A 144,179-nucleotide genomic window follows, 5' to 3' on the forward strand; every position below is an offset into this window, starting at 1 on the left:
AAACATTTTTGTACGTCGTATATTATTTTGGTAAGTCTTATAATTAAAGGAATTAACGTTTTAAAATTATGCGGCATGCATTAGTAATCGTGCCTAAAAAAATATGTTAACTAATAAAATGGAGAAAGTATTTCAAATAATAATGCATGGAATTCAGGTTATATATCTAATTTCTGTCTGTATATGAAGTTGGTATAAATGTGGTGTTACATTACATAGTATAAAATGTTTCACTGATTTTTGACATTAATTTTTATGGAATGATATAATGAGAATATTTGGACGTCAAGATCTTACCATGAGACAAAAGAAGTAACACCTGGATTTCTGCAATTTTAATGGTTGAAAACCCTTCATTTAAAATTAAAAAATTAAATTCACAAAAAAAAAAAAAAAAAAAAGAAGGAAACAAAAAATGTATATATATATAATGATTCATTCATAAGTGGGCACACCCAAGTTATCATGTTTGGGTAGATATGAATATAAATTTGGAGAAGTAAAATGTTAAAGAATAAAACAAGATTGAAAGACATACACATACATTTTCTATCTTGCTCCTTAGTGAGTGGGTTGTGAGGATATGGTTGCCTTTACAGAGAACAATTGTCTCTGATGAACATTTTGCCTGGCAATTCTGAAATTATTAGAGATTTTACAAAGTTTTACAAAGTTTGCCTGGCCCTCAAGATTCCACCAATCGCGCTCAATTAATTGATATTATAGTGACGAGTCATTCGATGTGGTTAGGGTCGATTTGAAATGGATAATATATATACTGGTTTTACAGAGGTTAATTGACTATGCAATCAATTTTGTTATAATCGAATAACAGAGTGAAAGCCACAAACTTGCATCATATTATGGCCTGGGAATATTAAAGATGTTTAATGATAGACTAAGTATTAAAAAAAGCTCTCAAGATCTCTTAGGCTTTTCCTCTTATAATTCGATAGTTATTCACCTAGGCCATTTGGGCTTAATAATGACATAGATTAGGGTACATCTATCTATACTATTGTTAATTTTTTTTTGAGGAACTATAAAATTGTTAATTAAAACTCAATTGTAATGCTTGTTATCCCACTACGTGTCTTTAACTCATTGACAAATGATGTCACACTTTAATTGGTGTAATAGTCAATTGATATTATTTTCTCATAAATAATGAATATTGCATGCTAACACTAATACTTAATTGGTTTCATGTATGACATCGTGTTCATTATAGTAGAATTTGCATAAGTAGACCATAGACAAACAATTTTCTCTATTTTGAGAGAAGAAAATGATTTTGTTAACCAAATCACCACATATGTTATTCCACATGTTAGTAACTTTTAATCACTTTATTTTCATATACAAGTATAATTTACATTAGGAAAGCAATTAACAAGTAGATCCCACAATGAAAATCAAAGACTTGTCATAACAGGAGAGGAAAAGCAAAGAAAAACGTGTAGAAAATAGCTTAGGGACCTACTTTTATTAATTTGTAATTGTAACTCATGTGAATGTCAATATGAATTACAGTAAATTCCAAGCATATTACGATGCAAGTTACTATGAGTATCTAGTAAGCATGACTCGAGTATATACCTATACTAAACCAGAATTTTTTTCAGAGAGTTTTCCCTTCTAAACTCTACATTTTCTTTTAGATTTTTACGGCATTATTATTTTGTTTAGGAACTTAATTATTTAATTAATTATTGATATGGTTGACTTTTGAGTTATATTATTTTTCTAGAAACTTCTATATTTGAATTTCAATTACCATTAATTTAATTTTAAAATAGAGCATTATCTAGTGAGGTATAATCATCAATCAATCAATCAATACTAAAAGACACACCAGTAATGACACATGTCAATTTCTGGTGTGTCCTTAGTATATTATTTTTAATAATTAATTACTTAATTTTATTTAAGGAAGTTATTTAAAAAATAAAAAGGTTTGTTTTTTTCAACTATATAATTGAGCAATAATATTTACCATTCTTGTGTTGATAAAAAATTAATTACGGAATAATAAAAAATATATATAATATTTTTCAGGAAGATGTAATTTTAGTGAAATATTTTGTAAGAATATGATCTTGATAAAATATTCCATGTTACTTTGGTTTTGTTCAAGATAATTTAAACAATTTTATATTTTATGCAATAAATAAATTAATTAGTCAGAAGAAATTGTGGGGTAATTAAAATAATCGTGCATGGCACAGGATCTGACCTAGTTTTGAACCTAAACCTCACACACACTTTTGTTTGGCAAAATTAAAAGTTGTGTAATGTCAATAAATGTTAACCAAGGGCCTGTTCACATTTACGTACTGAACTGAACTGATTGAAATTGGCTGAACTGAACTGATTGGAGCTGAAATGAATAGTTTATGAGAGAGAGAAATTAAGAGCTGAACTGAACTAAACTGATCATTGGAGTTGAACTAAACTGAATTGAACTGATTGGAGTTGAACTAAAGTGAACGGAATTGAACTGAACTGACTGAACTGAACTAAAACTAAGTAAATGTGAACAGACCCTAACTTAATTAACTAAGTCTTGAATGTTTTCCTTTTCAATATTCGCCACTCCTAGACTAAATAATACAGTACTTCGTAATAAAACAGAAGGGGCCTGAATGCCTGACTGGTTTGTACAAATAAAATTACGTGTAATGTGTAATAATAGATAATATGTATATCATTTTAGTACATGCAACTGTATTAAAAAGATGTCAAGTGAAAATAAAATTTACTAATTTTAGACTTTTAGTACATACATCGATCAGTATATAGTACCAAAATTTCACCAAAAAATAAAAATAAAAATAATAATAATAAAAAAAAATCAGTATAGTACCAGTTGTCTACTTGCCAAGAGAATTATACGGAGTAGTACATTGTACATAACTTTAATTTCTGCTCGTACTAATAATCTTCGTTCCAAACTAATTTAAGACTTTCTTCAAGTCTATAAATGAATAAACAACAACCAAGTCACCATTGGAATCTAACATTGGTTTGTACGTGCACAAATTAGTTATCGAATCTCAAATAAATGTTGATCAGATTCTTGATATACAAACTCAAAAATTATTAGCATCAAGGTCACATAAAGTCTTTTGTAACGATTGAATTTTATGTAAGTAATCTTCTATAAAGATCTGTTGAGCTTGACACTTTTTTTTAAAATCCTTTTATATCGAATACTTCATCTATCTTACAATATAATATTCATTTTTAGACGGTCAATTTTTAAGTTCGTTGTCTACTTTCAAAACCCTTGACCCTAAATTGTCATTAATAGTCTTGACACAAAATCCTTGACCCTAAATTGTCATTAATAGTCAACTTTGAAAACCTTGGACACAAAATTATAGCTTTGTGAAACTTTTATTCACATCGGTAAAGGCTACACATACAATTGTTATATGTGGTCCCTACATACAATTTTAATTTGTCATGTTTTTTATTGGCTGGGATAATTGGCCCAAGTTCCATTAAATTCAATTTATATTTGACTCCTAATTTTCTCTCCTTTCTTAATGTTGTGTCAAATTTCTAATGGTGTTGTATGTTGGGACTACATACAATGGTTACACCAGCTGAAATATGTATGATACAAATGTGAGTTATTGTTATCTTAGTTTTAATGTGTAGTTTTATCATCAACTTTTTTTTATAAATATTTAATTAAAGATATTAATGATTACATGTATTTCTTAAACATTGTACAATATGAAACGCACTATATCAAATGTACCTCTTTTAATGTTTTAAATATTTCTCATGTATGTAGAGCCGGAAATATAGTACTCCTGCAGTCCACCTTGTAGCAAGATGGGATACTCGTAATTGCTTAGAGCTTATTTGTATTGACTCTATTCCACAAGGTGCTTTAGCTTAGGCGGAGTTTGATTTGGAATAAAATTCCTGCTAAAGTTTTCCGAAAAAAAAAACACTAAGGGCCTGTTCTCTTCAGATTATTTTCAGTTCATTCTAGTTCAGTTTTTAATTTCCTTCTCTCATAAAATATTCAGTTTAGTTCAGTTCAGTTCAGCTCCAATAAGTTCAGTTCAGTTTAATTCAGTCAATCAAAACAAGCCTTAAATGACTATAATAGTAAGTTATAGAGAGAGATCGAGTTAAAAAGAATTATTTTTTCTAATATAGGTTAATCAATCATACAAAATCAGCTCCATAATCGAGATATAACTGTGGATCAAAATCGGCTGAATCGGCTCCACTTTCAACATCCGAACTAAAAGATTCTCATCTGAACGGCGAAGCTTCTAAACCATGTGCAATTTAAAATTTTCAGTTAATGCATTTCCTAATTTAATTAATTAATCAATGTGCTAATGTTGCTAAAATAGTCAACAAGTTGAGTTAGGCTACATATAATCCTCTAATATAATTTGTGTACATGTTCTTATTTTCATCTGTCTGTATCTAACTATCTTTATTAAAATGTTTAATCATTAGCAATTAAACATTATATTAAGATACATATGGGTATGAATTAGTAATGTGATAGATATTATTTTCTAGATAATATTTGTCGGATATATTTGTATATATTTTGTATAATATCTATCATAATGTAATTAGTGTATTGCTTTAGTTGCGCAAATTACTAAGTTGGTGTCAATATAATTGACCACTACACATGGTGCCATCAATAATTTCATGTGATTTGAACCTTTTAAATAAAGTTTATATTGGTATATATGTGGTTCTGAAATTTAATTATGTGTTATGTGAGTTAGGAACTTAGGATTAAATCATCACATACACAAGGTAATTACTATGCATTAGACAGAGGGAAATAAATGTAGTCCCCAAAAAACCTAAGCTATATAATTACTCCGTACTATTGTTTAGCGTTCCTACAAACATTACTCTGTATTAATCATATTGCGATATTATATGAATTTAACAAATATAACGTATAACAATGCATGCATAATTGCATATACATCTTTTAAGGTTAGGAAAAAAGACCTTGCTACATCAACACATGCATCTATATCTGTCTCTCATAGGATAATTTACAATTTTTTTAAAAAAAAGAAAACCGAAAAAGTAAAAGTGAGTTTTTCTACACGAATCAACCATAACAGGCTGAGTAAAATCTTCATTCCCTTCATTAGCTATGACTGTATGTACTCCTTTGAGTGAATTTTGGCTAAAGGAAGGATTAACCGTTTTGAATTCACCCAATATAATGTTGATCAATGACCACACTAAGGATTAGCCGTTTTGATTTCACCCAATATACAATATACGGAGTACTTATTACTTACTCCGGTAATTGATGTATATATATTAAGTCAATTTGATGTAATTAGTTTTACTCATATTTACATCAATTATTCACTAGAACTCTATACAAGCCTCGCTCGCATATTACACATGAAAGTTATTGCAACATTATTTTTTTTCTCTCTAGCTAGTAGCTAGGTATGGGAAAAGGTGTTTTTCAACCAGAAAAACTAAATGCAGATTAATTAAAACGGCCCAAATTTCTTGTCATATTAATTTGTTCTAGCTGTTTCATTTAAATGCATGTGTACATTAAAGTGTGAATATTATTCAAACTCTCATTTAATAAAACTCAGAAATATTGTAACATCACAAGGACTCACCAAAAGATTTGTTAACTTTTAAAGGAAATTAAAAGAAAGAAATATATAGACCACTTCCAATGCAGGCTAATACTGTAGTAATTACTTATTTTCCAAAATTAAATAATTTACTCACATTTATGATCTCTCTACCATGCTTACTTCAATTTCCTCCTTCATGTGATAATTGAAGGTGACAACACTGCTACATACATTTTATGAGTGTGCAATAATCTATACATGCGTGCTAGCTAAATTATTTCATTAATTTTAGTGTGCACGTACCCTTTCATTGATTTTATATATGAAGTGTCGAAGTAATATTTTAATTACGAGTAGCTTAGTTAAGGACTTTAAGAGTTGAAATCGAGTCCTTTTTATAATCTTAGCCTCTTAGGTAGTGATGGAACATTAAGGTGCATGGGATGTTGGCTGATACCCAAATATGAATAATATATACTATGTATATTATGTACGCCGTATTCTTTCTCAATACTAGTTAACTAAACAATTTCATCAATTTTCTATAAGTAGTAAGTTCTCGAGAAAGTTCAACTTCCAAAGATGCCCATAAACATAGAATTTCAAGAAGAAATGTTGTATCAATATTATAGTGTGATAAGTGATGTTGTATTGTGCAAAAGGCCAAAAGCTCATACATTATGTTAAAATTAAAATTTTAGAAGAATCATGGCTTAGGGTCTATTCACTTCAGCTTAATTTCAGTTCAGCTCAGCTCCAATCAGTTCAATCCAGTTCAGCTCCAATCAGTTCATCAGCTCCTTATTTCCTTCTCTCATAAAATATTCATTTCAGCTCTATTCAGTTCAGTTTAATTCAGTTCCAATCAGTTCTGTTCAGTTCAATTTAGCTCCAATCAGTTCAATTCAGTAAATATGAACAGACCCTTAGTTATTCCATGAATGTATGATTATGGAAATGATTTTTGATCATCCCTGATCCCTTCTAGTTAGAGAAGCTAGGTAATGGAAACATCCATTGTGATGCAAATTAATCAGTACAATATGTAGTATTAATATAATATTATTTAATTAATACTCGTATTTGTATTTATGCTTACTTAAACGATACGTACTCATATCACTATTACTAATTAAAAAGAAAATTTTAGACATTATTTACGCTTCTTATACATACATACATAGCCCGTATATAGCATTTTCCTTATTATTATTGTGATTATTAAACAAACTTGTATTGCAACGGTGACAATTATACACTATTAGTACAACGACTGATATGTGATTTTATTTGTGTTATGTATACGTAATTTATTAGAGTACCATTAAACTGTACAGAAGAATAATAACATATCAAAATTTGAAATTGTAGATGATTCATCAAATTCTAAAAAAAACCCGAAAAATATTGAATAGGGATTGTACTCGTAGTCTCGTACTATATTCAGACAAACAAACTGCAGGTTTATATATGTCAAAATGCCTCTGGAAAACAAATCATGTTTTGTGTTTGGCTGGGCAAATTGCGTCCAATAGCTTGGTAATTAGAGATATATTAGAAAAGCTCATAAATCAAAGTATTTACAAAATATTAATTAATAATCTCATTTACCCAATAGTTTAACACTTCAAATTACGGAAATTATATTGAAAGAGAACTTCTTTTCCAAGAAAAAATAGAAGTAATCACAGCATTAATTACTCTCCGTGAAGCAAGGTCCAAGAAGTGCCCTCGTCATCTATTTCAAGGCCATGTTTTTGTCACTTCAAGCATGGGGCATGCCTTTGTTTTCAAAATTCTGATCGCGCTATTTCTTTGGGGTAAAGAGTGACGGAGTGTAATTAAATGAAGTAGACGGGATTGAATGATCTCAAATCTTAGATACCACAGTAAAACTTTATCCAAATAAATTAGTTGGCATCTACAAATCACACATTTTCATATTAGTGTCATTGCACTAGAACAATGGAGGTTAAAAGATACGAAAATTTTCTTAAGTACTCCGAATTTGTTCAAATAAAACAAAAAAATCCCTAAAAATGAAGGTGATTTTAGTTGAAAATATATTTTATTCCCTTTGTGAATCACTTTTATTATTTATGCTTTGAATTTCATGGTTTCCAATGCTCATATTTTACCATGTATATTCTACATGATATGAGTAAAAATTATGAAATATTTTGTATGATATTTTGAAAATACATTTCATTTCGTATTTAACAAAATCACACGTGATATGTTTTTAATATTTAGAATACAAAGGAGTAGTAAATTTTGACAGTTAAGTTTCAAAAAAATTGACAATAAAAGTTAAATGGAAAAAATTTGAAGTGACCAAGGGAATATCATTTTTGAGTTTTTTGACAGAGAAAATACCATGACTCTCAATGAATTCATGATACTACGTATGGTTTTTAAGCGAGCATTGGATCACGTAAGTTGGGCCAGCCTGTCAACAAAGCTTAAAGACCCATTCTGAAATCAGGAACTAAGGCCCACTGCATTGTTCCCAGTAAATTACTAAATTTTCTTCACTTGGTTTTTTTGAAGTGAAATATTTCTTTTTTTGACAAGAAAATTAACTATTTATGCAATCAGTGAGTTTTGTGTGCGGTTGACCATATTATGTGAGTGTTTTTTTGGTGTTTAGAGAGCCACAAGGGCGGTGGTGAGAATCGATCCCAATATCTCCTGGAACTGGAAGGGAAGCTCTAACCACTTGAGCTATCCCTCACTCTCATACCATGTGAGTATGTGATCGCTTGTGATTGTTGTAAATGAACAAAGTAACCCCTATAACACTAGCGAGGTAACCGAGTAACCACTACTAGGGGTGAACATGGGTCGAGTACCCGTACCATTAACACTATAGGTTCAGGTACCCGATAACCAATAACACTAAATATAATATCCATTTACTGAACTGATAAGTTCGGGTACCCGAATTTTCGGATCGGTTATCGGTACCCAATATGTTATCCAATAATGAAAATTTAGACTTTATAATCTAGTTCTTATGATATCATTCAACACTAATTAACAATAATACTACATGATCAACCAATTTACTGTTAATATTACTAATTATTTAAATTATGAAGTGATTATGAAGTAGAGTAAGAGTTTAGTTTTGGATAAATTGATTTAAGTACGGAAAAAATGAAAAAATTGCTTATTGAATCAGATCGGGTGACCGTTAATTTTAAAATGATACCCAATAACCATACCCGATAACAAATTATCGGATCCGGTACCGAAGTTGTTATGGTTATCGAAACGGGTACCCTAATTTTTGGTTTGGTTACGGTTCGAGTTTTCGAATAATTTTGCTCAGCAATGTCCCCTACAACATTAATGAAATAATAATCGTTATAATGGCTGACCTCACACATGGTATGCCGAGCCACTTATATATAAGAATTTATGTTCTACTACCTTGTCTTGTTTTAATTAATTTTCTTAAAAAAACAATATAACTTTAAGGGATAAAAATCAAGCTTTAATCTTTTCCCTTCAAAAATTCTTAGATACAATTTTCACTTATTTTAGATATATAAGAAGTTCAAATAACTTACATAAGGGCTACTATGTATTAAATTCAGAGATTTTTTTTTTCTTTTTTAATATTTTGAGGGGAATGTTGAGAGGGAGTATTATTGTCGTCGATGGTAGAGAAACTACGTGTATATTGTATGTATGAATCAATGAATCATGTACGTCGTATACTCGTATGTGTATAAGCGAATTCAACTCTATTTGACAACAATCAATGCAAACTCTATTTGAGAACAATCAATGCAAACAAGTATCCCGATTATTATGGGTTTCGGGTTTACCATTAATGTTGATGAATTGAAATTGAATTGTATTTTTTTTTTACACCAAAATTGAATTGAATTATTGTTCTAACGTACAAGCAAATATTATACACGACCTTTCTTGTCAAATTTTATGGCTTGTAGCCGAAAGCACTGCCACTTCTTCAATGCAAGCTAAGTGTAACTAAATTGAAGCAACTTATATTATTGAGCATTTACTGCTAAACCCATAATAGCCTAACCCCTTACATTATATTGAAGCATTTAACATGATTATCTTTACATGCATATATGATATCAGAATTTTTGAGCCTCAAGTATTCCCGAGTCTAATAAACTTAAACTGTATATGTAGTTGGTTCCAAGTAAAATTGAGATCTATTAGTACGAGTACTAAATAAGGCCTAATTTTAATTGTACTAAAACAATTAAAGTTTACCGTATATCTAAACACAATTTAGTACAAGCAAAGGTCTTATTCTGTATAATAAGACGCGTTACTTGAGATTGACTAATTTAAGAACTTCGCACAATGTTCATGCAAAAAATTCAAAGAAATTTGTCAACATTTCTATGAACAAGACAAAGTTAACATGAATGTGAAACAAAATCTTGAGCATAATTTACTGTATATATATCTGTATTTCTATCATATCTCATCTTCATTAAATTGATTTACATGATTGATAGACGTACCAATGTACCATATATATGTTATGTTTGACATAGCAATTTAAGTACGAACAATGGCAATGCATTTTGGCAGCGAATAATTACTATAATATAGTGCCTACAATTGAATGTTGTTGCAGCAAGTTCAGGATTCTGAGTGTATGAATTTTAGCCTATTTGACGGGGTAGCTTCAATGTCTGCAAATTGATTATTATTATTCATTACTAATTTACTGGCTACCTCAACTATAATTTTCATATATTTTTTTAAATTTTTTTTTTTTTTTTTTTTGATTGAAAAATATGAAGCATGTATCCCTTCAAAACTCCAAAAGCCTCAAAATATTTTAGGTTGGGTCAAGTCGGGTCATTGGATCATGGATTGCGCCTAATCGGGTCATTGGATCATGGGTTGCGTCAAGCCCGGTCATTTGGTCAAACCTGATTAAGGCTGGTAAAACCGTAAAATCGGATGTAGTTCGAGTTTGTGTTGGTTCAATGTTGTCAAGTTTTGTACACATAAGACTTTGTTGTACATCTAAACTAGATTTCAATGCAAATACTTCAACTCTTATGTGGCACAACTAATTACCTTTCAACAACTTTTTTTTTTTTTAAACATACGATCATGCTAGTCACAAAACATCTTCTATTTGATCTTTGCAAGATAAAGGATGATAAAATTCCCGGTATTTTGAATTTATAGCGAGTTTAATTGATACCATAAACACTGAAACACTAATGTAATTCCGCCCTAGCTTCCACAAGAGAGTATCCTACTCCGTATTGGATTTTCACAGATGACAAACTAACCAAAGTGACAAACTAAAATGGTTTCAATGTTTAGTCTGAAACGAACCGTATCATTTATTTACTTGCTAAAACTTAAGATCAGAAATTGAATTGGTTCATTAATGTTTCTCAGATATATATGGCTCTATATATGATAACCTACTCCAAAAAAACCCCAATCCTTTCATATTAATGAATGAAGTGTATATGTGAACTCAATTAATATGAGGTAAGCTACCAGTACTTAGGTTCCCCTCGACCTCTATAGATAGACTGCATGCAATGATGTATATACAAAGTACATGTTTTTATTATTATGATTTGAGTAAATGTATGTATTAAACTCTACTGTAGATCAAATTAATGAAGGTTTATTTATTAAGTTGTGCTGAATTAAATTAAAATTGTTTCTCAATTACTAATGAGATACATGCAATGCAAAGTCACAACAAATTTCTTTTAACACTTTAAATCTTTTGAAAAGATAACTAAATATTGGCGCAACTAATATTTTGTACTAGTATATGGTTGTAACTTGTAAGTGATACTCTAGATACTTGTCGTGTATGTTGAAATGTTTGAAAGCACTAACAAACACGATCAAAGGCCAAGCAAATATTACTTTGCATAAGTCAAATACAGAATGCAACTTATTTTATTCTGCTTTGTCATGTCAGGCCGTGTCATGTTGTGGTTTTTCATGTTGGGCCATGCGGCCATACCGTTTCATGGCTGATCTGATCCAATGCCATTTTTTTGCACAATCCTTAGCTTCCCAAACCCCAAAGTAGACTCAAATTGCTTGTACACTTTTAGAGTCTCCACAACTTTATCTACATTCACATATTTTCCCCAGCCAAATGCTCTACCTTTGTCTCACAAAAATGGTTACAATACATTTGTTTTTTCAAGGTTTTAAATTTTTAATGCATTAATTTGAATGCTATTAATTAATACCTTTACTTAAGCATTAGTATTATAGTATATATTACTCGTATAAATAATCATTGATGTTATCAATATAGTCTTCAGTTTTTTAAAAATCATACATTGTCACTGAGTTTAATTTTTTGAGAGATCAATTATTTAGTAAGATTAGGATTCTTAGGATTAACAAGTTTGCAATCAATAAAGATATACATCATGATATAATTAACAAGTTTCCACTATTCGACTCGAACAATCCAGCTGGCCTGGCTAGCTCCTATCTAATCCACCATGATAGTGGAATTCATCAGGCAACAAAACATTATTATTCCACAACTTAAAAACAGTCCTGCCTTCAAATAACACTTTTATGCAATATCTTTTATGGGCCAAATTGTCAGATTGGTTTATAAAAAGGGTGTATGCTGAAATGTGTAAAAATTTGTCTCTATTGACATTTTGTTATCGAGTATGTACTACGTATTTCCCGTTTCAATATAAGTGCATCATTTTAACTTTCACAATACTTATTTGCTCTATATGACCATGATGACCATCTTTTTCTACCTACATATGTAAACAAATACTCTGTGTCATCTTATAAATGGCCTAAAAGTTATTGGTTTCTCAATAATATATAACTTCAAAGCACCAAATTTTTATAACTTTTATTAATGTGATTTTTTACAAGAGATTAATTATAGACATTCATAGTCAAAGTTATGTATTGACAAACATAAAAGTCAAAATGGTGCAATTATTTTGAAATGGAGGAAGTACAAAACATTCACGCTATCACAATGAACATTATCGAAACTAACTAAGCTCAACAATAACAATGTTTTAGACTAGGTCACTAGGAATCTCACATTAAGGGCAAGGCTCAACAACTCCTTAAAAAAAAAAAAAAAAAAAAAAAAAAAAAAAAAAAAAAAAAAAAAAAAATACTCATAAAAACAGAGGGAGTTGTGACAATATCTTAAGCAATCTATAAAATTGATATATGGTTATATGATGAGCTATGAAGTGTGTATTTTTTTACAAACAAGGTCTTGCAGTTACTGCAATAAACTTCAATATTGTACTTCACTGGCAAAACAATGCACAAATTTTTTTTCCTGAAAAACATGCATGACCTCAACCAATGTAAAATTGCTTTGCCAACTTTTTTGCAGTAAAAGAGCCATGAATTGTACAAAAGATGTAACGTTGACGATCTGTACTACTTGAGTCACAAATGAACAAAAGATGTAACGTTGAGTCGTTGATGATCTCTAATCTCTACAAATTACCTTTGGTTTCGGTTTTTCCGACTTGATATGTCCTTATTCAAGCTAATTGAATTTTACTTATTTGAATGAAGAAATCAACCCTTAGATTATCTAAGCTTTCAATTACGGAGTAATAATTATTACTTTCAAAAATTTGTAAACAAATCATGGTTTTTTTTAAAAAAAAAAAATTAAAGAAATATTTATGAATTGGAAAAAAAAAAAATCATGTTTATTTATGTTTAAACAAGAGTAACATGGAGAAGTCAAGAAAACATACATTGAGATGGGTAACAAAAACCCATTTTTAATTAAATGTTGAGTTATTGTTGCAAATTATTACTTCTATATGTCATTGAAAAAGTTGTCTAGTAAATATACTTGTTAGTTGCACATAATTAGAAATGACATCTTATTCAGTATGATCGATAGCCATTAGCCAAATGTCATGTTAAGCCTGTCTAGCCGCGAGGCAGCACTTTGACAGGCAACATATACTAGTATATCACATTATCAATGGTACGTAGTTATTGAACTAAATTAAACTATCTAATAATTTTTTCTAATTTTTAAGACATTGTTAAAATTTAGTGTTATTATTATTACTACTAATTTTTCTTTAATTCAACGGTAAAAACGTGAAAACAAGGCTAATTACACTAATATCTTTATTTGCACAAAGAATCATTTAGCTAGGAGATGATCGATAATAACTTCCACCTAACGATCAAAGGTTTGAGGTTTGATTCTCATCGCCTTACTTCAATCCCCGATAATACCTCGAGATTAAATGTTATTATAAGATAACTGGCATTATTGTTCGATATGTTTTTCTTTACTTTGGATTCAGATTGGGATAATCTCCTTCAACTTCAATTCATATACGTAGTTATACATACTCTATTGTACCTTCCAGAGCAGTTGCTCTGTTCTTCTTTGATATGTTTTTCTTTTGAGCTGATCTGCTTTGTTTTGCTGAAATATGCTCTATTGAGCCTTACTCTGCTCTGCTTACTCAGTCTCCTCTACTCTGCTAAGTGCTGAAATATGCTTTGTTGTGCTTTTTCAGAAGCTCAGAAGAACAGGGTCTACCAAATTATAACTAAATAAAGAAGAGATTTTTACATACACCTAAATATACTTAGAAAAAAGTGCACCTGGGTGTCTTGTGTCTATAAGACTTGCAAGTATCAATATCTATAAGATCTTGTTCTCCTGATAAAGGGAAAAAAAACACAGCATCAACTTGGGGTTGATAGACTACACACTTTACTTATGAAAAAGAAGCTTTTTAAAACTATTGATAGAAAATGACCAATTGGGTTAGAGCGTGCATTACCACAAGACTTAAGCAATGATAGTTTTTAACTTTTCTTATACAAGTATTCAACTCTTTGATTATCTGACATATTTTACTGGCATCTTAATATCATTGCACACAGCAATCTAATGGCAAGCACTGGAGCTCGATCGATATAACAGCTTAGGGCATGTTTCTTTCAATAAGTGGTAATCACAAACTATATTAACTTTTCAGCTACTTTTTGTATAATTTTTCTCTTAACAGTATAAAGTGTAAATACAAATGGGCATATTGTGTCTATCGAACTTGTTAGTTATCCTAATTGACATAATCTGAATAAATAAATATTGTTTTGTAAAGTTGTCATTTACATAATTTGAGACATTGAGTAGAATTAACTCTATCCCATTCAATAATAACATACGTATGTTGCTTACAATACCTACAATCGTTTTTTTTAGTAAGATTTGTTGTCTTTATATTATACCATAGGGATAGAGTTACACAGACGCTATTCCCGTACAATTGTGATAGAGATTGAGTTACGTAGACGCTATTCAATTCCCATACAATTATGAATCATCTACTTCGTAATCCATACTATTTTTAAGAATATAAACGCTGATTAAATTCAAACTATTCCAAACATTAATTTAAATATGAAATACCACCTACCCAAATAAATCCATGCACAAAAATACTCTTCTCAACTTTAACAAAACATGGATGATTCTTATGATTTATATTAATTGTCATTTAAAATATCAATTCCCTATTACTCTAGCTTGATGTTGGTGTATATATGTGCAAGTATTGTCGTTTGTCGTTTTCGATCAATTAACAAAAATTACTTATACTTTCAAATAAATCACGGTATATATAGCTAATATGAAATGGAGGGATTGAGTTTTTAATTAAATGACGGTACATATAGTTAATAGCTAATATGAAATGGAGGGATTGAGTTTTTAATTAAATGACGGTACATATAGTTAATATGAAATGGAGAGATCGAGTTCAATCACTATATATTTCAAATTTCAATAGAGACAAGCAAAATATAAAAATTGTGGTGCACTTGTACTTGTGTCCTTAAAGACCCTACAACATTGACTATAGATTGAAACCTCATTAACTGACTTATCACCAAGTTATCTCCATCCAAATGCAACATGCATACATGACATCCTCATTAATTGGAATTTATGGTTTCTACTTCTAATGCAAGTTATGCAACATTTGGTGAACGAAATCCCAGATATCTGTAACTTTTTATTTAAGAATTTATTACTTCTGAGCCTTAATTTACTCTTTTCTAGCTTATTAAACGAGTAATTTACAACAATTTACAATTAAATTACTGTATATCCAATGTTTGTATTTACATACCCTTTTGTTTTCAAGGGGAGAAAGTAAACAATTACCGTTTTCAGTTCTTTAGCAATGAGCTACTGAAATTTAGACTATAAACTAAGGGCTTCTTTGATTCTTATGGTTTTTAGTCTAATTTATTTATTGATTTTTAACTTATTATCACCTAGTCAAATATAAATGGTAAAGCATTCATATTATTAAGTCATCTTTACATTTTAAAGTATTGTATGGGTAAGCCATTAGGCACATTATCTATTAATACTCTATATGATTTTGATCTCACAAAGTACAACCAATTAAAAAAACGCCATTTTTTTCATATCTCATCTATCATGACGTACAATATAGTCATTTTTTAAGGAACAATACGGAGTAGTCATATTTGACACATGCATGAATGATGCATCACACGAGCTGAGATTAAGAACAACTCCGTAGTCTCTTTTTTTTTTTTTTTTTTGGAGGGAACAACAAACGGAGTGGCCATATTTGACACACACATGAATGATGCATCACACGAGATTAAGAACAACTCCATAGTCCATAGTTTATAGTAATACTAAAGAAAGTACCATTGTATTAAGTTCTTCATTCATCACAACTGACAAAGAAATAAAAACATTAAGCCAACCTAGGGTTTTAAATTTTAATCCAATTGTTTCACAAAATTAAGACACTAGGAGCTGAAAATAATCATAACATTAGACAACTAGTAAGAAATTCTAGGGAGAAGAGCAAAGTTTGAAATAAGCAAAAATAAAATTAAATGAGCATTAAAACGAGCTCAATTGAAGCAGACCATTATCATAGCACTTCTTTCAATTGAATATTGATACTTCTCCTATGTAAACTCCACAAAACTACAATAATTATTCTGTTCCAATTTCCAAATCCCTATGTCTTTATTTCATCAAATTTATGTTATAAGTCTTCTTATAACTATACTTTAACCTTCTGCTTTTTTTTGGCTTTATTATTACTCAAGGCTCCAACTTATTTTTTTATTTAATGATTAAATAAAGATAAAATCTCAAGGCTCTTTGGGGACCCATAGCCTATCTTTTGGAAAAGTATTTTTATTTTATTTTTTGTATTTAGAAAAGGTTATGTAAAAGAGAATGTAATACCACTTTTGACCAAAAATCAGTGAACCATTTTATAAAGATTTTATCAAGGACCTACAAATATTGAAATACTACAAAGAAGATACACTTGTCTCTTCCAAGGATTGCACTTACACATACAATGGAAATTAAAATGTGATAATGTAAAAAATAAATAGCAACATAAAAAATTAATACAATTAAAATAAAATAAAAATGGTGAAAAAAAGACAAATTATGGATTTGAGTATAGTACGTTTAAATGATACACCTGAAAATGGGAGATTACAAATCCCAAGTCCTAGAATAGAGTTTTAAAACTTCCCTTCAAGAATTGGCAAAAGAGCATTATATAGTATATAAATAAATAAATAAATAAATAGATAAATAAATTATATACTTGTATACAAATAAATAATAAAAAACACTAAAAATAGTAAAATCCGTTTGATTTCATACCAAATGATATAACATCTTTACAATTACTAGTCACATCAAAATATGACATGATCATGACTTATACAAACCAACCAAGTTAGAGATCTTATATATGTTGCCTCAAAAAAGGAGGAATATTTAAGATCATACCTAATACCTAATAATGCACTACAACTATTAATTCATCCTACTCATACTAAATTACTAATTAATAATAACACCAAAAGATGATTACAAATGCTAACCCAATCAACTAAAAATCAAAGTAGAATTCTAGTAACCCCCGCAGATGAGACAGAGTTTCAGATGTACGCAATCTTATCCCTGCTAGCGTCGGCTACTTAAATCTCATAGGATTTAGGCCGAGCGAAGAACCTTGGGGAAGAATGATCAGGCCTCCCATTAAAGAAGAAACTATTCCAAATCTCGGTAAAAACCCGGATTATAGTCCCATGAAGAGAAGGAGAATTCAACTGCAAGAAACAGTTTAAAAGCTCCTTAAGATCATTCTTAGTATAAATCTGATTCTCCATTATCATTTGTAACATAGATTGCCTGAAATCCAAATACGGGTCACTCGAATCCTTCTCAACAGCCACTGATTTAGTCCCAACACGGCCGTACCCATCGACAGATGAGGACGGCTGTGAGGAGGAAGAGGAGGAGGTTGTGGTGTCGACGTAAGGAGAAAAGGTAGTGGAGTTAATAGTTGGATAATAACACTCATAAGGGGAGGAAGAAGAGAAGTTTCTAGTAGTTTTATCCCAAGTAGTGTTGGTGCTAGAAGTTGAGGAAGAGTAGGAATAATTTTGGTATTTTTGGTATTTGGGTGTTTTTGATGATTTTGGTTTAGGGCTAAAAATGGAAGAAAGTTTTAGCCTTCTACAATTACAGCCTAGGTTTACTGGGACTGTGTTTAGGAGAACTTTTCTTTTGTTTGAGGACATTTTTTTAGAGAGAGAAAGAGGAGTGAGTGAATTTTTTGTTAATTTGGTGGGAGAGATTTATAATTTGTGTGCATGTATGTGTGTGTGAATGAAGATGTTATGTATGTGTGTTTGGAAATCTAGGATGACATGTGGGTGTTTGAAGTGAAGGTGACAGCCAAGCCTTACTATAGTTATAGTATGGGGACCCAATGAGTAATTAAGGATCCGTGTGGTGCATTTATCTTATTAATTATTTGTCATTGGGTTGAATGACATCATATGAAATCTAGGCATCATTTGATATATATGAAACTTTTGAATTGTTAGCTAATGGATACGGATTTTGGTTCAATTGGATCATTTATCTTACTTTGACAAATAGAATACGAGACGGAAATGTTGAATTGTAGAGTTAAATGTGTTTGATGCATTATGTATTTAAGATAAATAGAATACGAGACGGAAATGTTGAATTGCAGAGTTAAATGTATTTGATGCATTATGTATTTAGATAAATAGAATACGAGACGGAAATGTTGAATTGCAGAGTTAAATGTGTTTGATGCATTATGTATTCTTCGTTTTGTTTATGGCTAGTCAGTTATATAATATTTTTTTTTTTTGAGAAAAGTCAGTTATATAATATTGTGTACTATTACATCATTACATAAATTATGGATGTCAATTAGTTTAGTTGGTTAAAAGTTTTAGGATAATAATACTCAATATATAGTTGACATCAAATCACGTCTAAATCATTGTCCATATATATGGAGTATCGACATACATTATCACATAAACTATCCATATGGAGTAAATAAGTTTTAGCTATGAAGTATACTAAATTATGAAAAGGACTTGTGTGAATTTTATTAAAGTATAATAGAAACCCGTGAAATTTCCATGCAAAAACAAAGCCTTTAGAAAAAGTTTTGGTAGAAAGTATAATGGATTAAAGATAAAGTCATGACAAACTTTCATATTCATATACATCTTTATTTAATTAATCGTCTCTATCAAATTAAAAATTTATAGATATAAAATTGTGAAGAAGCAACTGGGGTAAGACAAATGATGCATCTTTAATTCAGTGTCCAACAAATAAAGCACGTATAAAAGAACTTCATGTGCTTTAATTAATGCCTTAATTAAATTTACTTGCTTTAATTACATATACTTTTTAATCTCATCTCTAAATTATACAGCTATTAAGCTTTTGAGTTTTAGATCTTATTATATAATGTAGTTGCAGTAATATATTCTCCTACTTGATTATTTAAACATTATATTTATTAAACAATATAATTAGCATAAAATCTTCCCTGACAAAATTTCAGATTTAGAAGAATTAAACCAAGGAATTAAATTATATTATAAAGAAGGTACTAATTAGGTGAACTACAGGTTAATAAAATAATTCTTGTCTGCAAACAGAGTTTGTACTCTACTACAGGAATCATTCAGATTTTTAATAATGCATGAAAAAGAATATTATTATGATTTATGTTTCTTGAAAGTTGAAACTACTAAGTAACTTCATTAATAACAAGACATGCTTGTATTATCTTAAATATATGTAGAAAAAAGACAAAGTAATTAAAAGTTAAGAGTGGTTTATGAATGATTTAAGAAGGTGCTAATGCTTGTCCCCAGTATACTTGAGAATAAAGTACTGTAATAGGTAGCTAGACATAAATTGCATATACATTAATGTCCACATCACTAAAAATTAAATAAGAGTTTGGATTTGAAGTTATCTATGTCCCACAATGTTTACTCAATTTGTAACATGTGATTGTTTTACCTCAAAGACTTAAAATGCTAAGGAGGTAATGTAAAGAGTTATTGGAGGTAGAATTTCAGTCGTAAAGATTGGATTCAGTTCGAGTCATAGTCATGTAAATCGATTTTTGGGTTAATTATGATAGACGTGCAAATCAATCTAGTTTTGTGTACGGCGTTTGGGTCTATCAGGGCATGATTTAGTTAAGGGTAAATAGCTACTCCAATCATGTTTGTTATCTAGCACTTAGTAGATTAATCGAACATCCGAGCTTTGGTGTAGGTTTGAATGGAAGGGGGTGCATATAGTATTTCGATACATTGATCCACACATAGTATGACTCTAGACTATGGTCCATCATAAACAATAAGAAGGCTATAGACGTTGGTAGTTATATGAGAGGCGCAATTGCGCAAACTACCAACCTAGGATCCTCTTTGTATGGCTAGACAAAACTGCAAGTAGACTTCAACGTTGCTGGGCCTCAGTTGAGGAAAAATGCTCCAACAGGCAAGACAAATATATAGACTGATAGATATGCTATGTATTAGTGACAAAATACAGCCTTTAACTACTGAACTACCAAACAATTCATGTTGTCTTCTTATGAATTATGATATGATTAGCAGATTTTACTAAAATAAATAAATAAATAAATCAGCTGATATCCTAATATTTTGAAGTAGTTTACAAGACATCTCCGGCGATTTAAGTAGTTAAAAGGTTCCTCTAATCAAAAGTTTAATTGCTAATATACTTGGATGCTCTAGTAAAGCATAAAACAGGTGGCCATAATGTCTAATTGCCGATCAGATTAAGACTTAAGAGTTGGACAAGCAATATGTTCAAGAAAATAATTCGCAAACCTGCATATAGTGCTCTGTAGCAGCAGCGCGCAAACATGTTAGCATTTCATTTACACGTATGATGATTGATGAGAACTCACCATAGTCCGTAGACATGGCTGCCTGCTGAAATCCTTCAGAAAGATGAAACAGACGATTGTAATAAAACTGCTGAAAAAAGGCAAATTCTGTTACTTCCAAACTGAGTTTTTTTTTATTTGCATTGACTATTCAAAAAGAATTAATTTATTATCACAATCTCAGAAATACAAGGACCTAGGGATAGAGCAATTCATTATTTCATTATGTACACAGGTGTAGCAGCAAACGAAACGTACATATGACAAACTTGTATCACTTAAGCCATTACAGAATCATAACCAGTTAACTTCCAAAAGAAGTGAGGTGAATAGAGTAAAAGAGATAAGAACCAGGAAGATAACATTCTCTTCATCGTTTACTCATCAAATGGAGAGCCAGACGACGGTATAGTGTTTACAAATGTTTCTTGATCAAGCCAGCTACATGCTGGGCAACCCAAGTGGAGCCAGCCTCGGTGCAACTAAAAGCATGGTCATGACCCTCTTTTTCGATTGACAAAGAAACATCAGGAACTTGTTTGGAAATCTGTAATAAGTGCATAAAAAAACAGAGTTAGAAAAAATTTGCCCAACAGACAAACAAACATCAGAAATTTGTTTGGAATATTCACATCATTGTCTGTTTAATTTATAATCTGTCATCACATAAAACAGTATTTGTCCCTTATATCTAACAGAATATTGGACCTTCTAAGCAAATACTAAGTATGAAACGCGCATTCCGCCATGAGACAACACTTGCAAACTTTCAGTTTTGACTAGAATTTAAAACTGTGAGTCTGTGATAGTTTAACTTTGCAGAGAGAGAGGGACCAAAGTCTTTCTTGCTCCACCTTACAGAGCATTTTCTAGCAAACAATAATCTCAATTCTCAGATATTAGACTTCTTCATTTTGTCTCAAGTACCAGCATTAGATACCTGACATCCTATGTAGGCACAGTCACTTAGGCACTTCAACTTCGGTCAGAGAAGGGAAATCTGAAACTTTCTCCGTGCCATTACATTGTGCATGCTTGTCTTTAGTATGGATTTTAAGAAAGAGGATAGAAAGAGAAAATAAGAGAAACTTCACCTTAAAAAGCAAGTGTGCAAAAAATCTGGGACACCCAATACAGGCAAATGTGCAAGAAAATATGGGATAGAGCGAGTAATTCTCTACCTACAAAGATACACTATATGCAAATAGTAAAGGATATTTGTCCTTATACTTGGGCTACATTATAAATCGAATAATTTTAATTCTTTAGTAACCCCTTTTCTCAGGTTAAGGTTATATTAATGGATGAACTCTGGATCTATAACAAAAGTTGACATTTGTATAGAAGAACATTGAGCATCACAACATACATAAAGAAGCAACTACTATCTTAAACTGAAATCGGCATTTTGATTAGGTTTAGGTGTTAACCAGCTTTAAGAAGAGACTTATTAACAAATAGAGACTAAAAGATATGACACAACAGTAAGAGAAATAGGAGAGAGGATTCTATACATCAAATTTCCGTTTCAGACAATAGTTCAGCCTAGTACTAAATTCCAACCAAAGCAACATGGATCTAAATCATACTGTACAATATCAAAATGGCTCAATCAACTATACAATACACACTTCGTCGTCAAGGTTAAGCAGCAGACAGTAAGTTCTACATCAGCAGTTAATCATAAACAGGTCCTGTTATCGCATGGATAAGGCTGCGTATTTCTGAACCCCACCTTATCCTAAAATGAGCAAAAGAAGACCCCTTCAGAGGATTAGGGGTGATGCCTATCTTGGATGTATTGTGTCTTAAGCTCCCAACTGCCCAACTACATAACTTTGATAACATTCCTAAAGAAGTGAGAATAAGAATCCTATGGTCTCAGCTCAGCAGAAAAGATGTGCTCAACAACATTTGCATTCTGACATATACATATACCCTACAGAATGCAATTATTGTCACAAACTGATTAAGTGTATGGTCGAAAACAACAATTTTTTTCAAAGTATACGCGGAGGCAGAAGCAACATTTTGGACGTGAATAAGGATCCAAACCATTTATGCATCTGCTGATGAAATTTTACATAGACGTTAACTACATATTATGCAATTGCAATCAACAGGTACACAGTTAAGTGCTGAGGTGTAGCAGTATGGTTGAACAATTGAATATCTTAGAATGACCAGACTTGAATCACATACCTCTTCAAACAATGACAACGGACCCCAATGATCATCAATGCCAAATAAAAATGCTATTTGATTTGGCTTAGCTTTCAGGAAGTCCCAGTCTGGTGCTTCTGAAAACTGTTATAAAAGCAATCAGAACCAGCACTAATTATTCTTCTTCGATCCAATTTATCCAATCATTACAAACAGTACGACACTTCATTCATTGTTTCACATATCAGAAACTTTATTAGATTTAGTTAAAGTTGCAAGGGTAATGCAAATATTGGCATATAATATTGCATTGATTATGTAAAATAGCATATATTCTTATTTTGATTTGACAAAGTAGAGCATATAATGTTATGTTGTTAATGCAGAATTACTGATATTTTCAAACAAAAAATTATATTAATATGGCTTAATGTAAATTAAGAGAGACATTTTTCTATGTACAACAAAGCTTTACATTTATTTACTAGTCTTCCAATAGTATTCTAACCCATAATTGGCTACAAATATACATTCTTGTTTAGATGGCAGCAAACTCTCAAATAGAGAAAGAAGATCTTCCTCAGAAATTGCAAACTATAAAAGACACAATTTATCAAATTCAATTCTAGGAAGTTGTATTTCTCTTCCTACCAGCCAAGTACTGCAAGGACATTTATAGCATCATATAAAACAAGGGAAATCATATTTTTAAAAAAAAACAAAAATAATACATATCAGAAGTATACCTACAGACAAATAATTAGACAAATTTACCTTCTCAAACTCTGTCTTTGCCATAAACAGCATATTTCGCATTGTATGGTACTGCGTTGTTTAATATGAACAAACAATAAATAAGAATTCTTTCATTTCAAAATGTAGATAACTTGGCCAAAAAAAGGAGGAAGATCCCTCAAAAATGGCATAATACAAAACAATAGAGTTCTCTTGTCTTAGCAAAAAGCATTCATCAAGGGATGTGTTGAGTTCCAATTGTGAATATGATCAGAAAGCATATAAGCTGTACAGAAGAACATGAGTTTCTTGGTACAGTCTGATTATGAGCAAAGCCTTCATAAAACTGCCTCCAGCCCTCAGGGTACTGTCCATGGGAACGGAAGGAGCAATTTATGACCATTAAATGTAAATATTGATTGATTGCTTATAGGACCAAATATTCCTTCAAAAAAAAAAAAAAAACTATAGAACCAAATAAATTCTAGGTTGTAGTGTAAATGAAAAGTAAGAGAAACAAAATTCCACATATAATAGATCTGAAGAAAGACTAGTCGACCAGACCACCCTATGCTGTTCAAAATCACATTTTATGACCCGAAAAGTTACAATTTTCTTTTGTCTTACTTTGGCTAATTTTTTCTCTCAAAATTTAAGGGAGGATGGTGGATATGTTTTAACCAAAGTTAACAGGTTTTAGCTATGAGATGCAAATAAAAAAATTGGATTACAAAATTTTTAGAAGAGTAAATAAAAAACAGATAAAACTAGTCAAGAAGTGAGTTCATTTGTGTCTCATTTAACATATTTAAAATCCAAGTCCGACTCAATATTGCAGACCTTGGTTTAATAACATCTTGATGGAAACTTCTAGATAGACATCTATTCCTAACTTATTTATTAAATAGCACAACCTTCTTATCCAGATTTTGGAAGCCTTACCTTCAACAAGTGGGAGCAAGCAGCATCTATAGCAGTAGCAGACCATGAATTGCCTAAAGTCGTCTTCACAATAGACCTTGATAAACTGGGGACAACGCCCAGCAGAGCTACTATAGAGCTAACCAATGAACATAGTATTGAAGACCTGGAAATTTGACCAAGAAAATGGACCGTTCAGCTACGGTATGTAGGGTAAGGTGGGTGGGTGGGGGGGGGGGTGGTGGTGCAGCAGGATGCAGTCAGGAGCAATAAGTCTCATGAAATCTCAATCTAGAAAAGAAGTTATAGACTGCCTCAGTTGTGCAAGCCTCACATAGTACAAAGATAATGCAATTAATGCCCACCACAACAGGCGGCAGCAGGACGATAGCTCTTGCAGGTCTTAAAGAGGAATTTTTTTTATCAATTCAGTTAGTGAAGCAACTCAATAGCCTACAAGTTGGCGACTTATTATCTAAGTTTGACAAAGCATGATTTTCTAGAGATGGCGCTCTTCACATTCAGCTAGCTAAGTGAATAAAGACCTGAAGTGCCAAGGAACATAAGAGTAAAACTTATGTGCTATACAGAAAGCAAAGTACAGATCAACACTCATTCCTCATCTTTGTACTGACTAAACACAAATATTGCATCTGAGAAGTTGATCTAGGATGTGAAAATGTAAGAATAAGCAGTTACGCCATTAACAACTTAAACATCAAGAAGTAAAAGCAAATATACAATACCACACCATGCCATTGCCCAACACCTAGCATATGGCTCCCACCTAAAGAGGGATTAAGGGTGTGTAATGTATGCAGAAAGAAGCTATTCCTGATGGACTTACAATGGAAAAGCCTACTACTTAATGTTTATAAATACTCCAAAAGTAATAATAGAAAGTCAGAGATACATTCAAAATTGTTAACACAAAGACAAAATATTTGCACAATAGCTAACAATCATATGTGTACATATGTTAGACAACTTGTAGACAATAATCAGAAGAAAGTGAACAAAAAAACATTATAGTTGTTTTTTTTTTGTTTTTTTTTTTTTGAGTCGACATCAGTAAAAGAACAACCTAGTATAAATACCATAAACATAGAGAAATTCAGTAACTGTGTTTAAGCACCATTTTGAGTTGTGCAAAGTTGCTAAAATTAAAATGCAACTCTTATCTTGGAGTGGAGTGTAAAGATAAAAGTTTACTCTGCTAGCTTCCTGATTACAGTTTGCTTTGATGATTTGGAATTTAAAGCCAAGAAAGGGTATAGCCCAATGAAGTATATAACCTGGAAAGATAAATAGTATCCAGATTAATCAATTGAGAATTAGAAAGAAAAGGTACGAAAGTAGTAGTATATGATAATTTCTCCAATATAGTTAACTGAACACCTTCTGTGAAGCTCTCTTAAACATTTCAGATGCTATATGAGATCCAATAGAGTGCCCAACCTTCAAAAGAATATACATGTCAGATAGGATACTTCTGAAAGGACAGCTGATACAGGCCAATTAGAGAACCATCCTCAAAAGCTAACTCAAAGGGTAGAGAGCCCATAGACCTATATAACCCCACGTCAACTTCCCATATGACTGATATGGGACAGAGTCCCATACCTTGCATTGGAACCATATCACCAAAACAACAAGTATTGCTCAAAACCTTTGTAAGGCAAACTCCATAGAGCCACGCAAAAGTATTAAATGTATTAAAATATGCATTCGTAACATTTGTATTTCTACTACACTATTGACCAGTGGTTGCTAGAATATTTCACCAAGATTACAGGGTAATCAGAACAATGATAAGCTAATCGCGAAAAGAACACTCTATATCTAATATGTCAGAAAACTATAATATTCTGCTATTTTATTTACAAGTGCTCAAAATGTCAAAGCTATAACAAAAACTTTTTCAAAAACAATATTATTAATCAAATAACAGTCCTAAAAGCTAAGATAAGCATTCAAATATCATTTGACAACCAATAATGTTCAATTATCGCCAGGACTAACTAGTAACTACGTAGGCTAAAAGGATTTTCACTGCCTTTGCATGTGATGAGAACTGCTAAAAACCTAACATGAAGCCCTCCAATGGGTGCTTGTGATATTGTTCTTTCAAGTCACAGGGATTTAAATTCTTAACTGAAGCTTATTAATAAAAATGCTTATTAATAGAAATCCACAAAAATAAGATCTAAATGGAAGTTCACCCACCAGTATGATTGGAGCACTATTATTTTGGAGTTCATGGGCAATATAATCAATCTGCAGCAACAAAAACATAACACATCAATGATTCATCTTGCACCACAAAACAGCTTTGCCAAGTAAATTAATTCTTTGACTCGACACAGAAAATTACTGTCTGTAACCACAAAACACGTACAGGGCTTAACCAAGAACAATTACACATTTACATGACAGGGGAAAGTTCCCCCTGCAGTCAGTAATGCTCAATTACACTACTTTAGAGTTATGACGTATGCAAATAAGAATAAAAAGAATGAAACTTTCAATGTGTCAGAGCTTTATAATTTTTATTTATTTATTTATTTTTTTTTTTTTTTGAAGGGATTCAAAGTGTCAGAGCTTGACCATAAGAGAACTGGAAAAAATAGTTGTGGTTCTTTCCACTCGCCTAATTGGTGCTCATGACTTGATTATTTATGAAGCAAAAATTAACTTTTAGAAAATGATGGATTTTAGGCCACAAACCCATTTCCAAGTAAAATAATATAATAATTACCAACATAATCACAAATAAATTGCAGTGCAAAGCAAAGCCAAAGCTAACCACAAAAAATTTCTCTAGTTCTTTATTTAATTTAGTGGAAATAATGAAGCCAAAGCAAAGCCCACCACAGAGAAAAATCTCTAGTTCTTAAGTAATGTGCGGACTCTCATGTCCCAACCCTTTGTCATAGTACCAACAACACCTCACTCCAGGAATAGGGGAAAACGGTATTCAGGATAGAACAGAAGTTTAAACTCAATATGCAAAGCATGTACAATGTTCTTTTACCATATAAAACCAAATTAAACTTCACCTTGCGGTTTAAACACAATGTACTCAGCTTGACAAGTCAAAATCCAATATGAGATGTGTTAAATGGCCCCATCTCAGTAAACTGCAACCTTACTAATAATAAAAGAATAGTAATGGAGCAAAAAAAGCTAACCTTGTGGTTAATTTGGTCTTCCAATGAGAATAAGCGTCCATGCTCCCAATCCTAGCACATAATCAAATGCAATAAAAACGGCAGTCTGAAGCATTAAGTTATCCAAAAGAGAGGTGCCACGCCATATTTTCATTCATCAATTTTACACGTATGCAAAATATTATTATAGCAAGGCAAGGAACATCCACACACCACTCCACAACTTTCTTTCTTCAAACAAGAAAAAATTGACCAAAAAGGTATTTCCATCCATTAAAGAAAAAATACAACGATGTAGCCTAATATTGAGGTAATTACAATGAGATAAACCCATGTATTAATAAGTACGAGATACACCTTTACAGTAAAGTAGCCTATATGAAATACAGCTATTGCCTAAAAATAAATTGTTAATGTCCTCAATAAACTACCAACCAGATATAGGGGAGGGGGGTATTTTTTATTTTCTTCACCGATCCAATACCACCACTTTCCCCAATTTATGGACCTGCTTCTCCTCCCTACTCAAGCTCACAACATGGAACAATCATGGAGCTCTTTTTGCATTCCTTCACTAAATATCTCTCCACCATAGTCACCGTCATTTTCCCTTTCCATCTACTAAGTAAATCAACACGGTTACATAGAACATTGGAGTTGAATGAACTGACCAAAAAATGGAGGCATGGCAGCTCTTTACCCCAGATAAAGACAGATAAATCGAGTATTGATTAAAGTTTCAAAATAGGAACCCTTAAAAATACTAACCCAAATGTTTATATGTCAAGCCACTCACACAAAATCATAGAAAGAAATCCCATCATCAAACCTACACGCCGTGTTTTAGCAGAGTATGCTGCTAATCATAGCCATCATAGGCATATCATCATGCAATAAGTATCATAACATCATAACATGAAAGTAATCTTCATTTACTTAGAGCAAATAGTAATACATTTTCTCCTACAAGGATCAATTACATATTAATAAGTAGATCACTACTCAAACATAAGGTCTCAACAGTCAGCAAGTACCTTGCTTGTGTGGGATATGTGCCCAATAGCTGTGGATCAATACAACAGAAACAACTCCATTGATTCATTTCGAGTCGAATATAAATGGTTTAAAAAGAGAAGAGAAGCCAAATCATGCCTGTAATTGATGCTTTTCCACCAAGCTCCTCATACAATGACTCCACAAAATCGTTGTAAAATGTAACAATACCTGAAATACAACCACCTAATTCATTGTTTACCCACTCAAGTTGAACAATGAATCACATAAAGAGAGAGAAAAGGCAACAAAACCTGGATTTCCTGGGATAAACAAAACATGCATTGTGGGATTTGGAGCCTGAATTTCCAGCAACTCTGTCATATAACTGAATCCAACATACATAACTATATAAAAACCAATTTACACAAACTCATATTCAAAAAAGAATTCAGTCTTTTACAGACAGCACACAAAAATCAATTGCAATTAGAGTAAGGCATTAACTAGTACACAATAAGTACGGGTGTATTGTATACAACACGATTAGTTGCCTAAACACGAGAGTACAGTAACACTTATATGTGATCTAAAGTGACTAAAAAACAGTTGTATAAAATACACTCGTTGTGTACAAGACCTGTCTTCGGATTAGTATCACAGTATAGATAGCAAGAAATTGACAATATTTACCCAGATACATTGCACAAACGAAACTTTGCAATTTCAGAATACTCAGGATTAACACTGCCAGCACCCATCTGTACCCACTTGCAATGTATGTTGTTCTTCAAGCTGAAATAATCACAACAACTTGTGCAAATTAAATTAAGTAACTAATCAGTGAGAATCAAAGATTTGGGTTTTTTTTCAATTATTCACTTCAATTCAACTAATTATTGATTACAAAATTTAAACACAAAGATAAGCAGAGAAAAATACAATGGAGAATTACCTGGAGAAGAAGAGTGGGTGTTGAATATTAAAGAATGATCGAGCAATTGGAGAGCATAATAATAGCCTGAACATGATCTAAGATGTTGTCATTTAAACTACATTTGTTTTCTCAACGAACTACTACAAGATTATAGTTGGGTCGTTCCAAAAACTCCCAAAAAATGATGGGCTTTTAGTCAATTGTTTGTTGAGAATCTTGACACAATATTCTTCTTTGTGAATGGAGGAGTTATTGACCTTGTAGCCCAGAAGCGTTTTTGTTGTTTAGAGGGCCACAAGAGCGGTGAGAATCAATCCTATTCTCAAAAACTTCTAGAATCGGATGGAAACTCTAACCACTTAAGCTATCCATCACTATTCATTAGGGAAACTTTGGTTTGACGAATGGGTTTGTTCTAGTTCTAATAATGTTGGATTGATCTCGGGTTTGGGATTTAACCTTAACTCCTCAAATTTTCATATTCACGTACGAATTGCCCCATTTGTACTTAATAATTTATTGCTACGTATATTTTTTGAATTTTTGTGAAACATGACGTTGGTAGAGATGTTAAATAGGATGTGTGAAATACTATAATCAACAGGATTGGGTTATATACTTATACTAGGTTTGGCACATGTTAGGCCAATGTGACCACACCAATCAAATTTTGATTGGGGTAGCTTCTAGCCACTTGGGGTTGAGCTTGAGTTGGGTCAAGTTAGATAATTTTAACAATGGGGTAATTCATGGAATTCTGTCTCATAATAAAATAAATAAATAAATAATAAATAAAATTTAAAAAAAAAAAAAAAACAAAAAAAAATTTATTGATCGAATAACGTGGATGTCTAATTGTGTCTCCTCACTTAACACCCAACAATTGGGCTATATTGTTTGCTACTCCGTATTAAGTTCGTTCTTGAAAAATTGGCCAAAAAATACTTGTGTTAATAACATCGTAGTAGTGGGTGGGCCTGGAATCGAAGATTAAATTTATTTTAAGAGCCCTGTTGGACCTTTTAGGTACATAGGATTTTCAAGACCCACTTTCGCATTCCTCTTTATAGCTCTCTTCCACCAATTTGAAACATGAACTAGATATGTTATTCTCTTCATTTCAAATTAATTGCAACAGGCATACATGTATATACACAACTAAGTTGAACTATTATTATACTATACACAACAACAATAGTTTTATTTTGAGAGTGAGGGATAGCTTAAGTGATTAGAGCTTTCCTTCCAATTCAGGATTTTCAAAAAAAAAAAAAAAAAACAAAACAAAACAAAACATTAACTTTAGGGCTCGTTTGGCATTGCTGTGGTTTTCTGTTTTTTGGTTTTTTGTTTATTATAAGTACATGATATATGTCACATAACGAATAAAAAATTATTTAAACTTATTAGAATCATCATAATTTTGAAAACTGACAACAAAAAAGTGGAAACACCTTTTCCTTGTTTCCAGTTTTTGGTTTTTAGTTTTCAAAAGAACAGGAAACTGAAAACCAAAAATGGTGCCAAACAAGCCCTTAGTTTTATACTTTTCTCTACTTTCTTTTACATGTAACACTTCTTATTTCACTTAAAAAAAACAGAGGAAGTATATTGGTAAAAGTTATAGTCAAAGCAAATACGTAGTATATAAATAATGCAAAAGTGAAACCATTACAATTAATCTGAAATATAGGCAAGTCCAAAAGACTAAAATGAATTCCAAAGCAATTAAGTAATTCTTTTTAACTAAAAACTAGAGTACACTCGTGCTAAAGCACGAAATATATTAATCATATGCGTCAATGTTATTAGGGGAGTTATTGAATTTGTCTAGAGGAAGTTATAAAATAGGAAGTTATAAGGAAAACTGATAGGGTAAAAATAAAAAATTAAAAGAGAGAGAGAGAGAGAGAGAGAGAGAGAGAAGCTGGAAAAGTGTCTCTTAAATTATATAATAGATATGTACGGAGTACAAATTAAAATACTTCGTATACATTAGATAGCCTCTCTACAAGTATATCCACGGGTCTCTTCTTCATAAAGACATTCTTTCTTTAGCTCTTGAGCATGAGATAAAAGTATTCTCTCAAGATGATGATCTCTTAGTAATTTAACGGTTTGTTATATTTTTTGGGAGTCAAATTAAATAGCGAACTGAATTATAAATGTTGGTCATTTAATCTATTAACAATTACTAAAACAAAACATGCTGACATCATTAGAGGACACATGTCAATTTCTTATTAAAAATTTTCCCGCCTTAACTATTTTTGAGAATATTTTTTGGGGGGTGTTAAATACCGCCATCCATAATGATCAAAACCGCCCTCATTTCAAGTTAAAGGACTTTCTTGCCCTTTTTCTTAATATTTCAAACTTTAATTAATCCACTACAATCACCGCGTCAACCACCTAGATTGGACCACCACCACGAATAGATTGGACCACCACCACGAACGGAAAAGACATCGGAAATGGATGATAATAACGGTAGTTCGTCGGAAAACCAACCGCAATCTCAACCGTCAGTTTTTGAACAAGTACGATTTCGCAATTTGGACTTTGACTCGATAATTAATGTTTGACGAAGGTCAATCGATGGCCGAAACCGGTCATCCTTTCCGGTAACCGATTTTGGGCGCCGGTGTACCGGAATGGTTGACCGGATTTGGACACCGGTTGGCCTTGATGGTGACCGTTTTTCGGCGCCGGTTACCGTGGTCAACCGGAGCTGAAAATTGGTTGTCCGTCACGGTCAACCGGTGGTCAAATCCGGTTAACCTTGACGGTCAACCGGTTTCCAGCTCCGGTTGACTGCTCCGGTCAGCCATCTTTTTTTTTTTAAATTAATATTATTATATTAACTTTTAATATTATTATGAATAATAATAAATATTATTCTATTTACGATTATTATTATAATTATATTGATAATGTTATATTGTTCGTTATTATTAATATAAAGAATTGTTTATGTGTATCAGGCGTCATTATCAGATTACGGCGGTGATGGTGTTGATTATAGCCTGCATTTTCAGACTAGAGAAGTATTCCCGACCTATGAAGCAGCTGTTAATTGGGCTAGAGAGATTGCCACTCCATTAGGGTTCTTTTTAACAAATTCATCGTACAAGAAACAGAGAAACGGGCTTCCAATTAATTATATGAAATGTGATCGGGGGGAGAGAAACAGAGGGGAAAATCGGGACCGTGAGAATGTCATACGCAAGAACACGAAGAGCAAGGGTTGTAAATGTACGTTTCAAATCTCAGCTCGATGCTTGCGGGACATGGAAGAACGGAAAATTATATCTAAAAAGGGTTTGAAAGGCATGCATAACCATCCGCTCATGGTATATCGAGAGGGTCACCGACAGGTTAGTGGTCTTAGTCCAGCTGCAAAGGCACTTGTTATTGACATGACTTCTGCTGCAGCCAAGCCGCGCCACATTATGGAAGCTGTGAAAGAGAAGTTTCCGAATGAGAACCCTAATAAGAGACATATCTACAATGTGAGAAGTCGTGCTCGGCTAGATGCTTGTGAAGGTCGAGATGTTGCGCACCAGTTTGTTCACTTGGAAAATGAGTACAAGTATGTCACTTGGATAAATGTTGATCCAGATACTCGTTCCATCACCCATGCTTTTTTGGCCCACCCAGAGATGGCTAATATGTTACGTACGTATCCACATGTCATTGGGATGGATTCTACGTACAAGACCAACAGATATAAATTGCCATTCTTCGAGCTCGTTGGTGTCACGCCTACAAAACAAAACTTTTTGATTGGATATGCTATATTGAAGAGCAAAACTTATGAAAGCTACAAGTGGGTTTTGGAGAAATTGCAGTTGTACATTGGATTTGAGGTGGCTCCGAATGTTTTTGTTACTGATCGTGAGTTGGGGTTGATGAAGGCTTTGAAAGAGGTCTTTCCAAATTGTGCGCATTTATTATGCGGGTGGCACATTAACAAGGATGTGTTGGCAAGGGCGTACTATTTGTGTGGGAAGGATATGTTGATGGCCGAGAGATTTCGAAATGGTAGATGGAGAAGATTAATGTGTTTGACCACTGTTGCCGAGTATGAGTTAGAGTTGCAAACTATGAGAGCGACATGGGGAGCATCGAACCCCCCACTGGTGAAGTACGTCGAGGAGCAATGGTTGGTCCACAAGGAGAAATTTGTACGAGTTTGGACGAATTTGGTGATGCACTTCGGCAATGTCAACACATGTAGAGTAGAGAGCGAACATTCCGTACTTAAACAATGGTTCGATAGTTCTACAGGAGCATTAGACACTATCTTCCGTCGTGTGCACAACAACATTGAGGGTATGCTAATTGAGATTCGTCACCATTTAGAGGACTCGAGACGGCGTATGGGGTCGCAGCACAACATCATGCCTTTGCTTCATCTTAACGGCTTTATGCCATTTCGAGGTCTTGATATTTTACAGGAGGAGTTAAAGAGGATGAGAGAGTTATCTGATGATGTGTTGGATAAGTGTGGGTGTGCATTGCTGGCGACGCACGGTCTCCCATGTGCATGCACCATGTGGACAGCGATTCTTGCAGAGACAGGGTTGTATTTGGATCAGGTCCATCCATTTTGGAAGACATTAGTGATCGGTGACGGCGTTGACATTCCCGTTTTTGCTGAGGAGTCAGAGCAGGATGCAGCCTTGTTTAGGTCTTTAGTTGATGAGGTCTTGGATCGTGATCCAAGCTTTGTGCGTGGTATCAACCGGGTCCTATTTGAGGAGCTACACCGAGATCAGACTGATTTTACTAATCCAGAGGTCAACGAGACAACAAGGGGTCGACCACCGACAGGTCAATGGTCTGCGTCTACTAAGCGTAATCGTAGCAGATTTGAGCATATTTTGGGTTCTCGTGGCCGTCGAGGTGGTCGTAGGGGTGGTCGTCGTGGTGGTCGTACGACACCGACTTATACAGCTTCAGGTTCTTAATTATTATTTTTTTATTTTAAACAAATTATTATTATTATTATTATTATTATTATTATTATTATTATTATTATTATTATTATTATTATTTATGGTTAATTTGTGCACACTTGTAGGGAATGATTTGAACTTGGAGGAATTTGCATATTTGGATAAAGTTCCAGCCTTCATGCTTCCATTTTTACGAGGGTGGAGTGATCCGCTAGGTGATGGTAACTGTGGATTTCGATGTGTTGCAGATTTCTTCATAGGCGACCAGCATGAATGGATATTAGCTCGACAATCGATTGCAAATGAGGTTGGTGCTCATCGAGACATTTATTCTCGAGTGTACAGAGTTGAACAGTTAGATGTTGCAATCAACCGTATCACATGGACCGGAGGGAGATGTGGCACAGATCATTGGATGGTTGCTTGGGATGACTTGTTTCCGATAGCTAACTTTTATAATGTCGTTGTTATGTGTTTTGGTGTTGGTATAGATGGTCGTGGCGTGTTCCCATGCATCACCGTGCTACCGTGGACTGCTCCGTCAACAGCAACTGGTCCGTATAGGGAGTTTTGCATATTGTCTTTAGGGTGGCATTTTGTGCGATTGGAGTTTGAAGATAATTTCCCAGTTCCTCCTATTGCTACTGCTTGGTTCGATATACGTGACGATACCGTTACAGGTTGGGAGGATCGATATCAACATAGGCGCGCTACGTGGAACACTCTAGCTAACAGTCAATGATGTTGATAGGAGATTTAATTGCATTGTTACTACTTAACTCTAAATTTAATAATTTTAAAGACACTATCTAATTATTTTTTCATTTATCAACTAAGTCTAATAATTTTTTTTTGTTATGAAAAAAAGCCAAATCAAATGATGTCCCAATAATTATTAACTCCAAATCTAATAATTAAAAAAAAGCCAAATCAAATGATATCCCAATAATGATTAACTCCAAATCTAATAATTAAAAAAAAGCCAAATCAAATGATATCCCAATAATTATTAACTCCAAATCTAATAATTAAAAAAAATACCAAATCAAATGATATCCCAATAATTATTAACTCCAAATCTTATAATAATAAAAAAAAAACCCCAAGTCAACCAAATCTAATAATTAAAAAAAAAATGTCAATCTTGTAACATGTCATTCCACAACTTGATTGCTTCCTGCGCCTCAATCATTGTGGGGTGATGTTGCCTCCTTGCTCAGCTATGAACTTGCGTAACGGAGACATGAATAATTGCACCCACTGCACAAATTAAATAACATTATTAAATGACTAAAGGTAATGAAATTAAATATGAAAAAATTATTTAAATCAAATTAAATAAATGAAATTAAATATGAAAAAATTATTTAAATCAAATTAAATAAATGAAATTAAATACTGAAATAAACTTACAAAATCTACGTTCGTCCTATCGGGTCGAGGTGGTGGGCCAAGCACTGCATCAGGACTCATAAGAAGTGGATGTGAGTACGTGTAGAACCAGTCCTCGTAATCATCAGAACAAGTAGGCTCCTCGTCCAACAATGGCAAATAGTCTGAGAGGGGTATACATTAAGTACCGACATTAAATCTGTCCCAGAACTGTGGTGCACTGGCGGAACTAACCGCGTAACTCCGCGTCTCATATGCTGGTCGGCTCGCATAATCGGGTGTAAAACAGGGAGGAGGAATCCCCTGAATGAACCCAAGCTGTCGTATAACTCGGTCAGGGTGGTATGGCTCAACAATATCTCGATACTGTATCCAACCAAGATAAGTAGTTCTCGGGACCGAATGAGCTGGACTTAAAGTATAGGGCCTCCAATAACCTACAAGCAATTAAAACAAAAATTTTAAAATATTATTAGTAACTAGTAAGTCTAAAAATTAAAAAATAAATATGTAGCAAAAAAATATACCTCACGATCTGTCATCTGGTCAAGGCGTCTACGAAAAGAAACTACACGATGGTAGTCCCTTTCCTGAATCTGTGTGTCCCACCTGGCGGCTCGAGCATCAGTCGATGTTATGGCTAAACAACCCTGAACAGGTCGAAATGCAGGAAAATACTCATAAATCCAAGACTGTAACAACGTCAAACACCCAGTAATCTGTCTGCAACCTATCTGTGAGGCAACTCCTAACTGCCGATACAAATAAGCAAGGGTAGCTGAACCCCATGAATAATGAGAAAGCTGAACATCCTTCTTCTTCACCTCTAAGGTGCAAGAAGGAGGAATACGACTACCACTCTTATCGACAAAAATAGTGCTGCCTAGAACTAACAACAAGAACCCCTGCACCTGGATATCAACGTCTCCTCTCTCTGCCAGGCATCTCTCATATATGGCCTGACTTGACACCCCCCCCCATTATCCCAAATGGGTGCCGGCTTGGCAACAAGTTATCTGCTCCTATCCCTAAAAACTTTTGAAAGTCAACCTTCAAAGACGCAACATCACTTTGCTCTACAACAGCATCACCCTCCACAGGTAACCCAAGTATGTACTGGACATCATGGAGCATAATAGTCATCTCGCCGAACGGGAAGTGAAAAGTGTTTGTGTCTGGCTGCCAGCACTCTACAAACGCCGAAATCAGGGCCCAGTCAATGTGATGATGCATAATGTTAACTAGCCCACTCAAACTAGTACTATCAACTCGTCTACGCACACATTGGCCATATTACTGTGCATCTCATGTAAATTTAGGCACCATTGCGTCCTAGATTGACACTTCAACACGTCACGATCTTTTGTCGGCCCCATCCAAATTTGCGTGGCGATGTGACCTACGTAACTGGGAATGACACTTCCATCCTTGGGACCACCCAGCATTTCAGCTTGAACAAGCCATGTAGTATCATTTGACGCTCGAACAACATGAATTTTACGAGTTCGAGAAGTACCAGCTCCAGTACTCTGAAATCTACCATCAGCACCTCTCCTCAAAGTGGCTCCAAACGACGCCTGGCCTTGCTCTCCCCTGCCTCCCCGACGTCGAACAGATCTCAAACTCCCATCATCATCCACCAAATTGTTAATTTGATCCTCATCACACTCTTCCTCCTCCTCCTCCTCCTTGTCCTCCCCCTCACGTCCCTGAACCTCATTATCAACACATGCTCCATCGGATATAGGAAATGATGTCCTTAGTCTCCTAGTCGAAGCAGTCACTGCACGAGTCCGAGTATGTCTCTCACCCGAGCCATCAATACGATCAAACGTCATTTTGAGCCTACCCAACTGTTGTCATAACCATATTAACAAAATATTTACAATCAATAATAATAATAATAATAATAATAATAATAGTAATAATTTGTTTAAAAAAACAATACCAATAACAATCATAATATTAATAATAATTAACAATATAAATTTAAATAATTATAATATTAAAATTAAAAACATAATAGTAATTTTTACAAAAAAAAAATAAATAAATAAATTAAAACTAACGGTGGCCGCAGCCAATTACCGGCGTACACAACCGAGTGACTGCCGCCGCTGACTGGTTTTGGTCGCCGGTTACCGGTGACGGTCAACCGGTATTCCACTCCGGTAAGCGACTACGGCAACTCGGTTTTCCACGCCGGTAAAGATAAATCGAGTTTTAAAAAAAAACAAAAAAAAAAGAAAAAAACCGACTAACTCGGTGGCTGGTACATACCGGCGTGGTAAACCGGTTGGCCGCCACCGATAACCAACTTCGATCGCGCGGTTACCGGTGCTGGCGAACCGGATTCCCACGCCGGTAACCACAAACAATTTAAAAAAAAAAAAGAAAAAAAAGAGACATCAAAAAGGGGGCAAACCAACCTCTTTTGTCGATTTCCCGGCCGCCGACATCAACGCCTGTGAAAACCGCCGCCGCAAGCTGTCTCCTGCCGCCACCTGCCGTCGACTTCCGCGGACTGCCGCCCCTTGCTGCGTGATTGTGGTGGTTGTGGGGAAAGAAAGTGGTGGTTGTGGTGTTTGTTGGGAGAGGACAAAATAAAAAGAATAAAAAATTAATTAGGGTTTAGTAAGGGTAATATCGACTTTTTGCTTGAAATGAAGGCGGTGGTGATCATTTTGGACGGCGGTGTTTAGCAATTCACTATTTTTTTTCCTCTCATCTATTCCAAAACTTAATAAATACAATACTATACTTCTTTCAAAATTAATTACTGACATTATAATTACACTGTTTTCGAATATAAAATTAAACTATTAAAACAAATAATAGCTACTTAATCCGGGCAGCACGGCCGTGGGGACTAAACTAGTTAATAATAATACATTAATACCTAATTATTCTTTATCCTCGTCCTTACTTTGACATATTAGAAATTCCCTTTTGAGGTTTTTTTTTTTCTTACCATTACTTGAAAAACAAAAAAGCAAAAAAAAAGTATATGCAGCATTTTAGAATGGGACATGCAAACGTGGGTATGACTTCTAATATTGACTACTTGGTCAACATAAATTTAATACTCATTTATTGAAGAATAATCTCTCAAAAAATAAATAAAAAATAAAAAAAATTATAAAGTACAGTAATATATTTTTATCAAGGGTGCATGCCACATAATCAATTTTAACAAATTTCATTATTCAAATGATTTCATTACCGTGTTGATGTAAAGTTTAAAGCACGAAAAAATTAAATATTTAAAATAAAGAAAGTATTTGGAAGCCAAAATAAAGAAAGTATTAAGGAAATTTTGTTAAAAAAAACCCTTTTAAATGCCTCATTTTGTAAGAAAAAACCTTTTAAACGGATCTTTGTTAAAAAAATCCACCACAATGACAATTTTTGTTTAATGAAACCTCCACGTACTTTTCCGGTATTGAGGACCTGTTCTCATACGTTGAAATTCAGTTCAATTCAGCTCTTAATTTCCTTCTCTTATAAAATATTCATTTCAGTTCAGTTTAGTTCAGTTCAGCTCAGTTCAGTTCAGCTCAGTTCAGTCAATGAGAACAAGCCCTAATTGCTCAATTCAGGCGGTGTTGACTCCTTATTTTCCCTACTTACACCCAATTGTTTTTATATTTGCACCCCCCCTTTATTTTTCCCCTCTTATTTCCCCCCAAAGTCTTTCCCTTGTATACTCCCTCTCCTTCTTCCATGAATCCTCTACAGTTCTTTCAAATCAATTTGGGTTTCTCTCTCTCTCTCCTTTGGTGCTCGCCATTAATACATCAACAATAACATAAGGTAAGTCTATATTCATTAACTTATAACTATAAATTTGGAATTAGTAAAAAAAAATTGGGGTTTTTTTAAGACAAGTGAGAAACTCACGTATTTACAATTATCAATGGCTAAACTAGCTAGGAAGAAAGGGGTCGTTAGGACGCAAACTTTGATGGATTGTTGAATTTGTTGAGTAGAAATGTTCAAATTGTTGCCCTGATTTGTTGAATTTCTTCGATTTTGTGTTGTTTGGTAAGCCAAAGTGGAAGCTTGGAAGACCTAAAAAATGCAGTACAAGCAGTAGCAGCCTAGAAGGGTTAAGCAGCAGCAGGGGAAGAAATAAATTAAGAAGCCTAAATTACCTTTCAATTATTTTGATTTTAGGAAGTTTGCCCTAATTTTTTTTTTCAGTTGAATTGGGAAGGCTTGCCCTAGAATAGTTATAAAGGAAAAATTAGGGAGCAAAAAAAAAAAAAAAGAGAGAGAGAAGTACCCGACAGTAGGCTGCAAGCCTGCAAGTAGGAAAATAAAGAGTCAATGCCGGAAAAGTGCGTGGAGGTTTCATTAATCAAAAAAAGTCATCGTGGTGATGGGTTTTTTTTAACAAAGATCCGTTTAAAAGGTTTTTTCTTGCAAAATGAGACATTTAAAAGGTTTTTATACAGTATTAATAATCACATAATAATAAATCCAAGTTGTTGAATACTTCAGTTCAAACACTCAAAGTAGATATAGAGACGATAATCGGTGAGTCATACATGAGTACATGGCCAACACTTTTAATACTACCTCCGGTTCTTATTACTCGCAACAAAGGAATATTATATGTCTCACAAATAATACCCCTTTGTTGCGAGTAATAAGAACCGGAGGTAGTATCTTTTTAAACTCAATCATATCTTACATCAATTAAATTAGTATTGCACTTTTGTTTAACAATGCTCATACATTAGCTTTGAAGGAACGTTTAGTTATGCAACTGTTATCCGATCCTCTTTTCCTCTTAAGGTATACAACCGTACTTAGGCCCTGTTCTCTTCACCTTAAAAAAATAATATTAAGTAAAAATAATTTCAGTTCAGTTAAAATAAGTTCAGTTCAGTAAAAATAAGTTCAGTTCAGTAAAATTCAGTTTTCTTAAAGAAGAATTATAATAGAAAATCAGTAAAAATAATTTCAGTTCAGTAAAATTAAGTTCAGTTCAGGAAAAATAATTTCAGTTCAGCAAAATTAAGGTGAATCAAACAGGGCCTTAATCTAAGTTTAATTAGTTTATTAATGATTAGATGGACCATTTGTCTATTGAAATTATAATCATTATCATTTATCAATTTATGCATCTTTGATTTTGTAATAACCAATACTCTACAATGAAAAATTAATATTTAAAAAATTCACATATGGAGTATTAATCAAGAGACAAATTAATATATTTCTTATTCTTAAAGATAATGTACGCATAGTATAAAGTCTTAAGTTTATTTGGATCATAAAATCAGATCATATCAAATTAGAACATAGCTTACCTAGCTATATACTTCGTATTAAACTCTGATAAACAAGTTGGTGAATTAATCAAACAATTTGCCAAAAATATTTATATCTAGTTTTTGGAAACACAATCCGTATGATAATTCTCCTTTAATTATTCCTTATTCGATCTCTTTGGATTATAAAATAATTTCATTCCTCATTTAGATTTTATTTTTCTCGCTGTATTTTCACTTATTTCAAGGCTTATAAATTTAAATGAAATAAATTTAGAAAAAAAATAAGTTTTAAGAAAGTTTGCTAAGAGTAATCCAAATCAAAATTACAACTAAGGGTCTGTTCACATTTACTGAACTAAGCTGAACTGAACTACTGAACTGACTAGAACTAAACTGAACTAAACTGATTGGAGCTGAACTAACTAAACTGAACTGAACTGGATATTTTATGAGAGAAGGAACTTAAGAGGTGAACTGAATTGAGCTAAACTGAACTAATTGGAGTTGAACTGAACTGAACTGATTGGAGCTGAACTGAACTGAACAGAAATTAAGCTGAAGTGAACAAGCCCTAAATTGAGTTTTATAAATTCATATAAGTTTAAGTAACTTCAAATTAGTTCAATGCAAGTTAAGATAAAAATAAGGTTGATAAGTGAATATATGGTGAATTGAACATACCCTTATTTTTTTTTTTTTTTTTTGTTGTTGTCATATTTCAAAATGTTTTATCTTGTCTTCTTTTCCTCGATCTTAAAATCATCATTTTTCTCATAACAAAAACAAAAACATATGGTAATTTTTTTTTTTACAATCGTACTATTATACACTTTTATTTTTTTAACCATTCATGCAACATATATATGGTTAATTTTTTCTAAAAATTATACATACACTTTTATTCTTATAAAAAATTAAAATACACGTCATTATCTTCAACTTTTTATGGTGGATCATCTTTACACAACAGTAGCATGTAATTGCGAATGAGTCCGCCTATCAGAAGTTAGTAAAGTGGATTTCTAACATCATTAATATTAACCTCACTTAGATTTGTGTCAATTAGTTTAGACAAAGTTAGATAAACTTTAGACAGTATTAGCCTATTAGGTATCAAAAAAGCAACTAAAATTAACTAATAACTACGTTGTACGGCGTAGTAATTATTAGTATAAAATAGTACTCGCTCCGTAGTAAGAGATTAAATCAAAGCTTGTTGACTAAATTTTCAATATATTAGTCATTATCAACCATATTAATATAATACTAGTATTACTATTAATCTATTATACGATTAAGATAATGAGGTATCAAACATAAAGTTTTCTACTATTTCTTCAAGGTATCGCTATACTCGTATTAGTCGTGTATTATAAGATTAAGATTTTATGAAATTAATCAAAGCTGACCAAAAGTAAACTTCATTTTATTTAATACGGAGTAGATAGAATTGCATTGAGATCAAAGGTTCAACTACCGTCATAGTAGTTCAAGAACTTACCAAACACGTAACTAACGTTTTAATGTTCTATTTTATCCACCATTTGCAACTTAATTAGAAGTCTAATACCAAAAAAAAGAAGTCTAATACCAAGTATTTGTTTATATATATATATGCATGGGTTAACCGATGAGTAAATATATCTAGGTTAGTATTACGAAAAAAAGTTTAGTGTAAGTGCATTTGAAAGTTAATGTTCTATTTTATCAATTCTATTTTTTTTTTCTTTTCATTTTTTTCATTTATTAATTTTTATGCAATGTTGAGGCTGGATTATATATATATATATATATATATATATATATATATATATATATATATATATATATATATATATATATATATATATATATATAAAATCCAGCCTCAACATATGTGTGTGTGTGTGTTGAGTCAATTGACCTTGTAACGGGTTGCAAACTTGATGGACACTCAAAATCCCTAAGACAAGACACAATCTTTTATTGAACCAATTTGAATTTAACATTTTTATCAAACCATGACGTGCGATTAAACACATTCAAGAGCTCTAAATTAATGTACGGACGATTGTTCTTTTTGTTTTTGTTTTTAAAATTATCCCTATTTGCAGGATGACATGTATTATGTTTTTTCAATTGAAGTTGATATGGAGTAAATTACCAAGTACTTTCTAAGTTTCTATATGTTCCTAAGTTCCTTAAATTAATGTTTATCCTATTTGACTTATGTCATAATCATTAATATACTAGTATAGATCTATCTTTGAACAATAATAATAAGATCTAATATAGATAATATTGTTTCAAAAATGTACTCATACTAATGAATACAAGGTCAAAAATAATGATACGACGTTAAAACAACCAATAATAAAGAACTTGTAAAAGTCAATTATAATAAATCAATTTTAAGCCGGGTGTAATTTATTTACATAACTTTCACGGATTGATGACACAAAATTGAATAAACTTATTTTAGGTGTAAATTGAACTTAATTTGTAGTTTGATCCTTATCATAACTATATTTGATGATGGACCAACCTACAAAAACAAGTAATAATGATCTCATGCAAATGAAAAAAAAGAAAAAAGACTTAGTGTACATGCTGATGTGTTCATTTTATATAGAGATTTACCCCCGACCCTTGGTCGTAATTAGTAGTGTTTTTGGCTCCTTCGAGCCACTTTTATTACTAATTTGTGTTTTCCAGTGTTTTGTAGTTTTGCTTGAGTTTTGTAGGAATTTGCGTACTTGGAGCATTTTCCCGGGTTTTCGAGGAACATCTACAAGCGTTGGAAGACCGCGACCACTTTCGATAGCCCAAGACCGATTGGAGGTAGCAAATCGGTGACCAAGGGCTCAGTTTTGGAGATACGAGGCATTTGGGCCAAGTTAGGAGGCCCAAGGGAGAGGCCACGAGGCCCAAGAGCTCGTCCGGACCACCATTGGCTCGCCCGAAGGCGCGCCCGGCCGGGCGGGGTGAGGCACCACTCAAGAAGAGCCGCACCCGGAGCACGCGCCCGACCGGGCGCGAGAAGGCTTTAGGAGACGAAAAGGTGGGCCCGGTCGGGCGGCCCCTTGCCCGACCGGGCGCGTGTGGCTTTTAGGAGTTTTAGTTCCGATTAGTTTGTTTTAGCGTATAATTCTTGCTTAGTATTAATGTAATTTTATTAGGCAAGATTTAAGACTTCTTTTCACTTCTCTACACTCTAGTTTTATTTTCTTCTCTCTCTACTTAGACTTTCTCTCTCTAGACTTTAATTTCTCTTGTTCCTAAACTCCATTGTAATTCCGCCGTCTTGGTACGATTTCTCTCTTATTAATCTCAGTATTTTTATTCATTCAATTTCTTATGTCTTGTTTAATTACTATGTTTTGTTTAGCTTTAATCATGTCTGAGTAGTTCTCTTTCTAGGGTTTATGGGGATCTAATAAATAATATGAAGGGGTAATTTTATGATTATTGATTGTTAATGCATAATTGATTTCCTATTGATTGTTTAAATGCTATGCAATTAGATTTGGCCAGGTTTAATTGTATGAGTTTAGCAATATTAATTCGAGATTCGAGAGATGAGAATTGATGTTTAGGCTTAGTTTCAATAGGTAGATTAATTTATAAATGGTTAGGTCGAGATTCGAGAGATGAGATTTAATACCGGTAAATTAACTATGTGATTGTAATACGTAGCGAAAACCCTTTATGATCTGATTAATTAATGCATTGATGATTGATTATTATGTTTTACCCTGGAATATTGTTTATTAGTGAACCTATGCCCTAGGCTTTATTATTATTGATTTCTTCCCTATTACTCTCCTTACTCATAATCTTCGTAGCATAGATTTTATTCACAATAATATTGGTTACTTTAATAATTTAGATTATAATAATTAATTAGGAGTAGAAAGACTTGTTTCCCTGTGGATTCGACCCTACTTCCCTATCTGCATAAGCTAGTCGACTTAGGTAATTACTTTTGATTAGGTGATACGACTTTAGCCTGTCACATGCCTTACCAAATTAAATAAAGTAATTAATAATTTTTAAAATACCGCAAACATGACTTGTATATATAACTTATTAGAACTTATTAACCCTATCTTATCCAAACGTGTCATCTCGATCTTAATTTGATTTTTCGTCAACTTATTAACTCTTATCAAGGGTCAAATAAACATATGTTTTACTTACAAGTGCATAGAAGAGGTAAATTTTTAATGTAAAATATTTTACTTATGCATAATGTTAAAACACTAAATTGCTTGAGTGTCAAAGTAATACTCAAAATAGGTTGTAAAATAGTCTTATGCAGGTATTGATAGGGAGTCACTACAGCACCTACAATGTCATACATAAGACAATCAACCAACAATTCAATTCAACCAACCCAAATTGTCACACAACCAAATCACAGATATAACAGCATCAGTGTAGTACCAAAACCAACAATAATAATAAATTAAAGGAAAAAGAACCTAAGATTACCACCATTTGATTTTAAGGATGACTACCATAGAATTTTTCAGTCTACAAAGGATTCATACACCCACCAATAACAACAACAATAAGAGATAAAAATTAGATAACAAAAGGTGTAGAATTCACCCAAAAATAGCAGGTCTGTCAAGCAGCATTTCTGACCAAACTAGAGCTCAATAAGACGATTTGACTGTCCAAAATGAAGTTTTATGTCTAGAACAAGCTGGTGTTATTTCATCATGATCCAATAGTGAAAGTTGCTATGAAAAATTCGAGAATGGATACTTTTAAAACCCTCACTTTGCTCTCTCTTTTTGTGTTGTGTTAGGGCCTGAACTAAACTTAACTGAACTGAGCTGAACTAAACTGAACTGAACTGATTGGAGCTGAACTGAACAGAACTGAACTTAACTAAGTTGAAATTAATATTTTATGAGAGAAGGAAATTAGGAGCTGTACTGAGCTGAACTAACTTGAACTGAACTGAACTGAACTGAAATTAAGTAAATGTGAACAGGCCTTTAGGCTGTTAGCTGCTGATTTCCACACACTCATTACCCTTATATTTCATCTAAGGGTTATTCCATCAAGGCTTACAAAATAAGCCATCAAATTAGGTCATAAATTGGACTTACCCAACCAAGTAAAAAATGTCATAAAATTGGGCCAATGAATGGACCAAAAAAGAAGCACATTTTACCAACACTTAGGTTGAAACTTGAAAGTAACCATAATATAACATACAAGTATACAACAAAGTATACAACATAGTGTTTTCAATTCTCATAAGATATGTTCAATTTTGAAAGTATGTTTCTAGATAATTCAAAGTACAATTAAAAAGTTTTAAAATTCAAATACTTCAGGTAATTTCAAATATAAAAGCTATATACGTCAACACGTAGTGTATTTTCTCCGACTAAATTAAATGAGAAGTAATATCTATCCTAACATAAATGCAAGTCACAACCATAACTCTCGTGTACTTCATATCTTATTAGCTTCATAGTTCATACCTCATAGTATATGGACATTACTCACATTAGCATGTTATTTTTCGCACTCGAATTCGATTTTATTCCCAAATCAAGGAATTCTTCAAAAGTAGAAAAAAGAAAAATAAAGCAAGCAAGAACAACATGGAGGGAAATGAGTGAAGCAATAGTAAGACTAACTAAAAGCGAAAGAATAACTGCCCAAACGGTGGACTGAATCTTCGCCCTATTTCATTACCATCATCATCTCTTCTATTTTTATACTTTCGCAGGCGTCCCCGGCAAGTAATATTCCTCTTAATTTTCTCTCTCCTCTTTTTTTTTTTTTTTTTTTTTTTTTTTTTTTTTTAATTTTCTTCTCGAATTCAAATACTTTTATCCAATCATCATTCTCCATTTTCTTTAACCACTTTTTTTTTATTAATCTTTTCCTTTTTATTTTCTCTCTTTTTTTTGTACACAATATATATAATACTCCTTCGCTTGTAAACTTCAGTTTCCTCCTTTTTCAAGTTTTCTTAATTTTCTTTTAATAAACCCCCCAAAAAAATTAATTTCATAAAATTCAAAGATACATTCTACACTATACCTGTAATTTCCATTGAATTTTCTGTTCAATGTGATTGACCTCTGTTTTTACATTTGTTAATATATATTTCTAGATTCTGACTTCTTCAATTACTCGTTTTTTGTTACAACCTTTGATCATTTCCAGTCATATAAATCAATTTCTTATTCATATTAGTATATGATTTTTCGTAACGCAATCTGAAATTGATCGTCAAAAATGTTAGGAGATTTCATCGGCAGAGGACTTTTGTAAGTAATTTGTTTCTGTTGTTACTTGAATTTTCGATTACATTCGTTTGATTAATTGTTTGATTTTGTAAGTAATTTCATTTTCTGTTGTAATTGTTTGATTTTGCGATAGTAGTAGTAGTATTAGTTGATTCGTCTTATAGAATTTTTGTGATTCAAATTAAACTACAAAAATTGATTCAAATTCTAATACAAGAAGTTGCGATTGTAGTATGGTATTGGGGTTTGCATACCCAGCATTTGAGTGTTTCAAAACGGTGGAAAGGAACAAAGTTAACATCGAAGAACTCCGGTTTTGGTGTCAATACTGGTACGTTTTTTTTGTACTACTATATTTTTTTTGATGATGATGAATAAATTTATGGAGTTTGATAATAATTATTTTTTTTTTTTTTTTTTGGTGTGTTGATAATAATTGGATATATATTGTTAATTGATTGATAATTATTGATGAGAAATTGGTGTATAATTCTATCTTGTAATTTATTATCATTTACTCAATTGAATATTGATTATTTTATTCTCTGTTACATTTTTCCGTTACTTGCATCAAGTTTTCATTAATTGTATACAATCTCTATGAAATTCTGGTTCAAAATTTCATACAGGAGTAGTTTTGCTATTAAAATTCCTTTGTTCAATTGCACCATATTTTGTATACAACGGGAGTATTATACACATTATACAACATAATCTCTAGCCGTTCCAATAATTTAGCATTGTTGTTCATCTAAATATGTATTTCTAAAGTACAATTTTAAATAAAATAAAATTTTATGTAAAATATAATATCCTTTGTGCATTCATTAAATTTAAGTTTATAAAGTATTATTAATATAAATAAATAAATAAAAAGTGGGGTAACGTGGGAAAGTAATTTGGGGATCATGTGATGAATGAGAGAGTTATGGGTGTTTTAGTTGGCTGGCCTAAACTTTGTAGGTAGTTGACTAGTTGAGGTGGTCAACTGCTCTATTTCACAACTCACACTAACTTCCCTCACATTTATACCAACCAAGGTGATAAAAGATCAATTTCTGGGCATTATATGTCAAGTTTACAACTTATTTGAGTAAAATATCAACATCCAGTTATACTTAGGCCAAACTTTAGGTAGTAGAGTACCAAAACCACATAATATCTACTACGGAGTAATCTATTTTGGTCGTTAGTTTATGTAAGTTTAGATAAGTGCTACGTAGCATTAAGCTCATTTTTGAACTAATAATAAGTATAGAAAAATATGAGTTTATGACAACGAAGCCTTGATCATAGTGAGAATTGACAAGCTAGAACTCGGCCCCTAAACAATAACTGCCTGAGTCACTATTTTGGTAAGGATACTGTAGTTGAGTTGGTGACAGAGATTGGTTTGATATGGATATGTTAGGGAAGATTACAGAATTTGCATTTTTCTTGCTTGGCTTAAAAAGGTAGTATTAAGAACCTTAGGTAGTTGTGGTCCTTGTGGACTCCATGGATAAGAATTACGCTAATTGAGTAGCAAACAACACATAATACTTGTCGTGATACAATTGTATTACTTGCATATTTTATAATTTACAATCAATCAAGACTTGCTGATCACTCTTAAGTAGTTAAGTAAGATCAGAACTTGAAATACTAGTAGGTACTGCATAGTTTACGACTTTAGTAACAGCTTTATAATGCTAACAAGTAACAATAGCGTACATAAGGTTATCAGTAAATTCGTTAAGTGATTTGGTTTAAATTTAAATAGCTTTATTCATGCTATTGTTCGTCTTTCTGTAGGATCATTATTGCTGTACTTTCCGTTTGTGAGAGATTTGGTGATATATTCATATCATGGTAAGCAGAGGATTCTCCTTTACAGAGGAATTATCTCAAAATTATCATCTAATTTACATGTTTTTTCTTTCAATTGCTACTAACATGATTTCATTTTCGCCTAAAGGGTTCCGTTATATGGAGAGTTGAAGTTGGCTTTCATTATCTACCTTTGGTATCCACAAACAAAGGTAATTAACTAACTAATGCTTACCCCTGATGTGCAACTCTAATGTTAGAGTGTAACTGACAGAAATGTGGTATGATGCAGGGAACTTCTTATGTGTATGAGAGCTTATTAAGGCCATTTGTGTCGAAACATGAGACGGACATTGACAAGAACCTGCAAGAGCTGAGATATAGAGCTTGGGATGTAGCCATTTACTACTGGCAAAACTGTACTGAGTTGGGATCATCAGCAATTTTTAATGTGTTTGACTACATAGCCAACCAGTCTTCCAGGCTTAGAGGCGGCAGCACTCAGGTACATCTTTCTCAATTTTTTTCGCCGTCTAAAACAGGCCCACTAAAATTGTTCCTGAATCATACATGCCTCAGCTAAGGTAGAACGCCTAGTGAAAAGAGTCATAATTCACTATAATGTCTATGATTAACTGTTGTATGATGGATGCTAATTTACTTCTTGTAAAGTTAGTATTTGGACCCAGTAATGATTAATTATAGAGCACACTGAATCCTTTAAATCATTCAGTTGTCTATGTGTCTCTCGCTCTCTCATTGTCATAGCGTTGTCTTTCATTTTTAGGCAAGTGAAGCAATGTTTTGTGATCATGCGAATTTAGAAACGTGCATCTCACAAACATATAAAAAAGCAAAGAAAGAAAAATATTACTTTGTTTTTTAGATGAAACATATAGGATTGGTACTGGATTATGCAAAGTAGTGTATATGTTCTTTTTACCTTTGTATATACTCTAGCATTATTATTAAGTCAATGCACTATTGGATCCCACACTAAAGAAGAAGTTTAAAAGGGAGACAAATTTTTCATGTATTCAAATAATTAATCATGAGTAAACCTATAACACTAACAACTTACAAAAACACACACACACACACACACTCTTTATTTTTGCTGAGCATTGATTTGTTTTTTGGCACATTGCAGAAAGATGATCGGAAGCGACGAGATGGAAGGGGCAGCCCACCACCACCTTCAAAAGGGTCCAGCCTATGGCCTCTTCGACAACGAAAATCAAAGCCTGAATCACCACCACCCACCTCGCCGCTACACCCGAACCACCGAGAGGAACAGCCAGCTCCATCAGCACCTCCACTTCCAGCTGCATTTCCCAGTTTGTTCAAATATGAAGCCCAACTTTCCAAGTCCAAACTGGTCCAAATGAAACTTGAAGAGGCCCAAACTGGATACATCCACATTGAAGAGGTCCCAGAAGAAGTCTATTCCAAAAGCCCAGTAAAAGAAAAGTTTTGGCGATCAAAACCCATTCAATGATCACCAAATTAAACACCATTTTGGCATTTTTAACCCCAAAAATTCATACTGTACAAAATCCCATTGTTTGATAATTCACCCAAAAAAAAAAAAACACATTTTTTTTTTAGCTTTTATTACTTCATTTTCCTCACGTTTGTAATTACACATTTGCCACCACACAAATTTGCAAATTTTTCTTTTTTTTTTTTAGGAAAAAAATAAAGGAAGAGAAAAGAAAAGAAAAGAATACAATCTGTCGTTATCTGCACAGGATGAGCCAGAGAGCGTCTACCAACCAATCATAGACACGTGTTACAGTCTCCGACACCGTTCGCCGGAAACTGAAAAACATCGGTCGGAAAAACTCACCGGAAAAACACAGCCGGCGAGAAGAAGAAGAAGGAGAAGTCGAAACAGTAGGCTGAAGGTACGCCCAAGCAGCCTGTTTAACCAAACGGTTTTTAATCGAAATCTCATACCCCGAACCACACGAAGAAGACGAAATTCCGGCGAGTGCGACGGCCGGAGTAGGAGAGAGAATGGATGAAGGACTACTACACGGTAGAATATCTCTTAGAGAAGTGTAGTTATCTGATGATGATGGTAACGGCGGTGACTTCAACGGAAAAAGCTCAAAATCCGCGGCGGAGAACGACGGCGGCAACGGCGGCGATCTGTTGTTGTGGTGATTGCCGTTTAATGGTTTGTGTTTGCGAGGCGGAACGATGACAGCGGAAGGGAGGCTGTTTCGACGTTTGAGAGTAGTAATAGCATTATGAGGATCATCATGTTGTTGGTCTACCATTGTTGGAAAGAGCGTGTTAGTGAAAATGAAAATGGAGGTTTTAGTTTTAGTTTTAGTTTTAGTTTTAGGAAAGGGGGAGGAGAGAGAAAGTGGAATGATGAATAGTTGTTATTATTAATGAGAAAATTGTAAGGAAGGATTAATTAGGAGGAGAGAAATGTGAATCATTGACGTAAATTGTCACCATCCATTTAAATTTGGTAATTGTGATGGTTGTTTTGATGCAATATTTGGGTATTGGATAGTTGTTCCAGATGGTGTTTCCGTGTTAAGTGTTTTACTACTGATTGTGTTTGTGAGTGGGATGTATGTAAATTTATTTGACTCACTCTTTCTAATTGAGGTTGTTAATATGTGCCCAAAAGTCGTACTTTCGTCTTTAACTTTTGTTTAAGGTGGAATTAAACAAAGTAATCATTTTTTTAATTTTTTTTTTTTTTTTTTTTTTGAATATTTCTACTTTTTCAACACCTGATCTATGATATGATGTTGTATCACTTGTATGAGCATCATCTTTTTTTTCTTTTTTTTTTTGACAAGTATGAGAATCATCTTACATTACTTCAATAACATAAAATAAGTAATTTCAATACATACTTATTCTTAAGCAATTACTATTAAATATTGGGCTGCCCAAAAAATTAAATGATCAAATAGACATGTATGGATAAACATTACAATTTCAATTTGGGATATGAGTTAAAAGAGGAGATGGAAAAAGAAATTTGTAAACTTGTATATATATCACTGATCTTATCTGGTTCATTTTAATGTATAATTTATACGTATAAGCATATTTTTATAATAATATGTAAAGACGTTTATGCTTAACTATGTGCATTAGTGATCACGAAAAAACTAAGCATACGAAATACATATTAAAATTTCATACTCAGTATATAGTAAGCATACATATATTGAAAATTTGAAAGCATAAAATAATACTACCTCCGGTCCAATTTACTCGCAACAAACAAAGGAATATTATTTGTAAGACATAAAATATTCCTTTGTTGCGAGTAATTGAATCGGAGGTAGTACTTGTATAGGAGTGTTAAGCATACAACATTTGTTTTTTCCGCATTAGTTAAAAAAATCTAGTCAAAGTATTAGTATGAATATATTTTTAAAAAATGTATTAAATATTATATTTTTATCTTAATAATAGTTGATTATAGACATATAATATACAGAGTACGAGTACTGGTATACTACAATCATGCACTTAAAATATTGGGTATTCAACCACCAAGTTGAACGTAGGTCCACATACAACTTCTACCATTGATTATGAATAATTTAACAACTAATCTTAAAATTGAACGCTCCTAGTTTTCTCAAAAAGGAATTAAGGATCCTCCAATCTTAACATTGAAGCTCTTGATAGATAAGCCTTTTTTCTTCCCTATTAGATAAAATAAAATACTCAACTTATGATATTAATTAAATTAATATTCGTATATTGAATTAAGTACAAAGTATATTGTATTATGAGATAATTTCAGCACAACTTATGTAATAGACTTGTCAAAATTCAAAGGGTTTTGTCCTTTTGTTTCAAAATCAGTTATATGTATAATTCAAGACCCAAACATCACTACTCTTGATGAAAATTATTTTTGTATCACTCAGTATATTTTGATGTTCTTAAAAAAGAATCTGAAAATATAACGAAATTTAATGGTAAGACATTGTTTTTAATACATGAGGTTTGCGAAAATGCTAATTTGTTGACTTGAACGAAATTAAAATACCAGCAGAGAAGTGTGATAAAAAATTAAGGAATGCAATTAATGGAAAAACAAAGCCAAAGATTGCATGGCATGCGAACACATGGCCTAAGATTTGCACAAATAAAGGAATTTTTCTAAAAACTTTTTTAGGTAACGCTTTACCATTAATTATTATGGAGTATGATTGGTAGAGTGCCATGAGTAGCCAACTGGATATTCTATGGGATTCTAAACAATCCTAATTAAAGAGAAAATATGTACGTACTGTTTATTGCAACAACTTTGAGTAAAAATGATCCAACTCTCTTCTCCGCCACCTCCTTCACATATGACTGCATCAAGGTGCACAGAGTTGCATACACCAGCGCGTGCACAGTGCACTATATAAGTTGGCATATGAGATTGTGTCTTGTGAGGTGCATGACTAAGATGCGTACTTACGTCACAGGCTCACAGCCACAAATATTGGTGCGTTTCCTGTGCACACCAAGTATCAAACTACCTCACTTGATCACACACTGAACACACACACACACACCCATTTACTCAGAGAAAGTAGACTGAGAACAAGGGCATTAAACCACAGCGACATGGTAGGCAAGTAGGAAGTTGACAAGGGCAAAGATTACATCATTGATGATGGTGTAGTCCAAAACGAGCATAGAATGGTAATGGTGAAGGTATTAGCAGAAAGTCTTAAGTTGCACCATCAATGAGGTTTTTTGACATCATAGCTGAGAGACCAGTATCACTCTTATATCTATAATAACAGATCAACACCAGAATCTAAAAACGAAACACCCACACATGATTCAACTAACCTTGGTATTGAGCTCTACGCCCCACCCTTGTATAGTTGTATAACAAAGATAAGAATGCATCATGAGTCATGAGACTCATGACATTAGTTGTACAGATGTAAATATGTAATCACGCAAACAAATGTCAAATATGTCACTGGATTAACCTTGTGGATAAACCAGGGACTATCTGAAAAGAACAGTCCTAAAAACCTACAAAAGCAGGACGCTACAGCGAGTGATGCGCAACAGCAGGTTTCCTATATTTTCCATACAAAATGGTTTCCTATATTTTCCATACAAAATATGAAAGATTGACTACTGCTCTGACACTGAGCAACAAAATTTTTAAGAGTTACCAACAGAAGTTACTAAACAGCATAACGAACACCACTAGCAGCTAACCAAAAAGAAATTCAAAAACTAACAAAAAAACAAAACCACCCATGCTTTGCTTATTCTGTCATATAACAAACCCAAAACAGCAAGATAATATTCTCTCCTTTCCCAGCTCATATTCCTTTTCTCTCTTATCTCAAGTTCTCAACCGATATCGATTCCATGATTGATTCTAATAGCATCAATTTCCTTTCTGTACACTAGCAGGATTTACCAAAGAGAAAAAACTCTATAAGATGATCAACTTCCACAAATTTAAATTTCATAGAGTTTAATAGGAATAAAGCATCACATTCCGAGAGCCACATGATTGATATGGAACCACTACACCTCGCCCTGCAAATTAATTGTCCTCTCATTCTTTGCAGCTTGAGAAAACTATGATATTTGTCAGTTAGCTTCCCCTCAAAACACCTGGCAGCTCTTCTGTATAGATTGAACCTAAGAAACTATAGACTAATAATATACTCTGTATGATGCCTCAAATATATATATATATATATATATATATATATATATATATATATATATATATATATATATATATATATATATATATATATATATATATATATATATATACTCTGTATGAATAAATCTTCTACAACCCATTTTCACAGCATCGATTTCCTCTCCACATTAACATTTGTAAGAAAATTCTACGAGACAGTAAAACTCGACATTTCAACCCAGTACAGTGCTTAGCTTCAACATGATCTGTATGAAGCATCATAACCTCAGACCAAAATATCCATATTGAGCCAATCTTCCTCACTTCAAACAATTTTTTGATATCTTATTCTTCTAGCATCTATAACGTATAGATAGCTAGACTTAATCAGGATTATCAACACACTTACATTAGTCAGAGAAATTAGTAACAATTCCTTTGTCAATTTCTTAGAGATACATGCTAGCGCTACCTGAGATATTGCACCTAAGTACCTAATTATGGACTCACTGAATACAATTAAAGTATTGCCAAATGGGAAAAGGAAAGCATTAGAATCCATCTCCATGTCAAATTTCATGAAAGATAAAAGTTTCTAACAGCCTGATCTTGCAAGTTGCAATACAAAAGAAAGGAAATTGGGATAAAGGGAAGGCGTAGAAGGATTGAGCAAGTATTGAACAGGAAATATAAACCCAACAAGCCACACACAATGTTGAGTACCGAACAATAGTAATTACTCTGTGGGATATCGTTATATCATCCATCAACTTCCACACGTTAAAAATGTTAGTATTAACATAATTCAAAAATGATAACACATTAAGACTTGGCGAATTGCAGCAGTAAGCTTGCCATTTGAGATCAACAACAACACAGAACGAACAACATAGAGCTGGAAAGAACATCATGTATTCATCTATAAACCTTGATATATTCACTTACAGTGTGTTTGGATAACATTAGAGGAAGGAAAAGAAGGGGAGGGAGGAGAAGAGGAGGGGAGGGAAAGGGAGGGGAGAGAAGAATGGTGAGTTTTCCTTCCAAATCTCTCCATTGTTGGAGGGATCATTTTCCTACAATTTAATCCCTCCATTTCTCTCCCCTCCAATTCCCTTCCTTCCTCATTTGTTATCCAAATGAAAGATATCACATCTCTCCATTCCCCTCCCCTTCTTTCCCTTTCATTTCTTTCTATCCAAACACACCGTTAATCTTTATGTTACAGTAGTTAAAACAATGAGCAATCTACATTGTATTAACAACAATAAATTCACAAGTCATTTGCAATTTTGCAAACCCCACAAAGGGGAATTGCTCTTAGGCATAGAAGAATTACAACAAACATCCAATCGCTTTCGAAAATCCTCATCCTTCATCTTCAACATCAAAGGAAGAGGAAAACAAACACCCCTTTCTACACAACACTGATGCCTAGGCTTAATCCTCTTCTCTAAACTAAACGAAAAGTATTGAGGAAACTCCTTCAATTCCTTCAAATCCCTCCCCATTTCAACCACAAAGTAATTATACTTGGGCTCGAAATTATCCTTAACACTGTAACAAAACAACGCAGGAAACCTCCTAAACAAGGACAGAGAATCATGATATGAAAAACCCACTTTCTCAAAATACTCAATTTTAGGCAAATATTTATCCTCAACAGAAGCTGAAAGAAGATCAGTATGCTTATATACCTCATGAATCCCAATGCTCTGAAGAAAATACAAGGTGGGTCGAAGCCGGGTTTCGACATCGGACACTAGAAGGCGAGGACGACGGCAGATTACACGGGGGAGATTATGAGCTAGCACCTTGACTTCTCGAAGGAGGAAGGCGAAAACGGGGGCCGTGTTGTGGAGGCGAAGCGAGAGGATTTCCGGGCACATGGTGGTGATACGGCGGAGATGCGGCGGGGTGAAGCCGAGGGAGGTGAGGTAATCGAAGAGGGTTTTGAGGTCGGAGAGAGAGGAAGCTGCTGCAATGGCGGAAGGAGGGAAGAGGGTGAGTGAGTCTAGTCCAATGGAGTCGAGGAAGAGGGTTTTCTGTTCGAATTCAGGGTCAGAGGAAGTGGTTTTGGGGTGGGAGTTTGGGGTTGAGGGTTGGATTTTGGGTGGTTTAAGAGGGTGGATTGTGGTGGTTTTGGAGGATAAAGTGGGGAAAAAGGTAGTTTTCCGGCGGAGGAATGAAGGGGTTTTGGGGAGGAAGTTGGGTTTGAGGAGTTTTCCGGTGGTGGAGGTGGTGGCGGTGGTGGTGGGGAAATTGAGGGTGTCTTGCATTGTTGAAGTGGGGTGGAATTACATGGTTGGGAAAGGGAGAGAGAGTGTGAAGAAGAGGGTGGTGTTTGTCTTTTAGGTAGGATGAAAGAAAGAGAGGTGGATAAGGTGTTAGGGGAGATTACAGGTTATCTACAATCTAGACCTATGGAGTTTCCTCCAACTAAAGTGAAAGTTCAATTTCCACTTTACCTCCAAAATGTACTTGTATGAATTTTCACTACTTCAATTTCCTTCTGGTTACTCGGTAGTAGACTCGTAGACACACAATAGTACTCAAAGTCACGAGTCTCTCGACTAAAGATGGCACTGGATCGGATCGGATCGGACCGGTCCAAAGCCCGGCATGGCCCAATACGTAAAAAAAAGCACGGTCCAACGTGGCATGTTATCGTGCGTGTCGGGCCGTGGCCGAGCTTAAGCCGTCTTTATTTGGAAGAAGCATAATAAGACACGGCACAACAATACACGCTAATATCAATGAAATTTTGCTTAGTCATGCAAGCTCGACATGTGGGTCTGGACCGTGCACGAACTAGCTTTTAAAAAATTTGGCCCGACCCAGCATGATACGTAACTCGTGGGTCAGGTTAAAGAAGTCGTCTAACTAACCCCAAATCACGTGGGTCTGACATAGCCCAGAGCCATCTTTACTCTCAACTCTCAAACGGTCAAGGTCGCAATCGGATTATTTTAAATCAAATTCAGTTCGAACCATGTATCAAATGTGTTAGAGATTGAAATTGTTGTAAAAAAAGTTTGTGATTATTCAAGTACAACTCTTCTCCTCATTTAACCACTATATATATAGTATAGAGATACTTTAACAAAACATGTATACATCATAAAGTTAATTAGAGAGTTAGATCAAGCAAGATTCGAGTCATTTGGTCCAATAGATAGAGTTAACTAAGTCAAATTGATGAGTGTAGATCATTTCTATGAGTCGAACCAAAACCAAGGTTAAATGCACAAAAAATCAAGTATTTCAAGTTTGCATAAGACTATTGAATTCGATTTGACCAAGTTTTTGGGACAAATGAAGTTTGGATGCAATAGATTATCTATAATGTATCAAGATATCATAAATACTTCTCTCACATTTTTAAGGTTCAATATAAATATGTAAATGGTATATCTAGTGCATAAACAAAATTAGGAGCTTACCATCTCTTGTTAGCTTGGAGCTATGTTTCAATAGATAATTGATTTGTTGATGAGGATTTGTGCGATGTCACAAACAAAGGTCAATTCTACCTCTACGATCAATTGCATCAAATTTTATTCGATTTCAACGCTACAATATCAAAAAACCCCCTATGGAAGGTTGTATCAAATAGTATCATAGAAGAAGGTTTTTATCAACGTCAAATATAATCGTAGTTTTACATGTGATTAATTAACATTACTTTAGAAAAACCTTTAATACATTATTATTTTTATTTATAATTAAATTAATGACTTATTCAAACCTCATAATTGTGAGATACAATCCTTACCACTAAATCAAATACTCCTTGATAAAACGATTTAAAAACATATTCATACTTTTTTTTTTAAAGGCAAAAACATATTCATACTTGTACATCTTTGTATTTATAAGGAATTCGATTTCTTAAATTAGCCACTTATAAATAACCTTTTTTTTTTTTTGGTTTAAAAAACGACAATTCCATCAATTTTCTGGAAAAGTCTAGAAAAAATAATTTACTTAAAAAAAAAAAAAAGACACATCATCACAAACCAAGTAACCAATCTTCCATTTCCACACACTGAAACAGTCTACTTATCCACTCTCTCACCAACCTTTCTCCTCACACCATTCATTACATATAATCTCACTTCAATTTCACACCCAGAAATTCGAAGAGAGAGAAAGCTCAACCTTCAACAACAATGGCGTCTGCAGCTTCTTCCTCTGCAATTCTCTCTTCTAATCCTAGGGTTTTCGCCCCTAAATCTCATGCTCCAATGGCGGCTGCTTCCGTTTCTTCTCTCCCTAAACCTTTCTCTCAAACCCTAACTCTTTCTTCCACCTTCAATGGCAAATCCTTCCAACCTCCTCGCTCTTTGTCTTCTCGCCGCGCTCAATCTTCCAGACGCAGCTTCGTCGTTCGCGCTTCTGTATGTCATCTTTTCTTCAATTTCAATTCAATTCATTCTTCATTTTTTCAATTAATTTTGCAAGTTTTCATAAAATTAAGCTCTGTATTGTTGTCATTTTGATTGGGAAAACTGTTGGTTTGAATGTTGCTCTTAATTTATCGAATTCGCTTTAATTGAAGATTGATTGTAATGTGTCGTTATTGATAGACTGTAGATTGTAGGTGAAACTGCATTGTTTTTGTGTGATATAGTATCAATTTATCTATGTACATTTGTGCAAATTGGATATAAAATGAGGTGAATTAGTCGGTGATTTAGGAATTATGGATGTGCAGTCTGAAGCCTTTTTGTAATAATATTACACAAGTACTAAATGCAGTAAAAAAATTCCTAAATGCAGAAAAGATTAATAATATGTAAATTAAAAAGAAGACAAAAATAACCTCTTCTAAATCAATACTATCGTTTTCCTTAATACAGTGGATTCTTCACTCCTTCCCCCCTTCTCTTAATGTCTACTGTAATCTTCTCCAAGCCAATTCTACATTAACTTCATCTCTTAAACATTTTTTTGGTTGCTTATTTGTCAATTGGGTTCACAAACTGTTGTTATAATTCATAATTAGGTAGTTTACTTATACGAAGTATATGTCTAGTTTGTGAAAAAAATTGCCTTAAAGTTATAATTCACTGTATTTTGATAAGAGTATTTGTCTTGACGCCCGGAAACATCATCCGGTAGGTGGTTCAAAGCCCCGGAAACATCATCCGGTACATAGCTGTCAGCCCCGGAAACATTTTCCGGTAGTTGGTTTTAAAGCCCGAACATTGCAACCAATTGCAAAATGTTGGAGTTGGAAATTTTTTAGAGAAACTTTTCCATCAATCTTACAAATATTATGTACTTCGAATGATGAAAGTAACTGGAAAAAAAAAGTCAAAAGGTTAAAGAAGTTGGAATTTGCGTACAAGTGGTGAAAGGGATGATTATATACTACATATACTAGTATAAAATTTCAAAATTTCTGGGTTGGAACTCTGGGACTTAAGAGTCTTAAAGAGGTTATTGTTAACAAAGGGTAAGATTGGAAATCTAATTTTTCATAAAAATTAATTTATACTGCATTTAGGTAATTTGGTACCTGCATTTAGTACCTCCCTAATATTAATACGAAAAAGTAATATTATAATTAAATTGTGTGGTCAATCTATTTTACTACATGATGATTTGCAAAAGTGAGTATAAACGCTATAAAGTCAAGAAGTGTTACTTTTTTGTTGTAAGAAAATACATTTTGGCAAATTTTATAGCATAAGGTGGTTAATTTTGGCGACGAAATTGTAATGTGGTCTATTATTTTGGGATGGAGGTAGTAATCAATGTTGTTATTTGCTTTTACGCTATGATTATCGGGGTACTAACTATTCTGTGGCAGTTATTATATGATTAAGTATCAATGTTGGCTATAACTTGGCTCTTTCTTTTTTCTGTCTATTTTTTCAGGCTGACCTTCCTTTAGTTGGAAACGTTGCACCAGACTTTGAGGCGGAGGCTGTTTTCGACCAAGAATTCATTAACGTAATATTCGCATACACAAAATCTATATTACAATAGTTGCATACATTACGAACATGCTTCACTCATCCGAATTTGGATTACTTTGTTTTATAAGTACTAGTTCCAGTTGGATAAAAAGAGGGCTGGAATCTAATTGTTTTAACTTTCTTGCAGGTTAAACTTTCTGATTACAGGGGAAAGAAATATGTAATTTTGTTTTTCTATCCTTTGGACTTTACATTTGTTTGTCCTACTGGTTAGTAATCTGAATCTAAAAGGCTAGTTGATGTTTATAATTTCCAAATTAGTTCCTTACACTGTTTGCTTCCCTTTTTGTTGTTGTAGAAATCACTGCTTTCAGTGACCGTCATGCAGAGTTTGAGAAGTTGAACACCGAAATACTAGGTGTTTCTGTTGACAGTGTTGTAAGTATCTCTTGTCTTTCTCATTTTTTTTTTTTTTTTTTTTTTTCATTTGCTACCATCATGTGCTGAGTTACAGTTGTTTATTAGTTGTGGCTTGCTTACATTGTTCTCATCTGTAATGTATTTTGTGCTCTGCTAAAAAAATCCAAATTTAGCAGGAAACTAAATTAGTTTCTTTGATTCTCTTCACCGTCTCTCTTGTGGTTCTACCCTCTTTTTTATTGATTGTGCTTTTTACGTGCTGCTTATACTTTTTATTCTGTTAATTTTTAGTTGCTAATTATGTCTTTGTTGAGGAGTGGTGACCAAAAAAGGATGAAAAAAGGGGGACAGGGGAGCACATGACATTCTTTTTTTGCAAGAAATAAATGGTGGATACGTCAATGTGGTAGTCATGGAGGACCAAAAAACAACCTTTACTAACATGGATGATATTTCTATGAAGATTTCTGTTACTAGTTATGATTGTAACAGAAGATTTGTTGTACTATAATACATAAGAGCAATAGAGAAACAAAATTACTGTAAGAGGTAGGGAGAGCTGGGAGGGTGGAGAGTCAGGAGACTAGAAATTGATGTTAGTTTCTATTGAAATGGAAACCCTTCTACACCATACAACTATGAAAAGACTAGTGATTTCAAATAAATTATTGCTACCGAAGAACAAATGTGGGCAACATAAGCAAGTTCTACTTTAGTTTTTTCCCTTGAAAGCTCTTCGCTTTATTTGCAGACAGGAATTTAAGTTTTGTCAAATGATGATCTAGAGCCCAAATTATTTTTATCTGGTGATTTGGTTAGGGGTTATGGGAGGATAGCATGTAATTTGCAATATTCATTATTTGGATGGCAATGGGGCTTTGGTTAAGCAGTTACCTTAAGCCATACTTTTTTCTTAATCAACTCAACTAATCTGACCGCCTTATCAGATGCATAATTATACATACATTGGTAAAGGGAATGTGAATTAGCGTTCACACTGTCCTTTTGCACTTCATCTGTTAAGGAGTGCGAAAAGATAGTCTGGAGTGTCTATAACCTTTGGTATGTGTACTGTCTATATCTAAGTGGATCAAGCCTATTTGGATGACCTTTTGGGAATGGAGGATATACTCTAGGAAATATTTCTAAGTAATAAAGCATAAATTACAATGAACTTGAGAAAAAGCATGTGGGCCAATTGCCTTTAAGAGTACCCAGGAATCACATCAATAATTCGGAATATGGCACACTTTCAGATTGCCTTCCTGACTGAATAATCCTTTCGCTATCTAAATTATACTCCGTAATTGAGTTGAGCTGAATTCTTTACTGTTTTGGTGTGCAACAGCACAGCATTATGTGCTGTAGTCAATATATCTTTCAACTTGAACATTTCCCAATTATTTACTTATCTTGCTAGTGGGGTCATTGTCAATGGGAGGTAGGGATGAGGCTGATGCAAATATTCACTTCTCTATGTGAGCTGTATTGCATTTTTTTTTGGCAGAGCAGTCCCTTACTGCCTAATTTTGAAATGTTGGGGGTTCTGAGGCTTTATGTTTAGGCAATTTTTTTACAAAATTCATGGCATAAGCCATAAGGTGGATTTTGTTGTTCTGAATTTTCTGGATAGCCTGATTTTTTATAAAATCATTTCACAGCATAGCTTGAAAACTCTCTTTAATCTATCTGGAGTTTGCCCTTGAATGTTCACCCAGCAATTAATTTGACTTTATCTCTTGACTTTTCTATTGAGAGTAGATATTAACTGAATTCGGAATAGTTTTCATTGTGATAATTTTCCTTTAACTTTTATTATTGTGGGACAACATTATAATTCATGGAACATGGCATTAAATCGTATTCCATGAACCATACCTAAGGCATTACACCAAAACTACTAACACTTTGTTTGGATAGGAAGAAATGGAAGGAAAAGAAGAGAAGAGAAATGGAGGGGGACAAAATCTCTTGTTTGGGTAAAAGATTGGGGGAAGAAAGGGGAAGGAGAGGGAGGGATCCATTTTCCCTCTCTCTATAATAACCATAATCTCTCCAAAATTTGGAGAGATTTGGAGGGAAAATGGAGCTCACCTCCCCCTCCCTTTCTTTTCTCTTCCCTTCCTCCATTTTCCCTCCCCTTCTTTTCCTTCCTTCTTTGCTATACAAACAAAGCGTAAGTAAAAGTAAAGACAATATAAAGTACCAAGTACCAACCAATTTATTCACAAGGTTTATGTACACAGTTCCATGTCAGATATCCTTTCCAAATAGTATGTTCTGATTGTAACATTTTTAGCACTTTCCTCAATTCTGTATCAGTTTATCCGTGTAATGGTTGATATTATTGTTTATTATGCAGTTCTCACATCTCGCATGGGTCCAAACAGATAGGAAGTCTGGTGGTTTGGGTGATTTGAATTATCCCTTGGTTTCTGATGTCACCAAGTCTATCTCAAAGGCTTTCAATGTTCTGATCCCAGACCAGGTATGGATGAATCACTTTTACTGTTGGAATGGTAACACCGTAACACTCAGCTTCTCGGTTTTCTGGCTTCAACCATTAGATAATGTGTTTGGTAGTCTTTCACAATTTCACACATTTGCTAAACTGTTAAAGTAGTATAAGTAGAGTCTGGCTCATTTGCAGTCTTCACTTTTAGTAATACCAACATTCTCTGAAATTTTATGAGTGGGCTTAATAAGTACATGTGTTCAGCAGCTTCAGTCATTGATGGATGTTAATTAAAATTTTAATCTTGGGCTTCCAAATGCATAAATATGCAGCCAGTGTTACTCCAAATGCATAAAAATGCAGTTAGTGTTAATATATCTGTTTAGTTGATTCATCTTTTGTTCAAATTGACCAGGGAATTGCATTGAGAGGATTGTTCATCATTGACAAGGAAGGAGTCATTCAACATTCAACCATCAACAACCTTGCTATTGGTCGTAGTGTTGATGAGACTCTGAGAACACTCCAGGTATATAAATCTCAAATTGCCATTCCGTACTTATCCTTTCACTGGATTGAGAAATTTTGAGTAGTGTTGTGATTCATCTCTTTTAAACTGGTTTTGCAGGCATTGCAGTATGTGCAGGAGAACCCTGATGAAGTCTGCCCCGCAGGGTGGAAGCCTGGGGAGAAATCAATGAAGCCAGACCCCAAGCTTAGCAAGGAGTACTTTGCTGCCATTTAAGGGACACGATTGACTCTGCATGACTGTCTCACATAGGAAGTCCTGAATTTTTGTTTTCTGTATCATGATCTGTACTCTTTTGCGAAATTTGAGCTGATTCTAGGGAATAAATCTATATATCGCTTATGTAGCAGATCCAATTTTAACGGTTTAAACTACTATCATTGAGCTATTTGGATTGTGTGCTTTGTTGTTGTAGCTAGCAGTACAACTGAAAATTGTTTATTAGAAGCGATGCAAATTGCTCAACTTTGAGCATTGTTTTTAGTATGCATATCAGCCTCTCCTTAGTTATTTATGGTGATTTCACAATTTGTAGTAATCTATTATGCTGTCAAAGCGTCTTTTACTATGTTAAAGTTGTGCTAAAAAATGTGTTATAGACTTATAATCTTCCTTTGTAAGCACATCATAATTTAAGAATATTGTCGATGGCCTATAGGTATTAGTGGGTGTTAATGGGTTAGTGGGCTTATCCACATTATAATCACATATTACATCAAGGCTTTTATTCTCTGGACCCTTGTTGTAGCCTAAACCATTTTCTATGAAATAATTTCCTATTTGGCTATTTTCCATTATGTCTGTAAAGGGTGGAAAATAGTTTTTCCACCACTTTTTTTTTTTTTTTTTTTTTTTTCTTTCTCAATACTCCTAATTTTTTTTTTCTTTTTTTCTCAATACTCCTAATATTTTTTTTCCAATAAGGGTGTTACTTTTTTTTTTTTTAATTTTTTTTTTGTTTTTGAGGGGAAACGTTAGCAAGAATTTATTCCAAATCAAACCCTGCTGAAGCTAAAATGCTTTGCGAGAAAGAGCTAAATTGAAAGGGTTGAATTAAGTTTAGCCAATATTTCAACATTTATAACTTTGAACCTAATTAGATGGTTGGATTCCAAGAGGAGGTTGAGTCCAACTCTAATCCAAATATTATTAAGGTTGATACCATCCGACAAGTTTGGATTGGATTTTTCCAGGGTTCGCTTACACTTTTACTTACAAATGGAGTCAATGGCCAATAAGTTAGATAAGTTAGATAAGTTAATGTTGTTTGGGGCCTAAAAAGAGTATTTACTGGGGAAAAAAAAATACTCTTGTACAATAAAGTTCACAAATACCATGTAGTTTGAAAAACCATGGTAACGCGGTCAATACAAAAATGTGACTACTTTTCCAAACATCAGAAAATAGTATCGAGTAAACTTACATCTTAGTTTGGTCATTAATTTATTGGAGTAAATTCTGCACACTATCACCCATATAGTATGAATTAATTTTGGTTGCAATAGGAAGCTCAAAGGCTACATATAAGAGAGACATGAAAAAATTTGGAAGCCAAGTTAATTTATAATACAATGTCCTAGACACTATCACGTGCTAAGTGGCTAACAGCCAGGGATACAATTTTAAATAAAGCTGAGATTGTTAAAGAGTAATCCTAAACTTACAACAAAAGTTTGCCACAATTTACATTTGATCAATCTACAACATCACAATATGATGAAGCATCAAAAAGTGGCAAAAAGTTTGGATAATTCCAAATCAAATTTGTACATTCAGAGATTGACCAAGTAACTAATACTTTAGGCTAATTTGTTTTGCTTCTTTTTTTTCGTTGATTTTTGTTAAAACCATTCGTTTTCCGGTCACGTATACAACCAAAATGGGGTGGTCAATTCATTTGTCTAAGTACCAAAAAACCAAAGGCCCCTTTTCCTTCCTATACTAAACATTAGACTACCCCATATATCAGCATCACATATCACTGTACTTTTGTGCATGCTATAGGCCGAGGCCCCCCCAAAATTCCGAAAACCAGCAGCAGCACACATGAGCACGGTTATGTTGTGACGCCCGATTCAGAGACGTAATTAGGCCTCTCCACTTCCTCCCAGATCAACTTAGACGACAATTCATCGATCTCGGGGACATACTCCTGCTAGCCCAAAGAGTACAGAATTATTATGTGGAGTAATTAGCAAGATTGCTAACTTCGATAATGCATAGGACTAATTAATTAATCAATTCTAGCTACCCTAAGTGTTGATATATTAAAGACAAAAAATTGATACATTCCTTCCCTTGATTATTATATGAAAACAGCATACTTTCTTGCATCCTCGCGACCAGACAACCACGAGTTTAACAATTCTAAATATGTTTATATATTCGGTCTGTTAATTAAACTGTCTTACTATTGGTGTAATTATTGGATATTGATTAATTACCTCAAGCTTTCTAAACAATTCTTTGGCTGTTGGGGCTGACACAATGATCCCACGAGAAGTTGGAGAGATAAAGCCTTCATCAACGGCCTTATCGATAAAAGATAATAAGCAATTGTAGTACCCATCCACATTCAACAGACCCACCTGTATTATAAAAACACAACTTCAATCAAAAGATACTAACCATGCTTTTCAATTATTCTTATTAAGTTCGATGTTGTCACGACATACATCAATCAATAAAAATGTTTTTAATATGTCGTGAGAGATGGAAGGAGTTCTTAGATCACACGCAATTGAAAATTCGTCGAAAAAAATCTGATTCCCTAAGGGAGATACCCTCAGGAAACCTCTCAATAATGATGCACCATGACTATGTAACAGCATAAAATCTTCTTAGCATGTTTCCATGTGAACTCACCAAAAGAATCACATGCATTTTCCATTATTATCTATCCTCATCAAATCTCCTATTTGATCAAATCTTCATTCTATTATTAAAGCATTTATACATAATCAGTCGTATAGTCGGTAGATGTCATGGCATAGGAAGATGTTGACTACCATGCTTTAGTACAAAAAATTATGACGACAGTCCACAACGAGCATTCAAAAAACAATCTCATATAAAAGCTTGGTCAAAAGGAGAAAAAAGAATCATTCTTTTAACGGAAAGCCAACAATCCAACCGTCTTAATCCATTACACACTTGTTGGTTGTTTCATACTCAAGGGACATTTACACATCAAAAGCTTGATTGGTAGTTGGTCTCTCCATAACCCATGCATAAAAACATCTTCATTTTTTAACTCTGGCCTACATCTTTTGGTATCTACTAATTGTTTCTATTCGCGAAAAGAGAGGGTAATTTACACACGTCGTCTTTTAAATAAAAGAGCAGTTCAGATAAAAGTAGGATTCATACAGGTTTTTTGTGTATTCCTAGCTGAGCGTAAGTGATGACTTCTAGAAGTTCTTCAAGAGTGCCGTATCCACCTGATCAACAGAAAGAACACGTTAATTTAATCATCATTTAATAATCAAATCAAATAAATTAAATTAAAGCAGCATGATATCATCAATCCAAGGCTTATCCGCGTTAAGCTTAGTTAGACTTAGACTAACACGAAAAACATACCAGGTAATGCAATGAATGCATCAGCTTGTTTTGCCATTTCAGCCTTCCTCTGGTGCATGTTTGATACAGTTTTCACTTCTCCAACGGTTTCACCAGTTATCTGCCCAGTAAAATTTTACGTTTAGAAAAGCTATTATCAATATTCAATTACACCACAATCCAAACTAATTCCAAGTTATTTTGACAGGATCAAATTGCATGTATGTCAATTATTAACAAAACCGTTCATATTCTTATTACTTAACCAAACTATTTTTTTTTCCTTACAGTTTTTTAATTAGTGGGTCCACTAATGCTCCACAAAAGATAATTAGCACCGAAGAGTTTATAATAATAAAGAGAAACTCAAGTGTATGAATGTTTTGACTAACAACATAGAGATAAACACAAGCTGACTTTTGCTTTAGAGCTAATTAGAGGCAAAGAAAGCAACACATGTATGGAAAGCCAAGGATGTCGCCTTTATTATTCCAGACGACGAAGACTAGCCTACGTAAGCAGAACAACTTAAAGAATATCCCTTTATCATAGAAGACTAAGCTAACCACCCTATAATGAGAATGAGATTATTACCTCTTTAGAAACAAGGCTCTTTGGAATGACCCTGCAAGTTAAATACAACCACCAAAAGCAAAAAGTAAGTTAACTGATTTGTTGGCACGTCAAACTTCTAAACGGAATCATTATGATCTAATCAGCTTTAATTAATATTCAACAAAGATGTTCAAACATTCAAATAGCATACACGTCAAAGCATTTGAGTACATTTGATTGATCTTTACAATAAGATAGTAGTTTAATATAGATTCGCTTAGACCACAAAGTTAATTATAACAGAAACTACAAGGCACTTTTGTTTAAAGTAAACAAGAAAAGAAGCCATCAAAAATTTATCAATAACCCGCTCACCATTTCCTTAAACGAAATACATCTAATTGTTCAAAATGACAGATTTAGACATCCATGAAAGTACTTTTATTGAACTTATGGTCATGAAAATAAATACGAGTCATGATAAACTCATCTAAGAGATACACAAAATCATTGAATCTCGAGTTTTATTGTTCTACATAGTCATAATAATAATAATAAATAAAAAAAAAAAAAAAAAAACACTACTCCTTATGGATTTGCTAACCCTCAAAGGTAAACTTCTTATTGATAGACTGATAGGTAAAAGAATGGTGCAAAGGCATGTAGCTTAGGTTAGGTACTTTGAACTAAATGATAAAGAAATTTTACTAGCTTTTTTTTTTTTTTTTTGAATTTTTTTTTACTTGCGACTAGGATGAGGTTAACACAGTGGCAAAATCAAAGATCCAAGAAAAGGGGGAGTATGTCATAAAATCAAAGCTTAAAAATATATGACAAGTGTATCTACAGAGTGAAAAGTTATCCTTCTACCAAACCTTTTCATGTCAAAAAAATATGGGAATAAGGGAGTTCCTGTAAAATAGCCTGACATGGGCAAAACCCAATGGATTCAACTTTACTTTTCTCATCTGATCAGATCAAACTAAAAGGGTATAACAACTTTTGTACCAGTCATTTTGTAAATACTTAATTCATGTAACACATATATATACAATCAAACTCTTCATTTTTTCTTGTATGGGTAAAACATTCTTCACATATCTCAAGAAACTTTATTTTATGTGTTTTTTTGGTAATACAGAGTTTTCTTCTTTAGACATAAATCCCCAAAAGAACATAGCTTTCAAGGGTGGTCATATTGTCTACTCTGATCATTCTTTAAGTGGTCAGATAATATTTAACGCGCAAATATATTTAAAACCATCATCACTTTTTAGGCTATGTTACTAAGATTTAGATACCAATGTTCAACACAAGTACATGTTTAAGTATCCAACTCAATGTTTTTTTATTGTCGAATGATACGACAAGGGCACTTGATGTGAAATGATGAGTCAAGTCTAGTATAGTTCTTAGAAGCTCAATAAAAATAGTTTTTGCATGGTCTAGGATGAAGAGAAGTTTAGTGACACACCCACTTCATAGAAGAAGAAGAAGCAAAGAAAAGGAACAATTATGAAGGGGGGCAGGCAAAGCAATGATGTTGCTAGACTTTGGAAACTTAGCATTTAATCTTTTAATTGGTTGACATATCCATTTACAACTCATTAAACAACACATACTAGTAGCATACTACTCCTAGATAAGTAGATAGTCTCCTAGTACTAGTAGTAGTAATTTTTAGAGAGAGAAAGAAGAGAGAGAAAGTAAGGAACATACCCTAGAACATGGCGCCCACCATCATGAGCTGCCTGAGAAACAAGACCCATCAGACCCACGCTGCCACCTCCATACACCAAATCAATCCTTCTCTCCACCTTCAACACACACAAATCCAGAGGTCAATTAAAAATTTATAAAGATTAAAATAAAAATAATAATTTAATAGTGAGAACAAGTCATATTAGTTCATTGGACACGTGTCAGAAACCCACATCTCACACAACATCATTAAATAAAAAAGAAAAACAACGATAATTAAAATAATCATGATTGTGAACCATATGCCTAATCTATAACAACTTAACAAGTCTACTAAATGTAGATTTTATTAAAATAATTGTATAATACTAATCCGTATTAATATTATTGAATAATGTATAATTAATTTCATGCCCATAAAACAAAAATTATGGATTTTTAAATTTTAATTAATTACATTTGTTGGTGGAAAATTAATGGAAGTAATTGAAACCCCATATGTCACCACCCCACGCTTTTATGGGTCATGATATCTAACAAGCACGATTGTTTCCCTTGAGAGCACCAAGGGAAAATCATAAAGTTTTAATCTTTTTAATTTCATTACCAATAAATTTTTTTCATGAGTTTTGCTAAACGTAGCCCTAAAATGTCCCACGTCTAGAATTTATGACAAAATCACACGTCAATTGCTTCCTCGGTGAAATTGAACGTCTACTATGTGCCTATATCTTATAATTAAACACTTTAAACATATAATTTGCATCTCTCTTCCCTAATTAAGACTGTTTAATGAATATAAATATAAAATCAAAAATTCTAGGAAATGAAGGGGGAAGAAAATGGGGGGAAAGAGGGATCATGCAAGAAGGCTGTTCCACTGACAGACAGATTACAGCTAGCAATAAATTTCTCTCTCATGTCAAAATTAACCTTTAATCTTCCTCCATTTTCACCAAATTATTACAACAATTTTACACAATTTTCAAATTTAGAAACAAAAAGATTAGTGCAAAATAATAAAGGGTTAAAAGTGGGTAAACCAGAAAAAGTTACAATTTTGCACTCATTTCTGCTCAATTTTAAAACCCCATCAAATTTTTTCATAAAAATTCTGTCTTTTTCACTGTCATTTTCACAGATTTTTGTGCAAATGTTGTATAATACAGAGCATAAAATTCAATACCCAGAAAGATTATTCGACTGCATTGCAAATCAGACCTTCAGGGAAAACAAATTTACCCAAATAAATAGTTTATTTATCCCAAAGATGCAATTTTTAAGTTTCCTAATGCAATAATTCAGAAAAAGAATATAAAAAAAAACAGGGGATTAGTAAGATAATTACCAGTTCTTTGCCAAGCTCAACAGCAGCTTCTTGGTAGCTTAATTTCTTGCCAGAACTGCTTCCACAAAACACACAAACCCTCTTGAATTTTGACGGCTTTGTCTCTTCCATTTTTTTTTAATTTAATTTTCTCTCTCCTAAAAAAATGTACAAATAAAATTATAAAAATCAGAGAGTTTTGGAAGAAAAAGTTGAGAGAGAATAATGTAAGAGAAGAATGAGAACAAAAGTGGGGATATGTTTGCATATGCGATGTTCTCCTATAAATATAAACCCACCGGCCCATCCGGGTAACGCCTCTACCAAGTAACCATTTTTTTAATGTCTCATTAATTTTACATTATAGTTTTAACTTTATTTATATGATTGTATCATATTATATGGTTTTATTTTTAACCTTTTTATGTTATGAGGTAATAAGATTTGTTTTGTTTAAATATATTTGATGTTGATTTATTACTTTTGAATTTTAGGTCAAAGGACTTGGAAGATTAACTTTGATCTAATTGGATCCCATAATGACTATATATGCTATGCCTAAGTGCAATACAATTAGAAAATTAATCTTTTTAAAAATGAAATGATTATGAATGGAATCGCTTACCATCTTTGATGGCTTGGTGGTTACATACTATTGAGAAAAGATTCCATGTGGAAATTAACTTCTATACAAAACTAATTTTTAAAAATAGATTATAGAAAACTATTTTGTAATATACTTCATAATAAAGCCTACGTGTTCATACATGTTATGTTTTCACAGTATAAGGGTATGTTCTGTTCACCTTATTTTCACTTATTTCAGGTATAATAAGTTCAAATAAGTGTCTGTTCTCTTCAGCTTAGTTCAGTTCCTAATTTCCTCCTCTCATAAAATATTCAGTTCAGTTCAGTTCAGCTCAGCTCAGTAAATTAGAACAGACCCTAAGTTTAGATAAGTTCAGATAAGTTTAGATCAGGTTTGATAAGTTCTGATAAGGGTTACCCAAGTACAAATTACAACTAAAATAAGTTTTAATAAGGTCTAATAAATTCATATTAGTTTAGTAAGTGCCTGTTCTCTTACGTTGAAATTCAGTTCAGTTCAGTTCAGCTGAGTTCAGTTCAGTTCAGTTCAGTTCAGTTCAGCTCAATTCAGTTCAGTTCAGTTCAATGCAGCTGAGTTCAGTCAATAAGAACATACCCTAAGTTAAGATAAGTTGACATCAATAAAAATCAGATGAATAGAACATACCCTTATTTTAAAAAGTATTATACAAACTAATGTTGACTATTACACAATGGTATAGTATCATGTGATTTATCCATTTTGATCTTTCTTTGTACTTTTGTACCTATTTTGTACAAGCATTAATATACTCCTTTTTTTTTTTTTTTCCTTTTTACTCCCACAACGGCCACAAGACTACATCCTTGTGTTTCTCCATCATATTTGCATTATTATATTATGTTCTCACAATTCTCCATCCTTGTGTTACCCTATAATTAAATAGCCTTCTTCGATTTTTCATCAATAGTGGATAAATTATATTTTATAGTTCATATTAACTTCAAATAACAAATACGGAGTACATCAATTAAATTGTTTGCCAATTAAATTTGTGCTTGTGAGAACTCATTTTTACTAATTGAAACATAGCCTTAATGATTAAAATTGATTCATATGTATAACATGACCATCATAGATATTTTAATACATGATCGAACCAAGGAGTGAAGAAACTTACTAACAAATGGAAAAAAGACACATGGACAATCCACTAATATTATGCTCACAAATAGAATTAAGAAAATGTGGAATGATGTAAAGGACAATTAAGGGGTGAATAATCGTTTGTGCCTAAGTTTTTTCAGGGCACAACAACGTTGAGTTTAATTGGTGATACATACACGTGGAGTAGTAGGCTAGAAAGTGTAACCAAGTTGTGCACCAAACAACCAAAAATATTAATGGTGTCCAAAAACAAATCATCACTTCTTTCATTTCAATATTTCATATCGATGCATGCTCTTTTGAGTCTTTTCCCATTACTCAGTAGCTTACATGGCTTACTATATCCTTGATTAAAATGTCCTTTCTCCTTTGATAGTATCATGTTGTCATCAAAACATTCGACATCTTTTGAAGGCTTTAATTTATCGGCTTAATCCAGTCATGTCCTTGAAACTACAGAGAAAGGATAAGGTAATTCATATCGTGTTAAGTACAAATTCATACGTAGTACGGAATACATTTATTTTGAGTATGCATAAAATTAATTATCTCTATTTTTTTTTTTATATATATATAGTTAATCCATTTTGAATGACTAATAAGTACGAAGTTAATTTAAATGAACATGAGATAGTCTTAAATTGATATTTGCTAAAAAAAAATTGTTGGGTAAATAATGGAGGTCTTTGAACTATATCCAAAATTGTAGCTAAATATTTGACACCTTATTATTATTAACTTCTCATAATTGAATTGAATTCACTAAAAGAATATACCTTTAATATTATGAACGAATCTTTCCATCCGGTACGGTCCTCATTAATTCCATACCTTTAATTTTATACGAAACAATTGTGATTTAATCTTGCTAAATTAAAATCTTATTTGATCCAAATTAATTATTTTGTATTTACTATTTTTGATTTTATTGTAGATAGATGCCGACATGCTGTATGCCTCTTCTATCAATGATTCAAATATATTTTTATTTTTTAAAAATAAACACTAAAGGCATGTTCTGATTGACTGAACTGAACTTATTGGAGCTGAACTGAACTGAACTGAACTGAATTTATGAGAGAAGAAGGAAATCAATTAAGATAAGAACTGAACTGAACTGAACTTATTGGAGCTAAACTGAACTGAAAATAAGCTGAAAAAAACAGACCCTAATTCATCAAATGTTACATTTCTTTTAATTGATCGAGTTTTGACAATTACTTGAAATTTATTGACAAATTAAAAAGGTGATAATCAAACCCCTTGAATAAAAGATTGAATGTAAAATTTCTATTCGTAAGGAATACCAATTAAAACAAACAATTCTATATACATATGAGATAATTTACTATTATTTTATTCCATACCATAGATATTTTGACCCGAATTTGAAAAGGCTAAAAGCCCAAAACTAGGCTCATTGCCTCATTTCCAATGAATGTAACTTGTAAGTTAGAAGTAGTACATTAGTATTTGTAGTACTAATAAGTAATAATTAAGTACTCGTACTAGACCATACTAGCACGTTAAGTGGTTAAGGGTATCCATCTTATAAAATAATCCAAAAAACAATTGCAATTATGGACGTTAGAACTATAAATTTTATGAAGAGATTCTAGACATTAAATTAATTGTTCCAAAGATTTATGAATCACTAATATTAGATTTGTAAGATCTTGGTTTCGATTGTACAGTTAGTGCTTAGTTACAGTATGATTATTTATAATTTCCTCTACGTTGAACATAAATTGATGAACAATCTAATCCTTAATTTGTAACAAATTTCAATTAATTTAGACTTATGTACAGTTGTCATACAGCCAACCAGAGATCAAGACAATAATCTAAGAACAAAGGAGAAGTGGACAAAATACATAACAAAAAAAATAATATTAATCGGTAAATCCCTAAAATAAGGAATGTAATTAGTAGTTTTTATTTTTGTTTATTAATATGTTTTATAAGTTCAAAATACTCAATTTTAGCAGCCAACTGGTAGATTAGATATCATGAATCGTATATATACATGGCAAATCCAATATATCTTCGAGAATCTAAGGATGAATTAGCCAAATAGTGGCCTTTGGAAGAAATTTAGGACGTGCTAATTCTAGCCAATATATCATATAGATCAAAGGATTAAACAAATGTGCTAGCTAGTTTGCGATTAACGAAATTAACAACCAAGAACACAACAAAAATAAGTAATAAACGTGACAAGGAAAATTTACCGTGGGACCAAGAATTGGGAGAAAAACCCACCAATCCACTATAGAGTAATACTTTGATGAAGTATGTAAATTGCAACTTTACAAGCTTCAATCACCATAAAGCTCCCACCCCAAACTCACCCTCTCAAATTCTAAGTGGTTTGGGTTTACATGAGGCTTTATCCCTATACATCTTTCCCTTCATGCTATTACTCTCTCTCTACAATAATAAAACAAGAGTATATATAGTGCAAGAAGATCAACGGCAGCTAAGATTACATCCAAGCAAAATAAAAGAAATCGTGTTGTTGAAAAAGGGGCAGCCAGTTTGACCGAACCTACCCCAAGTTCGGTCGAAGTATCAAGTCAGTAGAAAAACTTGATTTCCTTCAAATGGTTCGACCAAACTTTTCAAAAGTTCGGTTGAACTTCCGCACTGCACGGACAACTCTTTGAAAACAGCCATAACTCCCTCGATTCTTGACCAAATTGAGCTTATGACCAGCCGTTGGAAAGATCTTGAGACGAGCTATCACCTTCAACTTGAGTCATCTGAATATTTTTTTTTAATGCGAACGAGGGGCTAGGCCCCAAAGAAAAACAAGAAATAAAATACTAAAGTGGAACCTAGAGCTGTTCATGGACAGCACGACCCGCTAGGGCCGGCTCGTTAAAATTTGGGTTTGGACACCTTCATTAAAAACAAATAAATTAATGGATGGGCTAGGCCCGACCCGTTTGTTTGAATGGGCGGGCTTGGACAATGGTAACTATATTTTGGGCCGGCCCGTTTTGTAAATTATTAAATAATATTTTCTTAAAAAATATATACGAAGTATATAATAAAGTACAAATTATACACGATACTACGAAGTAGTAGGTACTAGATATCTAGAAGAGTCTGTATATATTTTATTGTCATTTATTTCTCCCTATAACATAAATAAAAATACCCCTAAATCTAACATCTTTATCTTTTCATTACTTCATAATTCGTATCATATATACTCTTTATATTTTAAGATTTTAAACCATCAATAATTATAGATTGCAAATTTTTAAAAAAGAAACCCATCGAAAATAACAAAGGTCATTAGGCTCGTTAGCCCGTGGGCAACCCGACCCTTTTAGTAAGGTGGGTATGGACAACATATTAAGCCCAATAAAAAGGGCTTGGACTTGCATATTAAGCCCGTTGGACAAAATTATAGGATTTGGCGACCCGTGTCCAGCACAAACCCACAAATGAGCAGCTCTAGTGGAACCATACGTGGCATAGCCACACCAACAACATCATCATACAAAATTCGACCCAACGGTAGTGGAGGGACTTGAATCAACTCGATCTCGTTGTTCTGATTAATTGCCTTGATGATTTGCTAGCCAATTCGCCAAGCAAACAATCTATAGCATAACACCAAAGCTATACACCCCCTTAGCTTTCTTTAACCATTCTCTACACTTCTCAAACCCAACGATAGAAGACTAGAATTCTAGAAAACCTTAATGGCTTTCGAAGTTGTAGGTTTCGCTGATTGTCTAAAAGATCATCGATGTCACCCAAGTCAGTTGGTAATTAAAGTTTTGAGGGAGTAACACTCGTATACAATACAAATTGATTTTTTGTAAAATTGTGATAAAGCTTTGGCTTAATTCTCATTAACACATGGCAAAGCCATTAAATAGAACAAGGCAGCATGATTCCTTAGTCGTATCAAACTAGGAAACATGATAGCTAAATATGATAACTATGGAAACTAAATATCTAGAAGATAAAATATATTTTCCAAATCTAAATATTTCCTAAATATATCGTAATACCCCCCCTCAAGTTGGAGCATGAGGATCATGAGTGCCCAACTTGGAAAGAAGATAGTCAAACTGAGCCTTGCCGAGAGCTTTAGTGAAAATATCCGCCAATTGATCTTTAGTATACACATGTGACGGAGAAATCAAACCTTCTTTGATCGCATCACGAACAAAATGACAATCAACCTCTATGTGTTTCGTACGCTCATGAAACACAGGGTTCCTCGCAATATGTAATGCTGACTCACTATCACAGAACAATCTAATAGCGTTAGGGTGTTGCACACCCAAACTCAACAATAAACCCTTGAGCCACTTCAATTCACAAGTTGCTCCATTCATGCACCTGTATTTTGCCTCTGCAGAAGAAGTAGATACTGTTGGTTGCTTTTTAGTTTTCCAAGAAATCGGTGATTTTCCCAGAAACACTAGCCATCCTGTCAATGAGCGATGAGTTAGAGGACAAGCCGCCCAATCTGAGTCACACCATCCTTCTAAAGTGAGTTCACTGTCTGAACGCAATAATATGCCTTGGCTGGGAGAACCTTTGAGATAACGAACTACCCTCAAAGCCGCCTCCCAATGCTCTATACGTGGCTCATGCATGAACTGTGATAAAATATGGACCGAGTAGGCAAGATCCGGTCGTGTGACCGCGAGATATATGAGCCGTCCCACAAGACGACGATAAGTTTCGGGACTCTGCAGAAAATCACCGCTAGCATGGGCGAGTCTGTGATTTTGTTCCATAGGAATCCCACTTGGCTTTGCTCTTAATAAACCTGTTTCAGAGATAATATCCAAAGTATACTTCTGTTGACACAAAAACAATCCGGACGAACTACGAGCCACCTCAATGCCCAAAAAATACTTAAGAGGACCGAGATCCTTCATTTTGAAGCAATCGCTAAGATATGCCTTGAAAACCTTAAGTGCAGCGGAATCATTCCCAGAAATAACAAGATCATCCACATAAACTAAGACATTTATTTGAGTTTTGCCATTAGTGTATGTGAATAAAGAATAATCTGAATAAGATTGCTTAAAACCATACTGTTTCAAGGCCGATGTCAATTTTGCATACCAACATCTAGGAGCTTGTTTCAAGCCATATAATGACTTGCGCAACCTGCATACCAAAGAAGGATCCGGGCTTTCAAACCCGGGAGGAAGCTTCATGTAAACCTCTTCAGTTAGGTCACCATGAAGAAAAGCATTATGAACATCCATTTGATGTAGCTCCCAATTTTTACAAGCTGCTATTGCAAGAAAGGCACGAACGGTAGTCATCTTGGCAACCGGAGCAAAAGTCTCATCATAATCAATTCCAGCTTGTTGATGATTACCGAACACCACTAATCTTTATTTGAGTCTCTCAATATCACCATTAGACAAATATTTGGTCTTATAGACCCATTGACTACCAAGAGCACGTTTCCCAGGAGGAAGGTGTTCCAAAGTCCATGTACCATTATCCTCTAGAGCCCGAATTTCTTCTTTCATAGATTTACGCCATTCGTCATGTTTCATTGCCTCCTTGAAAGATTTTGGGTCTTTACCCTTGATAATAGATGCAAGAAATTTCTGATAATTGATAGAAAAATTGTCACAATTTATGTAATGTGCTAATGGATAAGGAGTACCTGAGGAGAGATTGGAGGAGGAAGAAGATGGACTATTAGCAAAAACCGTATGTGTCACATAATCACGATGCAAAACGTTTTGAAATTTTTGTCTATGTCCTCGACCCATTTGTTGCTCATTAGAGTCGTCCACAACAGAAGGCGTGGCTAGGAATTCATTAGAAACTAGCCCATCATTAATTTGATGCTCAAGAGAAATTTTGGGCTGAAAAGGAGGCCCAGTTGTTGCTGGAAAACCAGCACCCTCAATAGAAGGCGTGGTGGGCTGGTCTGGCAGCGGCCCAATTGGAATATTTGGGCAAGTGGATTGGGCTAGTTGCTCATCTTCCTCCAAAACTATTTCTGCAAAATCCTCATGAATATTTTGCTCAACATATTCGGTGTTAGAGATATTCACAACCTCCGGACTCCCAAACGGAAAAACCTCTTCAACAAATTTCACATCTCGTGAAACAAAAAATTCTTTTGTATTCAAGTCAAACAATCTCCATCCCTTTATACCAAACGGATAACCCATAAAGGCACACTTTCGACTACGACTAGCAAATTTATCTCCCTTGGTTTTTTTATTATGGGCAAAACATAAGCAACCAAAGGTTCGAATAGCATCAAACAAAGGGGGCTTATTGAACAGAATTTCAAAAGGTGTTTTGTTTTGCAAAAGGGGGGTTGGGGTGCGATTAATCGAGTGAGCAGCAGTGAGAACATATTCCCCCCAAAAATAAATGGGCAATTTTGCTTGAAACCGCAAAGCTCTACTTACATTCAAAATATGTTTATGCTTCCTCTCTACCCGCCCATTTTGTTGAGGGGTCCCCACACATGAACTGTGAAACAAAATTCCAGTGGCTCGAAAATAGTCAAGTAAACAATTAAACTCGGTTCCATTATCACTTTGAACCACTTAAATAGTTTGGGAGAATTGTCGATCAACCATAGCAACAAAAGCCACAAACATTTGAAAGACTTCCAATTTATCAACTAACAAATAAACCCAAACCGCTCTTGAGAAATCATCAACAATGGTCAAAAAATAACGAGCTCCACACGATGAAACATGTCGATATGGACCCCACAAATCACAATGAATTTTCTCAAATATTCTAGAAGCTTTATTTTCACTTAAAGGAAATTTATCTCTCGGATGCTTAACATACATACATACTTCACAACCGTTATTTAAATGTTCTTTACTACTACTAACATGAGGAATTAACTTAACTACTTTTTCGGAAGGATGCCTGAGCCGACGATGCCATAACTCCAAATTTGATGTAGCCTCAACACTTGACACAAATTTCGGTTTGCTAAAATAATATAGTCCATCTCTCCTAGTTCCCGTTCCAATCAGCTCCCTCGTTTGGTCCTGTATAGCACAAACATTAGAATCAAATTGGACAATAGTGTGTAAATCATCATTAAGTTGAGAGACAGAGAGTAAATTGCAATTCAAGTTTGGAACATAAAGAACTCCGGTGAGAGTTATTTTATCCGACAAACGAACGGATCCCATCAAAGTTGCTACAACTTTTGCACCATTCGGCAACCCAACAGGGCATTCAAATTGTTGGGTGTCAAATAGCCATGAATTATCTCCAGTTACATGATGAGTTGTGCCGGTGTCGATAATCCAAGAAGAGGCATCAAACTTACCGGTCAATCTATTTTCTGGAATCTTAGAGTTACCAACAACTCCCGCAATAGCCTTCCATTGTTCCGGTGTAAATAAATGGCCCATGGCCGAAATAGCCGAATTAGAGGAAGGAGTCGAACTGGCAGCCGCATTAGCACGAACCTGTCCTCGTCCCTACCCCGGCTTTCTATTTTCGGGTCTTCCCACAAGCTCAAAACAATGACTCTCCGGATGCCCTTTTTTCTTACAATGCCCACACACAATATCTGCCCAACAACCAGAGGTTTCGTGTCCTATTCTGCGACACTTATTACATACGGGTTTGTCATAGGTTCGTCCCCTACCACGAGTCACACCTGCTGCCTCATCAGAACCTGTACGCACAGCAAACCCAGCTGCCTCAGTGGGTGCGGAATCAATCTCCTATTTCGACAAACGAACCCGTTCATCTTGAGACACTAACTGATATGCTCTGTCAAGACTTGGAAGAGGGTCTTGTGACAAAATTTGTGTGCGTAGGGATGAGTGAAAATCTGGATATAACCCCATTAAAAAGTCATGTAATTTTGCTTGGGCTCTTCGTTCTTCATGTAAACGACCACAAGGACAACCAGAAATTGAGCAGGAAATTAATGGCTCATGATGATCCAATTCTTGCCACAAGGAGTGTAATTGACCATAATAAACGGAAACAGACATGGTCTTTGTTTGTTCACACTTGGCTATCGAAGACCGTAATTGTTGAATTCGAGGTCCATTGGTTTGAGCGAACCTCTGTTTCAAGTGATCCCAAAACGGTTTTGCTTCTCTAAATTTCGACAAAGAGGACCGTATTTCGGGAGTAATTGTGTTTGATATCCATGATATTAGCATAGCATTAATGGCCATCCAATCAGACTTGGTGCACGGTGGTGATGGAGCAAGGATTGTTCCATCCAAGAAATCAAATTTGCAGCGAGCTTCGAGAGCGGTTTGAATGTCAGCAGCCCAGCTATCATAATTATCAGAGGTTAATCGAGTTGGTGTAATGAAGTCTCCCGGTCGGTCTTGAGAACCAAGATAATAAGGGGAATTGGGTTTAATTTCGGTCGGTGGAGGGGGTGGGGGTGGCGCTGGAACATCATCACCTGCCATTGAAATTGGTTGTTAGAAACTTTGGCCTGGTACCATGTAAAATTGTGATAAAGCTTTGGCTTAATTCTTATTAACACATGGCAAAGCCATTAAATAGAACAAGGCAGCATGATTCCTTAGTCGTATCAAACTAGGAAACATGATAGCTAAATATGATAACTATGGAAACTAAATATCTAGAAGATAAAATATATTTTCCAAATCTAAATATTTCCTAAATATATCGTAATATTTTTGTTTATTTCATTACTAGGCCCTTCGAGTCTTGATGTACTTATCCAAAATTATTACCCGTACAAAGCTAGAGCTTTCTTCTCCCAATCTCAAGCTAAGGTATTGTTATGAATATTTCAAGGTGTATTTTGTTCACCTTTAAACAATATCAAGGATAATTATATGTTTCAAAGTTGATAAAAAATAATCAAATGTAAAAATAAAATGAAAAACACGACTTATTTGGTTTAATTAAGTCTAATAAGTTAAGTTTAATAGAAGAAAACACTCTATAAAATACAAAATTTAATTGTTTGCTAAGGGTTCGTTTGACATCATTGTGGTTTTCTGTTTTTTAAAATCATATGATATATGTCACATAATTAATCAAAAATTAGTCAAACTTATTAAAACCATGATAATTATGAAAACTGACAACAGAAAAGTGGAAATACCTTTTTCTTGTTTCTTGTTTTTGGTTTTTTGTTTTCAAAAAAACTGGAAATTGAAAACAAAAAACAATGCCAAACAAGCCCTAAGTTTGTAATTTCTATTCATTTGTTTTCTATTTTTTTTTTTTCATAAAAGTTTGGATTTACTTAATTGTAATGAGGATTTTTCATTCCTGTAAAAAAAAATAATAAATAAATAAATAAAATAAAAGAGGAGTTTTCATTCATATTAGTTTTGGTAAACAAATAGATTCATAATTTTCTTTACCCAGAGAGAGCCCCATTGATCTTTTTGATAGGCGATTAAGATTTATCTACGGGGTAAAATTGTAGTATCTGAGAGAATATGAGAATATTTGCCGTGCCTTCTCATTACTGTAAAGTGAGTATATATACATCAAGGATACTAGGTTAGGCTAAAGCTAATTAAGGAAAGATATACATAAAATATTCACAAGATAATTACAATAGATTATTAACATAATCTATCACACCCCCGCAGTCGAAACGGTAGGACTACGAACGTTGAGACTGTCCCGAAAATCATCAAATAAAACCTTAGGCAGACCTTTTGTGAAAATGTTCGCAATCTGGTATCGAGATGGAACATGTAGGACACGAACTTCGCCGCGTTGAACCTTCTCACGAACAAAGTGGATGTCCATCTCAATGTGTTTAGTGCGCTGATGTTGAACCGGATTACTAGAGAGATAAATCGCACTAACATTGTCACAATAAACCATTGTTGCTTTCGAAATAGGAAGAAATAGCTCGAGCAACAAATTGCGAATCCAGCAGGATTCAGAAACCACATTTGCAACCCCTCTGTACTCTGCTTCGCAACTGGATTTAGACAAAGTGGGTTGGCGTTTTGAAGACCAAGAGATGAGATTATCACCAAGGTACACACAATACCCCAATGTAGAATGACGAGTTTCCGGACACCCGCCCCAATCTGCATCCGTGTATGACACAAGAGAAGACAAAGGAGATTTATGCAGTTGTAAACCAAAGTCTGTCGTACCTCGAATATATCGGAGGATACGTTTCAACGCATCCATGTGCTCAACACAGGTTGAGTGCATAAATAAGCAAACTTACTGAACTGCATAAGAGATATCTGGTCGAGTGAATGTCAAGTACTGCAAAGCACCACAGAGGCGCCGATAAGAAGTAGGATCGTCATATAGAGCACCCTCCTGTGTGCTCAATTTGCCATTGGTGTCAACAGGAGTAGATGACGACTTGCAATTTGCCATTCCTGCTTTTTCCAAAATTTCCTTCGCATACTTCTTTTGAGATAAAAACAAACCATTTTTACCTCTAGTAACAGCAATACCCAAAAAAAAATAACTCAGAGGACCCAAATCCTTCATTGCAAATTCAGAGCTGAGCTTAGAAATAATATGTCGTCGGAGAGACTCCGATGAAGCAGTAAGCACATTATCATCAACATATAGAAGTAGATAAGCATCATTACCATGGCGATAGATGAACAATGAAGTATCGAATTTGCTATTAGCAAAGCCAATAGTAGCCACAAAATATGCAAAACGTTTGTACCATGCACGGGGTGCCTGTTTCAGACCATCCAGTGACTTCTCCAATAAACATACATGATCAGGTTTATCGGGATCTTTGAATCCCATAGGTTGATACATGTAAACCGTTTCATTCAAATTACCATGTAAGAAAGCATTTTTTACATCCAATTGATGAATATGCCAAGACTTAGCCAAAGCAATGCTAAGAACCACCCGAATAGTAGCCGGTTTAACAACCGGGCTAAAAGTCTCATCACAATCAATCCCTTCCCGTTTAGTCTTACCATCACCAACAAGACGAGCTTTATGTCGCTCAAAAGACCCATCAGACTTAGTCTTATGCCGAAAAATCCACAAAGACCGAATTATGTTCACATGCGGCGGTCGCGGAACCAATTTCCAAGTGCCATTGTCAATAAGAGCATCATATTCCTCCTGCATAGCAATTTTCCAATTATGGTCACGAAGAGCATGGACCGGATTTTTTGGAATGGGTGATATGGAGGTAGAAGTATGTAAGGAGTGTTGGTATTTAGGATTCGATTTGACTATCCCATGGCGACTACGAGTGACCATGGGATGAGGATGGGAATCGAGGTGAGGAGGTGGAGGGAAAGAATGTGTTTGAGGAGGGGAAGCCCCATCAAGCTGAGCACCCCCGGCGCCAGCACCCGCGTTTAACCCGGCGGGGCTGGCAGTTGGTGACATATAGTCACGCTGCCGAGTGCTGGGGGGGGGGGGCTGCTGCTAGCTTGATGGGAAGAGGGGGGATGCGAGAGGGGAGTAGGAGGCAGCGTGAGCTGCTGAGATGGGGAAGGCAGAGTAGTCCGCGGGCTGGGTGCGGGATGTGCACTTGCACCGCGACCCAACCGCGGAGTAGACTGAGAGAGATCATCCAAAGGCTGCTGAGAGGAGGGAGACAGGGTAGTCCGCGGGTTGGGTGCGGGCTGTGCACTTGCACCGCGACCCACCCGCGGAGTAGACTGGAAGGGAGGCTGCTCGGGGTGAGTAAGCGTGGGTTGAGTGAGAGCTTGACGCCATATGGGGTTGTCAAGGATGTGCAAGTCACTACCCAAAAAATCATAAGTATGAGGCTCGGGAGTATGAACTTTTGAAAAAGGGAAAACCGACTTATCAAACCATACATGTCTAGCTATAATAATTTTCCGACTCGACATATCAAAACATTTATACCCTCGATGATTGGAAGGATATCCTAGAAAAACACAAGGACTACTACGAGCTTGAAGTTTGTGAATTTTAGAGGACGGAAAGAGGGATAACATAGACAACCAAACACCCTAAGATGAGAGTAGTCGGGAAGTTTTTGATAGAGAATTTGAGTGGGCGAATTGTAGTCTAGAATTTTTGTCGGTAAGATGTTGTGGAGATAGGTAGCCATTTCAAGAGCATGATGCCAAAAAGAAGGTGGCATGGAAGCATGACATAGAAGAGTTCAAACAATGTTATTGATCGTTTTAATTTTTCTTATGGACAAGAGAAGCGAAAAGTCATGCATGCCATTTTGTTCACAAAATTTTTGAAAAGGAGTTTTGGTAAATTCCGTTCCATTGTCACATTGGAAAGCCTTAATTTCCCTCTCAAATTGAGTCTTAATATATGTTCGAACACGAATAAATAAGTCATAAACTTGAGACTTGGAAGAGATAGGAAAAGTCCATAGAAAATTCGTGTAATTATCAAGGAAAAGAACATAATATTTGAGACCAAGAGAGCTAACAATTGGAGATGTCCATAAATCACTGTGAACAATATCAAAGGGCATAGTAGTATGAGACATTGAATCATAAAAAGGCAATTTCATTAATTTCCCAAAGGACAAGAATGACAAATGTGCTTAGAAGCCTTATTACAATTTATGAGATTGCTACTACACAAAGAACTAAGAATTGCATTTCCCGAATGACCTAAATGGGAATGCCACACACTAGGAGAGACAACTGCAAAAGCTGACGGAATGGAATTTGAAAAGACTTGACGACCTGTGAAGAAGGGATAAAGATCGCCACTGCTATTACATCTCACTATTTTACTCCCCGTCTGCAAGTCCTTCACGGAAAACCCAAAAGGATCAAATTCAATTGACACATGATTATCAATAGTGAATTTTCGAACAGAAATTAGATTTTTGACAAGTTTAGGCACGTGAAGGACATTTTTGAGTTGAAGTGTGTTTGGATTTAAGGATTTGTGACCATAACCATGTATTGGAATTTTGCTACCATCACCAACAATAATAGTATTATTATTATTTTTGCTCAAATGAGAATATGACGACAAGTTACCTTGAGAGTTCGTCATGTGTGATGTAGCTCCGGTATCCATATAATAATTCGGGTCAGCAAGTGACATTGTATGCATTGCTTGCTCGATGTTAGTTGGCACATAACCCGAGGAGGAAGAAGGAGGGCAAGACATAAAATAAGCTTGCTGTGGGCGAGCACCTAGAAGACCGGGCTGCTGTTGTTGAGGCCGTCCACCCCAGTGCATTGGGCCTTGGCCTTGAGAAGGGTATGGACAAGGAGGGGTAGCCCAATTGGGTTGATTCGAATATGCCCAGGGGGGGATAAATCCACCCCTACTGACCTGAGTGCTGCTGCTGGGCAGAGGGTTGAGCCGGTGTTGGCTGCTGGGACTAGTTACTCTGGCCACCGGAGCCGGCGCTGCTCTTCTTACCACCCTTCCCCTTCTTTTTCCGACCACCGCGAGCGGGTTGTGCACCTCCACGAGCAGAATCAGCCGCGGAATTACCTCTCCCATGTTGCGGAAAAGATGCTGATGGCGAGGCTTGAGAAAGGAGAGCCTCCTCACCGGAATCTGGAATGTCAGAAGCATTGCCCTGCTCCTCCAATTCGAGCATGGAGCGCAAGGCTTCAAAAGAAGGCAGCGGGTCGATATGACGAACTGAGGTACAGAAAGGCTTGTATTCATCCGTGAGCCCCTTCAATAATTGTAGAGCCATTCGATGATCAGATACCGTATCTCCTACGTTCCTCAGACTATTCGCAAGGGTTTTCAGATGTGAGCAATATGATTTAACACCATCAAATTGGTCAAGTTTGGTGTTTGTGAATTGCGCATCAAGGGTAAGAGCACGAGCAGACTTATTGTTTAGAAAGAAATTTTCCAAACGTTTCCATGCGTCGACAGCCTTGTCATCGGGGTCGGCAATGGTGTTGAGTAAGTCAATGGATATTGTCCCATATATCCATTGACGGACAATGTCATCAGGGCGTTGCAAGAAAGCCAAATCAGCAGCAGTAGGGTCGGGTTTCTTGGCAGAGGGATCAACCGAAGGAGGGATGATAAAATCAATTACCAAATTGGCGCGGCAGTGAAGTTGAAAAAGGGTTTTTCAGAGGTTGTATTGCGATCCCTTGTAATCCAGCGTGACCGGAATACATGTCTTGATGTTGTTAACAAGAGTGGCCGGATGGAGCTTGCTAGAATCGGCCATTGAAGAAGAAAAAGAAGAAGAAGAGATGAGCGGAAGAGAGTTAGGGTTTCGGATTGAAAAACCTAGACTCGTGATACCATGAGAGAATATGAGAATATTTCCCGTGCCTTCTCATTACTGTAAAGTGAGTATATATACATCAAGGATACTAGGTTAGACTAAAGCTAACTAAGGAAAGATATACATAAAATATTCACAAGATAATTACAATAGATTATTAACATAATCTATCAGTATCATAAACAAAATTGCTACTTCAAGTTTTCAAATATCAATTTTACTCATAAACTATAAAAAAAAACAAAAAAAAAACATGTACATTTATTAACGATTTTACCATTAGGTATTTATCATGAAAATCAACTTGTATTTACCTTTTACCCAAGCTCATAACGAAGTATTAGAATCCCAACTACACAACTTAATTTTTTTGCATCGTAAGTTAAAAGCCCAAAGAGTTTCAAGCACAAGGAAATGACTAAAAAGGCCCAACTGCTTTTTTGTTTTCTCTCTGATTCGATCCAGCAACAAATTAAGAAGCCCACCTTTTCTTGAAGGCAACAATAACCGATGCATGTAGAGCTGGCCACTGGACATGGGCCAAGCATGCTTATTGCACAGGCTATATGTCATTTTTTTTACGGGCTATATGTCATTAAACTCACTTTAGTGTTGAAAATAATTACAAATTTTTCTATGGACCCTACTTCATCTAAAATAACTACAACCTTACTAAAACTCAGCCTTATATGAATGAAATGCAGCTTCATTCTCTTCTTCTTCCTGCCATCTTCACTTGTTTTCTTCATCTTCTTCTTCCTTCTCCTTTCTCTTCCTGTCATCTTTACTTATCTTTCATAATCACGGTGCATCTCTTTTTTTTTTTTTTTAATCTAATTTTTTTTTTTATTTCTTTCTTGATTTTACTTCATTTTTTTTTCAAATTCTTATTTTCTCTCTCCTCTGTTCTATGATGTTTTTTCCCACATAATTTTTCCATTTAAATTATGCATTTAACTTGATGGAACTAGTTCAAATTCTCAAAGATATCAATCCAGGTTTGTATTGTGATCAATATTAATTTATTTTTTGATTATGAGATGAATTTGTGGATGAAATCATAGTTTTAATATCAATTGAAATTGTAGAAGCTAATTTGATCGATTTCAATTCGTAATCGATTATGATTGATTTCAATTCGTAATCAATTATGATTGATTATTTGATTGTTTTTATTGTCCTCATTAATTTGATTGTTCTCATTAATTTGTATGAATTTTCTAAATTTGGTATGAATTTGTGGATGAAATCATTGTTACAATATCAATTGAATTTGTTGAAGTTAATTCGACCAATTTGTTTTATATAAATATATTTGTTTCATATATATATATATTAAATATTGTCATATATCTATATATATATATATATATTATTATTATTATTATTATTATTATTATTATTATTATTATTATTATTATTATTATTATTATTATTATTATTACTACATTTGTTTCATATATATATGGGACAGCAAACGGTAACGTGGGGCAAAATTTAGCAATTCATATTTTATTAATTGTGAATTAATACTTGATTTTTTGTGATTTATATATACAAAAAATTGTTTTAGAATAAATATATAGTGAAAACGTTAATTAAATTAAGAAATTAACAGAGGTAAACGCAAAATAAGCTAAGCAACATAAGTGTCATAGTACTTAATGTGGGATTCTCAATTATTGAGCCTCAAAAAAATCCACAAGATCATAAAAAGATTCCGCTATAATGAAATTATGAGATTACAAAAGAACCTTAAATTATTAAATTATAAGGGTGTGTGGTAAAATAAACTTTTCAAACTCTATGAAAATAAATCATAAAAGAGGTTTAATTTAGAAAAACAAGTAAATAATAAAAAGATGAAGGTATTGAGTGTATATGTAGATCTGTAAAACGCTTGTATTTAATTTTTTTAGATGCTTAAAATTGAAGCCATCTTCTCCTATATACACTTGCTGTTCGGTGGTGGAAATGGCTAGTTAGATGAAATTAAGTTGGCTAATTAACAAAGTGGTCAAGTCTTCAAGATGTGTGTAGATAATATGTACTATGTAGTATAGAAGCTTCCATTCATTATCAATTGCCTCTTTACTTTACATTTGTAGAAGCTCCATACTAATTTCCAAAAATCTACACGATTTTTAGATATATATCATGATGTTTCGTGATTAAGTTTGGCAAAAATATTTTGGGCCTAATGAAATATTTTGGGCCATTTCCAACAAATAGTCATGTGTAATCTTCAAATTTTTGGGCTATTTCCAACTAACAATCATGTATGTGTAATCTTTTCAAAGCATATTTTCAATGTATTAACTTATTGATAATGATTTGCGTTAATTACTTAATTTATTCGTTGACAACATGATAAAAAGTGAAAAAGATGAACCTCATATTCGTCACTAGATGAAGCCCGTGCGATGCACCGTTTGTTTGAATTTTTTAAAATAAATTTTTTTTTGTATTTATGTGCTAAAATTTCTTATATATTTAGATAAAATTGCTAATCTCAAAAGATAATATTCTGTATTTAATTGATTTAAACTTTAAAATCTCATTCGTCAATTTTGCTTACGTGACATTTGAATTATTTAATTGTAAAATAAATTAATAATCTCTTATTTAATTGGATACAACTTAAATTTAATCTCAAAAGATAATATTTTGTATTTAATTGATTTAAACTTTAAAATCTCATTCGTCAATTTTGGTTACGTGACATTTGATTTATTTAATTGTAAAATAAATTAATAATCTCTTATTTAATTGGATACAACTTAAATTTATAATCCTAAGCACTAAGAAAATTAAATCCTACGTGGCTCTATAAAAACTCGGGGAAAAACTCCCATATATATAAATATATATATATATATATATATATATATATATATATATATATATATATATATTAGATTTTGTTAGAAAAGATCTTTTAATAAAAAAAATAAAAAATAAAGTACATTTTTTCTATTCGTTGAGTGTAACTTTGACAGAGTTCTGGCCATTGACCATCACTTTTTGTCATTGATCACAACTTTCCGATGTTGACTATCATGCTCAAAGCATGTGCCATCATAAAATACCTCTATTTTCTTTATTTCTTCTTTCCATTATGACTACCATAATGACTACCGAGAGAATGAAGCTAGAAGGGAGCGAGAGAGCAAGCAAGGAAGAAAAAGCGTTTGCAGGTATAAGGGGTTACAATGATGAGAGGTGGCGTTTGGCTAGAGGCGTGGCGTGTTTAGGGAGGAGGAGATCATAAAATAGAGCATATGAGCAAAGAGATAAGGTGTTTGCATAGGTACCAGTGTGGTTGTGATCAACTTGATTGTGCGATGGTGGTGGTGAAAAGGGTTGGTTGGTGTGGAATAATCGTTAGAAGCTACGTTGGAAATGAAAACGGGAAAAATCAAAGTCACTTGCCACTCATGTGATTATTTTGGCTGAAAATTGGTGGCCAATTGCAAAATCTAGACAAAGATCTTGGTCAATGATTAACATAAAATGCTTATTGACCTATCACAAAATTATTAACATAAAATGTCATTTTTGATATATTTTAATAAGATAATAAGCGTGCCGACTAAAAAAGAACAAAACTAATATGTTATTCAACTCAACGATTTAGTATTTATGGAAGGTTAACTTTAATATTTCTCAAATTCCTTCATGTACATACTTGTATAGCTTTGGTAAATGCTAGAGGATATTTTATAGGGTCATTTGATTGCTTCACTAACCTTGTTTCTATATGATTCATTCCTAAGCTTTAACTCAACGTGTTTATGTAAGGGTCAATTGGGCAAAGGCAACTTATGGAAAAGCCTCTACCTTTCGTTCTTTTTTTATGCTTATATACACTCAAAAGATTACTTTTGCTATTTTATTTCCTAATTTATTTTTTTATTATGACAATCACATTACAAAGCGAATACATGACATGTTATCGGATCCCAACTACTCTTACTTGAACAACAAGCCGATGGGGCAAATTCTTCTATGGACCTAGTCCATCTAAAATAGCTGGACCCCTACTAAACCGCAACTTTATGTGAATGAAACACAACTCCATTTTCTTTTCTTTGAGATTCTTCCCGCCATCTTTACTTCTCTTTCTTTTTTGTTTTTTTTTTTTTTTGTTAAATATTTTTCCTTTTTTTCTACAGAATCTCTCTTTCTTTCTTTCTTTCTTTTTTTTTTCTTTAAATCTAATTTCTTTTTATTTCTTTCTTGATTTTAAATCATTTTTTCCAAATTCTTATTTTCTCTCTCCTCCTTCTTTGATTGTTTTCCCATTCATTTTTTCCATTAATTTTCTGCATTTAACGTGATGGAACTAGTTCAAATTCCCGAAAATATCAATCCAGGTTAGTTATTATGAATTCATTGTGATCAATATTAGTTTATTTTTTTATCTTGAAATGAGTTTGTGAATGAAATCATTATTTTAATATCAATTGAATTTGTTGAAGTTAATTGGATCGATTTCAATTCGTCAATTGATTAACTGATTGTTTTTATTGTTCTCATTAATTTGATTGTTCACATTAATTTGTTTGTATGTTTTGGTTTTGATGAAATCATTGTTCTAATATCAAATGAATTTGTTGAAGTTAATTCGATCGATTTCAATTAGTGAAAAAATCCGAACATCACAAATTTTGAACATTTAGTAAAATATTTGAATAATCACAATGTACCACGCCTAAACTTTTGAACATTTAGTAAAAAAGTCTGAATAATTGCAATTTTTGGACATTTAGTAAAAAAAAATCCGAACTGAACATCAAAATTTTTGAACATTTAGTAAAAAATATATGAGCAATCGCAATGTACCACGCCTATACTTTTGAACATTTAGTAAAAAAATCTGAAAGGTTGCAAATTTTGAACATCTAGTAATAAAACCGAACATCAAAATTTTTGAACATTTGGTAAAATTATATGAACAATCGCAATATACCACATCTATACTTTTGAGCATTTAGTAAAAAAAATCTGAACGATTGCAAATTTTGAACATGTAGAAAAAAATCCGAATATCGTAAATTTTGAACATTTAGTAAAAATATCTGAACAATTGCAATGTACCTCACCTATACTTTTGAACATTTAGTAAAATAAATATGAACAATTGTAAAATTTGAACATCGCAATTTTGGACATTTAGTAAAAATATCTGAACAATCGCAATGTACCACGCCTTGAAATCGATCAGATTATTGGCTTCAATAATTCGTCTTCATCACTACTTGTATAAGAATCTCTCAAGTGTCTAAAAAAAATGTAAATAATGTTAAGAAATTATACATTAATTACATCAATTTAAACAATTTAACAAATTATAATAACTACGAAGGAAATCAAATAACGATTATATCAAATTCAAAGAAATCTAAAAAATTTTAGGTTGTTCAGAAATTTAATTTACCTTTTTGCACCTTTTTTCTTGTTTTTCTTCCATGACGATTCGTCAATTTGCAGAGGAGAGAGATAAGTAGTTCAGCAATTGAAAGAGGAAATGAAAGTAATAAATTTTTCTGTCAATTTTTTTTTGTTTAAAAAATATCTTCGTTGGAGCAAAATTTGGAAAGAAAGAAAATGAAGAAATTTCGAGTGTTTGAGCCGCGAGAAATTAAGTTTGTATTGTATACGGGCCCATGGTCCAGCTATTCCAGATGAACCAGGGTTCACAATTGACTATTAAGCCTATGGACACTTATAGCCCAATCAATCTGGATTGAGAGGATCAATATGCAATCCGTATTGAAAGCTAATTCCAACATGTTCACATTTATAGCTTATTTAATCTGGACTGAGAGGATCCCTTAATTAGATTTTTGCTTCTATTTTATTGTCTTTTTGAAAGAAAAAAGGACATATTTCATGAGGGTTAATAAAAAGTTAGTAACTTACATTAATTCATCTTTTCTTGATTCTCACCTATAAGGCTATAATAAGTCTAAATTTAAATTATTTATGAAGACGCGAACTTGTTTTTTTATTTATATTTTTTACTTTAAAGATAAATTTGAAGTTTATCTTATTAACGTAATCAAACTTTTGACCATTCATTCCAAAACAGAAAAAGACTTCTAATAACTTACCATTACCATCAGGATTATCAACTAGGTTAACTGGTTTAAATTTTAAGGGGTGGTTGGTGGTACTTAAGAAGTCAAGAGTTGGGATCAAAGTCCGTCTACTTACATAATTCATCAATTACGTTAACTGGTTTAAATCTTAATCTAATTGGATTTTAATTTATGGATTAATATATATTATATACGAGTATTTGTTTCCTATTGATATTTTAAACTTTTAGAGATTGCGACTTGTGAAGTTGTGATAGAGTTTTACATACGGCCAAACGGGGACCTTTCACTGTGGCCATTTGGAGCCCAACACCCGGTAAATCATTGTAATTAATTAGTTAATGAACTTAAATAATCTTAAATAACTTATAAAATATTAGGACATAGTGATTAGTTTTGAGCGAGAGATAGAAGATTCAAATCTCTACGCTTCTAATATTTTTTGATCAAGATATGCAACTGCATACGACAAAGTATTTCTTATTCAGTACCATACACATTATGCAATATTACATGATAGACAACATTGTAATTTATGGATAATGAACTGAATGTAGTACACCACACACTTAATGTATGTAAATAATTTCTCATTTTTGGAGACTTTGAACAAAATCATAATTTATAAATTTGAACCAACTTGAATACTACATAAATCAATGTAGCTCTAACCTTGACGCCTCCTTTATTTACATAACCAAAAAAAATAAAATAAAAAAAAAAAACCCAATCGATTACAAATAGAAAAGGAATGAAAAATTAAAGGTGACTACTTTAATTTGTTATACACACTTTTGCTTCTTTAAACCCAATCTTTGATTCTCCAAATCATACTCAATATAGAAATTTTGTTGTTGATAATTACCCAAAATTATACCCGGCCCAACGTGCACACTTGGCCCAGCTAAGCTTGTATCGGTAACAATAGTTAAGCACGAAACACCCAAATCACTAACAAAAGCGAAGTAATTATCCACTGGCATTAACATCTTTGCTCCACCCTTGTAGTGAAATACGAGCTTCGGGAACGATACATTTTGTGCTTCCTTAATTTCGTAGCAAAGGCCGAAACCCGAAAAGGCCTCCGCATCATGTGCCCGCTTGTAATGGGTTATTTGTGCAGCCAATTCTTTCACGAGCGGCTCAAACAACGATTGCTCCATAAAAGTAAGGGTAGACCCAGAGTCAACTATGGTACCCCCGTCCCCAGTGCGGCTGGGGACAAGATACTTGTATGGTAATCTAACATGTTTTTTACCAACGGTAATTTTTCTTAAGTTGACATAGTAGTACTCATTGTAAGGGGCCTTAGTAGGGTTTTTATAAAAAGGTGTGTACTCAATTTCACCTCCTTTACCCTCGCGGGCAATGGGGATTTTTTCCCCTTTGCCTGCGAGATACAGCTTACTGTTTCTTGAACCGTCATTAAACTTATGAGGTATAAGACAGTAAGAGAACTTCCCGAGGTTGAGCTGGCTCGGGAGAGATGTAGGGGCTCTCCCGAACCCGCCAATCCCGGTCCCTGCCGGTTGTTGTATCGACAATAGGGAGCAACCTAGGAGGAAGTCACGGACCGGCTTGCCAGGCAAGTCAAGCGTCTCCATAATAGCAACCCCACTAGTGGCACCCTTACCATACTGAAGAACATAGCTCGGACAACCCCGGGAGCAGTTCGAGCCACATCCCGGTCCGCACCGTGTTGCCTCATCAGCATTAAAGATCCACCCACATTTCGGGTTTCGACACCCTATAACACGAGTAGAGGAGGATAACTTTGGCTGAAAAGGTTCAACTTTAGAGGAAGTGCAATTAGCACAAGCATAACTTGACGTGCAAGGGACCCAAAGGAGGCTGCTACCGGTGTCGAAAATGAGCGGGATTCTCTGCGGTGGTGTACCGAAAGCGAGGCTAACGGAGTAGCCACCGTAGCTACGTGCATATAGAGGTATGCTAGTAGCTCCATGTAGAGAACTAGTTGAAGTATTTTTACTTTTGTGGGGGTGTTTGAGGTGTCGAGCTCTTTCGATGGCGGTTTTAACGACGTCGGAGGTGAAATCCCATCGATTGGACGACGATTTTGGTGTAGGAATAGGAGAAAGATTGAGATTAATTGTGCTTGAAGAAGAAGGTAAGATGATTAGGGATGAAAGGCAGAGGAAAAAGCAGAGGAAAAGAGAGGCCATAGTTTTATTGTAGTTGATGTATTTGTTTTTTAGAATAGGAAAACTAATAAGGATTTTATTATAGTAGTGTATGTAAAAAGTTTGTGTGTATGATATTTGGTGTGAATTGTGAAATGTGGGGAAGTGAGATTTGTTTTTATGTGTACGTTTGGTTTGCATAATATAAGAAGTTGAGGGACCAAGACAAAACAAATCAACGATTATTTTCGGTGGAGTATGATTGCATGAAAGTTAGTAATTAGGGAGAGATTTGTGGAATTAATGAATAGTATATTTATTTTTTGAAATTACATAGAACGTTCAATAATAATTAAGGATTCCGTACTAAGCAAGAGTTTAATCTTGTCGTGTTTATAAATTAATTCTATTTTGGAAAATGTTTCATAACTAAATCATGTGCAATTATGGATAAAGCCTTTTGGGATTGGTTCTTTTATTATGAAAGTTTTGGTTGATAAAACTTTAAAGGTTAGATTTGATGGTGACTTTAATCATGTCATTACAAAGGTGGGAGTTGTTTATTATGTTTATTTGGTTGCTTGTGATGTCAAAAAATAAGTGTAATTTACATTTTTGTTTTAAAATAGGGTAATCCTAATTCTATCTCCAAAAAAAAAAAAAAAAAAAAAAAAAAAAAAAAAAGTAAAGTATAAATAAATAAATTAAAAAGTAAACATGCATAGTAAAAATGATGAGTCAATGTAGCCGTTTGAGTAACGTCTGGCCCCGAGTAGAATTATTAGGTTGCATCTTTATTTTTTTAGTTGGTATTAGCTGTAATGACTTTTATACATACTTCGCAATAACAAAATTGATTGGGAGAAAGTTTGCTAGGAATATTAGGTTAAAATGATCATATTATTCATAATTCATATAGTTCTAATAGATTAGGTGTGGTTAAGAGGGAGGCCATGTGAACGTGGGGAAATGAGTATGTATGATTGTAGTCTAAATTTGATTTTTGAAGATCTTTGTGACTTTTAACCTTTTAGCATGTTGCCATGTTCTATGGTTGCATATCCATCTAATCATTGAATTTTTACAATTATAATGAATAAAATTAGACGACCTAGTTAATTACATTGTGATAGAGAACAATTTAAGAAAGTAGACTTTAGGTTCAGGATATAATTTTGTGTAAATATTTACTAAGTAATATGTTTATTTGATCTAATGTCATTCAGCAACTCAATTGTGAATCTAGGGTGTATTTGATTACATTTTTAGGATCGATCACTTTTTCTACTACTAAGTGGTGTATGACTTGGTCCAAGATCCAAACGCTAATTGCCACCTGGCCTCAAGCGCTACTATCATATAGGGCAATACGCTCATAACCAATGAATTACACTCCAATTTAAAGAGCTTTACAAAATCTTCACTTTAAAAAAAAAAAAAAAAAACTTCATGTTTTGTAACTTATAAAGTTATTTGCGGTGACCACGACGACTATCTAGTTCGTTCTCACTTTAAAATGAAATTAGGGATAATCTTTACGGAGTACTTGCTTTGTCAAAGAAGAATGGTGATCGAGGAGCTGAGAAGTCTAGTTATGTACAAGTATGTATAAACAATGTGTCAATTAGGGCATATTCACTTCAGCTTAATTTTAGTTCTGTTCAGTTCCAATCAGTTCAGTTCAGTTCAGCTTCAAATTTCCTTCTCTCATAAAATATTCGTTTCAGCTCTACTCAGTTCAGTTCAGTTTAGCTCCAATCAGTTTAGTTTAGTTCAGCTCCAATCAGTTCGGTTCACTTCAGTTCAGCTCAGTTCAGTAAAAATGTGAACAAACCCTTAGATTTGAATAAAAGGAAATTGGTCAATGCACATAATTTTATATAATTGTTTAAGTTTAAGGGTTAGACAATAATAAGTGTGATGCATAAAATAATCGGTTACGAATAAAGAATAAAATTATTCCGTTACATCACTAGGTGACTAGCTCATCAATGAAGGATAAGACAAACAATTTAGGTTAGTCTGAAAGCATGATATAATTAAGTACTTTGTAGGAAAATTTGTCAAAAACAACCTTTTAAAGTGTCCACTTTATTTAAAACAACCTTTTAAATTTTTTTTTGCAATTTCAAACCACATTATAAATTTTTTTTATCAAAGACAACCAAATGTTACTTTTCGGCGTTAACTCTATTTTTCCCGATGTTGACCACGAGGGTGCGAGTCACGTGACCTCCTATTTTGCTTAATACACCCTCCTTTCCCTCCAATTAACTCTTATTAAAACCCCTGCTTCTCTTTCATCCCTATTTTAGTACGAGTAAATTGGAGGGAAAAATTAGTGTATTAAGCAATATACGAGGTCATGTGCGTTGCACACTAGTGGTCAACATCGGGAAAAATAGAATCAACGCCAGAAAGTAGCATTTGGTTGTCTTTGATAAAAAAATTTTATAATGTGGTCTGAAGTTGCAAAAAAAAATTTAAAAGGTTGTTTTAAATAAAGTGGGTACTTTAAAAGGTTGTTTCTGACAAATTTTCTTACTTTGTATTGATAATGTTACTCACATAAATCAAATTTGTAAACGTCATCAGATCCAACCCCATATAGCCTATTTGATACTATATTAATCCCATTGTCATCTTATGTGATTTTACAGTATAAATTAATGTTATTAATAACTCCTACATATTTTTTTTATAATAAAGCACAATAATGGTGGTTGATTACATTCTTCAAGAATGCTTGTGAAGTGAAATATATGGCATGCATAACATTGCAGTTTGTAAGAGTAATAATAGAAAGAAAGATACAAATATTCGTAGTTGAGTATATAATTGGCCCAAATATACAAAAAATAAAAATGGCAAGGTGCAGACAAACCGAAAACTGATTGGGTTGTTACGGCCCGTCGATTAGTAGTCGGCGTTTACGTACATGCCGAACAAAGTTCACGTGAAATTGGGAAACCAACATTATTATTATTATTGTATATTTTCACAAATTCACATTACCTATGTGACCAAATCAAAATCATGTTATTCATATATGTTTCATCTTTCATGTGTCACTTAGCAACTACGGAGTGACTATTAGTCTATTACGGTACAACCCGTCTTGTGTGCGGCTGGCCACACCGTATGACCATTTAAAGTAAACCCTATAATATTGATTTAGTAACCCCTATAATACCGACCAAGTAACCCCAATAACACTGACCAAGTAACCCTTGTAACACTAATGAAGTAACTCCTTTAAAACTGACCAAGTAACCCCCATTACACTAGCAAAGTAACCCCTATAGTGGCTGGTCACACGGTGTGGCCAGCCACATATAAGACTTTGTGATTACCGTATTTTTCCATTTAGGGAAATTACGACTATTGTTACACTATCTTAACAACTTCTCGCCTTCTTTCATAAGCTGGTTTTACGGATATATATGATATCTTATGTGATATGAGATGTATGGTACACTGATTTGTATATTATAGCTAGAAAACGTTATTTGTCACTAACATTAAGTTTAATTTTTTTTTTTTTAATTTTTTTATTTTATTTTATTTTTTTTTTAAAAAAAGGGTAACATCTTACTATATTATTGTAATTTCACAATTTGTATATTGTAAAGTCTGGAAGTCTGGGACAAGTTTTTTTTGCTGCATGTTGCATGTATCATCTTCGTTAAACATTTCGTTTTTTCAAACTTGGGTAGGGGTTTTGAACCGCTTTCCAATTGCTGTTTTCTACTAGTGGCAGTGGCGGAGCTAGAAATTTTAAATCGGGGGGACAAATAGACATCGCATAATTTGAAAAACATCTTGGGGAAAAGTAGTGCTCAAACGAATCGATGACACAAATGGCTATTAAATAGTTAAAGTTTTACAACAAAAAAATAGTAAAAAAAAATAAAATCGATGATATACCAACTCTTGTTCAAGAAATATTTGCTTATTGCACGGGTTCAAAATTGTTGAATTGAAGGTTTCGAACATAAGATAGTATAGCTAATCAAATGCAACAACCGTAATTTGAGAGGTTCATTAATGCAAAATTATACTACGTATTTAAAGAGTTACTTTTTTATACATCCGGGGTCACTTTTATCAAATTTAGGGCCACTTTTACAATTTTTCGGATAACTTTTATCAATAAAACATAAATAGTTCGTAACTTTTATTTATGTCAGGGTAACTTTTGCTCATTTTATTGTACATCCGATTTATTTAAAGTTTGTCATATTTTAAAACATTTAATAGATATAAAATATAATTGTTAAGAAAATATGAAAGGATATATATTGTCTTGCTCATAAAATAATATAAGAGTAATTTTTTTTATAAAAAAAAGAAAAAAGAAAAAAGAAAGTGAAATGCTACAAAAAGAATCACCTCCAGACCTCCTTATTATTCCACTAAATAAGTAAAATGAGAGGTTAAAAAATAAAATAAACGAATCGATGACACAAATGGCTATTAAATAGTTAAAGTTTTACAACAAAAAAATAGTAAAAAAAAATAAAATCGATGATATACCAACTCTTGTTCAAGAAATATTTGCTTATTGCACGGGTTCAAAATTGTTGAAGGTTTCGAACATAAGATAGTATAGCTAATCAAATGCAACAACCGTAATTTGAGAGGTTCATTCATGCAAAATTATACTACGTATTTAAAGAGTTACTTTTTTATACATCCGGGGTCACTTTTATCAAATTTAGGGTCACTTTTACAATTTTTCGGATAACTTTTATCAATAAAACATAAATAGTTCGTAACTTTTATTTATGTCAGGGTAATTTTTGCTCATTTTATTGTACATCCGATTTATTTAAAGTTTGTCATATTTTAAAACATTTAATAGATATAAAATATAATTGTTAAGAAAATATGAAAGGATATATATTGTCTTGCTCATAAAATAATATAGGAGTAATTTTTTTTATAAAAAAAAAAAAAAAAAAGAAAGTGAAATGCTACAAAAAGAATCACCTCCAGACCTCCTTATTCCACTAAATAAGTAAAATGAGAGGTTAAAAAATAAAATAAAAATGAAATGGATGGGGTTTGATCCGGTGCTGAATGGTGAGGAAAAGGCTCTAAAATCAATACTTCAACCACTGTACCATCTTCGTTCATATGTTATACTTTTTGCACACAAATATATTTATAAGTTATTATTTTTTTAAAGTGGGGGGACAGCTGTCCCCCCTTGTACCCTGCTAGCTCCGCCTCTAACTAGTGGGGTGATATTTCATTTGAATGGTGATAGCTGATATTTATTCACAAGGGCATGAATAAAAGTAGGGCCTAGACTTTATTATGATAAATTGGAATTATTGAGTAATACAAAAGTACACAAAATAACAAGGTGATCGAAAGGGAGTCAGATGGTCCCTTCTTTGCAACATACAAGTATTTGGTCACGGAGGAGCTGAGCATCGATATTGTTCATCAACTCCAAGCTCAACTTCAGCTTTTGGAGCTGTTGCCTTCATTTTTAGCTGCATTATTATTATTATTATTATTATTATTATTATTATTATTATTATTATTATTATTATTATTATTTGTGATCCCATGCAATAATGGACTAATGAGCTGAGAAAATATTGTATTGCCTTCTTCCTCTTACGTACACATATGATAGAATGGTAGGAAAAAACTAAAAAAACGTTCTATTGAATCAGAATGTTACGTAATTTAACCTAACACGGCCACACGGGTGTGCTGGCAAGACTCCTTCGAAATAAATAGGGAGAATTGAAAAGAGTATAAGTAACTGAGGTTGTATGATTCATCTTTACTACTAGACCAAGTATTATTTTGTGTATTTGGTAGTATTTTCTCGTTATATAGTACGTAGTTATTAACTTAGATTTATTGCATCGGTGGTGATGGTATTTCATATATAAGTTGAAAATTCTACAATGAATCACGTTCTTCAACGGTAACAGTCATACAATATATTACAATGTATCAATGTACTAAACTTTATAATTACTATATTAGCAAAAAATTATTTACAACGTATTTGCTAGACTTTGCAATATTCTAATCGTTCCCCCTGGAGAAAAAACGCTCAAAACCCTTTAAAGGTACTCAGAGATTGCAAAGAAAAAAGCTATTTAATTCCTCAAAAACTTTGTGTAGACTCGCACTGTATATAATAATACGGAGTACGGTATTAGTGTATATTGAACAGTTTTAGGGTGGTTTAATTTTTAGGCAATTTTTCGAGGTAACTTTTAACCTTGTTCGAGGTAACTTTAGCATGATTTGATTTTAATGTAAAATAACAATCAAATAAGTTTTATGAGGTACTTGTAATAAGGATAATAATGTTACTTTACCCATCAAGCTAGAATTCATGTTGCTCATTTAAAGAGAGTAAAATTTGTTATGAAGTGTTTACAATAATAATAAATGTGATGACTTTCTTACAAAGTAAAAGTAATGGGTTCTTATCAAGTCACATCTCTTACTTTTTTCAAATTAAAGGTAATTTGATCTGCATAATTATTTATACTCCCTCCGTTACTTTTTACTTGCAATAATTACCATATTTAGCCATTACACATTACTTGCAACAATTTTTTTTCTTTCCTTTTATGGTAAGTTTTTTTGTGTGGTTTTACAAAATTACCCTTACTTTTTTTTAAACACCCTAATTAAACTATTAATTTTATTTTAAACTTCAACCCTAACATTAATTAACTTAACCATTACAACCTAAATCATTCACCTTCCAAATTCACCATCACCTTCATTGGTATCCACCACCACCGCCACCACCGCCATTACCACCATTACCACCTTCGTTTTTCTCTCTCCTCCATTTTTTTGTTTCGCCATTGCCTCTGTAGCTCAAATTTAAAGGTATTATGGTCAAATTTAAAGGTATTATGGTCAAATTTAACCATGAAAACTCTAGATCTAGAGTTTTTATGGTTAAATTTGACCAATTACATCTTTAATTCAAGATGGAGAAGGCAGTAGTAGATTGTGGGTTCGTTGATTCGTAGATTATGGGTTCGTGGGTTTAGGGGTGCGGAGTTCGAGTTTTGGGTTGTGGGTCGATTGCGATTGCGATTTCTAGTTTTGGATTTGTGCGTTGTGAGGTTGTGGGTGATGGTGGGTTTTACGGTGTTCGTGCTACTGTGATGTGGTGGGTTCAGTGTATCGCGCGTTCGCGCTGTTGCTGGTGGTGGGTTGTGGGCGAAAGGTGGTGGGTTGTGGGCGAAAGGTGGTGGTAGGTCGAAATCGCGCGTTGGTGGTGGTGGTGCTTCAAAATCGGGGGTGTGGGTTGTGGGCGACATACATGGTGGTGGTGGTTCAAAATCGGGGGTGTGGGTTGTGGGCGACATAGATGGTGGTGGTGGTGGTGCTTCGAAATCGGTTGTGGGATGTGGGCGACATAGAGGATGGTGGTGGTCGAAGTCGTATGGTGCTAGGTGGTGGTCGTATGGTGCTGCTGCTAGGTGGTGGTGGTGGTGCTGCTGGTGATAGGTGGTTGTATTTTTTTTTTTATTTATTTATTTATTTTTTTTTTTTTTTGGGTTGGATTAATACTAAACACATGCCCATCAAGCATCATTGGTTACAATATGTTGTGAAAATTCACTATTAATTATAAGAGTTTGGCTTGAATTGAGTTGGCACAAAAGTTCCGGTGTAGGCAACTAGGCACAAGCTCGCCATAAGCTTAATATAACATGAGAGACATGTTGGTAATTAATTTATGGACTGTGCATGAGCATAATTTTCAAAAATTAACAATTTAGGAAATAATGTGAGAACGACAAAAGGGGCCTAGTAGCACAACATGTTGGCAAGCTAGTTGTGCATGAGTTGTTTATATAGATAAACCATAACGAGTCGTCACATTATGAATCTTTATTTGATTGTTTAGCCATGTTCCATTTGAATTTTGAGCATAAGGTCTGCTGACTCAACACGTGAGCTTGTATGGTCCGACTCATATTTTTTTACAAGTACCATTGATCAAACTACTAATGTAGTATTAATTTTTTGTTTTTTTTTTCCTAACCTTGGATTATGAAATTCAAATTTAAATGTTTCAACAAGGGACATGAGTGGGTTATGTATAATTTCCAATATAAAAACCAAAAGAAAAATTAAAAAAAAGGTTGACAGTTACCAATTTCTGTTATTTTCGCACCAAAAATTGCTATTGCATTTGCATTTGCATTTGCATATATTCCCAATCAAACGCCACTTTCATCAGCACAATCACTCAATATCACTGCAGCGTCCTCAATCTTGTTGCGACCATTTTGGCGCCCCATTGATCGCTTCTCTCTTCAACATTTTCGGTAACTTTCTCTCCAATTTTCAATTTTTTTTGTGTGTTTATTTGAATTCGATTATCATTTTAGTGGTGAATTATACTGTTTACGGAAATTTTGTTGATTGATTAGGTTTAAGGTTCATATTATTGACTCAATAGATTACTGTGAGTAATTAGTTTAGCTTACTTATAGAGCAGAAAAGAAATAAAAATTAGGGTTTTTGGGTGATTAATTTGCAATGAAGGTTGAAATTTGTAAAATGTCAGATTAGTTTTAAAGTGTTCTTAAATTATGCTGTACTTTAATTATATATAAACTACTACTGATATTAGTTTAGTTGGTTTGCATACTGATTCATTTTGGTGACAATGCAATGTCGGAACTGGAGTATTGACAAATAAGAGTGTATTAACTACTTACAATGCAAGGACTGTAATAATTGGAGTGTATTAACTACTTATAATGCAAGGACTGTAATAATTGGAGTTCCTAGTATAATGGAATAACATGTGAAAGTAGAGTTGCTTTCGACTTTCAAGGTGGTTGTGTAGTTTGAGATGGTTGATTAATTCGTGGTGGTTGTTGTAAATACTCCAAAGGTGGGAGAGTTGTGGCGTTGTGCTAAGGTTAGATGCTATTAATGCAAATGAGTGGTATTGTTTGATGGAATGAATACTTAGGATTTTATTGAATATATGCCTAATGGGGTCTAGGAGAGGCATCAATTCTGTATAGTTGTAGTTTTATTAAGGCGGTCATGTTAAAGGGAGAGAAATGAAGGTGTTGAATTGGGATAATTCTCGCTAAAAAGAAGAAGATTCTTGAGCTGAGGCTTCAGAGAGGTCTTTTAAGTCATTGAAGCATTGTTGGTCTGATTTGCCTGATTTTGCGAGGCTGCTTCATCATCTGCAGGCTTTGGTGCTTTTTTGTGAAAAGCCATTATAAAATGCCTTTTTGAAACTGCAGTACAAAACCTATTAAGGCCATTGTGTGCTTATGAATTTATCATCACAATATATCATTAAAGGCATTATTATATGTATTGATATATTTGAGATTCACAATGATCCCTTTTGATTTATTTATAAGTCAAGCCAAACTTTTAGATTCTCTTATGTTTTCATGAATGATATGAGGTATGATGTAACTGGAAAGTTTATAAGAGACATTGAAGAGAATGTTTTAAAACTCTTGATTTTCAATGGGTAAGACACAGAGTTGATTTTTCTGATACGTCAATTCATTCTGGGGCAGCCTTGAGCATGATGCATCCATGAAATGTTGTATATGCAACTTTACCACAGCTGACAACTTATGATGGTCATGATGCTACAAGAATGCACTCAAAATTGATGTGAAGATTACATTTCTAGGTTTATCTTTTTTTTTTTTTTTTTTTTTTTTTTTTTTTTTTCATGAGGTCATAGTCATATAGTTTTTGTTATGGTATGATTGTAGTTCTTAATGCAGTAGACATAGTTTGAACACAAAATTTCAAATGTGTTATTTATTTAGAGATAAAGACAGGTATAGCATGACCCTTTACATTGTACTTTGTTTTAATAGCACAAAAGAATTTATTATGATTCTAACTTTACTGCAAGAGATCAACCCCATGGCAGTAAGGCTGAACAGGTTGTCATTTTACTCCTACAAGGGTGTTTTGGACTATGTACTAATCATTACTGGAGTGTAAGTGATAGGAAGATCTCTTCATAAATGATAGAAAAGCTTGGTTTGTCTATGCCATATGTCAATTTGCTTTCTTCGTTGGCTTATGGATTGAAGGTCATGGGTGATTTTTTTTTTGCTGTTTTGGTTTTAAAAACATAAAGTGATTACAAGAAGGTGTACGAGCTTGCCTATATATTGCAATTCATAGGTTTGATTTTTTTCTTGTTTATGTACTATGTCAAGATTTGGTCTTTCTTAAGGGAACAATCCTCATAGATTCATAGTTTTGATTTTGAGATCCATTTTAGTAGAAAGTTCCTGTGAAGTTAGATGAGTGAGTGCAAATGTTTTAATTTACTATTTATAGTTTCTATCATTTAAACCCCTGATTGATGTAAGCAGGAGGTTACAGAGGTTTATGAACTTTCTTGTATATCAGGGAATACATTTTGTGAGTTGGAAATGCTTTTTGTAAGTCTAAGGAAGAAGGAAGTTTGGGTTTGGAACATCTCCTTAGCGGGATTTGTATCTTCTTTGACAAGCCTTCTCGTTGACAAAAACTGTTTAGGAGAAGCTATATTTTTCAAAGAAATGGGTAGGATTGGCATGAAGGAACTCATTTTTTTATTTTGGTTGGACTATTTGTCGAGGGAACAGTCTTTTATCCTTTTTCCCCATTTATATCAGTGATGCTCAGTGGAGTAAGTTCTTTTGAACTTCCATGTTGGGTGGAATTTTCACAAGTGGGAGTTTATTACTAACTTGTTGAGAAGCCTTATGACTATTTTCTTGTGGACTTCTAAAGGCAGAAAAGTTTGTTGGCTAATTGCTAGTTCACTAGATTTGTTTATTTAGTTAAAGCCACTACTAAAAATATGTATAACATGCAACTTTTCTGTATATTCTATATCTTATTATTTGGAATGCTCAGTGGACTAAGTTCTTTTGAACTTCCATATTGGGTGGAATTTTCACAAGTGGGAGTTTATTACTAACTTGTCGTGAAGCCTTATGACTATTTTCTTGTGGACTTCTAAAGGCAGAAAAGTTTGTTGGCTAATTGCTAGTTCACTAGATTGGTTTATTTTAGTTAAAGCCACTACTAAAAATATGTATAACATGCAGCTTTTCTGTATATTCTATATCTTATTATTTGGAATGCTTAGTTTCATAGGGGGTGACGATATATATGTAGCTGGGTAATTTGGAGAAATCTAGTACTGTTCTCTTGGTTTAAAGGCCAAGCTGGGCATTGTAAATATATCTAATGGATTGACAATGAACCTCTTGATCTCGCATTTGTAATTTGTCTCTAGCAAAGCCTTTAACTACTGTTAGGATTTGCTGGGTTTCATATATATATAATTTTTCCTTCCCTGTTTTGGCTCATCTAAGGGGTTGTCCTGTATATATGAGGTTTAAGAGATATGAGTAGAACACTCTTTGTCAAGATATCTATATGGATGATTTGAATGGAGAGGGATAATAGGAGTTCTGATGATCTGTTGTCCATTTTTTTCTTTGGAAGCCTTATTGTACTGGTTATTGATTCTAAGTTTATCTCCACACTCACAAGGCTTTTGTTGGGTGTGATCAGAATTTTCTTTCTTTTTCTGTCTTTTTGCTTGAGCTTGGCATACTTTGTTTCCCTCTTACTTTTTTTTACTTGTATTAGTTTAATCTTTTCTTGGATCTGTTTTAAATTTATTTGTAGAGACTAGAGAGGCAATAAATTTTCCAAAATGATTCATGAAATGATGGTTGATTGTTTGGTGAGTGGTAAATAGAGGTTTGCTAATTAAGCTGGAAGGTGAACTCTGGGTAAGAAGCTTACCAATGTACAGTCACTAATTTCAACATTTCAGGCAGCTACATGGACTTTGAGATGATGTTTAAAAAAAAAAAAAAAAAAAAAACGAAACAGTAATGCTGCTCGTTCTGCAAATAGCTAGATTTTTTGTCTTGGCATCTTTCAACAGTTTTTCCACATTTGTTGTTCTTGTTTTTGAGAATAGATTGTATTAATATACTTATTTTCTACAATTTAACAAATACGGGGCAATCGGTTGAGTACAAGATAAGGGAGAATCGCTTAAGATGGTTTGGTTGTGTAAGAAGGAGACCAAGTGACGCACCGGTAAGGAGGCTTGAAGAATTGCAAAGTGTTGGGATCGCGAGAGGTAGGGGAAGACCTACGATAACTTGGAAGAGGGTGATTGAGAGTGACATGAGTGCTATGGGGATTGAAGAGAATATGGTATTGGATAGGGTTGTGTGGAGGGAGAAAATTTACGTCAACGGCGTGAATTGATTATATATACTTTTAAAATTTATTTTCGTTTTTAATTCTATTTTTAGCTCATCAATATTTTATGAACTGTATTGTTTTCTTTTGCTTAAAGGTTTCTCAAACCTTATGTTTTCAACTTGAACGTTTTAACCACTCGTTTAAAACATTTTTGAATTTTATTCTTGATTTTCTTTTAAAACTCCCTCAATTTTTCTTAAATGCTCTTTCGTTTACTCACTTTTTTAAATGATGGTTTTGTTATGTCGGTTTCAATATATCGTAAGATTCCTTTTGACGTATCATGTCAGCCTACCCCAAGTCATTTTGGGACTAAGGCTTTGTTGTTGTTGTTGTAGTGGTAACAAATACGGGGCAATTGTCAGGAATATCTGATGTGCATTATTATGTACAGGCGTGCAGCATATAAAGCTATTTGTTTTTTTGTATTTAAAGTGCTGTAATGACTTGATGAGTATTTTCTGGAGAAATGCACTATTGCATCCAGCTCTCTCTTGAATTCTTGATTAGTCATCTACAGTAATTCTAATTGTCTTTACTGAACCTTGGATCTCTGTTATATCATCAATGAATTGAAGGGAATTGAAGTCATTACTATATTTGACAGGGTATATACATCGTGCGTTGCTTCTGTGTAATAAACTAACCTTAGAAGGGGCAATATGGGTAGTCTAGTATTATTAGGTTAGTAGTCTTAAGTTTTAGTATAGATAGAGAGAGGGGGGAAAGGAAGTAGTAGGCAGAAATTTGTTTTGGGAAACCTTAGAGAGTTATGGCCTCAAGCCACTGTTAAAGAGTTATAGCCTCAAGCTAATGCTATATTGAGAGTAATAGCCTAAAGCTATTAAACCTATCATTTTGTAAACCTTTTGCCATTTTCAATCAATATTCAAGCTTCCATCTTTATTATATCTTCTAATTAAATCAATTATCAAAAATCAGATTATATTTTTCTCTCTATTCCTGTTGAGCAAGTTAGCAATAATCTCAGTCTATTACATTCTGTTTGACGTTTCTCTGCTGAACAATTGGATTTTGTACCTAATGCTATGATTTAATGTCACGGATACTATGGCTTTGGAGATAATAGTGTGATATTATATACTTCCTCTGTTTTTTATTACATGACCTACTTCATTTTGGCACAAGTATCAAGGAAAAGTTGAAAACAAAGCTAAAAGACCATATTGCCCTTACCCACTACCCTGCTCACTGACCAAACCCTTCTACCCTTCCCGTCACTGTCACCCACCTCACCACTTCAACCACCACTAGTCCAGTACAAGTCATATCTACAACCTCCACCACAAATGCACGCAACCCCTTCACTACCGCAACAACACCGGCCAACCCTTGTCTCTCCTCTACGGCGGCCACTCCCCTCAAACCATCTTTCATCACCAATTTCAACCACCACAAAAAATGTCTCTACGACAATTACCAGCTACCGACGATGAGACGGCGAGACCAACTGCCATCTCATCAATACTACTGCATACTCCAATATGCCATCTTAATTGTATCACTTTCAATTCTTCCATACCGCTCATACCACCACTGAATTAAAATAAATAAGAGAAAATAGAAAATACCCATACTCCACCGTATCAACCACCTTCCTTGAAATTGAGAGCTTGGTGGTGGAATTTGGCTATGGTGGTTTCGGATCTACAATTGCTGGCCAAAATCGACCACCATGGCCTCGATTTGGGTGAGTGTAAATGCTTTTACCAATTAAGGCGGTGGCGGCAGCGCACGGTAGAGTCGTGGAGGTGAAGTAAGAAGGTGTGAGGAGATGAGTTTGGAGAGACCATAGACGGTAAGAAGGGAGACAAGGGTAATAGTGGTGTGTCAAAATTATTGTTAGGGTGGTGGAGATGGGTGGCTGCCATGGATAACTTGGAGGAGGGAGGGAGGAAATAGTGGTGAACTATGACGAATTGGGGTTGAATGATTGAGGTGAGAGAGAAAGGGAATAAGGTAACAAAGGGTATATGGTTTTAATTAAAATTTGCCAAAAAAGGAAACAGGTCAAGTAAAAAGAAATTTCCCAAAAAGGAATACAGGTTAAGTAATAAAGAACGGAGGAAGTATAAAATTTTCCAAGAAACAGTTGTGAACATTTTATTAACTATTGTAGAAATCATTACATACGGTGATAGGCATGAGTGCATGACCCATCAATCTTTAAGTAAGAGTTTGTCTCTCTCTTTTTTTTTTTTTTTTTTTTTTTTTTTTTTTTTTTTTGTGTGTGTGTGTGTGTGTGTGTGTGTGTGGGGTAATATGCATTATGATACTTGTTTTAATTATTTTAAAGTTCTTTCATGGAACATCAAGTGTTAGCTGAGTTTGACCGCGTGCTCAAGGTTAGTAGAAATACCAAGAACAGGATTGAGGCAAAGGTGCTTCAGTACCTGAGCATAATGATACAAAATTCACACAGTGAACATGCAATTTGTTAGGATCCTCTATTATTCACATGAATTTGGGTTCTCTTAGCCCTCATTACTTCTTCTTACTGTGTGGGCATGGCATGTGTGTCTTTTTCCCCATATTTCTTCTAGTAGAGGCAGGTTAGTTAATATCTTCCAATTCCAATTCCCATTTTACTTTTAACACTGACCTCATTACTGGTACTCCTGGAATTTTCTTTTTTTTTTTTTACTTTTTTTTGAATTTTTTTTTTTCAATTATATGTTTGTGTTTGGTATGACACTGACAATTGTTTTGTCAATGGGCTCATCAACAACATTATCACACATGAGTATGAGTTCCATACCAGTGATATAGCTTTGTACTATCTGTCATTTATGAGGTCAAAATCTTTCATTTCTTAGCCTTGTTGAGGCAATCTCACTTGCCTTAATAATGCTTTTCGGCACAAGTAGCTGTTGAAATTGATAGAATCCCAGCTATAATGGGGAGACTGATATGCTTATGATCTTCGTGGCTCTCCTTGCTTTAAATCCGAATCAGGCTGTGAGTGGGAAGCTGAGCAAAGACACCATCTGTCTTCTTCTAGAAGTCCAAGAGGTACTACTTATCGAAATATTGTGCTCATAGTTATTTCTTTTTTGAAATGAAAAATATATTCAAATAAATTTTGATTTCCGGTAACAATGCAATGTCGGAACTTGAGTATTGACAAGTAAGAGTGTATTAACTACTTAAAATGCAAGGACTGTAATAATTGAAGTTACTAGTGCAATGGAATAACACGAAAAGTAGAGAGTTTCTTTCATGGTTGTTGTAATTACTCCAAAGGTGGGAGAGTTGTGGTGTTGTGCTTAGGTTGGATGCTATTAATACAAATGATTAAATTGTTTGATGGAATGAATAATTAGGATTCTCCCGAATACATGCCTATTGGGTCTAAGAGGCATAAATTCTGTATATATGTAGTTTTATTAAGACGGTCATGTTGAAGGGAGAGAAATGGATGTATTGAATTGGGATAGGTTTTGCTAAAAAGAAGAAGATTCTTGAGCCAAGGCTTCAGAGATGTCTTTTAAGTCATTGAAGCATTGTTGATCTGATTTGCCTGATTTTGCGACATGCTTTGGTGCCATTTTGTGAAAAACCATTATAAAATGCCTTTTTGAAACTTCAGAACAACACCTATCAAGGCCATTGTGTGCTAATGAATTTTCCTTGACCATAAACGATTAAATGCATTATTATATGTATTGATATTTTTGAGATTTACACTGATAAACCTTTTGATTTATTTTTAAGTCAAGCCAAACTTTTAGATTCTCTTATCAACATGAGGTGCGTTTTAACTGGAAAGTTTATAAGAGACATTGAAGAGACTGTTTTTAAAACACTTGATTTCAATGGTAAAGACATGAAGTTGATTTTTCTGATATGTCAATTCATTCTGGGGCAGCCTTGAGCATCATGAAATGTTGTATATGCAACTTTACCACACTTGACAACTTACTGTAGTCATGATGCAACAAGAATGTACTATTCTTGAGCCTATACACCTCACAAAATTGATGTGTAGATTGCATTTCTAGGTTTATCTATTTTTTTTTTTTTCAATAATTTTGCACAAGGTCATAGTCATACAGTTTTTGCTAGTATGATTGTAGATGTTAATGCTTAAAGTTGACATAGTGTGATCACAAAATTTCAAATGCGGTATTTTATTTAGAGAAAAAGACAGAAATAAAATGACCCTCTATTTTCTTATGTTTTATTGTTATCTTTCAAGGTTTGATTTCAACTATGAATCTCTTCAACATGTAGTTTGTTTTTACAGCACAAGAGAAATTATTACTATTCTAATTTATTAATACAAGAATAAACTTATTTTTGTTTAGAGTTTCCTAGATATATTTTCAGAGGAATTCATGGTTAGAGCCCAATTTGGATTTGCATATATGTCAAGTAATTAATCATCCATTCTGTACCATCTTGTCACCTAAATGACTACCTGTAAGAGACTGGTTCAATTAAAATGAAGTTACTTTTGACTCATCCCCGTGGCAGTGAAGGCTGAACAGGTTGCCACTTTACTCCCACACACAGGTATTTTGGACTATTATCATTTCAGGACCCTAAGTGATAGGAAGTTCTCTTTATAAGCGATAGAAAAGCCTGATTTGCCTATGACATAAGTCAATTGGCTTTTCTTGGGTGGCTGATGGATTCAAGGTCATGGGTGATTTTCTTTGCTTTTTTAGTCTTAAAAATATAAAGTGATTACAAGAAGGTATATGAGCTTGCTATTTATATTGCAATTCATTGGTTTGATTTTTCTTCTTGTTTATGGACTTTGTCAAGATCTGGTCTTTCATTAGGGTATAACTCTCATAGATTTATAGTTTTGATTTTGATATTTGTTTTAGTAGAAGGTTCCCCTCAAGTTAGATGAGTGCAAATGTTTAATGTACTTTTTCTAGTTTTTACCATTTTAAACTCCCCGATTGATGTAAGCAGGAGGTTAGAAAGGTTTATGAACTTTCTTGAAGTCTAGGGAAGGCTTTTTGTGAGCTGGGAGTGCATTTGTAAGTCTAGGGAAGAAGAAAGTTTGGGTTTTGAAACATTTTCTTTGCATCTTCTTTGACAAGCTTTCTCTTTGGCATAAACTGTTTAGGAGAAGGTATATTTTTCAGAGAAATGGGTAGGATTCACTAGCATGGGTTTTGGTAGAATCCAAGATTGGAATGAAGGAACTCATTTATTTTGGTTGGACTATTTGTCGAGGGAACATCTTTTTATCCTTTTTCTTCATCTCTATTAGTGATGGTGAGTGGAGTATGTTTTTTGAACCTCCATGTTGGGTGGAATTTTCATAAGTGGGAGTTAACTAACTTGTTGAGCAACCTTAAGACTATTTTCTTGTGGACTTTAAAGGCAGAAAAGTAACTGGCTAATTGCTAATTTTCTAGATTTGCTTATTTCAGTTAAAGCCACGACCAAAATATGTTTAACATGCATTTTTCTGTATATTATATCTTATTAATTATTTGGAATGCTTAGCTTCCATAGTGGGTGACGATAAATAGTGTATTTAGCTTAGTAGTTTGGAGAAATCTAGTACTTCCGAGTTCTTTTGGTTTCAAGGCCAAGCTAGGCATTGTAAATATATCTAATGGATTGACAGTGAACCTCTTGATCTTGCATTTGTAGTTTGTCGACTTATCTCTAGCAAAGCCTTTAAGTGGTGTTAAAATTTGCTGTTTTTTTTTTCCATCTGTCCTTTATTTATGAGGTTTAAGAGATATGAGGAGAACATTTTTTGTTGAGCTATCTATGTGGATGATTTGATAAGGAATAATAGGAGTTTTGTGGTCTATTTTCCTCTTTGGAAGCCTTTTTGGACTGGTTATTGCTTTTAGCTTATCTCCACACTCACAATGCTTTTGTTGGGTGTGATAAGAATTCTCTTTCTTCTCCACCTTTTTGCTTGAGCTTGGCATACTTTTGTTACCTCGTATTTTTTTTTCCTTGTATTAGTGTAATCTTTCCTTGTATATATCTGTTTTAAAATATTTGTGGAGAGGCCATAAATGTTCCAAAATGATTCATGTAATTATGGTTGATTGTTTGGTGAGTGGTAAATAGAGGTTTGCTGATTAAGTTGGAAGGTTGAATCTAGGTAAGAACTTACCAATGTACAGTCACTTATTTCAACCTTTCAGGCAGTTACATGAAGTTTGAGATGTTAAATAAAAAAATGTAACAGTAATGTTGCCCGTTCTGCAAATAGCTAGATTCTTTGTCCTGGCTTCTTTCAACAGGTTTTTCGCATTTGTTGTTTTTCGTCCTTGAGAATAGATTGTATAAATATACTATTTATCAAATACGGGGAAATTTTTGAAAATCTGATGTGACATTATGATGTACAGCATATGAAGCTAAATCTTTTATATTTAGAAGTGCTGTACTGACTTCATGAGTATTTTCTAGAGAAATGCATCCATCTTTCTCTTGAATTCTTGATTACAGTAAATCTAATTGTCTTTTTTGAACCTTGGCACTCAGGTATATCATCAATGAATTGCAGGGAATTGAAGTCGTTCATACATTTAATAGGGTATACGTCTCGCACTGCTTCTGTTTGACGGTTCCCTGTTGAATTATTAGATTTTGTACTTAACACTATGATTTAATGTCACAGATACTGTGGCTTTGGAGACAATAGTCGGATATTGTATATTAAAATTTTCCAGGAAACAGTTGTGGACATACTACAAACTATTGTAGAAAAATTTAAATATGGTGATAGGCATGACCCATCATCTTCGAGTAAGAGTTTGTCCTTTTTTTTCCTTAAATGTTTATTTGGTAATATGCATTATGATACTTGTTCTAATAATTACAAGAATTAATTTTTTCCCCAGATTTTTCATGGAACATCAAGTGTTAGCTGTGTTTATCCGCATGCTCAAGATTAGTAGGGATTCCAAGAACAGGCTTGAGGCAAAGGTGCTTCAGTACCTGAGCATAATGATACTAAATCTACACAGTGAACATGCATTTTGTAAGGATCTATTATTCACATGCATTTGGTTTCCCTTAGCTCTCATTACCTCCTCTTTCTGTGTGGGCATGGCATGTATGTCTTTTTCCTCATTTTTTTTCTCTTATAGGCAGTGTAGTTACCATCTTCCAATTCTGACTCCCATTTTACTTCTAACACTGACCTCATTACTGGTACTCCTTAATTTTTTATTCAGTTATATGTTTGTCTTTGGCATGACACTGATTATTGCATTAGCAGTTGGCACATCAGCAGCATCATACATGTGTATGAGTTCCATGTCAGTGATGTATCTATGTACTATGTGTCATTTATGAGGTCAAAATCTTTTATTTCCTAGCCTTGTTGAGGCAATCTTACCTTCACTTATAATGCTTCTTGGCACGGGTAGTTGTTGAAATTGATAGAATCCAGATATAACAGAGAGACTGATGCTTTGGATCTTTGTGGCTAACCTTGCTTTAAATCTGAATCAGGGCTGTGAGTAGGAAGCAGAACAAAGACACCATCTGTCTTCTCTAAAAGTCCAAGAGGTAAATACTACTTATAGGAATATTATGCTTTTGTTTTTTTGAAATGAAAAATACATTCAAATAAACTTTGATTTCCTTTTTAGCAAAATCTGTGAGCTACATGCTCATATAGGTGTGTTGTTCATTATCTTATATGTTCTCCTGTCTAGTTGAAGCAATAATTGTGGCTTTTAACCCTTTTAATAGCTTGAGAGAGGACTGTAATAGACTAACTTTAGGAGGGGCACTTTGGGAAGTCTAGTATTATTAGGTTAGTAGTGTTTAGCCTTAGTATAAATAGAGAGAGGGAAGAAAGGAGGTAGGCAGAATTTTGGTGTAAACCCATGAGAGTTATGGCCAAAAGCCATTGAGTTGTGAGCTAAACTCACTTGGAGTTTGATAGGCTAAACCCATCTTTTGCAATCCTTTTTCCATTATCAATCAATATGTAAAGCTTTCACCTTTATTAATCCTTAGTAATTTTATAATATTTACAATCAGAAAATCAGTCCATTACAGCTGGTGTCAGAGCAATACGGTCTACGACCATGGTTGTATCACAACTAAATGGCCTCGAAGAGAAGGTTCAAGTTCAGGAAGAAAGATTGATGCTTTAATTAACAGGACACGAATTACCCAAAAGATAGGTTTAGCCTATTAAGCTCCAAGTGAGTTTAGCTCACAACTCTCTATCAACGGCTTTAGGCCATAACTCTCTCATGGGTTTACACCAAAATTCAGCCACCTTCTTCTTTCTTCCCTCTCTCTATTTATACTTAGGGTAAAAACTACTAACCTAATAATACTAGACTACCAATATTGCCCCTCCTTATATTAGTCTTTTACCAGGACTTCTTTTAGTTCTTTGTTTACCTGTTATATACTTTTTGCGTGGACAACTATTTATTATAGATTGGTGATGAGACAATACTGATTCTTGTAACAAATTTGTTCATCGTTTTAACTGCAGGGTGCTGTTACATAGTTTCCTCTATATACTTTAGCCCTTAAATTTGCACACCATGGGGAGAAGATCATTCAGACAGCCATTCATTCTCTTACTCTAAGCATATATAATGGTACAATTTTTTTTCTTCCCCTTCTTCGTTCTCCTCTCTTTCCTGGGGAGTGAAGTTCATATAAATGTGAAGATTTTAATTTTGCAACAGTCCTTTTGACTATGCAGTTAGTGATGAAGTTCTATCATTCCTGACAACACCTCCAGTATTGAGTACTTCTCTGACTTGGTTCTCAAATTGGGGTATATTCTTTTTCTGTGTATATTAGAATATTAGATTCATAATCATTCACAGGCTGTTGGATGTAAATTTTTTGATTTTATGTGGGATATTAGAGGATGTTAATTTGTTTTCGACACAGGAACAATTACTTTTCTGGTAAGAGGACAGAGTTGATATCTATTATAGTCTTTATAGATAAGTTCTTGGACGACCTTTACTATATTAAGGACATACTTTGTCTTGTTAAATCTCATTTGAACACTATGGTCATTCACAAGCTCCTAGGTTTTCTGGTGGTGCCCCATAGTGGGCATAATGAACCCGTATCCCGTTGCAGTTGAAAAAAAAAAAATGTAAGAGAACTTACATATTCAGATATTCAGGATTATGTCATAGCTATGAAGAACTTAGATGTTGTTCATATGTGGATTGTGGAACACTGGAATATTTTACAATAAAAGGATCTGTATTAAATCACTTTTCATGCTTTATGTAGTAATTTTGAAAAGAAGTCCTGTTGTCTAATGTCAAGACAAAGACCATGAGGCAAAAGGATAAGGCTGCATATGATTTTAACTAGCTTACATGTTTGACATGTTATGATGTATGTAACATGTCACATTAGCAATTGCATTTTCGCTGTGATGTGGGATTCCTAAATATATCTTTTGTCTGACCACAGGGTGTCAAGATTTCTTCCGTCACTTATCGATATCTACTTTCTCATCTACTTCAAGTGGTTGTAAAGAAGGATATGTTGGATTCTGTGGCCAGTCTGATTCTGAATCCTCATGTGGCATTGGGGCTTGTGATTGGTACTGAGGACTACGCTGTTGATAGCACTCAAGTTAAGCCATCTTCTGATCAGCTTAACAGTATTAAGAAAATTTTAGACTCCAGTCTCGAGTCTCAGTATGATGACGAAGAATTTGGGGTTATCTTGGAGCGCAAGTTATCAGCTCACTGTTTAACAAGTTTTCAGTGCGACAGTCAGCAGGAGAGGAAGATAGTGTAACATGACTAGTTTATTTCAGCATTATATACTTTTTAAATGCACAGTTTTAAAAAAGGCAGAGGTATAGTCTAGGGAGATTGTGCATGTTGCTCAGCGTTGCCAGTGTAGCTTATTGTCCTCAGGCTGCTGTTGCTTGCAGGGCCGTTTACTATATAGTGAATGTATTTGGTAGTTTATGCCTTGATTGATAGTGGATTATGCATACTGTCAGTATAGGAGTAAGTACTTTTGATTTTAAACTATAGTTTGGTAAACCTTCATTCTCTTGTCGTGTTTTTTTGCATTTCGAAGTGGAATGCTCCTCTCTGGAGGTTGTGACTTGTGAGACATGGGTTTTCATCATAATTATAGTTAATATCACTGTTTTGGACCTTTTAGTCGGCAATTGCAGGAGTGTATTTTGCTGTGGTGTCTTGTAATTGGTCTCGGTTGATACAAGAAAGATTTATTTAGTCATTATTTTGTCTGTATCTGTGTTGTAGGTTATACTGGCCAATACATAATGGTCATGTATGGATTGTAAAAGTTTTGGCTTTTCACTGAAGCCATAATTTCATACCAGTTGATATATTGGAAGGTTGAGGGGGGTTTCGCTTGTAGAACTGGAAAATAACAATAGTTGTTAAGGCATTAATGGTATGGAACTGGTGGTTGATTAAGAGGTTGCTGCTGAGTGTTTTGGTGCTGCATTGCGTTGTTGCTGCTCTGACGAAAAAGTCACCATTTTAAGTGATTTTTATTCTATCTTAATTCTTAACTGGAGTGATTATGATTTATAGGTGACAAAATGCCTAAATTTTGTGCTTTTACACTTTTTTTGGATTAGAGGAAATGGAGAGAATGGAAGGAAAGGGAAATAGAGGGATATATTTCATTCGAATAAACAAATGAGAAAAGAAAAGAATTAGATGGAAAAAAAAAATAATAATAAAAGGATTAAATTGTAAAAAATTGATAACCTGGTAGTAGTATCATTCCTATCATCAAAAAAAGTCTTTTTTTAATGCAGGATTAGAATAAAGTACCCTCTTTCTTAGCTAGCTCAGAAGGCAATAAATGGAACTTACTTTGTTGGTTGAAGTTAGGAACACTTATGTGGCCACTCATGTCTACAATTTGATGTGAGCAGTCATCAACTCTATCAAACATGAGAGTTTGAACGAAATGATATCTGGTTTTCTTCCAATATCATCCACTTGCAACCCTTATGAACATTAATATGTTTCAATCAAACTACAAAACTTGTGCAGGTTTAGCATATACAACATATACATGCCTGAAAATAAAAGATATTGTTAATCCATTACTGTGAGGTGACATATAAAAGCGGACTCCAAATAATAAACAAACACATATTTATATCGATATATCATATAACCATACACATTTGCAATTGTAGAAAAGTAATGATGCGTTTTACAAAAGACCGGCTATATACAACATAACCTCCAACACGATCTCATTTAAAATCAAGCAAAAGCTTAAAAGTTAACTACAAGTTCACTTGCATCCAATTCACAAGGTCCCAAATACCCTTAGCCCACCAAAATTCGGGATCCTTCGTATCGACAGTAATTGGGTTAACAAAAGAAAAACTTCTAAGATTACAATAATACACCAAATATTGAAGTATAGATGTCATTTAGGAATTAGAAGCAAGGACCATAAAGGAGTTCCCAGCATGATATGCTTGATGCTCCTGTTTATTGTTCTTTTCATTATTCGTAGTACGTATATACTAGTATACTACATACAATTTACATTTTATTTTTCTTATCAAACTTCCATGTTCTTTTTTCTTTTGGTTAATGGCAGCATATTCTCAAGTACAAATGTTTTTATAGTGTCATATGGATCGGTCAAAGAACGGCCAGCCCTATTAATATTATTTTGGATCGATCCTGCAGCCCAACAACTAAATTTAACAATGGATCCCCTTTTCTAGAGTTAACCCAATATACTTGCTCCCACTCACAAGTGTAGCTTTTAACAAACTTTTTTCCTTACAAATTACTATGATGTTTGATGTGTAATACAACTCTGTCCATAAATTAATCTTATTATAATATCATTAAACATTAAGTACAAGATTTCTTCATATGCTTTAAAAATTTCCATATCATAACTTTGTGAACTTGATATGGGAATTTTAAAATGTTTGTTTTTTCAAAAAAGATTTAAAAATTACTATTAAGTCGATCAAAGTGGCTTATGCGAATATTTCAAAAAGTCAAAATGTGGCATTTATTTGGAAATGGAGGAAAGATACATTTTTATTTTTTGTCAAGAAAATGGAGAAAGGATTATTATAACAAGCTCAACTCAAACGCCTAAAACTTAGTCAAGTTAAAGCCAATTTTGACACTAAATAAATCGAGGGATTATTATTTTATTCATCCATTTTCTTTTGTTTGTTCCAATTATAGTCTTAAAACATTCTAATATAATGCAAATGGATTCATTTCTAATTTTCTATAATTCAATACACATTTTTGCGAGATCTTATTAGATTCGTCTTGAATTTTAGTTTTTAAATATGAAATACTACCTCCGTTAACGGTTATATGCAACGAAGGGGGTCTGCTCGGACTCCTAGGCAAAAGTTTTTAAGCATGATTATTAAAAAATAAGGGCATATGCTTAAGGACTTAAGTATTAATCCTAATAATAAAAAAAAACCAATTATACAAAAAACCCAGAACCACCATACCCAAAACCAAAAAAAATCACCGAAACCACCAAAGCCACCGAAAACCAAAACCCAAAACTACCACCAAAACCATTGGAATCCATCCACAATCCCTGTAAAACCACCGACAAACCACCAAAACCACCCCCATCGAAACCCATCGATGAACAACCAAAACCACCCCCGCGAACTCAGCAAACCCACCCCATGAACGAACCCAACAAACCCAACCACGATTCACCCCCACAAACCTGCAAACCCACCTAGAAACCACCCCCACGAGCTCAGCAATTAAACCCACCCACGAACACAACCACCCCTGCAAACCACCAAAATTAACGAAGAACCACCGAAACACTTCGACTACCACCAAAACTGTTAAACGCGGGCCTAGATCGTACCTGCAAACCAAGAGAGAGAGAGTCCATTTCACAAGTCCAAAAGAGGTTCCATCCCAAAATCATATGTCAATAGGAGAAGTAGCCCCTTAGCCTTATAAAGTGTTTAACGCTCTCTTCTTCAACCAATGTGAGACACTTACATGTGGTGATACACTTTAACACCCCCCTTCACATGTAAAGTCCCTTTTTACTCAAGGTTCACTTGATCCAATTCAACTTGGCCCAGAATACTTAATGCCATTAAAGGTCCCAAACCATGGGCCTGGGAATATACTCAAGCCATTAAAGGTCCCAAACCGTGGGCTTGGCTCTAATACCATGTTAAACGCGGGGCTGGGCCACACCTGCAAACCAAGAGAGAGAGAGAGTTCACTTCACAAGTCCAAAGGAGGATCTATCCCAAAACCATATGGCAATAGGAGGAGTAGCCCATTAACGTTATAAAGTGTTTAACTCTCTCTTCTTTTAATCAATGTGAAACTCTTACATGTGTTACTTGGTGGGATATATTTCAACACTCCCCTTCACATGTAAGGTCCCTTTAACTCAAGGATCACTTGATCCAATTCAATTTGGCCCAGAATACTTAATGTCATTAAAGGTCCCAAACTTGGGCCTGACAATATACTCAAGCCATTAGAGGTCCCAAACCGTGAACCTGACTTTGATACCATGTTAAATGCGGGCCTGGGCCGTACCCGCAAACCAAGAGAGAGAGAGTCCACTTCACAAGTCCAAAGGAGGTTCCATCCCAAAACCATATGGCAATAGGAGGAGTAGCCCCTTAGCCTTATAAAGTGTTTAACTCTCTCTTCTTCAACCAATGTGGGACACTTACATTTGATGATACACTTCAACAAAAACTACCCACGAACCCAGCAAACCCAACCACGAACGAACCTAGCAAACCCAACCACGATTCAACCCCCCCCCCCCCCCACACAAACCTGCAAAAACCCACCCAAAAACCACAATCCAACCACATATACAAGGAAACCATCAACGAACAATTAGATTTAGAATTTGATGGGAGATGAAGAAGATGAAATTAAAGATGAAGAGGATAGAGAAAAATAATGGGGAGATGAATTGAAATACATCTGATTATTAGGGTGGGAAGGCTTAGATAATTAATTTAGATTAGAGTTATAATGATTTGTAATTATGTGTAGTTTTTTGTGTTAATTATCTTAAAATAAGGGTATTTTGGTCATTTTGACAGAATAAAGTTACTAAAATAGGAAAGAAGTAAGTTTGATGCAAATAATAGGTAGCACCCCTTTTTAGTAAATGTTGCAAATAACTGTTAACGGAGGTAGTATATAATTTGTTGTAATATGTAACTTGAGATATATAATTAATAATAATACACTAAAAATTGTGTAAAAAGCAAATAAGACAAATATAAAAGTTTATAGGGAGTACATCGTAATTATTGTTGAGTTATCTATTTCTTTATTTTCTTGAGAAGTAGATATGGTGGGAGTTAGATAGGTTGAGTTCTATTCTCTTTGTTTTCACTTAATTATCTATACTGATTCAAACTTAGGGTCTGTTCACATTTACTTAATTTCAGTTCAGTTCAGTTCAACTCTAATCAGTTCAGTTCAGTTCAGCTCCAATCAGTTCAGTTCAGTTCAGCTCCTAATTTCCTTCTCTCATAAAATATTCATTTCAGCTCAGTTCAGTTCAGCTCCAATCAGTTCAGTTCAGTTCAGTTCCAATCAATTCAGCTCAGTTCAGTAAATATGAACATGCCCTTACATGATCATGAAGTATGAAATTACTTATACTTATTCAAATTAAACTATTTTAGTTATAAAGTATACTTAGGTAATCTTGATCACTACTACGTATATAATTGAACTTGTCAATCTTATATGAACTTATTAGACCTAAAATAAGTGAAAATCTGTTCGGCAAACTAGCTGTAGTTGTTGGCTATTAGCTTGAGTAGCTGTGAGCTGTAGAGGTATTTGTGAGCTGTCAAGTAGTAGCTGTTAGAGGTAAGCTATTAAAGTAGCGGTTCATACTATGAGTGTTCGGTAAAAGTAGCGATTAAAACTATAAAATACAGTCATAATAATAATAATAATAATAATAGTAATAATAGTAGTAATAATAATAATAATATTATTATTATTTTATTATTATTATTATTATTATTATTATTATTATTATTATTATTATTATTATTATTATTACTAGATGAAGCCCGTGCTATGCACGGTTTTTTTAGAATTTTTAAAATTTTTTTTTTAATTTATGTGCTAAAATTTGTTATATATTTAGATAAAATTCATACTATCAAAAGATAATATTTAATATATAATTAATTTAAACTTAAAAATTTCATTCGTCAATTTTGCTTACGTGGCATTTGAATTATTTAATTATAAAAGAAATTAATAATCTCTTATTTAATTGGCTAAAACTAAAATTTATAATCACGGCACGCTAAGAAAATTAAATCCTACGTGGCTCTCTAAAAACTCGGGAAAAAACTCCCCTATAAATATATATATTAGATTATTATTATTATTATTATTATTATTATTATTATTATTATGTGTTGTGTATCAAATGTTAAATAATTTTAAATATTACATAGTATAATATATATTGCTAATAAATAATCAATTTAATAGATACGATAGAAAAAAATACTCCTCATAAAATGAAAGGGAAAAAAAAGAATAAAAGATATGAATAGAAAAATTTAATATTATGGTTGACAAACAAATAACACTGAGTCAAAAAGATAAAAACATAAAAAAAAAAAAAAAAAAAAAAGGTTGAACGCTACTTTACAATTTCAAAAGCTATTTTTTCTAGCTTTCAACAAAAGTTACCTTTACCTCTTACAGCTACTTAAAACACTACTTCACCAAACACTAATATTATTTTAAGGTAGTGTTTTGACTAGGTCTAAAAGCTAACAGCTGCCTTAAAAGCTAATGCCAAACAGGCCTTTATAAGGTGAACACAATAGGGCTTTAGTAGGTATATTATATGATTATTTATAAAAAAAACACAAGTGTGAAAAGGAGATGGTAGGGCTAAATAAAAAAGAAAGAAATACGTAAAGATAACCAGAGAAATCATAACAGAAAAACCAAGTGTTTAAATCGATTTATTCTATAACTAATGAAAATAGAAAGTTTTCAAGCAATTACTCTGTATATGAAAGAGGGATAATTAAGTTTATATAGTATAATAATATAAGTTCATATATACTTTTTTTTTTTTTGAAATAAAGTTCATATACTTCGTATATTTAAGTTAAGTCTAGATAAAATAAGTTAAAAAGAACAAAATATAATCTAAAAGTTTAAACAATTGTTCTTTATGTACAAAGGAATTTTTATAAAAGCTTATTAGGGAATGAACACAAGACAAATAAAATAATGGAAACTTTTAGGAAAAGAAGTGTGTGGTACGTAATTCCATCACCTTTTAAATTAACAAAGCTGTCCTGTCAAAATTAGAGCAACTTTTTGCCCTCATGCAAAAACCTTTATAACTTTAAAGACTGTCCCAGCCAACCCACACAAAAAATAAATACAGTACACTGTTTAATCAACTATTTCATCACTTAATTAGCTTAATTATCTTAATTACTTACTACTAATTCTATAACATTTTCATTTCTTGCGCCCACATGGCCACGTATCGTCTCAAGATGCTTATTTGCAGCTTAAAAGCATATAAATTAGCCTCTCTTTTGAGTAGATAATGCCATTTTTTGCTTTTTTATATTGCTTTTCTTGGAGAGTGCTTAATTTGCTTTAACCAAAAAGGAGTTTAATTTTGAGGCCGTGAATGATATGCTAGCTCTCTAATTAATATGAGGTGTATTTATTAATGCAATTACTCGATCAGATCGGGTCTATGGGGACAAGTTATTTAAGGTTCTTTTATATACGAGTATTAGTTGATCTGAACTGGCCTGGTGATGAAAATAAATTATTTAAGTATTATATATACTTAGCTATTTTGAAATATATGTTAGTATTTGAGTGTTTTACTTTATTATAACTATTTTGAAATATATGTTAGTATTTGAGTGTTTTACTTTATTATATATGAAAGAATATTCATTGTGAGCATAAAGATAGGTTGTTAAGCAAGGGTTGATTGTGAAATAAGTAAACTTAAGTAAGAGTAATCTATTATATATGAATTATACCGACATAATACTTAAATACTAAGAAAAATCATTTTTACATACTAGCTAGTAACTAATCTATAACAACAAAACGTAATTGTAAACTTCATATTTCTCTTCTCATCCGTTTCAATTTGCCCCTTTATTTGCTAATGTAGTAAGATCAAGAATAAGAGATCACACTTAAATAATCAATACTAATAGAGACACGAGACAATCTGTGAACACATAGCCCTACTTAAGCATTAATTACTTTACAAATAAATTTATTCGACACACACCTTAATTAAATTGGTGCATGTTTTTTCCATAATTATACAAAGTTTATTTAAAAGCTTAACCAAGGGTTATGGGTAACTTTTGTTTCTTTTGTCATGAAGACAATCCTTATTTAACAAGTTAACCATTAAGGGTGAAAAGGGAGGGTTAAAGTAGAAGGAAGAGGGTATTTTTAAAGCAACTATTATATTTTCCTTAGCTTGTATTCATTCAAACTATAAATATATGCCCTTTTTCTAGCTTTTTTACAATATGCTTTTTATTCAAATTATTTGGTGCCCTTAACTTTGTATGTCTTTTTAGGCCAAGAAAGATACAAGCTTTTTGACTGAGGACCAAGAATGGTGATTGAGAAGATGAGAAACACGTAAGATATATCTTATTGCATGTAATTGTATGTGGATTTAAAAGGATAACTTAATTTACGTACATTTATTAATTAGTTGCTAGGTATACATGTATTCCACAATAATATTGATGTAGACTTGCATAACACCTACAAATCATTAGGACCCCAAAAAACTAATAAAAAAGCAAATCATTGCTAGATCTTAACCTGGAAAAAGTTGTTTCAAGCTAGCAGCAGAAAAACATCAGTACTTTGATTTACCAAGACTATTTTTGCTGATTTGCTAGCTTATTCTTGAAGCTTTTTTCAAATGAGCAAAAATAAACTCTAGTTATACCTTGCTCAAGGTACAACCTATTATGTATAGAAAAATAACGTCTGATAGCTCAAACTTCTTCTTCTCCGATCCTTCCATATATAACAAAACCCTTTTCATATGATTCATATCTATATGGATTTATACTTCCTAGGGATGATTTTTCAATTCATACATGCTAATTTGATTAAATTAAATAACCAGCTTAACTTGATTACTAAGATGTACAAACTAGATAAAGACTTTTACGGGTTGTTATATAGATGTACGAATCATATAAGGTGACTAACAATAGAATCTTCATATAGAATTTATTAATTTACATAATATGGAACGTTATATAGAATTTACACATCTATTAACTAACACCATTGCAATGGAAATTGTGACTTCCCTAATAACTAGACTTAATTCAACCGTGTAGTTTTGAGATTTAATTTATAGCATGTAATATTTCCTATAATCTATTTCTATAGCCACGCTAGCTAATTGGGATCCAATTAGAAGGCCATGAACTCTCCTTGATTAATAATGTTGCATTTCCGGGGGTTCAAACTTTGCTAGGACCTTTGATTAAATTTAGTTTGAACTACGTAATTCTTTGGCAGTTAACTAATGATCCGACCTTATATGATCGAGTTTGGTGGTTCTTATACGTTTATATCGGAATACTCAATATAGTAATTCGACTGTTCTATAAGGGATCCCTATTCCACTTCTTAGGTCAATCCCTAACGCTAGCTAGCTAGATGCTTTTCTTTCTTTCTTGGAACATGCAGGCATGAAAGAAATTGCCATTTAACGTTAGAATTATTTTCATGGGAATCGGACGAGGAGATAAAATAAAGAAGAGAGTAAAAGTCGAAGATGATTGAGGAATGAAAGGGAGATCTCTCGTTTGTTGGGAAAAAGGAATAATACGTAGTGATTAGTGAAAGAAGAGGTTTTTCTTGATTTTCTTTTTTTTTTGGTGTTTTTTATTGAATTACTTTTCTAATTTTAATTCAAACGTACCTTGATCAATATGGTGTGATAGTGGCTCAGCTCTCCTTTCCATGCAAAGGCATGCTAGCTCAAGAATATGACCAGCAACCCATTATGGTCCACAACTAACACCACAAAGCCAACAATAACACACTCGATAAACAATCATTATCATATAAGCCAACTCTTAAGTCGTTTTGAAATCCACCTAAAGTGTGCATAATATTCCTACCTCTATTCTTTTTAGCAGACTTTTTCCATATACCATGCTTGCCAATTTATAATTTCAGATTTTCAACCACCAATATATATTTTTGATTATTCTCCATACCAAAATTTGTGATTGTATTTATTTTGAGTTTATTATGATGTAACTATTAGAATTTAACATAACTACATTTGCTTATACATACATACATACATATAAATTATGAAAATGATTAAAGAAAGATGCACTAAGCTAGATGATACAGAATGTCGTGAATAGTGTAAAAGTAAAGTTGGGTAAAATCAAACAATGGAGCAAGGAAGTACAATTTTTGAAATGTCACGCAAGCTAATAAAGAAATACCTACATGAGAATTGTTCACTTAAGCTAGGAGTTATTAGAACAGTAGGCTTTTGTTGTGAGATTCTTAACAATCTGGCTTAGATACTAATGACTACTTGTTTTGCTACATTTTTAATCAGGTGTAGGATTAGGCTCTCATGGTCTAGCATTATACATTAATGTCCTGAATTTTAATATTTTTAATCAAAAGCTTTGCAAATAAGATTCTTGTGACAGACAACATTATTTCCACTGATATGGCAGAATCTTTCATTTCTATTTGCTAATTAATGCTTAATTACGTACCTACTTTATTATTATTATTATTATTATTATTATTATTATTATTATTATTATTATTATTATTATTATTATTATTATTGCATGTATTTCTTATTTTATTATGTTTTGTTGTAATAGTTAGGTCTAATCCATACTATGTTTCACAGTACGGCATTGGTTAAAAGATGTACTTTAACTGTGAATATAATAAATAATTGAGTTAAATTAATTAGCATCTCATTCTTGTGCCCACTTCTATAGGTTAAGTACAGTGATTATTGTTTCCTCAAAAGCTAATTATAAATTATCAAATGGCCTAAGATCAGTATTATATTTAATCTAGCTTATTTATAACAAAACACCAATATAAATCGGTCCATTATTTGATCCGATCTGGTTCAGTTCATATTTGGATTAAAGGCGATGATATAACAATGTTGTGTATATGCAAGTGTTGGTAGAAATGGGGATTAAAAAAGTAGAACCAACCTTGTAAAGAACCATCATCTACAAAGTGTTCAATCTTATTCCTAGTACACATATCATTAGTGTTTGGATTTCTAATTCTAAGTTGTTTCTTATAATTTGGCCTTTTGGTGTATATATTTTACCTTTTAATCTAAATTACTATATTAACCCAATAGCCAAGACGTCATTTTCATATTTGTGTTCCATGTGTAGGCCAAATTAGCTTTAATTAAGGAGATCAAGGAAAGTTAATTCGTAGTGGTATACGATAGAAGTACGTGAATCCAATCAAGAATAATAAGTCCTTGGTTTCTGAGGTTGTGCCTTTCATCCAATTGACCAATTGTTATAAGTGTACGTTAATGAAATGCATGAAAATTACAAAAACTACTAAATTGCACTTTTCATTATATTGCACAATCAAATGCCTTTCTATGCATGTATACAACAAAATTTGCAATTCTATAGTTCCAATAAAGAAGTTATAAAATGTTTTCTTTTTATATGAATCTTTGGATTAGCCTGAATGCTTGATAATGCTTTGAAAGGTTAATATACTCCGTGCTATAATAACAATTACATCGTTCATTGAAGAGATTATTGTTTTGCCTAAATCAAAGACTAGAATCCCATGATATGTATAACTAGCACTTAATATTTAGTTTTGACATTAAAACATTCTCTCTTTCAAAGGCCAACTCCATTTCACTTTCCTCGCTGTTAGAATATGTCTTAAATCGGTCAGCATCTCTATGAACAATCTATTACGATTTTTTGTTTTGTAACTTTGGCCTCAAGATCAGTGAAAATTTATTCTCAGCTACACTCGACTGCATGTGGACATAATTAACACAGTATTACATATTGAATCACATAAATTTGTGTAAATTGTGTATGATACAACACTCGCCCTAACCCGGCCTCTTATTCTATTCAAAGATAAAATTCGGAACAAGCGCATGGGAGACGTGAGTAACAACAATCAAACAACTCCCTCGTCATGAAACTCAAAACAAAAATGAAGATAAAATCATTAGAACACCCCCTTTAACTTTCTAGCAACATGATGAAAGCAATATCATATACTTGAAGTGTACACATATATAAGGTCATCATGATAATAAAAATGGTGCAATTTGAAGTGGATAAAGTACAGTGACACACTGTTTTAAATTTGATGAGTTCGTTATATATGATCGGCTATTATTCTTTTCCAATTTTATTTTTTTTATTTTTTTTATTTTTTTTTATTTTTTTATTTTTTTTTGTTACTCCCTTTTTTCCTGGCCAAAATCATGATTAAATAACTTTAATTTATAACCAACTTTATGTAATAATATAGAGGAGAAAAGATAGAGGGAATGTATTTGGGGTGGAGATTCATAATCCCCATGCATTCAAAGTAGCGTCAAGTAGATGGAATCGATTAAAACTAAAAATGATACACTTTATTCTTCGTCTTTATTTATTTTGAGTTTGAAGGCCAAATAAAAGAAAGAAAGAAAGAAAGAAAGAATGGTGCACATTTCCCAAATTCTTTAGACTGATAGTTCCCCTTACCTTCTCTTTTCAGGTCCTTGGGAGTTGGCTGATGGACCAAAAGTGTTTAAATCTTAGCTTCCCTCTCTTCCTTAGCTTGCTCATTTCTTTTCTTCATGTCTCTTATTTTTCGAGTAAAGTTGTTACAACTCGAAAAAGGGCAACTCGAAAAAGGGCAAAAAAAAAAAAAAAAAAAAAGAGAAGGTTTTAAAATTTTTTTTGACGAGTCTTGATTAGGTGACCTTGGTTTTAATTCTTTGAAATATGTATATTAGGATTAGGTTATTATTTTGATTTTGTGTTTTTGAACTTACGATAATATGTAGTTTGAATCGATCAGTCACTACATTTTAACACTTAATACAGTATCTGCAAACAAATTAAAAAAAAAAAAAGATAGAATGTTGACGCGGTAAGTGGATATGATGTAAGAAATAAGTGGTTAAAATAAGAGCAAGTGCAAAAATACAAGTGAATGTAAGAAAAAGTGGAAGAATTACTAAGAATGAATTGAGTAAAAGAGTGTAGCCATTTAGGGATAAAAGAGTGCAAGATGTTAAAAACTTTGGAAACTCGCCAAAATGAAAATTTCTAAAATCATCTAGCTTAGAACTAGAAGTAGTGCGTACGTACTAGTGTTAAATAAGTTCAGAAAAATAGTTTCAATAAGCAAAATTACAAGAAGTTTACATCATTTAAATTTATGTATGTGCAAGAAACAATAAGAAAAATTACATTCATCTACACATAAATTGTGAGTTTGTGACTCAACGATAATCATTAATGTGAACTTGTCTTTATAATTATATTGGATTATTGGTCATTAAAGTCACTACATGAATTGATCACGAAAATAAACAATGACAGTGAGCTTAGCTTGTTCAATAAAGACTCATTTTGATGACATTACATATTTTCTAACTAAATAATTTGTATCGATTTAATATTGTAATAATACAGAGACAAGTTCACATCGATGGTTGTAGTTGAGTCATACGAAGTACTTTATATCAATGAATGTAACTTTGTCTAAACATTGTTGTCATTTTGTCGTATTTTAAGTATAATTTAATTGAACAATTATTAAGCAAACGGTTCTTAAATACTCCGTATTATTTCTATTTAAGTGTTATTTTTTTTTTGGGTAAGCATATAAGAGCTTGTTGATTGCAATATAATGCTACATACTTTTTCTAATATAATCAACAAGATTAAAGAGAGATCAAGCATAAGATTTTGTCGTGCTCTTGAGCTTTGAAGTGGGTGTAGGTTTCTAGGATAAATCACCCATGAAAATAACCCAATAATATTCATTCAAAAGTTCCCATAATACACTCATAAATACATAAATTTTGCATTGAAGAAAGAGACCCACTTCTAAATATATCATGTCTTTATCTAAATTTCTAGTATAAAAAGATAGAAGAATTCAAGCTTAATTAAGTGATAAATAAAGAGCAAAGTTAAGTTCCCTTTGATTTTGGTGCAATATTTTCGTACTCCTTGTCAGCACATGCAATCCACTTTTCCACTACTAAATCCTCTTTGGACCCCCAAACACATTTTTACCTCACTCACAAGAAAAGCATTTTTAAGCCTTACCCATCCATCTCCATTATATATCATTTTTATCATATCATTTCATACATTATAAACCATATTATATATCTTTATTTCACTTTCATATAAACTCCTACTACTCTCATCTTACTTTCTTATATACACTTCTTTGATCAATTCCTAGCTACTTCTTATTCTATAATTTCTTATATCTTCTAACTTCATGATATTTGATATCTACCTAAAAGTTAAGGTTATTTTTTTCCCTTTAATTTCTCTCCTATAAGCTTTTCTCTAACTCACTCTTACATCTATCCACACTTATTATTGTGATCTTTTGCAACAATAATTGTTACCATGAGGTCACAAGGTTGTACAATCCAACAAGCTCTTACAACGGAAGCGGCGGCGGTGGTTAAGCAAGCCGTCGCCCTAGCAAAAAGGCGTGGCCACGCACAAGTAACCCCTCTCCACGTCGCCCACACCATGTTGTCGGTATCATCGGGCCTACTTCGGGCTGCCTGCCTACAAGCCCACTCCCACCCCCTCCAATGCCGGGCCTTGGAGCTTTGCTTCAACGTGGCCTTAAACCGTCTTCCCACCTCCACCTCCGGCCCGATGCTTGGCCCACACTCGGCTCAACACCACCACCCTTCCATAGCCAACGCGCTCGTGGCTGCCTTCAAACGGGCCCAAGCCCACCAAAGACGAGGCTCGATTGAAAACCAACAACAACCTCTCTTGGCTGTGAAGATTGAGCTAGAGCAGCTCATCATCTCTATACTAGATGATCCTAGTGTAAGTAGGGTTATGCGCGAAGCCGGGTTTTCGAGCACCTTAGTTAAAGGGAAGGTAGAACAAGCTGTTTCCGTAGAAACTCCAAATAATAATACAAATACAAACAACAATAACAATAACATCATCAAGCCAAAGGATAGTAATAGTAATAACAATAATATTAGTAGTTGTAACAATAATATTATTAATACTAATAATAGTAATAGTTTTCTATCTATGGCTCAAATAGGATCATTAAAAGTAGGTAAACCAAGGTTATGTGATAATCAAGGAGTTGAGAAAAATAATGAAGATGTAATAAGTGTGATTGAGAGTTTAGTAAACAAAAGAAAAAGAAATAGTGTTGTGGTAGGAGAGTGTCTTTCAACCTTAGAAGGTCTAGTAAGAGGAGTAATGGATCGAGTCGAAAAGGGAGAGGTGCCTGAGGCCTTGAAAGAGGTTAAATTCATCCATCTATCGTTTGCATCATTCGGTCATCTTTCAAAGGATGAAGTCGAGCAACGAGTAGGGGAGCTTAAGTGCCTTGTTAAGACATGTTGTATGGATAATAATAAAGGGGTGATCTTGTATTTAGATGATCTTAAATGGGTTAATGAGTTTAGGGCAAGTAATAATAATATCCTTGTTGATCAACATCAACCTAGGAGAAGTTATTATTGCCCTATTGAACATATGATTATTGAGATTGGTAAATTGGCTCTTGCTTATGCTGGTGAGAGTGGAAAGTTATGGCTTCTTGGTATTGCAACGTTTCAAACTTACATGAGATGTAAAGGCGGTCAATCCTCGCTCGAGTCGCTATGGGGTCTTCATGCCATCACTATCCCTGCCGGTAGCTTGGGTTTAAGTCTTTTGCCTGAGAGGTAATTTAACTTACTATAATTAGTATTTTTTTCTCATCCTTGATCATATGATTAAATTTTTTGTTTCTTTGAATAATGGATTTTTCTTGTGAAATTTATAAATTGAATAGTTTCTCAAAATCTAGTTAAATCATCACTATTTAGAGATCATATAATTAAATTTATATCTAGCTAGATAATTCAAATTTTTTTGCAAGAAATACTAAGCTAGTTATTGGTACTTTGCATATACATAGCTTATCAATTGCATGAGAAAAAGTTTGTATACTTTTTTGGGTGAAGATCAATTTTAGTTGATACATATAGAGTTGTTTTCAAGGTGTTGATTATTTTCATGATTATATTTTTTCTAGTGATTTACAAAGTCCATTGACAAGCAAGAAGTTGGATATGAATGGAAGTAGTTGGTTGATGCTAGAAAGTGGTGGTGTTGGTGGTGGAGTAGACAGTTACCGGCCAAGCAGCACCGCGATTATGGAGTCACAAAGCCGGCAAAGTAGTGCTTGTAATAGTGACTCCACCAACTCAAGTCTTCCTCCATGGCTCCAACAATACAAGAATGAAAATAGCAAGAAAGCAAGCAACATTACCAACAATGATCAGGTTATTATTTTATCCTAATTTAAACTTAACTTTCTTCCAATTGAAAGTAAACTTGTTAATTATGATCAACTAAACTAACCCAAGTAAATTAAATTAGTAAAAGTGGCTCATTCTTTTCCAACTTTTTATTTTTTTTAATCTTGTTATTTACTTTACTATTAGGATTCTGTGCCAGTCAAAGATCTTTGCAAAAGATGGGGCTCAATATGCACTTCATCATCACCATCATTTGAAAGAACCTTAAGTTTTTCTTCAATATCACCTTCTTCTTCAACCTCGAACTTTTCATATGATCCTCAACACTCAAGATTACAACCCACCCACCAAAGTTTTGAGCCCAAAAACTTTTGGGTGACCGAAACCTCGAATAGATCCCATGAACCACCAACATCATTCACAATGTCAATGTCACCCAATGATCATCTTCAAAGAAGACATACCACCCCCTCCGCGTTCATTTCATCAAACCCTAATTCGACTCCAACCTCAACTTCCTCAAGTGATGTCATGGATCCATTAATTGAGTCACAATGTGTAAGATTCAAGGAGTACACTACCGAGAATCTCAAGATACTTTGCAATGCACTTGAGCAAGAAGTACCGCGACAAAAAGACATAATAATGGATATAGTAAGCACTATATTACATTGTAGGTCAGGAAAGTCGCGAAGAAAATCAAATGAGCAAAACAACAAGGAAGAGACATGGTTGTTCTTCCAAGGCATTGATATTGAAGCTAAGGAGAAGATTGCTAGGGAATTGGCAAGGCTTATTTTCGGTTCATCACAAGACAAGTTCATTTCTATTGGCCTTAGTAGCTTCTCCTCTACAAGAGTAATAGACTCTTTGGAAGATTCTAGAAATAAGAGACTAAGAGATGAGCAAAGTTGTAGCTACACCGAAAGGTTTGCTGAGGCGGTATCAAATGATCCTCATAGGGTTTTCTTCGTCGAGGATATAGAGCAAGTGGATTATTGCTCTCAAATGGGAATCAAGAAGGCCATTGAAAGAGGTAAAATCTCTAAGCATTCAAGTGGGGAGGAGGTTAGCTTTGGTGACGCGATTATCATCTTTAGTTGTGAAAGATTTAGCTCAAGATCTAGGGCATGTTCCCCTTCAATGAAGCATAAAGTAGATGTTGTGCCTCAAGAAGATGAACATGAGATGAAGAACATGGAAGATAGTGCTTGTTTGGATGACACAACATCTAGTCCAAGTCTCTCCTTAGATTTGAACATATCAATAAACGACGATGATGATAACGAAATTACCGGTGTTGATGAGAGTCCGTACTCCGTGGATGAGATAGGGCTCCTCGCAACAGTTGATAAATGTATTGTCTTCAAAAGCCACCAAGAGTTGTGATAATATGATCTTCATGCATGCATATGTTTATTTTTTGTTTTATTTTTGGAACTTTTTGTAAGGTTATATTCCTTTTAATCACTGAAAATGGTAAGAATTTTCTACCTAAAATTATGTAAAATTGTACTCTTATTATTAGGTACTTGTAAATATACGAGTAACTTAAAGAAGTAATTTCACTATTATTGTAATATTTTTTACTGTTCATCAATCTCTCTAATCACTCATTTTCCTTCTATATTTGGAATGATTTGTTGATTATAGTTAGTGTCCAATTAACTGCTGGGTTATCAATAGTCGAATGTCGTTGAAATACACGTTTTAACAATAATTAGAAGGTTTCTTTCGGCTGAAAATATTTGGAATTGAATATGGTCGCATACCTTAAAATTAGTGTTGCCTTTTCTTTTTCCCTTTTAACACCTTTATTTCATCTTTATTTTTCATTTCAGTTTAATGATTTCTTTTGATTTTCAAGCTAAATAAAGGATAACGCGTACAATCCTCTCTTCAAAAAATAAATGTTGAATTCATGCATGTAGTTGTAATTTTGGGTACAGCTAAAGTTATACAATAGTATAACAAAATTATTTTCCGCCTTTTAAACTAATTAATATCCTTATTAATAACTTCTTGAGTATTAACCACCTAATATAAAATCTAGATTGCTTCACCTAGATATGATTTTAAGAGGTGTACCTTGGAAATAAATTTAATCTCCTCTTATATATTCCAATAATATTTCACGTAGATGTCTTTAATTGGGATTCATGTTTAGTGCGCCTTCACTAATTTTTTTTTTTAACTCTCCTTTAGAAATCATAAATTTACTTTGCATGAAGTATTATTTTACAACTATTAAAAAAAATTAAATAACAAAGTACTATTTTACAAGAAAAAAAGAAGATTGAGAATATATATATACACACACATTATAGAATAAAGTTAATGTGGACATACACGCACAGTGAGAAGGTAACATAGGTAATCAAGAAAAAATAAGATTAGATGCTTTGTGTATAAGATGCAAATAATTGTAGTAAATCTTATCTATTCTATGAATAATTGGTGGTAACAAAATGTGAGCAGATGCATGCATCTAAGCTACCTTATTAGTGTTCTCGTATAGAATTCCAAGTTATTGGTAATATGTACAATTATGTGTGTGAATAATAAAGAAGCATATAAATACATATTCCTAGTCAAGAAAATGGAGTTATAAAGAGAATAATTTAAAGGAATATTTGCAAAGTAGTACTTGTAAGTTGTAACAGATGTTTTCCTGCTCCAATATATGTCATCCTTCCTTTTTGTCTCTTGGCTTTAACTTTCCTCTTAAGTTGACATCGATATGTCATAAACTACCAATGTTTATTTCAATAAAAACAGAATTAAGCAGTAGATAACTGTTTTATGCTTTGCTTAATTACTGTATATATGAATTTAGAATAGATATATTGATGAAACTTATTTATGATAATGGTGAAATGCATTATAAATGTGATTGAATGAAATTATTAATTAAGTGCTATTTGTGATTAATTGTGTTGAAGCCAAGGAATAATACAAGTGCAATTAAGTCATGATCTAAGGGATCATTTGGTATACATGGAAATTCATCATGCCTTAATTAGAGGAATGGAGTCCATCAAGATCATATTTAGTAAAACCATGTACTGTCGAGCTTAAATTAGACATAATCCAAATCAATAATTTTCTTCACTAACAGGAAATACGCATACATGACTACATGAGAGGGAGCCCTAGGATCCACAAACCTTGGAGATTGATTCATATACAATATACCGATGCAACCTTACTAAGGTTAGCATGGTAAAAAAAAACAAAAGGTTTTGTGTGAGACCGGGCTCAATAACAAAAGTCCAATAAAAAGACGCGGGCTAACTAAATTCGATCACGAGGCCCGCAACACCAAAAACATGATAGTGGACTCACGTGAGTCCGTCTCACCCAAAACTTTACCAAAAAAAAATTCACATATAGTTGAGGAAGTGACCATTTTCAAGCAAGAGTCAAACTCAATATTGAACGAATATTCTCTTTCTTTCTTTTTTTAAACCAAAAAAAAATGCAATTATTTGACTTTTAGACTATTCACATGGAAACTTTGACTTAATTTTTATACAGTACTATATAGTAGCATGTAATATGGTTTTGGATTAATCAAAAGATTTATTCTCATAATATCAATTTTTTTTTTTAAATTTACATTTTAAGCATTAGTGCTTAGATTTGTGTCTCGGCAAATTTCTTCGCGGCTCTCAAGATCACCATTATACACGGTACTCACTCAATCCCCTTTTTTAACACCATGAGCCCATTTTATGTAAAAGCTTTATAAATTAAATGAAACAATAAAAATGGGACAGAGGGAGTAATGCTTAACCGACTACATATTATTGATAATCAACCGAATTGTTTTTTTCTTACATCGCTATATATATCCTTCATTTGGCTAGCTAAATTATAGTGTGTTAAAGCACACCAATTACATGATTATTTATCTTTGTTGGGTAAAATCTTTATAACGAGCTTTATTTATTACTAAATTAGCTTTAATAAAGAGATAGAGCAATGCATTCAACACATCAAAAATAACCAATAGATATAGAACGTTTTGCTACTCTAGTATATGGCCTTTATGAATCAATCTACTCAAGAAAAAGAGGTGAAGGTATATTGGATTACCTACCTAATTAATGATGTTACAAAGTATATATTACATCTTACTAACATGAGATTCGATCGAAAAAGTACTTAGGTGTAATAAACCTTTTTCCCCTCTCTTTTAAGCTCAAAGTAACACATACGTAGTATATGTTAATATGTACGTAGTAGTTTGCGTTGATCTCGCGATCTTCATTCTACGCAAATAAAAGACGAATAATTATTGTTGGGAAGAAAATGTTAATAGCATGAAAATCTACGCTAGTAGTTGGACAAATAGGAGATAAAGCTTGCTAGCTAGAGAAACATTCCTGTTACTAGACCTGTCAAGTGTCAACTCCATCAGTCAAATAAGTTTCGGATTCAACAAATTTGAAAGTTTTCTCTTTTATTTCCAAAGATTGTTTTCATATAAAACTCAAATTCACTAGTACTTCCTTTATATTTTGAAAAATATGGTAAAAATAATTTCAACTTTAAATTGGTTTGATTAATATAATTTCAATTTTGGAATATTTTTTAATAATGCGAATTTTAAATATTATTCGCTTTTTTTAGTCTTACCGGTCACCAACTTATTATAATTAGTCACTTGGACACGTGTTTATACCTAAATGGGTAATTAAAAAATATACTTAATTAACCTCCCTAATCCAGCCACTACTCTCTCTCTTCCCCAACCACCACCACCATCACCACCACCCTTAGCTTCATCAGCTTCCGATCCACCACCCTCCCCACATCTACCATCACCGCTCACCACCATCCCCACAGCCACTATAGTTGCCACCCCCCTATAAAAACCTTCCCCTTTCCCTCTCCCACCATCAAAAACCTTGTTTGTGGTGGTTTGGAGGCAGTTAAAGGCATTAACGGTGGTCAAAAGAAAATGAAAAAAAAAAAAATTATCCTTTCATCAGGTAACTGGTCATCTGGGATCGAAGAAAGCGAACAACCCTCAAAGTTCAGATTATTTAAAACATTACAAAGTTAGGATTATTTAAAGCGAATGACCAAAGTTGAGATTATTTTATTTTTACCAATTTTTCCTTATTAGATTTTTGAGAGCAAGATCGACTTATAAAATATTTCTTGTTCATCTTCTTTTTCCTCCTTGCTTCTTCTTCCCACTCATCTTCATAATTCATTTTCTGATCCTTATTACTATCCGCCTTCTCGTTCTTCAAAACACTTCGATTTTCCCAACACTAATCCCTTTTTAACGACGATTCAAACAAAATTCCTAAGAACAAATTAAGAAATAAATTAAAGGGCATAGCCAACCCTTAAGATTAGATGAGGATTCCCTCCTTTGTTGAATTCATTGCTTTTTTTTAATTTGTTTTAATTTGCTATGTTTTGCAGATGCTAATGACAGAGGTTATTCAATGATGTCGTTATTGTTAGATTATGTAAATTATCTAGTATATATTAAGTTTGTAAATTACAAATGTAGTCTTAATCCTAACCCTAGTGTACACTTGTATTATATATTGATGTGTAATCAATGAGAAAGTCACGACAAATATTTCTCATATTCTCTCGTGGTATCACTAGTCAGGTTTTGATCTTTTCTCTTTCGCAATTAAAACCCTAATCTCCTTCTTCTTCACTCTCTCGGCCTCGATCACCTTCCTCCACCATGGCAGACACTCCTAAGGTTCATTTGGCTACACTTATTCCTAACATCAAGGCTTGCATCCCAATTCCCAATTGTCCTTGATTATGATGGTAAACAGTTTAATAATTGGTCGACTCTTTTCAAACTCCATTGCCGAGCAAACTTGGTCATTGACCATATTGAACCCGACCAACCTGTCAATCCAAAGGAGAAAGCACTCGCAAAATCAGCGGAGGACTTAGCTTTGTGGCAAAGACTTGATGACATCATTCGTCAATGGATCTATGGTACCATCTCCATTGATCTTCTTAACTCTATTATTGATCCCGATGACAAGGCAATTGATACATGGAACAGGCTTGAGAATTTCTTCCACAACAACAAGACTGCTCGTGCTCTACAACTTGATGCGCAATTCACTAATACTAAACTTGATCAGTTTGATGGTGTAAAACCGCATTGCGCTAACCTCAAATCTATTGCTAAAAGTTTGAGGAACGTTGGAGACAAAGTCTCTGATAACCGAATGGCATTGCAGCTCTTAAAAGGTCTTTCGGAGGATTATAAGCCCTTTCACACTTTCGTTCGTCATATGGATCCACATCCATCGTTTGATGCTTTGCGCTCTATGTTAGAGCTTGAGGGGCAAGGCAACGCCACTGACGTTTTGGTTGATTCCGCTGAGGAAGCACATCTCTCTAAAACTTCCTCGGTGGCCTCCCCTACCAATTCTCACAATTCCCATGCAATTCTCCGAATGTGAACATTATTCAGTCGTTATGGATTTTTCGGCATAAGACTAAGTTTGATGGGTTTTTTGAGAGATACAAGGCTTATCTTGTAGGTGACGGTAAAACTCAGAGGGAAGGAATTGATTGTGATGAAACTTTTAGTCTGGTTGTCAAACCAGCTACTATTCAAGTGGTTCTTAGTGTTGCTCTATCCAAGTCTTGGCCAATCCATCAATTGGATGTCAAAAATGATTTTTTACATGGTCATTTAAATGAAACTGTTTACATGTATCAACCTATGGGATTAAAAGATCACGCTAGACCTGATCATGTATGTTTATTACAGAAGTCACTTTATGGTCTGAAACAGGCACCTAAGGCATGGTACCAACAGTTTACAGATTTTGTGGCTACTATTGGCTTTGCTAATAGCAAATCTGACACTTCATTGTTCGTTTATCGCCATGGTAATGATACTGCTTACATTCTCCTTTGTGTTGATGACATTGAGCTTACAGCTCCATCGGAGTCTCTTTGACGCCATGTTATTTCACAGCTTAGGTCTGAATTTGCGATGAAAGACTTGGGTGAATTGAGCTATTTTTTTGGGTATTGTTGTTACTAGAGATAAAAATAGTTTATTATTGTCTCAAAAGAAGTATGCACAGAAAATATTGGAAAAGGCAGGAATGGCTAACTGTAAGCTTACGCTTACTCCTGTTGACTCCAAAGGCAAAATGAGCACTCAGATGGGTGTTTTATATGATTAGGCGCCTCTGTAGTGCTCTACAGTACTTGACTTTCACTCGGCTAGATATTTCTTATGTGGTTCAGCAGGTTTGCTTATTTATGCACTCACCACGAGTCGAGCACATGGTTGCGTTGAAATGCATACTATGATATATTCGAGATACGACAGATTTAGGATTACATCTATATAAGTCATCTGTTTCTTCTATGCTGTCGTACACAGATGCTGATTGGGGCGGGTGTCCGGACACCCTTGTTCTACATCAAGGTACTGTGTGTTATCTTGGTGATAATCCGATCTCTTGGTCTTCAAAATCCAACCTACTTTGTCTAAGTTTTGTGCTGAAGTAGAGTATAATGGTGTTGCAAATGTTGTTTTTGAATCCTGCTGGGTTCGTAATCTGTTGCTTGAGCTCCGATTGCCTATTTCTAAAGCAACATTGGTTTATTTTGACAATGTTAGTGTCATTTACCTCTCTAGTAATCCGGTATAACATCAGCGCACTAAACATATTGAGATGAACATACACTTCGTTCGTGAGAAAGTTCAACGGGGTGAAGTTCGTGTTCTACATGTGTATTTCCGATACCAAATTGCAGACATTTTCACCAAGGGTCTGCCTAAGGTTTTATTTGATGATTTTCGAAACAGTCTCAGCGTTCCCAGTCCTCCCGTTTCGACTGCGGGGGTGTGTTAGATTATGTAAATAATCTAGTATATATTTAGTTTGTAAATTACTAAGGTAGCCTTAACCCTAACCCTAATGTACGCTTGTATTATATATATTGATGTTTAATCAATGAGAAAGGCACGGAAAATATTTCTCATATTCTCTCAGTTATGAAGAGGCACATACTCTACCACTAAAATCGAAGGTTGAAGGAGAAGAGAGAAAGTAAGGTGAAAACAGGCTCCACTATTAAAATCGAAAGTTGAAGGAGGAGAAAGTAAGGTGAAAATCAAGCGTGGAGAGAAAAAGTAGGAGAAGGAGAGTAGAGTGTGGTGGCTGTAGTATAATGTCAATTAATTCCAATCTAAATGTCAATATACAAATTCCCCTTGATAGAAGTGAAGCTAGAAATCATGCATTATCGGGGGCCAAAACTAGGAATCATAAACTAAAACTCAACTCATTCACTGCATACATGCCTAATGTTCAATTAAATATTTGTGCCAAAGGGGTGCCTAGGCCTCTGCTAGAAACCCCTGGCTTTGCACCTGTCCCTTGATCAAGGTTAGAAACTTGAATTTTCTCTTTACTTGTCCATTTATCTTTAGTGGTTATATTATATCATTTTTATGAATTTTGTTCAGTAATTTTTATTTTGAATTGGATCTTATATTGACTTACCAATTTTTGTTTTTAGTATATTGTGGTGTCTATTTACCTCTTTTAGTGCCTCCTGATAATACATGTCTAAGAATACATGTTACAATTATTAAAAAAACGAAGGAAGCACTCTATATAGAAACTCAATTATTGTTACAATAAATAGCATATGAACTCAAATGCTATAATAAATAAACTTCTAGCCTCATCATTTGTTGAAGAATAAACCTCTCAAGTGTCGCCACATGTAAGTGTCCCACATTGGTTGAAAAAGAGAGAGTTAAACACTTTATAAGGCTAAGGGGCTACTCCTCCTATTGTCATATGGTTTTGCAAAGGAACCTCCTTTGGACTTATGAAGTGGACTCTCTCTCTTGGTTTGCGGGTGTGGCCCAGGTCCGCATATTCCATACTATACAAGTTTTCAACACGTTATTTAATAATTTACCAAAAAATTAGTCGCAAAACAAATTGTTCTTTTTACCAAAAAAAAAAAAAAAAAAAAAAAAAAAAAAAAAAAAAAAAACACCATCAATTACTTATAATGGAGATTGTAATAAGATTAATTAGCTTGTATGTCCTACGCACCAGATTAAAGGGAAAAAAATAATTATTATTCATATATAAATAGAAGAAAGTGCGTTAGGCGCCTGCAATTTGCATTATATAGATATGTAATGTCATAAGATTCTTACTTATCTACTCTTCCAAAATTCCATGCTCAAAATTTAATTTTCTTCAACTAATTTTAAACAAACTTTAAAGCTCTTATATATAGCCAATTAAGTTATAAAAATAAAAATAATTCATGTAGCTTTCTCATGAATGTTATTACTATATATTTTGATAGCTTTAATCTTATAACTTTATGAAATAGACGTATAATAGTTGTTCTTTATCTCTTTAGTTCTTAAACTGTGGCCTTTTATAAAAATTGTACCCTCATCATTGCTATACGATCGATTAAGCATCTTCCAGCTGCTCTTTTTCTTTAATTACTTTAAGCTTTAAACCATTACTTGATCGAACTACTTAAGCAACTCCGCGGCTTAAAACTTTTTTTTCGTCGGTTTTGAAGATTTCTTGTGTGTAGGAAAAGAAATGTTCGTATTTACCTTTTTTATTTTTTTATTTTAAGGAAAAAATTGTAACATATATATACTCTGCATGAATCTAGGGTGAATTTTATTTATTTAAGTAATTTTAATTAATCATAACTTATTATATTTGTAAATTGAAATTGAGTAGTCTTTAATTTCTTAACACTTATAACATTTTATACGAAGTATATACTTATATTTCTTAAATTTATGTTATTCGAACTTATTTTTCTTGAAATATTATAAATAAGGTCAGCAAAGTAGAGTTTAAAGAAAAATTTCCTTTTTTTTCATCCATAAATATTTGGCAAGATCAGTTGTTTGGGGATGCAAAATTGATGGGATGCCACGTAATTTGATAGTTTCTTTCATGAAATAATAGTAAAATGAACTAGCTCATTATGAAAGTATTTTGTAATTGACGTTTACTTATCCAGCAAGACATAAAGTAAGAAATTTAGATTACGAGATTATACAGTTTGAATCTTGTCAAATAAGGGTTTTTGGGCCGGGGCCGGATGAATATCCAATTACCCTCATTTTTCTTACTCTTGATTTCTCGAATATATGTCTCGTATATATTGTACCAAGAAATCATGAGGGTTAGTTGATGTTAAGTCATTAAGATTTATTTCAATCGTGGGCATAGCAGCATTAAATACAATGTGATATAAATTATCTCGTCAATACATAAATAAAAATAAAAAAATAAAAAAATATAAAAAATTATTTTAGATTTTCAAAATCATATGGCAATGAAAAGAGTGACTCTTTAATTTTTTTTATAAAGTTTTAAACTCTCTCTTTATCAATAAT

General features: G+C 33.5%; 13 protein-coding genes and 1 long non-coding RNA gene across 17 annotated transcripts; 5 read left to right on the forward strand and 9 right to left on the reverse strand.

The window, feature by feature from the left end:
* Nucleotides 1-17,326: 17,326 nt before the first annotated feature.
* Nucleotides 17,327-18,260, reverse strand: LOC145618416 (uncharacterized). The gene has a single exon (XM_081673186.1). The coding sequence runs from the start codon at nucleotides 18,258-18,260 to the stop codon at nucleotides 17,655-17,657; it is 606 nt and encodes a 201-aa protein (XP_081529312.1). The 3' UTR covers nucleotides 17,327-17,654.
* Nucleotides 18,261-21,128: 2,868 nt separating this feature from the next.
* LOC145617194 (uncharacterized) lies at nucleotides 21,129-30,003 on the reverse strand. 2 transcript variants are annotated; one of them, XM_081671880.1, is made up of 13 exons: nucleotides 29,888-30,003; nucleotides 29,626-29,727; nucleotides 29,247-29,320; nucleotides 29,092-29,163; nucleotides 28,974-29,002; nucleotides 27,961-28,011; nucleotides 26,996-27,046; nucleotides 26,168-26,227; nucleotides 25,982-26,064; nucleotides 24,791-24,935; nucleotides 23,888-23,938; nucleotides 23,153-23,257; nucleotides 21,129-21,497 (listed from the first exon to the last, which is right to left on the reverse strand). In XM_081671880.1, exons 1-13 carry the CDS (start codon nucleotides 29,959-29,961, stop codon nucleotides 21,366-21,368), a joined length of 1,029 nt encoding a protein of 342 aa, XP_081528006.1. In that variant the 5' UTR covers nucleotides 29,962-30,003; the 3' UTR covers nucleotides 21,129-21,365. The 2 variants fall into 2 exon arrangements, with proteins under 2 accessions (XP_081528006.1, XP_081528007.1); XM_081671881.1 differs by having other exon boundaries at nucleotides 21,130-21,497; nucleotides 26,171-26,227.
* A 2,340-nt stretch (nucleotides 30,004-32,343) lies between these two features.
* Nucleotides 32,344-35,572, forward strand: LOC145617104 (PKS-NRPS hybrid synthetase cheA-like). Its single transcript, XM_081671791.1, has 3 exons — nucleotides 32,344-32,409; nucleotides 32,854-34,834; nucleotides 34,956-35,572. Exons 1-3 carry the CDS (start codon nucleotides 32,344-32,346, stop codon nucleotides 35,570-35,572), a joined length of 2,664 nt encoding a protein of 887 aa, XP_081527917.1.
* A 446-nt stretch (nucleotides 35,573-36,018) lies between these two features.
* On the reverse strand, nucleotides 36,019-37,455 carry LOC145617105 (protein MAINTENANCE OF MERISTEMS-like). Its single transcript, XM_081671792.1, has 5 exons — nucleotides 37,273-37,455; nucleotides 36,722-37,082; nucleotides 36,510-36,659; nucleotides 36,244-36,386; nucleotides 36,019-36,090 (listed from the first exon to the last, which is right to left on the reverse strand). Exons 1-5 carry the CDS (start codon nucleotides 37,453-37,455, stop codon nucleotides 36,019-36,021), a joined length of 909 nt encoding a protein of 302 aa, XP_081527918.1.
* Nucleotides 37,456-47,352: 9,897 nt separating this feature from the next.
* Nucleotides 47,353-51,071, forward strand: LOC145617169 (putative HVA22-like protein g). Its single transcript, XM_081671852.1, has 6 exons — nucleotides 47,353-47,785; nucleotides 47,997-48,095; nucleotides 49,559-49,615; nucleotides 49,722-49,785; nucleotides 49,866-50,078; nucleotides 50,724-51,071. Exons 1-6 carry the CDS (start codon nucleotides 47,754-47,756, stop codon nucleotides 51,069-51,071), a joined length of 813 nt encoding a protein of 270 aa, XP_081527978.1. The 5' UTR covers nucleotides 47,353-47,753.
* Nucleotides 51,072-51,252: 181 nt separating this feature from the next.
* On the reverse strand, nucleotides 51,253-52,261 carry LOC145617170 (uncharacterized). The gene has a single exon (XM_081671854.1). It carries the CDS (start codon nucleotides 51,856-51,858, stop codon nucleotides 51,313-51,315), a length of 546 nt encoding a protein of 181 aa, XP_081527980.1. The 5' UTR covers nucleotides 51,859-52,261; the 3' UTR covers nucleotides 51,253-51,312.
* Nucleotides 52,262-54,026: 1,765 nt separating this feature from the next.
* LOC145617345 (protein SEEDLING LETHAL 1, chloroplastic-like) lies at nucleotides 54,027-57,688 on the reverse strand. 2 transcript variants are annotated; one of them, XM_081672035.1, is made up of 2 exons: nucleotides 56,939-57,688; nucleotides 54,027-54,068 (listed from the first exon to the last, which is right to left on the reverse strand). In XM_081672035.1, exons 1-2 carry the CDS (start codon nucleotides 57,518-57,520, stop codon nucleotides 54,042-54,044), a joined length of 609 nt encoding a protein of 202 aa, XP_081528161.1. In that variant the 5' UTR covers nucleotides 57,521-57,688; the 3' UTR covers nucleotides 54,027-54,041. The 2 variants fall into 2 exon arrangements, with proteins under 2 accessions (XP_081528161.1, XP_081528160.1); XM_081672034.1 differs by lacking the exon at nucleotides 54,027-54,068 and having other exon boundaries at nucleotides 56,138-57,686.
* Nucleotides 57,689-59,288: 1,600 nt separating this feature from the next.
* On the forward strand, nucleotides 59,289-65,062 carry LOC145616288 (2-Cys peroxiredoxin BAS1, chloroplastic-like). The gene is made up of 7 exons (XM_081670981.1): nucleotides 59,289-59,641; nucleotides 61,128-61,202; nucleotides 61,356-61,437; nucleotides 61,527-61,606; nucleotides 63,951-64,076; nucleotides 64,459-64,572; nucleotides 64,672-65,062. Exons 1-7 carry the CDS (start codon nucleotides 59,414-59,416, stop codon nucleotides 64,786-64,788), a joined length of 822 nt encoding a protein of 273 aa, XP_081527107.1. The 5' UTR covers nucleotides 59,289-59,413; the 3' UTR covers nucleotides 64,789-65,062.
* Nucleotides 65,063-66,147: 1,085 nt separating this feature from the next.
* On the reverse strand, nucleotides 66,148-71,896 carry LOC145616405 (cytokinin riboside 5'-monophosphate phosphoribohydrolase LOG7-like). Its single transcript, XM_081671116.1, has 7 exons — nucleotides 71,738-71,896; nucleotides 70,408-70,505; nucleotides 68,728-68,758; nucleotides 68,155-68,254; nucleotides 67,942-68,012; nucleotides 67,017-67,160; nucleotides 66,148-66,724 (listed from the first exon to the last, which is right to left on the reverse strand). The coding sequence occupies exons 1-7, from the start codon at nucleotides 71,846-71,848 to the stop codon at nucleotides 66,629-66,631; spliced, it is 651 nt and encodes a 216-aa protein (XP_081527242.1). The 5' UTR covers nucleotides 71,849-71,896; the 3' UTR covers nucleotides 66,148-66,628.
* A 6,936-nt stretch (nucleotides 71,897-78,832) lies between these two features.
* On the reverse strand, nucleotides 78,833-80,851 carry LOC145617106 (uncharacterized). The gene is made up of 2 exons (XM_081671794.1): nucleotides 80,318-80,851; nucleotides 78,833-79,606 (listed from the first exon to the last, which is right to left on the reverse strand). The coding sequence occupies exons 1-2, from the start codon at nucleotides 80,849-80,851 to the stop codon at nucleotides 78,833-78,835; spliced, it is 1,308 nt and encodes a 435-aa protein (XP_081527920.1).
* Nucleotides 80,852-80,920: 69 nt separating this feature from the next.
* LOC145617107 (uncharacterized) lies at nucleotides 80,921-81,880 on the reverse strand. The gene is made up of 2 exons (XM_081671795.1): nucleotides 81,184-81,880; nucleotides 80,921-81,120 (listed from the first exon to the last, which is right to left on the reverse strand). The coding sequence occupies exons 1-2, from the start codon at nucleotides 81,878-81,880 to the stop codon at nucleotides 80,921-80,923; spliced, it is 897 nt and encodes a 298-aa protein (XP_081527921.1).
* Nucleotides 81,881-94,249: 12,369 nt separating this feature from the next.
* LOC145617848 (putative aspartyl protease At4g16563) lies at nucleotides 94,250-96,061 on the reverse strand. Its single transcript, XM_081672602.1, has one exon. The coding sequence runs from the start codon at nucleotides 95,912-95,914 to the stop codon at nucleotides 94,514-94,516; it is 1,401 nt and encodes a 466-aa protein (XP_081528728.1). The 5' UTR covers nucleotides 95,915-96,061; the 3' UTR covers nucleotides 94,250-94,513.
* Nucleotides 96,062-108,808: 12,747 nt separating this feature from the next.
* On the forward strand, nucleotides 108,809-118,188 carry LOC145618468 (uncharacterized). Of its 2 annotated transcripts, none has more exons than XR_014107916.1 (9): nucleotides 108,809-110,357; nucleotides 111,143-111,199; nucleotides 114,662-114,713; nucleotides 114,798-114,925; nucleotides 115,021-115,160; nucleotides 115,637-115,693; nucleotides 116,643-116,751; nucleotides 116,842-116,933; nucleotides 117,596-118,188. It is a non-coding gene; the product is annotated as an uncharacterized LOC145618468 (long non-coding RNA). The 2 variants fall into 2 exon arrangements; XR_014107915.1 differs by having other exon boundaries at nucleotides 116,859-116,933.
* A 13,439-nt stretch (nucleotides 118,189-131,627) lies between these two features.
* LOC145617341 (protein SMAX1-LIKE 3-like) lies at nucleotides 131,628-135,380 on the forward strand. Its single transcript, XM_081672029.1, has 3 exons — nucleotides 131,628-133,174; nucleotides 133,528-133,777; nucleotides 133,940-135,380. The coding sequence occupies exons 1-3, from the start codon at nucleotides 131,871-131,873 to the stop codon at nucleotides 135,140-135,142; spliced, it is 2,757 nt and encodes a 918-aa protein (XP_081528155.1). The 5' UTR covers nucleotides 131,628-131,870; the 3' UTR covers nucleotides 135,143-135,380.
* Nucleotides 135,381-144,179: the final 8,799 nt, after the last annotated feature.

The sequence above is a fragment of the Chenopodium album genome, chromosome 26 (genome assembly GCF_948465745.1).
Source record: "Chenopodium album chromosome 26, dcCheAlbu1.1, whole genome shotgun sequence".
Classification (NCBI taxonomy): domain Eukaryota; kingdom Viridiplantae; phylum Streptophyta; class Magnoliopsida; order Caryophyllales; family Amaranthaceae; genus Chenopodium; species Chenopodium album.

Excerpts from the sequence above, each read along its gene's own strand:
- LOC145618416 (XM_081673186.1), bottom strand. The coding sequence starts at position 18,260 with ATGTCCTCAAACAAAAGAAAAGTTCTCCTAAACACAGTCCCAGTAAAC.
- LOC145617194 (XM_081671880.1), bottom strand. The coding sequence starts at position 29,961 with ATGTTCAGGCTATTATTATGCTCTCCAATTGCTCGATCATTCTTTAAT. Across the intron at positions 29,164-29,246 it reads GTTTATCCCAGGAAATCCAG|GTATTGTTACATTTTACAAC; the intron begins GTTTTGTTGCCT and ends GTTGTATTTCAG. Across the intron at positions 27,047-27,960 it reads AAGACCAAATTAACCACAAG|ATTGATTATATTGCCCATGA; the intron begins GTTAGCTTTTTT and ends TTGTTGCTGCAG.
- LOC145617104 (XM_081671791.1), top strand. The coding sequence starts at position 32,344 with ATGGATGATAATAACGGTAGTTCGTCGGAAAACCAACCGCAATCTCAA. Across the intron at positions 32,410-32,853 it reads AACCGTCAGTTTTTGAACAA|GCGTCATTATCAGATTACGG; the intron begins GTACGATTTCGC and ends TATGTGTATCAG. Across the intron at positions 34,835-34,955 it reads ACCGACTTATACAGCTTCAG|GGAATGATTTGAACTTGGAG; the intron begins GTTCTTAATTAT and ends GCACACTTGTAG.
- LOC145617105 (XM_081671792.1), bottom strand. The coding sequence starts at position 37,455 with ATGCATCATCACATTGACTGGGCCCTGATTTCGGCGTTTGTAGAGTGC. Across the intron at positions 37,083-37,272 it reads GTGATGTTGCGTCTTTGAAG|AGTGGTAGTCGTATTCCTCC; the intron begins GTTGACTTTCAA and ends TTTGTCGATAAG. Across the intron at positions 36,387-36,509 it reads TCAGGGGATTCCTCCTCCCT|ACTATTTGCCATTGTTGGAC; the intron begins GTTTTACACCCG and ends TACCCCTCTCAG.
- LOC145617169 (XM_081671852.1), top strand. The coding sequence starts at position 47,754 with ATGTTAGGAGATTTCATCGGCAGAGGACTTTT. Across the intron at positions 49,616-49,721 it reads GGTGATATATTCATATCATG|GGTTCCGTTATATGGAGAGT; the intron begins GTAAGCAGAGGA and ends TTTCGCCTAAAG. Across the intron at positions 50,079-50,723 it reads TTAGAGGCGGCAGCACTCAG|AAAGATGATCGGAAGCGACG; the intron begins GTACATCTTTCT and ends GGCACATTGCAG.
- LOC145617170 (XM_081671854.1), bottom strand. The coding sequence starts at position 51,858 with ATGGTAGACCAACAACATGATGATCCTCATAATGCTATTACTACTCTC.
- LOC145617345 (XM_081672034.1), bottom strand. The coding sequence starts at position 57,520 with ATGCAAGACACCCTCAATTTCCCCACCACCACCGCCACCACCTCCACC.
- LOC145616288 (XM_081670981.1), top strand. The coding sequence starts at position 59,414 with ATGGCGTCTGCAGCTTCTTCCTCTGCAATTCTCTCTTCTAATCCTAGG. Across the intron at positions 59,642-61,127 it reads GCTTCGTCGTTCGCGCTTCT|GCTGACCTTCCTTTAGTTGG; the intron begins GTATGTCATCTT and ends CTATTTTTTCAG. Across the intron at positions 61,438-61,526 it reads TACATTTGTTTGTCCTACTG|AAATCACTGCTTTCAGTGAC; the intron begins GTTAGTAATCTG and ends TTGTTGTTGTAG.
- LOC145616405 (XM_081671116.1), bottom strand. The coding sequence starts at position 71,848 with ATGGAAGAGACAAAGCCGTCAAAATTCAAGAGGGTTTGTGTGTTTTGT. Across the intron at positions 68,013-68,154 it reads TGCATTCATTGCATTACCTG|GTGGATACGGCACTCTTGAA; the intron begins GTATGTTTTTCG and ends TCTGTTGATCAG. Across the intron at positions 66,725-67,016 it reads AATTGTTTAGAAAGCTTGAG|GAGTATGTCCCCGAGATCGA; the intron begins GTAATTAATCAA and ends TTGGGCTAGCAG.
- LOC145617106 (XM_081671794.1), bottom strand. The coding sequence starts at position 80,851 with ATGGGCCATTTATTTACACCGGAACAATGGAAGGCTATTGCGGGAGTT. Across the intron at positions 79,607-80,317 it reads TAGTTAAGTTAATTCCTCAT|GGATGGAGATTGTTTGACTT; the intron begins GTTAGTAGTAGT and ends TTTGGTATAAAG.
- LOC145617107 (XM_081671795.1), bottom strand. The coding sequence starts at position 81,880 with ATGGCAGGTGATGATGTTCCAGCGCCACCCCCACCCCCTCCACCGACC. Across the intron at positions 81,121-81,183 it reads GTCTCAAGATGAACGGGTTC|GTTCTGATGAGGCAGCAGGT; the intron begins GTTTGTCGAAAT and ends CTGTGCGTACAG.
- LOC145617848 (XM_081672602.1), bottom strand. The coding sequence starts at position 95,914 with ATGGCCTCTCTTTTCCTCTGCTTTTTCCTCTGCCTTTCATCCCTAATC.
- LOC145617341 (XM_081672029.1), top strand. The coding sequence starts at position 131,871 with ATGAGGTCACAAGGTTGTACAATCCAACAAGCTCTTACAACGGAAGCG. Across the intron at positions 133,175-133,527 it reads TTAAGTCTTTTGCCTGAGAG|TGATTTACAAAGTCCATTGA; the intron begins GTAATTTAACTT and ends TATTTTTTCTAG. Across the intron at positions 133,778-133,939 it reads ACATTACCAACAATGATCAG|GATTCTGTGCCAGTCAAAGA; the intron begins GTTATTATTTTA and ends CTTTACTATTAG.